Raw genomic sequence first — 143,570 nt, 5'->3', positions numbered from 1 at the left:
CCCGCGCCGTCCCTCCCGCGCGGCCGAGGCGCCCCCGCGCCGCCGCGGCCCGGCCTCGGCGCACTCACCGCCGGCAGCCCGGCGGCCGCGGCCTCCCTCGGCTCCCGGCCGCTTTCCCCGGGGCCCCGGGCGCGGCTGCGCGGCGAGGTCTGCCGCAGGGCCCCCGGGCATCCCGGAGCTGCGGGCGCCCGCCGCTCGGCTCCCCGCGGGCTCCGGGCGCTCGGGGCGACGCTCCCCGGCTCCCCCGCCGCTCGCCGCCCAGCCGGGCGGCGCTTCCAGCTCGAGGCCTCAGTCCGTGCGGCTCGAAGAAGGGTGCGGGTGGAGGTGTCCGAACCTAACCTGAGCTTTCTTCCAATCGGTGCAATTTCGAATCTCCACGCTCGTTCATTCCTATACCGGCTAATTCTGGTTTGGCAGAAAAAAATTGCAGTCACCTCACGTGCACACTCTTGTGGCCGGTTGAAGTTTATAGCTGGGGCTGCGGTTCGCTAATGCTCGGCACATGCATGCCTGGAGGAAGGGGCCTGAAACCTGAGCCAAGGCTCGGGGGACACGAGACGCGCCTTCCGTTTCTCTGAGATAACGGAGAAGTGACGAAAAAGGTCTCGCCTGTGTCTGGGCCACAAAATAACGGCAGTTTTAGGTGGACGAGTAGGTCGGGACCTGCTGCACGCCTGGCCGAAGAGGACTGACCATCCCATATCCACCGCCTCCTCCTGGTTCCCTCATCTCCCTGCTTTCCCGTATCTGACTGTGGTCCCAACCTACATTCCGGGACACCAGGCACAGATTTCCTTTCCATGTGCACCCACCCTGTTCCCAGCACAATGCTTCACCCACAGAATGTTTGCAATACTTCTTACAAGAATGTGCGGGTAAGTAAAGCCAGTGCTATTTTTTCCTTACCTGAAGGACTTTGTGATAGTTTCCTATTGCTGTTGTAATAAAGTGCCACAAACCGAGTGGCTGAAAACAACATGAATTTAATACCTTACCCTTCTGGAGGTCAGAAGTATGGGATGGCGTTGGCAGGGCAGTGTTCCTCTGGCACCAGGGTCCAGAGGATGCTGCGTTTCTTGGCTCCTGATCGCGTCTTCCGTCTTCCAAGTCAATGGCATCACCTCGTTCCCTGCCTTTCTCCCATGGCCACATCACCGTCTCTTCTACTCTGTCTCTGTCGTCCACTTTTAAGGGCCCTCGGGATTACACTGGGCCTACCCAATGGTAATTGGGTTACTGGCTAATCCAAATAATCTCCCTGTTTTAAGGTCAGCTGGTTACAAATCTTAATGCACTTGCAACCTTAATTCCTCTTTTGCTAGGCAAAGTAGTGTGGTGGCAGGTTCCAAGGATTAGGATGTGAACCTCTTTAGGGACCATTATTTTACCAGAGGTTTCCTTCTTTCTTCCTTTCCCCCCTTCCTTTCTTCTTTTTCTCTCTTGCAAAAAAGAATGATCAAATGTATCCCATGCAAAAGTGAATGATTACTTTGCCATTTCATATGTCAAATCTCGAAAAAATAATTGCGAACATTGTGGCAAGTTGTGGCCAAAGAGGACATTTTGGTGAGGGACTAGGTGTTTGTGGTCCAAACCTTTGGCTTTGGCTGATCAGAACATGGAAAATAGATGGTGAGCTGTCCCTTGGGCTGCCCTCAGCTGTCACTCATTTTAGCCAGGCTTTTGACAGCAAGTCAGGATTGGGGTTCCTTGCAAGTTCCTCCTGGGCAGATGATCCACCTTGTTGAAAAGAGGTCTGTAAGATTTTTAAGTCTGTTTTACTTATTTTTTCCTTGGTGAAACCTTATAGATTCATTGAAATATATTCATGTATTATGAACTGTACATATTTACATGTACAATTTGATGAATTTTAGCACACATCTATGGAACCATCACATCAATGAAGTAAAGCCAAAATGTCCCCTGTGCCCTTTGTGATCTAGTGCTCACCCCATCCCCACATCCCCAGGCAACCTCTCCTCTGCTCTCCTAGAAGCTTCTACTCCAAGCAATGTGTACTTCACATCTAGAATGCCTACAGGCGGCTTTCTTTTCTTTCTCCAGCTTTATTGAGGTATAATCGACAAATAAAATTGTATATATTTAAAGTGTACAAAATAATGATTTGATGCATGTTTACAATGTGGAAGGATTACCACAATCAAGTTAATTAACACATCCAACACTCTACAAATTCACCTAATTATTTTTGTGGTGAGAATGTTTAAGATCTACTCCATTAGCAAATTCAAGTATACAATCCAACATTATTAACTGTCATCATTAGATCCCCAGAACTTAGTCATCTTATAACTGAAAGTTCGTACCCTTTGACCAACATCTCCCCATTTCCCCATCCCCCAGCCCCTGGCAACCACCATTCTACTTTTTCTATGAGTTCAACATTTTTTTTTTATAGATTCTATGTATTAATTAGATCACAGAGTATTTGTCTTTCTCTCTCTGGCTTCTCTCATTTAACATAATGTCTTCCAGGTTCGCCATTTTGTCACAAATGGCAGGATTTCTTTCTTTTTTTGTTACTGAATAATATTCCATTTTCTTCATCCATTCATTCATTGATGGACACTTAGGTTGTTTCCATATCTTCGCTTGTAAATGACGCTGCAATGAATGAACATGGAGTGGAGATATCTCTTTGAGATACTGATTTCCTTAGAAGCCTTTCTGGTAAATCATTTTGTTTCCACAAGTGTCATTGCTCTTACATGCCTGGAGGGCTCTCACTGATACAGGTAGACTGGGAGCAGGCGTAGAGCAAAGGGGTCCGGGATCCGTGGGTTAGTGTCTGGGGTGTATAAATAGAAGTCCACTCTAAATTAGAATGTAAAAGACAAGCACTAAATTATTTTCATGAATCTGAAATAGAGGGACTGACATTATTTACTGATTTTTAGGCAAATAACATTATCTCTTGATTTTTTTTTTAGGCAAATCACATATTATCCCATGATAGCAATCTTACATTTAGCTGAATTGCATCAGGTAGTAACCTTGCCCCTTAAGATAAAATGATTTAAATGCTGTCTCTAAAAGCCTTCCCTCTTAGTTTTAATCGTGCATTCAACTGGTTACATTGCTCCACATCAGAGTTGGAGTGAAACTAAGAATTTGGACAATCTGTGCCTTAATTTTGGAGGTTTACTGGCATGGATTAGGCATGGTGGAATAACATCAGCTCTTAAGTTTGCTAGTACAGACTGTTGAGGGTTTTAGAGGAGTACCCTAAAGTTTCCCCTGGCTCCCTTAGTTTCATAGCCAGTCCAAATGCAAACATGACCTGAAAACCAGCTTATGCCCATGAAAACAGCTTGTCCCAGGGATTTCCATCTGCCTACCTCTCGGTGTATAAGGCAGCCCTGCTCATACCACCCAGGGTTAAAGCAGGGAGTTGGTGATGGTTAATTTTGTGTCAGCTTGATCAGTAAGTGTGGGTGAGGAAGTGAAGAAATTGGAATCCTCATATACTATTGGTGGGAAGGTACATTGGTGCCGATGCTTTGGAATCCAGGCTGGCAGCTCCTCAAAAGTTTAAACATGGAATTATCATGTGATCCAGCAACTCCACTCCTACTTTTATACCCAAGAGTAATGAGAGCATATGTCCACATGAGAGCTTGTGCATGAATGTTCAAACAGCATTATTGGTAATGTCCAAAAGTAAGAACAACTCAAATGTCTATCAACTGATGAAGGGATCAATAAAATATGATATATCCATATAATGGAATATTGTTCAGCAATGAAAAGAAATGAAGTACTAACACATGCTATAACATGGAGGAATCTAGAAAGCATTAGGTTAAATAAAGAGGTCTGTCCCAAAAGGCCACATATTGTGTGATTCCATGTGTATGAAATATCCGGAACAGGCACATCTATAGAGACAGAAAGGAGAGTAGTGGTTGTCTGCAGCTCGGAGATGCTGCAGAGGAAATAGTGACTAGGTGCTAATGTCTCTTAGCAAGGGGTGCAGGGCTTGTTTGGGTGGATGAAAATCTTCTAAAAGCAATTTTGGTGATGGTTGTGCAAGTCTGTGGATAAACTAAAAACCACTGAATGCAAAATAAAAACAACCCCAAAAGTCAATTCCCCCATAAAAGATATCCCCCCCTCCCAAACTGACTAGAGTGGACATACGTGAACTAGATCTGGGAATGGGTTATGATCAAAGTATGTTGATGAATCTGCTTCTATGTACCCGAAGTCCAAGGTGGGTTAATTCTGTTCTTTAATTTAAATGCCTTCCTTAGCCTTATCTTCCTTTAATACCTCACCTTAACCTCTTAAGCCTCTTCCTTAGCCTGTGTTATTAAGTAATAATATCAAGGAAATCATGGTTATGATGAGCCAGTTATACATTTGTCTAATGCATATCAATAGAAAGCCTATGTCCTGCTTCCAGGTTCCTGCAACCTCCCCCCTTGTTGCCTGAACATACCCCCCTGATGGGCATGCTGCTGCAGAGGCCCCCTGTCTTCCTGCGAGTTGGCGTCATGAGACCGTGAAGGAAGGCCATGTGCTTTTCCAAAGGGAAGTTAGGAAAGAACACGAGGGAAATCCCAAGCACTTCAGGTCTGAATTTTCTTCCTGGGCCAGGAACCTCCCCAGATTTTATCCCAAAGCACCAATTTCTCCTGCCCCAGATGGTTTCAAGCTTACATTTACCATGAATTCAAATTCAGAGAACAGCTTAAAGGTGAATAGATACATAGCAAAAGCAGTTATATGTTTCTGTCTTTAGTCTTCAAAATTACTTACATTTTTTCTTTCTGCTAAAAATAACCAACATCCTCATGTAGTAGCATATGATTTCATAAGAGTTGAAATTCTAGAAATGCCAGCTTGGTCACCCACTTGGAAATTAAACACTTTCTTACACATGTGTCTTCAAAGAAGTAATGCTTGATTCATGGAAGTTGTGTGATAGTTTTGTTGGATAACATTATAAATGATTTTTTAAAACTTCAATAAAATAAGTGATGTTAGCAAGTCATTAAAACTTTCTTGCAGCGATGAGTTTTTCTTCTTTTAACCAATCTCCATCTTCCTCATAAGTTGCTTGCAGATCAAATCTTATTTAAATGCTCACACTGGTGATTCACTGGTGATTTACCAGAAGGACTGGTAAATCCTTCTGAGGCTAAAAAATACTCATACTGATATATACCAACTTTTGTGTTTCATAGGTTTGGATTTAAATTTTGTTATTTCCCTTAAAGCAGAGCAACTTGTAGCTTATATGATTTAAAAAATATTTTGAGTGTCAAAAAAATGGATCATTGCCATTAAACATCCAGGCTCCATATGCAGAAGTTACCTCCACCGGCATGTTCTTTGAGCAGGTCACCAAACAGGACCAAGTCTGGGACCGCATGAACCACGATGAGAAAGAGCTAGTGTTTTCTCTCATTAGCCATGATTTTAGTGTGCTTTCTTTGCAGGAGCAAATGTGTCTGATGAAACCAGTTGAATACGTAAGATGTGGATGCCACGAACCTAAGAGGGAAGGAGACTGGATGGAAGCACTTGAACGGTTCTCTTCTTGGGGGACAAGTGTATTATCTGGAAAAATTAATGTAAGTGGTTGTAGGAAAAGGTATAGTTTAAGGAAGGATCAGTAGACAGGTTGTTTTATTTTACATGGGAGGAGGATGGTTCTCTTTTCTATGATCATTTTTGGTGGATTTCATATACTTCTGCCTTATACCTTTAAGCTGGACAGACACATCTAGGAAACCTACTAGCCAGAGATTAATCAGAATGGCCTACAGCTCTTCAGCCTTATTGTAGCAAGGTCCTCGGACCCCTTTGTTCTGTCCTGCCCTTGACCTTGGGTCTTCTTCCATTCTGTTTCCTACCTGACTCTTGCTTATGTTGACTTGGCCTTGTGTCTCAGATCCTGTTTTTCTTCTCACCTTGATGACTAGTTGGACTTTCAGTGCCCTCTCTGGGACACCTGTGGCTCTTCCAGCCTCAGTCTGGGTCTGTAATCTTGTTTGCAAGTCATTCCCCAGCTGGACCTCCAAGGCTCCACCGCAGGAGAGGATCAGGTGATTTCAATGTTCTGTGAAGGCCAAAGGCCAGCATTAGGAAACTCCCAGAGCTGTGTAACCAGTGATTATGAAAACCCGGTTGCAAAGCAGCAGAGCGTGTGTGGCGGAAGCTAAGAGCACACAACATTTGGCATTTTGGTTGTGAGGTCAGTCTGCCCTGAGCTGGAAGCTCCTCCCTCTGTTTCTAAGGGGCCTGGGTGTTAGCCCTAGAGTGGCTATGATAACAGTATTACATCAAAGGATTATTGTGAGGATTACATAAAATAGTGCAAGTAAAGCACCTCACTCGGCCCAGTGCTCAGCATGTAATCGCGGGACTTGATTCTGGTAATGATAATGGTGTCATCCAAGAGAAAACCGCCTCACAGCCGAGTTCTTTTGAGAGGCAGCACTAAAGTAGTGGCTGGACTCATGAACCCCGGAGGCTTGTCACCTGGATTCAGATGCCAGCTTTCACCCCTTGCTACACCTCTGAGTGAGGTTGCTCAGCATCTCTCCACGTCAGTGTCATCTTGTGTAAATTGGGAAGGAGAAGGAGGGGAAGGAAAAGGTCTACCTCTTGGCTTGTTGTGGGTGTAAATGACTGAGCTCACATAAAGTCAACTGACACATGCCTGCCAAGGCAATGCATTGAGGACACAGCACCCCATCTGTGAGATGCTTGACAAAAAAGTACATAATCTATGTCTAATTATGAGGAAACAGCAGACAGACCTGAATTTCAGGGACATTCCAAAAAAGATAACCACCCTGTGCCCTTCCAGGAGTACTCTTCAGCGTCATGAAAGACAAAACGAAGCTTCGGGAACAGTCCAGGTAAAAGGAGCCGGGAGAGACACGGCTACCCAATGCCACGTGTGATCCTGGATTGCTTTGACCGACTGAAGGGCATCAATGGGCCAAATCGAATCTCTGGATCTGGAAATTAGGTGATACTGTCAAAACTTTGTTACATTTTTTATTTTGAAAATTACATTGTGTTTATGTAGGGAAATGTCCTTGTTTTTAGGAAATGCTTACCGAAGTATCTAGGAGTAAAGAAGAGTTAAAAAGTATGTAAAGTCCTAAGAGCAATGCCTGGTACATAGCCCCACACGGAGTGTTGGCTGTTACTTGCTAACTGGATTTTCCTGGCGCTGAATCCCACTCAGTATCCGAAGGTGCTGCTGTGGCCCTTCATGGACAGTGTTGCAGGGATCTGGCTGATCTCACTGCTCTTTCTTGTCCTGGGTCCCAGCTCTTGGCTTTGGATCTCATGCAGTCCTAGAAAATATAGGAGAGCTCTCAGGAGTTGCCTTTTCTCAGGCTTAACATCTCTCTGTTCCTCTGAGCTCCCCTGCCCTCTCCGCCTCTCTCCATGGCCCCTCTATGGGCCTCCGTTTCGTGCATTCGGACTGTGGGAGGTGACCCCACCTCGGGTGCCTGGAGCGGAGTCGGGTGGGCAGGACTGCTCTGCCTTGGCAGAGCAACCCCACTTCTTAAACCCAGAAGGTAACTTGGACAGATCCAGAGATGCTCCGCTGAGGAAAGTATCCCCCGGAGATATTCCTAACTTTTACGATTCCCCTCTTCCCTGGTGGGATGAGGTAATCAGGTGGAATATGGGGGAAGGGTGTTAAATAAAAATGCCTACCCAGGCCATACGCTGGTTCCCAAGTCATTGTCTGAATGACTTTGTAGGGACCAAAGATGGCCAGGCAAGGGCAAGGGAGCTCTTTCCAAACCCGGTCCTGCATGGTGGCTAAATCCTGAACCAACCCTCAATGACTTCCGCCTCGGGGTGAGTGGACTGAATCATTGGGTTACCTTGGTTGCTTGGCATCTCCTACAGAAAATACAGTTACCCAGGCTGCATGGTAGGGAAGGCCCACATTCTGTATGATGTGTAAGTAACCTGGGGTCCTACCCACCCTGATCACCATAGGATCATTAGGATACAGGGAGTAAAATGAGAACATGCACACACACAAACATGATGTATGTTCTTTTAAAACTCCAAAGAGAGAGGTTTGCCAATGGGAAGGTTAAAAAAGGGGTGTGACCCCCCCCTCGATTTGTATAGGCCTGAGATGAATGAGAGAGGCGTTGTTCCTACAGGCCCGGTTGGTTGGCTGCACAAGTAGGAGGGGGCGCTTCTTGGGTACTGGGACGGTCTGTCGGAATAGTTTGAGGCCATATCTCCCAGGGAGTGCAACCAGTAGTGACCATGTGCATGTCCAATCCTTTCAGTCCTTTGAACAGCCAAGAACAGTCTCAGGAGTCAAAGAGTCTTTAACACCTCTCTCTAATTTATGAAGGCAGAGAGCAGACTTCAGGCTTAGAGGCACCAGCAAGTAGCCCTATCTAGTGGGAACTGAATAACCTGGTTTTATTTTCATTTATTTATTTATGGCTTTCTTTAGTTTTTTAATAGTTATGGGCAATAGTTTGGAGAGATTACTGTGTGCCTGGTTAGGCTGTCACACTGGACAAACCTGACGCGGACCCCTGCACTCCCGCAGTGTGCATTCCAGGGGAGAATAAAATATGCAATAATTCAGGTGGTGACAGGTGTCACAGAGGGCGGCCAAGGGGGCTGAGAGGAGCGGGGAGAGGACTGCTTTGCTCTTTTATACATTTAGGTTGGTCTTGACAAGTGGGAGATTTGCTTTCTCTTTCCACAAGTGATATGACATTTCCTTTTAAAATAAAATTTAAGTTAAAGCCAATTTCATTTAAAGAAAATTATAAGTTAGTAGTTGTTCAGCAAGATGGCACACAAATAACTGATATTTTGCAAGCATTCCTCTAAGGTAGTGGTTCCAAGCCTTGGCTGAACCTTAGAGCCACATGTCAGTGGGATTCTAGGCTGTCAATCCTCACTCCACACCAGTGGCCTCAGAACAATCAGCCAAACAAGTGCCCATCCCCCAACCCCACAGGGGTTCACTTTTTGGAGAAATGGAACTGGAGCGGGTGCAGACTCAGATACCAGGCAGGGCAGAGGGTGGGGCTGCGGATCCAGACAGAGAGCTGGAGGGAGGGCGGGGGAGTCTGCTTCCTGGGTGGTGAGATCCTGCTCCTCAGACACCAGCAGTCTGGCTTCTATTTCCCAAGCAAGGTTCTTCTCTGGAGAAACTGAATGGGCCCAAGAAGAATGATTTGCAAATAATGATGTTTTGGGGGTACCTGATGAAAAAGTTGGCTTTCTATCCAATAATAACCAGTAAAACATATGTTTTGGCCGCACCCTCCTTCCAAGAACACAAAGCTTCTAATCAGCTTTCCAACAAAGGACGGTAGGAAGGAATTCCAAATCCAAGCACGCTTAGTTGATTGAGTTTTAAGAAGTTGGTACAGCAGTAGAACTGGAGGGATGGTCCAGCTGTGGATTAAGCAGGTCACACCGTGGTAGCAGCTGGTGGGTGGTGCCACTCAGCTGTTCCGCCATTGGTGCACGCTGGCTAACAAGAAGATCATAGTGTTTGCAGTGAGCCTAGCACTATTCTCAGATCTTTATGTATTATTTTAATCCTCGCACCTCCCTGAGGGAGATACTATTATTTCCCCATTTGCAGGTGAGTAAGCAGAGTTAAGGAACTTGCTACATTCACACAGCTGGGATTTGGATCAAGGCCTCTGGCTCCGGAGTCCCTGCCCTCCACCACTGCAACATGCTGCCTCCAGTTGGCTACACATTTCTAAAGTAAAAAAGAATCTCGGGGATGCACCCCTAGGTTCCTGGAAGGCATCCCCGGGTTCAGGTTGCCTTGAAGACCAGGTGTCTCAGTCTCCCTAACCAGCTGTTTAAAGACCTCCTTGACCTGACCCCTGAGCACTTTTCTGGTGTCATCTCCTGATATGCCTCTGTGCCATCAGTGAACCAGGCTCAGTGGGTTTTCCTCAATTCACGCATTTGTGTTTCCCTGTGCTTTTTGCTTCCTTGATCTTGAATCCCTTCTGCCTCTTTACTTAAGATAATTCTTTTTTGTTGTTGTAACTCAACTCAACCCAGCTCCTTCAGATCAAAGTGCCCAGGACCTGTTCTGTGTGCCCAGGGGATTTGTGCACCTCTGCTACTCTGGAGGGCACCTCTGCTGTTTGCCCCTGCCCCGTGGTGCTCCTCCTTTCTGCTAACAGCCGCCTGGGTTTCCCTGGTCGAGCTGCCCAGAGTGAGCTGCTCTTCCAGGATCCATGTCCATCCTTTTGGGGCATTCTTGCTCTCTGAACATAGAATTTGACTTAGGAACGGACTCATGACCCAAACCAAACCAATCACTCCCAAACCCAGCACTTTGGCTCTACTCCGGGGAAAGAAGCATTGTCTACTGGTCTCACTAAGCTGGTAGGACCCAAACCGCAAACTGTGGGCGGGATCTTTTGCTGCCCCACAGGAGCATAGGGTGGGTGCACAATCTAAGGCTAAAGTCAACACAGAGAGAACAGAGTCAAGAGGTGGAGAAACAAAACAACAGTGCCCTCATTTGAGCAGCTGGGCTCAGCCATGCTTTCCAGAATTTCCTGTGCTTTCCTGGTACATAAACCAGTGTGAGCCCTTGAACTGGCTTGAGTTGAGGTTCATCCCTTGCAAGCACGAGGATCGTCAGTCACCCACGGCCTGAATGCCTTGTATTCGGATGGATCCCCTGGCCCTCACGTGTGATTGATTTCGGGGCCTGATATAGCAGGAATGCTGGGATGAGTGGCCCTTCTTGCTGTGTGTCAGAGGGTCCTGGTCTGTCCCAGCGGCCTTGGGCGCATCCCCCAGTGTGCTGTCTTAGCTTATCTTCAGGAATTCAAACTTTCTGTAACTGCTGACAGCAAAGCCGTTGCTGTGGGCAAACATCTTTTCGCTTGTTCCATTAGAACCACGGCTTAACAGCCTCCTTTTCTTAGAAAACTCTGCCTCGGCCTTGGAAATGAGAAAGGGATGATCCCCCCCAGAGGCTTGCCTCAGGGCACTTTAAAGCATGGCAGATTGGCAGTGGACGCTCTCTCTGTTTTGTTTCAATGTAAACAGAAGACCCACAGCCTGAGAAGCGTGGAGAAACTGGGGAAGAGAAGAAAGAAAAAGCCTCAGCACCAAGGCCTGAGGTTCAGAATTTAAGGAACATCTATGAACAGGTCAGTCCAGAGTAGTCGTCAAGCAAATTGTGTCTTTGGAACCCAACCTGTTCCTAGTTCAGTGCATTGTCCCCTCCATGGGGGCTTCTTGTCCAGCAAGCTACTGAGGTCAGCTGGCCTCTCTGTCCCTTAACCTTAGACTGTTGGAAATTACGTTCCTCATCCTTGGGTGCAAGGACGCACCCACCTCCTGAGCCTCCAGGGTTTTAGTGGCCCTTGTTTCTGGTCACGGAGCTGGATCGGCTGGTAAGTCTCAGATCGTGTCACACCCTCGGGCTTCAAGCCCTTCTGCTGGAAGTGCCCACTCTCCTCGCCCTGCCTCAGCTCCTGCCATGTAGCCCCTGGGCTTCTGTGTGTCTTGAGCTCCAGCCAGACTGTCTCCTTCTTCTCTAACCCACCCCCGGCTCTGAACATGGCTTTACTCTTTTCTACCTCGGTGTCTTTTGTCATATAATTCCCTTTTCCCAGAATGCCCTTCTCCCCCATCTTTTCCTCCAGGTCCACTGCCTTCATCAAGGGCACCTGACCCTCTCCTGTCACTCGGCGGGGGCGTGCTCCGTGCTCCTTGAACTAACCCACCGCCTGGTCTGTGCCTTCGCGGGGCATCTATCACATTCTAGCTTCTGGTTTCGCCATTCAGTTCAGGTTTCATGTTCTCCACGAGACTTTTCAGAGATCAGGTCTGTCTTGCTCATCTTTGAAGAGCAGCACCGGGACGTGGTTATGACCAGGACTCTGGAGCCAGGATGCCTGGGTTCGAAGTGCAGCCCTGCTGTTCACTGACAATGGGACCTCGACATTTTACTTAACATTTCTCCGGTCTTTGTTTTCCTGAGTAAATAGGAATAATAGTAACACCTACGTCACTGCATTGCTGTGAGAATTAAATAAAATAACATACCCATAGTGTTAACTACTGTTAGCCCCCTCCTCTTCATCTCAAGCTCACTCATTCAACAAAAAGCCACCAAATGCTGTGGGTGCAGTGCTCTGGCAGTGGGGTCACAGTGAGGGGCCGGCCAGGTCTCTGCCTCTGGAGGCTCATGCTGCGGAAGGGGAGACCTGTAAACAAACAGATGACCTGTAAAGAAACAGATAACCTAACGAGATAGCGATAAAGGCAGAGAAACGACAAGTGGAAAGATGATGTGCTAGAGAGGGACTCGGAGGCTATGAGATGTATTTTTGATCTCCCTTATGTGATACAAATTGTGGATGTCTTGCGCATTCCCAGTGCTCAAAAACATTCAGGAAAGATGAATAGATGAATAAATAATGAGTTATGATATTTCCCCAAGGGCTTTATTTTCACTGATTCTGGAATCTTGAGGAGATCTTATGGCTCAATGGCTCTCAGGCCTCTGACAGAGGTGGGGTGGGAGGAGGATATTCTGGACAGGAGCCTCTCCTCTGCACCGCCCCCTTCCATACACTGCGGGAGCCCTTGGCCTCAGGTCAGGCCCCAGTTTTGCTGAGGCGGACCTCCAGTTCAGATGCTTGGTTCTGGCCGAGTCTCCCAGCCCCAGCCAACTGGCAGTGAGGTATACTTTGTGGGCAGTGGAGGGGCCATGGTCAAAGAGGCGCCACCCCCACCCCCCTTTCTTTTCATGTTCCTGCGAAGCCCATTAAGGACGTGTTTCTGGGAATCAGGCCGCCGTTATGCCTGAGGGCGGACCCAGCCCCTTTCCCACGCTGGAGCACACCTGGAAGCTTTTCCCCCCCTGAAACCACCTCCATGGACCTTTGAGAGCTTATCTTCTGAGGGCGTTCACAGCAGTTCTTACTTCGTGGACGCCACTGGGATAGACCACAGTTCCAACCGTGGTTGGCTAAACACAGGTTGGTTTCTTGGTTTCTTAGCAGAGAACAGAGAACTGCGGAAAGAGATTCCGGGCAGGGCATTTGGATAACGGACGAATGTACCGAGAGCTTGAGATGCTTCCGGAGCAGCGGAGGCATCCCAGGTAGGGAACGCCTGATCAGAGAGCCCGAGGCTGCAGGAGGCCAGGGCTGGGGAAAGGGTGGGGGCAAAGACGAGACCAGGGGGCATCTGAGACAGCTTAGCGCCTGTCACACCCTGCCTGAGGCGGCCAGGCTGAGCCTGAGGCTCCTGTGCTCAGAAGCTCTGTGGGGAGCCAGGTACTAAGTTCGAAAACAACTTTATACCCTTTACTGGTCGGAAGTCATTCTTCGAGCAACGGGAAGAGAAAATTCTGAGCCTCGATGCCATATTATCTGTCCCATACTGTTTTCCAGTCCAATTTGGGGACAGCAAGCTTAATGTTCAGCTGGCATTTCCAGTATGGCCATACAGGGTGTCAAGATGTTGGCACATTTCTGTGATGGTTGGTAAATATGAAAATAGCTGCTTCCCAGCCCCTCCCAGCAATCCTCCCAGCCTCCCATCAAGGCTGGTCCTTTCTGACTGGCAGGTAGCTCCAGCATAGCAGCATCGCTCAACTGGACTACTTAAAAAGGCAGCTCAGGGCTCCGAATACAAGTGTTCCAGAATGTGGTGAAAGTGTATTCTATTGGTTGAAGCAGGCACAAGCCCACCCAGATTTGGGCGAGGGGGTGTGGGACAACATAGGCGCCACCTCTCAATGGCAGGAGTGGCAAATTCACATTGTAGGAGAGCAGGTGGGATGGAAGATATTGTTGTGGCCGTATTTGGAAAATGCAGTCTGCCACGGGTATTGCCCTGAAATTGCATTTTCTGCTTCTTCAGGAGCCGTGCCACACCCAGAATATGACCCACATACGAGCAGCTCTAAAAGGAAAGTCTCTCCACTTCCTATGCCTTAGCCCTTCTCTTCTCAACTGCTTCCCAGCCCTGCATTCGTAACAGTGCCATGGATAAGCCGTGGCACACTCCGGGTTGATTTAGTTGGGGACATCAGCGGCAATGCCGTTTGGTTCCATTGTGCTTTGATGCTGAATTTATGACTTTGCACAATCATTTTCTCTATTGCATGGTGCTTAACAGCTTCCTTTCCTGATGTCATATTAGGGTTGGATGACAATAGAGGGTATTCCGTCATTTTCGGGAAGGTCTTGTGGAAAATGTCCAGAAGGGTGAGAGGACCTATTATGTACCTCTTCCCTCACTACCCTCTGCAGGAAATTGTCTTTCTGCTCCAAGAAGTTCACCTGCCTCTGGGAACTCTACGCAACCTTGCTTTGCAGAGCCTCTGACCCGGTGCCAAGGGCCACATGCCTTCCTTTCCTCCCCTCTCCCATTCCCCTTGGCTTAACAACCACTCTGGTGGTTCTTAGATTATCATGTGAAATATATAAGCACAGGAATCACAGTTAAATATTCGTAACCAGTACCAGCAGTCGGAGAGCTTGGCAAGCTGTTTAGAAGAGACAGGTAAGAGCCTGTGGGGGTAAAAGCGGATTATACCTTACTCATCACTTGTGTAAGCCGTTTTGGAACTTTATATAATTCAAATCTGGATCAAAATTAAAGGGTGAACTTCCAAAGGGAAGTAAAATTTGCCTAGGGAGGAGGAGGTATGGTGGGAAACAGCAGGAAGCCGATTTGCATGAAATCTACAGAGGCTGTTTCCCAGGCTATGGTGGTGGTTTTATTCCCTCTGCCGGGCACTTTTGTGGTTGGGTGGAGCTATTTTAGGGGACTGGCACTTGACAGGGATGCCAGATTTTCTGGGGCTGGGAGAGGCAGGCACATCCTCTGCGGCTCTGCATCCCTCCAGGCTTTGTGGAGCTCCTGGAAGACCTGTGCTTGTGTGAGACCGGCAAGGGAGATCGGCTTTCCCAGCTAGGAAGAGCTGCAGAGAGATTTGTGTTGAAAGTAGCACATTCTTCAGTATCCATATTTGAAATGAGTACAGTGAAAATAGACATTAATTTCTTTTGTTAGGGTTATTTTAATAGAGCCAATGAAAGCAAACCATGCGAGCTGACCTGAGCCAGACTTCTAATAATTGGCAATCTTTTGAAAGGGACTTAATATCATTAGGATAAGTGTGTGAACACGTGTAGCCACACTGATCTTTCAGCTCCTTTAAATTGCCAAGGACCTTCATGCCTAGGGTCCTGGCACTCACTAGTGGTTTCTTCCAGCAGGAATTCTCTTCCTCCTCATCCCATGCCCAACATTTGCCAAATCTCAGCTGAAATGTCACCTGCTCAGAGAGGTCCTGTGCTACAGACTGAATGTTTATGTCCCCGAAGTCCATACATTGAAACCTATCCTCCAAATGGGATCGGGAGGAGGGGACGCTGTGGGGATTAGTTTTTGGGGGCAGAGCCCTCATGAATGGGATCAGTGCCCTTACAGAAGAGGCTTCAGAGATTCCCTGCCCCTCCTGCGCTGTTAGGACACAGCAAGAAGATGGCCATCGTGGACCAGGAAGCTGGCTGCCACCTGACACCAAATTTGCTGGAGACCTGACTTGGACTTCCCAGCCTCCAGAGCTGTCAGAAATAAATGTCTCTTGTTTATATGCACCCCCAGCCTGTGGTATTTTTGTGGCAGCAGCCCCAGTGGGTAACATCCTCCTCACCGTTCATACTATGGTAGCTATCTAGTCCCTTGCTATGACTCCACCCCCTTTAAATGCTATTTTTAGCAGTTATTTGATATACATCTTATGTATTTATTAGTGAGTTTATTATTTCTTTCCTACTTTTCACATAAATTCTTTAAAACCTTTTCTGTGCTATCTTTGGATCCCCAAGTGCTTAAAATATTTCCTGGCACATACTGGCACTCAGTGAATATTTGTTGGAAGACAATGAAGGGGAGAAATAAAAGAAATGTTTTAGCAGTAGTTTAGCTCCCAGAGTGTCATGGGAGCACAGAAGAGAAGACAGTTTCCAGCCTTATCACCTCGACACTTTACCAGGCAATTGCTTCCTGCAGCTGTTATATGGACTAGATTGACAAATAGCCCTTCTGTGCTCTGTGACGTGGTCTGAGAAAGCAACCTCCTGATGGAGCCTGAAGACACACCAGTCTTCCTGCAAAGGACACCTGTTGCTAGTTGACACCAGACCTCTTTTTAAATTTTTGCAGTGGTCTAAAACCCACCTTGGCTTTCCTGATCTCGGGCACAGGGGTATCCTTCACAGTTTCTCTTCATGGCCCCCAGTTTCCCTTGCCTACCCCTGCAGCTCAAAGACAGGTTAAGGATGATTGCCTCTCAGTAGTTAAGGCACAGAAATTTCTTATGCCTTCACATTGCACCTCCATCACAAGAATGCTGGCTAAATTCCTAAATCCTGGTTGCTTCTGGAACCTCCTATAACCCAGTTATGGAGCCCCATCTTAACCATCTTATCCACATTTGTCTCTAGGGTATTTGCTCTTGCTCTAGGAGACCAAGAGCCTGTTGTTTTTGATGAAATCCTGTACGGAGCTCTGAAAAGGGACCCATAACACCCCATAACCATCAGAAGTCACTCCCCATTTTCCCCTTCCCACCTACATCCTGGCAACCACTAATCTACTTTCTATATTTATAGATTTGCCTATTCTGGACATTTCCTGTAAATCACTCATGGAATCAAACAACATGTGGCCTTTTGTTTCCTGCTTCTTTCACCCAGCATAATCTGTTCAAGACTCATACATAATGTCGCTGAAGCTAAATGCAGCTTCCTTTTTTATGGTTGAATAATATTCCACTGTAAGGCTATCCCCCATTTTATTTATTCATCAGTCGATGGACACTTGAGTAGTTTTCACTTTTTGGCTGTTATGCACAATGCTGCCAGGAACATTTGTGTACAAATTTTTGTGTGGACATATGTTTCCCTTTTTCCTGGGTATGTACCTTGGAATGAAATTGCTGAGACATATGATAATTCTATGTTTAGCCTTTTGAGGAACCACCGAACCATTTTCCAAAGAAGCAATGTCATTTTATGTTCCTACCAACAGGTTCTAACTTCTCCACATCATCTCTAGCCCAAGTTATTGTCTGTTGTTTTGAGTCTAGCTCTCCTTGTGGGTATGAAGGGGTATTTCATTGTGGTTTTAATTTTTGTTTCCCTCATGACTTGTGATGCTGAGCATCTTTTCATGTCTTCTTGGCCATGTGTATGACTTCTTTAGAGAAATATCTATTCAAACCCTGTGCCTTTTTAAAAACTGTGTTGTCTTTTTGTTGTTAGGTTGTAAGAGTTCAAAGAGCAGAAGTTTTAAATATTGAACAAAATGGGCTTTCAATTTTCTGATTTGAGCTTTTTATGTCCTGCATAAGCAATATTTGCCTAACTTAAAGTTGCACATATTTTTTCCCGTATTTTCTAGAAGTTTTATGGTTGTTGGTTTTATATTCTGGTCTATGATCCACTCAAGTTGAATTTGTATATGATTCAATGTACAGGTCAAGGTTCATTATATACATAAGTGACAGGGGCTGTTTTTAAAAAGTGTTCAACCACCTTGGATAATGTGAGTTATTGAGTCAGAGCTGCCTGGACTTAAAAAAATCAATTAAAAAAAAGTTCATAATCCCCTCCCCCACCAAAAATTCTACATTCCCATTCCTTGAATTAATTAAACATTAATTTTATTTCTCTTTTTTTGTGCTGGTGTGTGTGTGTGTCTGTGTATGTAAAATGGGCCATGCGTTACTGTTTACATTAGGATACAGTTTTTATTCTGTAATGAAGTCCAAAGTTAACAGTGGCCACCGAAGAAGTTCACTTCTTGTCCACAGAACACTGCCCTTTCTGAAGAGCACTGCCTGGAAGTTGCACACACCCCAGCTGCTCTCATCCTGTTGGCCATAATTTAGTCACAAATCACACCTCACGGCAAGGGAGGTGAAGGAAAGGCACTGAGGGGTGGAGGGCAACCCCCAGGCTGCCTCCCGGGAGCTCAGAATCTCGGGCATCCCAGCATTGGTGTTGCTGCTCCTGCCAGATCGTCCTTACTGGAGGCGGCTGAGCCCGGATCGTCGTGAGTCCTCAGATCAGAGAACGACACAAAAAGGTCAGAAGCAAGAAAGGGAAAGATCCATCCATTTAACTAAATTTACAACTTCAGAACAGTAAAAAATACCACATGCAGGTCAAAAGGCACATGGTGTCATGTGAAAATGATTTGCAACCTATATTATAGGCAAATGCTTAGTAATCTTGATATATTAGCAGCTCTTACAAATATGTAACAAACAAGTGCTCAATTAAAAATGCATGAAGAATGTCAGTGGCATTTCAGAAAAAGACAAACACAGTAAGTAAATATATGAAGAATAAACACTATAAGCACTCTATATGTTTTTAAAAAAATGCATATTAAATAGCCATGGGATACCATTTATCAAACAGAGACTTTGTGTGGAAACTTAATAAGTGTTCAATCCTCTGGACTGAGAGGAGGGAGAGTTTTTTAAGCATTCTCATGCTAAACAAACTTTTGGGAGGACCATTTGGCAATGTGACCCAGAAACCATGAAAAAGTACATACTTTGACTCAGAAATGGTACATTAGAAATGTGTCCTGAGGAAACAAATGTGTTCTCCGTTATTTAGGTGGCACAACACAGAATTGTTCATATAACATGGGAAAATTTGGAAACAATGTAAATGCCTCACAACAGGGGACTGGATAAGTAATTTAATGTCTGTCCATATAACGGGCTATTCTAAAGCAATTAATAGTTTTTTATAAGTATATCTTAAAAACGAAAGATGGTTACGATGTATTTTTAAATAGGAAATTATAAACAATATGTACAATATGGCCTCAATTTTATAAAAATATCTACATTAGTCATTTAGGATATATTCAGTTACAAGTAATAGAAAACTCAATTTAAACTGATTTCAACGAAAAAATTTATTCATTCATATTGCTAGAAGCTCCAGAAGACAGATTTTGATGTTAGCTTAACTTAACAGCTCAGAAAGTTCTTTGAAAACCTCATTTCTTTTTATATCTCCTTTTGGCCTTTGAAAGCATCTGATTTAGCTGGAAGCTGGTTTGTCTTGCGATGGCAAGGTGGCCACCAGCAGCTTCCAGGTGTCCAAATGCTTCTTTGGCAGGAGCCCTATGCTTCCTTCTGATTGGACAATCATGATGACGTGCCTTTCCTGGTGGCCAGAGGAATGCTTTGTATTGATTGCCTCAATTCTGGATTAGGTGCTGATCCCTAAAACAAACACCTGGCAAGAGCATGGGATTATTATAGTCTAGTTTAGGCAAATCAGGACCTCTACTGGAGCTAGGCATGCGGTCAGTCCCAAGAAAACTTCCATGATGTTCCACAGAGGTGTGCTGTGGGGTGGATGTTGAGAAGCTCATCTTAAGATCCAGTCTTCATCAGAGAAAAAAGGCTGGCCGTGTGTACACCAAAGCCTTTCCCTTCAGGTGGTGGAATTATGAGGAATTTTTATTTTCTTTTTATGCTTATCTATGTTTTTACACTTTTGACAACAAACATAACTTCAAAAAGAAATGAAGGCTATAAATATGAGCGAAAGCTGGTGAATAACACTTGCAATGTGATCAACAGCTTGAGAGATTTACAGCAGACTGTTGGCAAACAGGAAATACAAGTTTTCAGGATGGTACCAACTGTGCCTTGCAGAAGCGTCTAACTGTCTTTCTCTTACCTCTGTTGTGAAACTGCAATCACTTCCACGGGCATAATCTGAGATTTCTGAAAGCTGGTCTGGCTTAAACCCAGCGGTCTCAACAGCTTGAATTTCCCCCTTATGTCATGGTGTCAAAGCTTTTTAGCTTTCCCTAGAGACATTTTCCCTTGTCACCTTTGAACACCATGAAGTGCATTCCATTCCAGAAGGGGTGCAGAGAGGATGAGTTTACTTGAGGGATCTCCTGTATGCAGAAGGGGAGGTGCAGGCCCACTTCCTCTTGGACAGGAAGGGCTAAGGATTCTTTTAGGTAGTGGCTGCTGCAGAGAGTCTCGAGCTTTCTCGGAAGTCCTGAAACTTTCTTACACTGTGAATCACATTGTGACCCTGGCAGCGGACCCCACGGGAGGGATCCCATGTCTGAAGGCTCAGGGTCTGGGAAAATGCGAAGTGGGGCATCTCTCTTGATTCATTTCTGTTCGATGCTGGGTAGTTCTTCCCAGGATTCGTGAAGAAACTCCAGCTCCCTTGCACATGCTTCCAGTCTCCTGGAAAGTGAACTCGTTTTTGCACTGGCAGAAAAGACCACTACTGGTTAGGCAAGGTAAGGAAGGGGTCCTCATGTCAGTCTGGGTGTCCCATTTGTCATTTGTATTTCTGTTTAAAACTGATTCTCAGCTCTGCATTTTCAGAAACTTGATTTTATCTTGTCACACCCTTCTGGAATTATTCCATTGTGATGATAGGCAATAAACTGGCATTTTAGTTTCATGATGAGACCTATACTTACCAAAGGGTCAAACTTCTCCAGTTTGAGTGGTGAACGCATCTGGTCTGAGTGTGAAAATATACGTGGGAGAAGAAATGAGGCCAGAAAAGGTGGATATTGGATGGTCTTAAGGAACCATTCTATGTTTCCCTTAGTAATGTCATCCACCTCCTCACCTGAATATAGACTTCATTTGAGTAAGGACCTTGTTTGTCTTACATATTGTTTGTCTTGCATAATGATGTATAATGTATAATCCACAGAATTTAGAACAGGTGGAGGAACTTACCCCATATGTGATAAACGAATGAGTGGGACACTGACTAGCAGACTGGATAAATCTTTACTCCTTTCTAGAGTCACCTTCCTGTGAGAAGTTTTTCCTGACCCTTCTAGGAAGACTAGATAGGGCACAGGGCAGAGATGTGTAAGTCCCAGCGCCAAGCACCCAGCGAATACACAGCTGTGTCACTCGGGTCTAGGGAGACTCACTCCAGTATTCAAAGACCCTTCCAATAGAACTATCAATTTCCTACCTTCCTTTTTACCACCAACTTGGCCACTTAAATTAACATCCATACCCATGGGTTCAGGTCCACACAAATTAACAGAGACTATGGAATCCTTGTATGCAGCAAGATGTGCCAAAGAATCGGGCTCACACCACCTCTCTCTGATCGCTGCCAGTTTACCTAACTTGAGCATCTGCCTTGCTTTAGTCTCTCAGCCTGCCCTGATCTTAAAGGTGTGCTTGGCACTCGGTCTGTGTCTTGACTTCCTAAATTTCTGGTGTCAAAACATTGACTGTTATTTCTGGGTGACTCAGGACTGGGGGTCGCATGAGGCCATTTGCTCTATCAGAGTCATCAGAGTGGTGCACACAAACCTCCCCTGGACCTCAAGGAAATGTGACCTGGTCAGAAGGCAAGGACCCCTCCACCTGCCAGGAGGCCTCCTGCACTTGTGTTGTCACCAGGATCTATCCCGTGGTGTTCTGCAGAGAATCCCTGTGATGACAGGTCGCTTGTCCTCCCGTGGGAGAGCTTCTCCATGTGTCTGCAGGCCGATGACTTTGGGAGCCTCTCAGTCATTTGGATCAAACCCCTAGGTTGGCCATTATTTAGATGGAACCAACTGTACCCTTCACACATGTGTTTCCTTAGATTATTTCGTGACTGTTTCTCTTCTGTAGGCTTCGTTTACAAGTCAGCTTCTATCGGATCCGCCCTGGTTTCCTCCCCGCAGTGCTGGCCTTTTTTGTGCAATCATGGTTTTCCAGAGGGCTTTTTTATTCCCTTCGTCTTCTTCAAACAAACACTAAACTTTGAGTGTCTCTGCTTTTTCCAGGAAGCTTCTCCTGCTGGCTCCATGTGTACACTGTCTGGGATTCATCTCAGCATCTCAGCATTCTCCACAAGAATAAGCATTGAAACAGCCAGTTGCCCTGTAAATATGATTAAAATTCCATGCCAGTTCTTAAATACAAACATAAATGCTCATGAAAATAACTAAGAACTTTAATAACTTGGTGGAAGTGGACCTTGCTATGGAAAACTGCAAGTCCATCCACATGGTAATAGACTTTGCTGTGACAAGTGGACTTATAACCGGGCCAAAGGAGCTTCACACATTTATAGGTTTCTGAAAACTGAGAGATATCAATTATACAATGATCAAGTAAAAGTTCAAGTTAATAATTAACCATGAGCTAAGTGAAAGTTCTCAGAGCAGGCAAAAGATAAGGCATTCCGTGGGTTTTCACTTTAATTATGAGATTTATTTAAAATCATAGCTTTCAAGTCTAGAGAGTCCACTTTGCATGATATCTATAATCAAGATATGTATTGTACAAAGCTATCTAATACAGATAGGAGCATTTGGCCAAGCAATGTTTATTACATGCAGATTTCAAAACTAAGGGAGGTCTTTTTCAGTGGTGAAACAAATCACAGCACATCAAAATGTTAATAAAAATAGCTGTAATTAAATTGTACCTTAGTTTGTGGAAATAGCATTAAACCTGACAGAAAGGTTACAATAACCCCCATTGCTGAGTCAGAGACAGTAAAACTAAAGAGCTTCATGGAATCTGCTGATTTCAGCTCATCCAGGACGATCCTGATAAAACATTTGGTTTATGGCTCAAGCGAGGTGTGGCTCAAGCTTCTGCCGAGAAAGAAAGGCTGTGTCTTGTTGCTCAGGATGGGGCAACTATCTTGCTGTGCAGTGAAAGAAAAGCTTTGTGGAGTAGAGTGTGGAGCAGAAGATCGCCTCCTAGCAAAACACAAAACTCACCATCTTGGCTACTGTCGTTTTATCAGCTTTAATGTTAAAGTCACACAAAGTAAATTGATTTTTAACTAGCTTAATAATTGCGATGATGCAATATTCAAATGGCTTCAGCCTATTTCAAAATTAAATGCTGCAAGATGAACTCACTAGGGGCAAACCAATAGACCTAAGACAAAAGACTAGATAGACAAAAAGACAAAATCCACTCAGATTCTGGGAAATCGTACTGGCAATGAATCATACACTTAGCAATATATAGATTGCTGTTTACTCTTGGTGGGTCACAGACATCACATAGGCTTTTGGCATCTGAAGAGACAGGGAGGAAGGGGGAAAGGCAATTCGTTTCCTGCCTGCCAGGTAACTGTCCGAAGGCTCTGGACTGGGCTGTCTCCAGGACATTAGAGATTTGGTGTGTGTTAGTTGCTGTGACACCTCCAGTTCTGATGGATGCTGGGGGCACACAGGTCACTAGAAGTCACCAACTGATTGCGTGAATGTCCACCTGTTGAGCCTGTCACTGTGTTCCTTGGTTGGTCCCATGCAGATGCAGAAAGTTCCATTCAAGCAGAATCAAATGATTCTTGTCTCCAGTGTGCCATGATTTCATATAAATTCACTGAGTTTCTATTAAGATTCATGCATGAACAATGTTTTTTTTTTAACATATGACACTATCATAATTGGTATTGGACAATCTTTTTCTGAAATTCCAGAATGATCCCTCTGCCCATTTCTAGTTGCAGATATATATAGGACAGTGAAATATGTCATTCAACTGTGTCTTTGTTCACACAGATATCACTGTTACTGTAATAAGTCAGATAACACACTTGTCATTATGTAAATCACACAATGAACAGAGCTCCATCGCCATTCTTAGGAGCTACCTTCTTTCCAATGTTTCCTTCTTGAATATTTATGTTCCAGGTTTGGGGATTTGTTTCTCCCTGTCCTTGTCCATGGACAGCCTGGTATTTCAAAATCTCGTGGTGTTCAGTAAAGATGCATATAAAAACCTTTTTTTTAAAGATGCATTTTAAAAATTAAGTAGTTTAGAAAAGGCCAAGGTTCTATTAAAGCAAGGTGGTGGGCCCCTAGAATAATGAATCCTATGCATACTTTTGTAGATTAAAATTTTTGTCAGAAAAATTGGAGGGAAGGAAGCCGGAGAATTTCCCTTTCCATGTAAAAGAGACAAGTTAAAATGCAAAAGGTAACTGCCTGGGCAAGCACTCATTAGAAAAATGTGTAATCTGTCTTCGGAAGTCACTGGATATACCTACAAAGGCTTTGTGATTTCACCCCGTTCTTTCTAGATGGTTGACAATCACAGCTGGTATTTAGTAAGTGCCTAGTCGTGATGTCCAGTGGCTCGCTCTCGGTAAACACTGGTGCAGCCCAGTAAACACTGGCTCCCTCCCTTCCTTCCTGCTGCTTGGAGGAGAATGGCAAGGGAGAGGGCCAAGCTGCACAGACGGGAGCGGGTTTTACATCCCAAAGGAGTAAGGCTACAATTAGAGCGAAGGGGAAGACACATGTAAGGAGAAGAGGCCTGCTTATTGTTGGAGAAGCGGAGGTCAGATCACTTGGAGAACGTTTTAAGAGCCTTTCTGTAGGTAGCCGCCTCTCACTGGCCTTCTGCCAGCAGACACTGAAGGCCTGAAAGCATTTCTCAAGTTTGCAGTCAGCTGAGTTCTTCCCGTTGGCGGTAAATCAGATACTGGCCTCGACTTCGGCAGACACGGCCCTACTGCCTCGGGTGTCCATGAAGGAGAGGCCCTCCTCCCTCTCAGTGAGAGAGATCTTTTCTTTTCCAGAAATTCCCTGGTGTAGGTTCTGGGGGGATCCTAACCTACAGGAAGCCATTCTAGTCACCCGGAAATTAGGTGATGGCTGGCCGCTGCTTTTCCCTGCTGTGTGTGTCCTCTCAGGCCGCCATAACAAGATACCACGTACTGGGTGGCTTAAGCAACAGACAATTTCCCACAGTCCTAGGGGTGGCAAGTCCAAGATCAAGGTTGTTTCCTCTGACGCCTGCCTCCCCGGCTTATACGCAGTCCTCTTCTGCCTGCCCCTTCACTTGCCCTTTTGTCTGTGGACACATATCTCTGAGCTCTCTCTGCCCTCATCTCCCCTTATTACAAGGACACAGGGCAGCCGTCAGATTATTAGGCCTGATTTTAATTTAATTATCTCTTTAAAGATTCTGTCTGAAAATATATATATAATCGTCCTCAGGGGCTTGTCCCCAGCTGGACTCGCAGGACAAGATCTGCCACCTGGGAGCTTCACTGATCTTGTGACCCCCAGTCCCCGCCCTTCCCACACAGCTGCTTCCTGCTGGATTTTTGCAGGGAATGGAGGTGGCTGGTTCTGATTTCGTCACGACAGCTGTGGATATGATGTAATATTTTGCTGAAGTCTTACCTCCAGGTCTTTGTTGCAAAGCTGAAGCCAAAGTAACATTTTGAGCTAGAAGGAAACAGGTATTTCCATTTTAGAGTTTCAGAAAAAGATAAAGGCTCTAAGAACTGTCCTCAAGTGGAGGTAATATGTATAAATGAAGGTTTATCTTATGGATTTGGTTGCCATGAGCTCTTGACATGCAAATATGCCTCTGAGAAGGAGCACGGAGCTGGAGACTGGGAGATTCTGGCTGCCTGATCCTGAATGAATTACTGATCTCCCGAGGTCTCATAAGTAAATTAAAGACAACAAAACGTGCTCTCATTGATTTTGTAGATTTGCAACCTCCTGGAGATTTCACATGTACACAAAGTATTCTGAGCCCCTGGCTGTGGTAGTGTCTTTGTCTCTGTTCTCAGAGTGCCTGTCAAATAGCACGATGCAAGTAAGGGTGGACATTTGGCCATCTCCTGTTGGCTCTTAACCTGTGGTAACCTGTGGCATATGCTGCTCCTATTTTAATCAAGCAAGTCTCCTTATTGCCTACAAAATGAGTTTTAACCCTTGCAGTGGTATCAAGACCCTCCAGATGTTGTCCTGGCCATAGCCTCTCCTTAACAATCCCTCCCTCCACTGAAACGGACCTGCTCCTTGTCCCCCAAACATATGGGTAATCCCCCCTTAGCTCCCGCCGTGTCCTGTTGCCTGGAATCGCCATCTCTCCTCTCCGCACCCCACCTCACCTTGCCCCTGTTTCACTCTAGTTTTCATCCTTGAAAGGCTAGATTCGAGTTTCCCCTTCCCCCAGGACCTTTCCCTCAGTGCCCTAATGATTCCTGCTGTTTCTGAACAAGTCCACTCCACCCCCTGCCCCACCCCAGATACCCAGCTTTCTCATGCATTTGGTGACAAGTACATAGGATCTTTTTAGTCATTATTGCCTAAATACATTGTATTGTGCATCTTCCACTGGACAAGAGGCTTCTGTCTGTCAGCACCTGTGTTTTATTACCATATAACCTCACCACTTAGGACTGTGCGTTGTATGTTTCAATGTGCAGTGAAGATTGGTTGAGTATAATGACAAAATGTGCCATGTTGATTAGTGCATTAAATGTATTAGGAAACTAAAGAAACTAGTCCTTGCCTGGTTTCAACAATAGATGGTTTCCCTGAAACCATTTGAGATCCGGAGGGAGAGGGGTTTGCTGGTTTACCCTTTGTTATTGCTGTAGCTGCAGTAATTCAGCTTTTAAAATTTTATTCTAAAGGAAGCACAGTGACAGTCACTCACACTCCGTGCAAAGTTTCGAGGCTTAGAGCGCAGCTGGGCCAAGCGCTCCTCATTGCTGTTGGGGAGGTACTGTCAGATGAACTAGGCGTGCATGCGGGGTAGGGGCTTCACATGGGTGCGGAGCAGGAATGAGGAATCCAGCTGAGACTCTCCACAGACATGCCTGCGATCCTGGGCAGAATGGAGGGAACAAGACTGAATAATGGGACTATGGCCCATAGGCTAGGCCAGACCTGGCAAGGGTTGGCATTGCTGGGAGGCCCAAGCAGATGGGGAGGCTGTCCCTAATGTGGAGCCTGCCAGCAGCAACTCTCCCAAGTCTGGGGCTCAGAGGTTGGGTTTCTGGTCCCGGGAGGGCACCTGGCCAGACAAGGTGGGCCCTGTTCTAGAGAGCCAGGGCTTCTATTGTAGCCTTGTCCACAGGGGACAGGATAAGGATGTTCTGGAAGAGGGATGGGCTATCTTGTTCTCAAGAATAAGGTAAAAGCCCAGCCACTGCAGGCCCGAGTTAGGAGCTAAACCCTGAGATTGTGAGTGAGGATGATTCCAGATAAAGAGAGAAAGGATGAGGAGCCTGGGGATGCTGTAGGGCCACGAGGAGAGGAACCAAGGGCCAGGGAGCAAAGTGACCAACATCCAGGGTCAGAGGTCAAGGCGCAGAGCCCAGGTCACATGACTCCCTCCCCCGCTCTGCCCCCACCAAGGGCAGAGCATTTGTTCTGACTTACAAGGTTTCCATGCAGCCTTCACTGGGGCCCTCGGCTTCTATGGTGGGGTCCTGAGGATTGTCACAGGGTGAGCAATGGAGGAGGAGGCATTTAATGTGTGCAAACGTGCATTTTTCTGTTTATTATGGAGGGGTTCTTGTGTAAGATTTTGATTGAAAGTCTGCAGCTAAAAGAAAACTTGGTGAAGAGTTTGACAAAGAAAATGTCCATTGCAATCTCCGTTCCTCGCTGGAGAAAACAAATGCCTGGACTTCAACATGATGGCAATGGCCCCCAAATCCAGCAAGCAGGGAGAAGTCTCCACAAGGTGACAACACAATATGCAGAGAAAAAAATTATGCCTTCAGCAAGGGGTTTCTTTTATGTATTTAAGGTATCATTGACATGCACTCTTATGAAGATTTCACATGAAAAACATTGTGGTTACTACATTCACCCATATTATCAAGTCCCCCCCATGCCCCACTGAAGTCACTGCCCATCAGTGTAATAAGATGCCACAGAGTCACTACTTGTCTTCTCTGTTTCGGTAAGGGGTTTCTCAAGGAACAATGGCATTTTCAGTTCTCGGGAAGTTGGAATAGTTGAATCCCCATTGTGATATGCCCTGTGGGAAATCAGTATAGTATATTGTGCCTCTTCAGGGTTCATTTTGTATACTTTGAATTCCAGGGGCCAGAATAAAGGAACAGGAAACCCATTTAAGCTAGCTCAAATCACGGAGGGTGTGTTTTATTTTTAGAGCCCAAGGCCAGAAAATGCAGAGCATCTCAGTGGGATCGGAGATTCAGGAGCCCAGGTTGTGGTCTTGGTCCTGCAAGGGCTCTTATCCTCTTAGGGGCCTTGTGCTGTGCCTCTGCTTCTCTCCTAATTCTCTCTGTGCCTTTCCTCAGCTCACCTATGCTCCACCATGCCTGGCAGGCCAATTGCATGATTTCACACTAGGACTTCATTCTCTGTGAGAATCCCTGGGTCAGATTTTTTAAGCCCAGTCTACAGAATGATCTCCCCGTGAGTCAGATGTCTATCCCAGGTCCAGTCAACTTGATGGGAGATGCTGTAGATCATGAAGCAAGGCAGCAAGGCTGTAGTGGGGCTCATTACCTTGGATGGAGTGTAGTGGGGGGACAACAGTTGGCATCTCTACCATAGACTTTCACAGAGACAATGATACTATGATTTGGGGGTTCTCCAGGCTGCCACCCAGTGTGTCATTCATGCCTTGCATGCTTGAGAAGACTATGAGGCTCCTGTGCACGCCCTACATTTCAGTGGTCACATTCCCTCAGCAATCCTAAGATCCCAGTACCTTCCTGCTTCCTAACAACAGAAACAATATTCCTAAAAATGGGGTGGTCAGATGACACTGGCCAAAGAGGAACTCAGAAAATGCATTCACTGGGACTTTCATCTGACATAAACTTCCTTGTGGTTGAGAGAGTGGGTTCTGGCGTTGTACTCCCAAATTCAAGTCCTGGCCCCACTATGCAATATCCATATGACCTTGAGCAGGTCGCTCAGCCTCTCTAAGTCTCAGCTTCCCCACTTGTGAAAAGTCCGTAATCAAACCAGTTGGTGGAAAATGAAGCATTCTCCGTGGTGAGTGAGGAAGATGCTCTGGGAACGGTTTTCATCCCTAGGAAGTACTGGGTACCTGTCACCCATGATTGCTGTCGCTATTGCTAAGATCCCTCTCATATCTATGCACCCAAATGAATTCCCATCTCTGCATCAGTGACTTCCCACACTCCTTAAGCTCTCGCCCTAATTTCTTCCCCAGACAGTTGTATGCACTAAGTGTTAACAAGTGCTTAGTGACTGATCAATTGACTTTTATAGTGTTGTACTTTATGCTTTGAATTGAAAAAGTTCTCACAAATGAAGATGGAAAAGGACGTGTAAGGAGTAAAACCTTGATCTGATTCTGAGCAACTTCTGAGTATTGAGAGTACATGACTCAAACCCTCCTTCTAGGTGATTTGGGTACATGCCCCTCCCCGGAGATCAAGGGAAGACCCCAGATGATTTCTCCAGTTTCTTTCTTTGATCCATGTCAATATCAAAAATTGTTATCCTCTGGGCAAGAGAGGTGAAGGGGATCAAGAAGTATAAACTTTCAGTTGTAAAATAAATTAAGTTACAGGAATGAAAAGTACAGCACAGGGAATATAGTCAATAATATTGTGATAATTTTGTGTGGTGGCAGATGGTAACTACACTTACGGTGGTGAGCATTTTGGAATGTATATAAATATCAAATCACTACATTGTACACTTGAAACTAACATAATAATATGTCAACTACACTTCAATAGAAAGTATAAATATGTAAGTAAAAATGTCATCCTCTATACCAAAAAGCATGCAGGCTGTTCCTTCACAGTGTACACAAGATCAGGGAGCTAGAAAACCACACAAGCTTTACCACAGATTCACTCTTCCCCGTTCTCTAATCCTGCAGGGACCAAGTGGCCCCGAGGATCATGAACTTGTCTTCTGAGCACTGCAACATATCAGATAGGCTGAGGCTAGAAGCAGCAGTGAAGGCCTCTATATACACGGTCACTTTCTCTTTTGCCACATTCATCACCATCATCATTGTCACAATAGTGTCACAGACTTAGAAACTGAGGAGAGAGGTCCAAGACGTCCTCCTCTGCCACCGCCTGCTGTGCATCTCCTCCTGCTGCAGCCTGGGGGTGGTTTTCCAAGGGATGCAGGCCCTGCTGGCCAGCAGCCCTGGGCTGATATGCCGGGTGGTGTTTGGGGCCCAGCTGAGTGTTGGAGAAGGGATCCTCTTCACTCTGGCCTTGACGGCTGTCCGCACTTACCTGGCCATCTGCTAGCCATTGAAATCACTGTCCTTTGTGAATTCAGTTAAACATAGGATTCTGGTTGGGGCTTGGACAATCATTATACTCAAGAATGTGTGCTTATTTCTTACAGAGGGCATTAACCCCACTCAGGTTGAAGTTTTAAAATCTGAACCCCTTTGCCCTGTGATCTTGAACAGCCTTCCTGCCAGAGCCATTGGTATGGTTTTCCTTTTCTTTCTTCAGTCTATCATTTTTATAAGTTAATCTCTGATATACCAAGAAGGGAAATGGGCTGGCCATTTTAATAGGTCAAATATCAAAGCAAGGAAAACAGTCCTTATTCATTTAGTGCAGGTGGTTTACATGTTATACCAGCCCTGATATTCATAGGTTTAAGAAAGATGTGTGGAGTGTTTTTCTTTGCTTTAAACCTAGTGCTTTTTAGGGTCTTTGCATCTGCCCAGTGTTTTAACCCTCTGATCTATGGGCTCCAAAATAGAGAGCTGCAAAGCAGATTATATGATTGAGTATTCTGTCAACTGTGGTGTAGGCGCATGATGAAAAGCAGCTTGACAGTTTAAGCCAAAACTCAGACTTTGAATTAATAACTCTAGTCCTAATAGACCATCAGCTAGGGTTGAAGATTTGTCTTTTACTCAACCTAAAATTGGTGCCTTGATTTGATTTTGAGAGCAAAATGAGTGAGTCAAGATTATTCGTCTGTTTTATAAACTTTGCAGCTGCATACACTGAATTGGCCTCAGTGAAATCATGTTATATCTTTAATTCTAAACCCAGGTCAGCATTTTTGGCAGCATGCCCTACTCTGCTTCGGTTGTTAGGCTGCTTTTGAGAATGTACTTGTTTTTAAAAACAGAAATTGTGCTTGGTTAGTATGGAGAGAAGTCTGGTTGTTCCTCTTATGTGAATTAGGGATAGGCTTAGCTACACATAATAGCAAAACAGCAACAAAAAAACAGTGATTTTGAAAAGTTTGAGATTGACATTTTTCTTATGTAAAAGAAATCTGGAGGTACATAATCCAGGCCTATATGGCAGCTCTGAGAAAACAGGTTCATTCTCTTCTAGTCTGCCATGATTAGTATACTACCTCATGACCCAAGATGGCCGTTAGTGCTCCTGTCATCACATTTATACTTCAGCCAGTAGGAAGGAGGAAGGGGCAAAGAGAGCTCTGCATCCTCCTTCTAACAACAGTTTGTAGAAGTCACAAAACACTTTTTTTTATATAAAACTGACCAAAATTTAGTCATATGGCTATGCCTGGTTTTAAGGGGGTATGGGAATAAATTTTAGCTGGGTTCAGTATCTCAGATAAAAATGAAGGTTCTTAATACTTAGAAAGGAAGGAAGAATGGACATCAGGAGGTAATCAGGGCCCATTTTCCTCTCAACCAAATAAAGTATAAAGAAGGACAATGGATGGATTATAATCATCACAAAAATGTACTCTACCTTTCAATATTATATAGAGTTAACTGTTCAGGATTTCAGAAAACTTTGTGTTATGTTAACAGTTCTCCAAGAGAATGGTTTCAAGAAGGAGAATGATGAACTGGTTTAAACATGGGCATTCACTCACAATATAAATCTGAGCCAGTTTGAAGCAGCAGTACAAAATATTCTTTCACTGAAGTTTACATATGATATTTCTTTAAATGAAATGCCCATTTCTGAGTCAGTCAGGATTGAGTTCTAGAAACAGGAATCATCACTCTAGGTATTTCAAACAGGAAGGATTTAATACAGGAATTAGATTTAGAGAGTGGAAATTAGGGTTGGAGGAGTGAAAATCAGGGGCCACCAATGACTAATGTCAACACAAACCACTACGGCTGTGGTCTGGAGTCAAACAGCTGCTCCGACCACTGTCTCTGCTGACTCATACCCCTTATATCTTTGTGACTTTGCAAAAGACAGAGCAACAGGAAAATGGCCTCTAGCTCCTTCCATCTTCCAAATCTCATGGGATTGCCTCTAACTGGTGGAAGCTAACTGTCATCCAGACCCTAAGAACAAAGGAGTGTGGGAAATGTCATTCTTAGTTTCACAGACTTGGCAATACAGGACGTTAGCCCAAAAGGAGGATGAAAAGAGAATTGAATGAGCCAATCCATGGGATCCACCATGACAACATTTAGCTTTTCTTAAATCTATTTTTTTAAGAATTAAAGTATCATTGATACACAATCTTATATTGGTTTCAAATGTGCAACACAGTGGTTCAACAGTTACCTGTATTATTAAATCCTTACCCCCTCTAGTGTAGCTACTATCTATCAACATAGAAAGATGTTACACAATCATTGACTTATCTCCATGCTGTACTACTGTCCCTGTGACAAACTTTCATTGTGATTGTGAATTATTGTACCCCCTTATCCCCCTGCCCCTGCCTCCCCACTTGGTAACCACTAATCACTTCTCAGTGTCTATGAGTCTACAGCTGTTTTGTTTCTTCTATTTTGCTTTGTTTTCATATTCCACAAATGAGTGAAATCATATGGTATTTGTCTTTCTCCACCTGGCTTATTTCACTGAGCATAATACCCTCTAGATTCACCCTTGTTGTTGCAAATGGCAAGATTTCTTTTCTTTTTATGGATGAATAGTATTCCATTGCGTATAAGTACCACATCTTCTTTATCCATTCATCTACTGATGAACACTTAGGTTGCTTCCATATCTTGACGATTGCAAATAGTGTGGCAATAAACATAAGGGTGCACATATCTTTCAAATCAGGGATTTTGTTTTCTTCAGGTAAGTTCCTAGAAGTGGAATTACTGGATCAAATGGTATTTCTATTTTTAGTTTTTTGAGGGACCTCCATACTACTTTCCACAGTGGTTGTACCAATTTACATTCCCACCAACAGTGTAGGAGGGTTCTCATTTCTCCTCATCCTCGCCAACATTTGTTCTTTCTTGTCTTTTGAATAGTGGCCATTCTAACTGGGGTGAAGTGATAGCTCATTGTGGTTTTAATTTGCATTTCCCTGATGATTAGCCGTGTGGAGCATCTTTTCATGTGCCTGTTGGCCATTTGTACTTCATCTTTGCAGAAATGTCTGTTCAGGTCCCTTGCCCATTTTTTAATTGGGTTATTTGTTTTTTGGGGATTGAGGCCTATGAGTTGAAAACATTTAGCTTTATTCATAGGTAGAAGCAACAATAACAACAAGAAAACAGGTACCATGTATCAAGCAATTATGCTCTTGACACTATGAAAGCCATTTTACATGCACTATGTCAGATCTCATGACAATTTTATCATGTAGGCATTACTATTCCTGATCTACAAATGAGAGAAAGCTAAGGCTGAGAAAGGCCTTGCAGGAGGTTCAAAGGTCAGGTTCAAATATGCCTCCCCTTAAGATTTGGCATATACACAACTTGACTCAGGGCGGCCATTTCATTACTGTTGAGAGCTGGACCAATTGCTTGGGAAATTTGGACCTCAGTTCTCCACTGACTTATGGAAAAGAGCCTCTTTTCACCCATTGCTCTGATTACAATTCACACCTTAGGCCTCCCATTGTTTTCAGATTCTAGTGGCTTCCATATCATGTCTAGCCTCCATTTTGGCTTCAAGTTCTTATCTTCTTTCTATGTGTTCAGTCTGTCTTCCTTCTTCCTCCAACTCCAACTCTAAGATTTTAAAATACCACCTTCTCTTTTCCATTATGCCAGTATCTCTCTGGGACAGGCACCAGGGCTTGTTACCTTGGTCTCCCAGCGCCCAACACAGTGACGTAGATGGCGGGCATTCAATGAATGGATGATGAAATGGACTCATCAGTCAGTAAGCATGCCCTTTAACAAACTCCCTCCCCCACAAAATCAAGCTGTCTCTTTGTTTTTGTTGAATTATTAAGCAATCTGAGAGCCAAGAGTGGAAGAAAAACTAAAAAAATGTACCAAGCTTCACTCAATTATAAATCCTAGATCTCATATACACAATTTAATTTGTCCTTCAAATTTTAAAACTATTTTTTGATAGCAAAAGATAACTTCTACCTATTACATTGATTGAGTGTTAGAATGGTAGTTTTCAGCTTTCAAATGTGAATTATTTAAAAAATTAATTTATTTGAAATTGAGACTATGCAGTGCCAAATTCAGAAGGTTAAAAATGATAATTTAGTGAAAAGTCTTTTTTCTCCCCATTTTCCGAGGTCCCCATTCCCTTCTAAAACAGTCAAAAACTGTCATCAACTTCTTGTATTTTCTGTAAGAGATAACCTACAAATGGCAAATTATTGAGAATTTCTCATTTATAAGATAATTTTGATTTTGAGATCATAGTCTCGAACTGAAAAGTTGTTTCAACTGGTATTTAGAATGGTTGTTCATGTCATAAATGACATCAGTAATAATCTTTGTCATGATGTGAAAATCCTTTGCACCCCTTAGAGAACCTTAAACTTGGGCAAGATACAGAAGGGAAGGGAACAGAGGAAGTGGTGGCCAAAGTTACTTGCAATTAGTTGAGACTTCTTGTAAAATGTTCTTTTCCTTTATAGAAATGGTGCAATGATATTGAATTTAAAGTCAGAAAGGGAATAGGTTTGGGGGAAATATTCAGAGAAGACACACTTTACAAATAGCTCTATGAAAATAATTACTTAAGGAAAAAATGTGAATTATCTCAAATTTCCCAAGTTCTGATGTTATTTTCATTTACTGTAACTGCAACCATATTATTGCTGCATGAAACTATTTCTAGCTTTTATGTAAATATGCTATATAAACACTTATCAGCTAAGAATGAGCTTGGGTAAAATCCCTAACAGCAAGAACAGGAAAGTGGTTCATAATAACCATGATAAGAAAATGTGGAATGAACCCAGGCCACTGTGTAGAAGAAAATCAAGACTGTAGAAGCATTTTGTTTTCCTCTGAGAAGGTCAAAGGCTATGGCTAGAACTACCTACTTGACGGCCAAGCAAAGATATATATGCAAGGGAGAGAACTGTATATTTCCCCCGGTGGGGGGTGGGGAAAGGGTGGCAGAGTGTTACTACAAACCAGGAGGACTGGTGGGACAGACCTGGCCTTGGAGTTGCTGGGAAAGAGCCGTCCAAAAAGACTGCTTGCCAAAGGAGAGAGACCCTCAGCAGGAAGAGGCTCAGTTGCCATTGGCTGCAGAGGATGATATGGGATGAGACGCACCCGGCAAGGATTGCCTGAGGATCGACTGAGGATCCTGCAGAGTACCACAGAAGAAAAAGAGTCATCACTGAGAATCGGCCCCACCCAGAAGATGCGAGCACCCTATCCACCCTTGGTCAGATGGTCTCTCCTGTCCCTTAGAGCTCCTCCCAAAGTCTACCTCTTCTAACCCTGGAGGAGTCACAGGCAGCCTGGGAGCACACGGGGAGCTGACTAGAAACCTTAATTCCATCTGCAACTTTAATTCCCCCCTGAAATGGAGCAAAACATATCCAGGGATTAGGGCATCGTTGTGGGGGCAAGGGGTGTTATGGCTACTTATGGCATTTGCTTAAATGAGATTGTACTTTGGAACTGAAAATGACCAAAGGACTTTTGATTATTCAGGAGTGACTAGGCAAAATGCAAGGCAAAACTGTAATGCAATAGCACCTCACACCTATTTGGGTGGCTGCTATGAAAAACATGGAAAAGAATGGGTGTTGGCAGGATGTGGAGACACTGGGGCTCATGTGCAGTCTTGGTGAGATTGTAAAATGGTGCAGCTGCAATAGAAAACAATACAAAGTTTCCTCAAAAAATTAAAATACAAACACCATATGATCCAGCAATCCCACCTCTGGATATCTATCCAGAAAAATTGAAAGCAGAGTCTAGAAGAGAGATTTGCATACCTGTGTTCACAGCAGTATCATTCACAATCGCCAAGAGCTGGAAGCAGCCCAAGTGTCCATCAATAGATGAATGGATAAACAAAATGTGGTATATACGCCCATTGGAATATTATTCAGCTTTTAGAAAGAAGTCCTGTCACATGCTACAACATGGGTGAACCTTAAGGACATTAGTGCTGAGTGAAATAAGCCAGTCTCAAGAAGACAAATACTGTCTGATTCCACCTATGTGAAGAATCTAAAGTAGTCAAATTCATAGCAACAGAAAGTAGGATGGTGGTTAGTGGGAGGGGCTGGTGCTGGGAGGAGGTGGGAATGGGAGTTGTCATTTAATTGGTACAGAGTTTCAGATGAAGTTTTTTTCAGGTGAAAAACTCTGGAGATCTTGTTTCACAACGTGAATAGACTTAACACTACTGAACTGTGCACTTAAAAAAGGTTCACATGGTACATTTTATGTATGTGTTTTTTAATTACAATTTTTTAAAAGCATGATAGACAAAAACTATGGGTTCTAAGATCTAACCCAAGTTTTCAAGGAATAAGGTTGGATCCACAAACAGGGTTTGAATGGCCCTTGGGGAAAAGAATCAGGTTGTTTCCTGCTCCTATCCTACCATATCTTGCTATTTCAATGTAATGGTTACCAGTTAACTATAAACAAGGCCAGTATTCATTATTCAGAATTTGTTAAAGGCAAATTTTGAAGGAAATTTTATTTCTAGCTATGGCATATGTAGGTATACCCATTGCCTAAAGCTGAGTATTATACATATGCTCTGTGTGTGTGTGTATAAACTTATATTTATCTCTATATGCATATACTGTTATAGGACCATTCTTGGCCAATTGAATCTGGCATATTTCAATGACTTAAGATCAGATTGGCTTTAGTTGTAATCATTATACCTATAGTTTATGTTGCATTAAACTTTTTTTAATTCAAAAAACTCTCAATTACTTGTGCCATAGACTGAATGTTTTTGTCTCCTCAAAATTTGTATGTTGAAGCCCAGTTCCCAGTGTGATGGTATTTGGTGGGAGTCCTTTGAGAGGTGGTTAGGTCTGAAGACAGAGGTTTTTATCTTTTTAAATTATTTAAAAGAAAACAAAAGAAAAAATTATATTTCATGACACATGAAAAGTGTATGAAATTCAAATTTCTATGTCCATAAAGATTTTTTAGGACACACCCACACCCATCCACTTAAATATTCTTTATAGCTGCTTTTGTATTATAGCAGCAGACTTGAGTAGGTACATGGCCTGTAAAGCCAAAATCATTTACTGTCTGACTCATTGCAGAAAAAGTTTGGCAACCCTAGCCTTTGGAGACAATACCCTGGCAAAACATGAAATTTGATGACTTTGATTTGAAATGCTATTCAGAAAAACTTGACTTTGAATATATTTAAGGAACACCCTAACCAACTAATATTCTTGGCATACATCTTTTTTATGTGCCCATAAGTGATGTAGGATTAAAAAAAACCCATCTATCTAAATAGGCTTAAAATCTGTTTGAATAAGTACACAGTACAAGTCCTAAGAAAGAAGAAAGCATGTGGCATAGTTTAATTTGCAGCCCTTTTCCCCTTTCCTTACAATATATAGTGTCTTGGACTCAATAAAACATGGTCACGTAAAAGATAAAATGTGAAAGAAACAATTCTCTGGAAAAGCCTTTGAAAGGCTACTTATGATTAGCAGGCTTGCTGAGTCAGTAGCTCTTTCTTGCACTTAGTCCACCCTGACAGTTGGGAAAATAAACTTAACACGGTGGTTCTGTGACTTCTCTTAGTGGCTTAGATACCTACTAAGGCCTCCAGGGAGAAGTCTTAAGTCTAGGGCTTTCTCTGGACTTCATTCAGCTGTAGAGGGGCCCTGGCAGCAGGAATGCCCTGGGCAGGTGCTGTTGCTAATCTTGCTGAGAAGTGCTCCCCTCCACCCCAGGGAGGGTAGCTGCTGCCAAAGAGGTCTGGGATGAGTTTAATTTGTTCTGTGTTCTCTGTTGTCAGCACTTCTAAGGATGGCAGGAGATGTGTCCTCACTTTAGAGAATTCACCATTGCTTTCCGATAAAACACGGAAACAAATGCTCTAAGATGAAACAGGCTGAGCTCTTTTTTTTTAAATCCTCGCCTACTCCTGCAGTGAAATGCTAGTCTGGATGAGAGGAAAGAAAGCAGGCAGTTTGTTCTAAGTCATTACACTGACTTAAAGGGAGAAGGGCTCTCGCAGCACCGCATGGCCTTCTTCTGGGTGTTACACCTTTAAACAGGCCTTCCACTACAAAGGTATTTGCAGAGAAAGTCTAGAAAATACCTCTGTTACCTTCAAAATTATAAATAATAAGAATTATTAATTTAGGAGACCATATAGATCAGGTGGGACCAAAATGTGGGTCTGACTTTGGCTGGGGGTAGGGGTCAGACTACTAGATCATGTCAGGTTTATTGAGGCACACCTGACATGCAAAAGCATCCGCCCCTTTTCCATGGAAGTTCCATGAGTCTTCAGAAGTGTATAAAGCCCCACAACATCAATATAACCAAGACACAGAACAGTTCTATCACCCCAAAAAAGTCCACCCCAGACTTTCTTTGCCCACCCCAGCTCCCAGCAACTACCAATCTGAGTTTAGTTCTCCAGTCTTTCCTTGACATCACAGAAATGAAATTACACCATTACCAGCTATTATAGTCTGAATTGTGTTCTCCCCAAATTCATATACGTAAGCCCTCACCCCCAGTACCTTAGCTATGACTGTATTTGGAGATGAGGCCTTCAATTAGATTAAGGTTAAATGAGGTCAGATGGGTGGATCTTAATCCAATATGACTAGATAAGGTGTCCTTATAAGAAGTAGAGACATCAGGAATGTGCAAGAACAGGGGAAGGCCATCTGAGGCCACGGTGAGAGGCAGTTGTCAGCAAACCAGGAAGAGAGCTCTCACCAGAAACCAGCCCTGCTCACACCTCGATCTTGGACTCCAGGCTCCAGAACTGTGAGAGTAAATTTATGATTGAAACGTTCAGTCTGTGGTGTCTTGTTGTGGCAGCCTGGCAGACTAACACACCAGCATTTGAGTCTGGCTTTTTTCTATTAGTATAATGATCTTGGAATTCACCCATGGTGTTGCATGGATCAGTAATTTGTTATTCTTTAATGCCAAATAGTATTCCACTGCATAGATGTACCACCATTTGTTTACTAGTTTACCTGTTGATGGACATTTGGGTTATTTCCAGTTTTTGGCCATTACAAATAAAGTTGCCATGAGCATCCATATACCTAGAAGGGGGTTGCTGGATCAAATGATAAGCTTATGTTTAATTATAAAGACTATCAAACTGTTTTCCAATGTGGCTGTACCATTTCATATTCCCATCAGCCATGCATGTGATTTCTAATTGTTCTGTATCCTTGTCTACTCTTGATACTGTCAGTCTTTTCCTTTTTAGCCTTGTTAATAGGTATGTAATGCTATCGCATTGGGGCTTTAATTTGCATTTTCATGAGAGGCAGTGATGTTGAGCATCTTTTTATGTACTTTCTTTGCCAATTTCATATTGTCTTGGATACGGGTCTTTTCAAATGTTCTGCCCACCCCACTTTTTAAAAAATTGGGTGTTTTGTGTTCTTAATTATTGAGTTGCAAGATGTCTTTATACATTCTGTATTCAAGTCCTTCGAGAGATACATGTTTGTAAATATTCCTTTCTGGTCTTGGCTTGATCGTTGTTGTTTCTTCCCCTAGAAGTATCTTTCAAAGACCAGATTTTCATTCTGATGAAGTTTAACTTATTCTGTTTTTTTCCTCTAATGCCTCATGTTTTTTATGTCCTGTCTAAGAAATCTTTGTCTAACCTATTATCTTTTTATTAGTTTAATGTGACTGCCATAACAAATTATCACAAATTGAGAGGCATAAGCCAACACAACTTTATTATCTCACAGTTCCATGGGTCAGAAATGTGTGTTCTTTGACCGGTTTCTCTACTCTGGGCCTCACAAGGCCAAAATCAAGGTGTCGGTGGGCTGGATTCTTACTGAGAAGCTTGAGAAGAATCCATTTCCAAGATCATGCAGGTTGTCATCAGAATCTAGTTTCTTGAGGTTATAGAGCCAAGACCCCTATTTCCCTGCTGGTGTCAGCCAGGGCTGCCCTTGGCTCCTAAAGGGCTCTCTCTCTAGTGCTTGAATACGGATCCCACCCCTCAGAGCCAGTAACAGTGCTTGGACTCCTCATGGCTGGAATCTCTAACTTCCCTTCTGCAGCAGCTGGAGGAATTGCCCTGTTTTAGGGGTCATGTGATCAGATTAGGCCCACTCGGATGCTCCCCAGACTCTAAAGTCTGTAGTCTTAAGAACATCTGTGAAGTCCTTTTGCTGTGTAACTTCACCTGTTCACAGATTCTAGGGATTAGGGAGTGGACCTCTTTGGGAAACCATCCTGCTGACCACAGTCCCATATATTTTCTCCCATGTTTCTTCAAGAAGCTTTATTGTTTTGCATGTTGCAGTCAGGTCGGTGAATTCCCGCATAAACATGAGAGTCGCAGTAGCTGAGCTGACTAAGTTTAAAGCCTCCTGTTCCTGTGGGTGAGACAGGATGAGGCATCTGTCTCTATGCCAAGGGGCACTGAGGACCCAGCCCGCCCCTGGGATTCCATCTGTGGGCATGAGACCTGGCGAGTCTCTCAGTGATAAAGTGTTTTGTGAGGCACTTGGGTTTGTGCTTCGGTCCTCCCCTGGGAGATTCTTTGCAGGGGCACCCTGACTCCCCGGCAGTTGAATCCCACCCTGCCCTACTCCTGTCACCACAGTGCTTTCTGGAAGCTGTGGGCTGTCGGTAGCTAGGGCTGGAGGGAATCCGGGTCCTTCCCCTCTGCAGGGCTTTCTGGCCCCGTCCTGTTCTGCACCCATCTGTTAATGTAGGCAGGCCAGCAGGGGAGGGCCAGGCCCTGGAAGCAGATCAAATTCGGCAGGTGCTGGCCCTGCCAGCAAAGGTGCTCTGCTTTCCGATATGGGGGCAGAGACTCTCCCTTTAGGCAAACCCCGGTCAGGCTCCTCTCTGCCGTCTTTGCCAGCGGGCTTTGACTTTGGACTTTACTGTCCATCCTTGTGGGCTTGCAGTTTCAGCGAGAATCCTGCCATGTCAGTATCACAAGAATCTCCCACCCTCAATACTTGATCACCCTTGGTATGTGCTCACCCTCGATGTCCGGTCAAATTTCCCATCCTGCATCCTTGGTACCTGATCACCTGGCCTGGCCTAAGCAAGAATCCCATTAAGTCTGTTCAGCAAGAATCCCCTTTTACCGCTGATGTTTCTTTGCAATAATTTTCCATCTGCTGAGCCCCCGACCTGGTCCTTGTTGCATTCAGAACTGAGCTCAGTTCTATACTGAGGTCTCTTTCCTCTGCTTGCAGTCTTTCTTAACTAGTTGTTTTTGACCATGTTAACTATTGCCAGCCTCTGGTTTTCTTTGACAGTGGGGACACCTTTCAACCAGGGTTCAGGTGAACCATGCAGACAGAAGCATCACAGGCCCGCAACAGTGGGCTGGCCCCCTGTGGTGGCACCCCATGTGGGAGAGGGGCTATTGATCTATCAGAGTGAAACAATGCTCTGGGAAGAGACAGGCCCAGTTATGGACAAGATGGACACAGGCAGAAGGGAGTTTGGTGGTAAAACCACTCACCACATGGGGGTTTGGCCCGGGTGCTCAGAGTGAGACCCCACTAATGAACAAGGGTCACAGGGAAGGAGCATACTGCTGGGGAAGCTCTGGTTACCACAGGCCAGCTGGTCAGACTAACTGGGAGAAGAGAGTCATTCCACCCACTCATTTATCCATTCACTCATTCAGGGAGTATTCACGAAGCACCTAGGAACCTGACGGGGTACACTGGCAAACAAAATAGACAAAAAAATTTTGCCCTTATAGAACTAATGGTGATGAGACAGACAGCAAGCACAATAAGCAGATGACATTGTGTGCAAGAACATGAAGGAGCGTGCAGGGACACAGGCGGCAGGTACAAGGGAGTAGGGGAGACGGGTCGGGGGTGGGGCAGGCTTCCTCGACAAGCTACAGGGAAGAACCTTCCAGACGCAGAACACCACTGGTAGAAAGGCCTGAGCAGGAGGGACTGGCCTTCTGGGATCAGCCAGGAGCAGAGGACCCAGCAAGGGAGAGGAGAGGGGAGGCGAGGCAGATAGGGTCTGAGGGGCTTAACAGGCTCAGTCTGGCTGCTGGGCTGGGAACAGGCTCTGTTGTGTGTGGGGGGCAGTCGGGAGGAGGCTCCAGTGATGTACAAGCGGGGAAAGCGGACAGGCTCCTGCAGAGCCCAGGCAGCGGTGGTTTTCCAGTGGAGCTGAGGACATGCGGCCAGTCCTACATTCTCACCACTTACATGCAGATGTGGCAAATCATGGGCCAGCTGTTTGGAGGGCTCTGACTCTTGTCTGGAAGGCCACTGGGGCTGGACCTTGGGATGAGTCAGGAATTTCCACCCCGGGGAGCTGTGGGAGGAGGGTGTTGGGAAGTGAGGTAGAGATAACTACCTTGCAGAAAATGTTGCTGAGAAAAATATCCTCCCCTTTAAAAAAGGTTCCCTGAAATGCAAACTATGTCAAGGAAGAAGGAGGCAGCCAGTCTCAGTCCCACTCACCTGCCTGCCTTGGCATATGGTCTCCCCTGGGCTGGGACTGGGGTTACTGCTCTCTTTGGGGGATCCTCCTGCTTGACCTTGGCCACAGTGCAGGATTCTGCCAGCTTGATGGGAGTTCTGCTCTTCCCCAGGAGGGAGTATGAAGCTCTGGGCTTCAGCTCACAGGCCACTGACGGGCAGCTGGTGAGGGAGGACCTGGGGCAATGTGGGTCGAGGGCAGGGAACTCTCCCTTAGCTCAGGCGATGGCACTGACTTGGCTTTACTGACCGGCCCCTGTGTGCCAGGCATTTTACATACATACTGCATCAAATGGTGTTACATTCCTTCTGAGAACTGAGGATGATTGATTTGGGGCACCCTCCATTGTCCGTCAATGTAAGGAAACGTTATACCCGCCAGGACGGAGGGCAGGTGTTCTCTTAGCAGAATAAAGCCCAGTCATTTCTTCATCTCAATAAGTGACTTCTGTGAAATACACCATGTTAAATAGTTACATACAAGAAGGTGAGGTAGAGGGACTCCGTCAGCTGGATGGAACTGTGACTCTTTCCAGGGGTTCAGGAGGAGGTGTCAGAAGGAAGTTAGTTCTTCACAGCAAGGTGTGTTTTGATTTTGGATAGTTTATGACAGAAGCTGCAGCCTGGAGCCAACTCCCACCATGCCCAGATACTCTGTCCCACGTCCCCTGGGTATAGCCCTGCCTAAATGTAAAGAGGGAGGGTGGTGTTTATAGTAGGGGTAACCCTCCACTCCCAGCCCCACACTTCCTGTTTCCCTCCTCACCTGGGCCCTAGATGGTGGGTGTTCCCAGTGCATCTTTCAAGATGTACCTCCTTGGGGTCCCTGGCCCTCAGCCCCAGGCCCCTCCTGTCTTGGCTTCATGCTTCCCCCTGCGGCCCCTGCAGCAAAGCATGCCTACTTGGGACCTGTCAATATTCTGGATTCTTTGTTTTTCACAACTACCTGTAGCCCAAATATAATGGGGCAGCCATATCAGCGTGACTTCACATCTAAATATAATACCAGCCCAGTATGCAAAAGCCTCAAAGCAAATATAAACATCTCAAGTTTCTCAAGACTGACTCACAGCAAAGGCTCTTAGAGATCATCTCCTCTCATACGTGTACACACTGGAATATCATTCAGCCATCAAAAAGAATGGGAAGCTGCATTTGCAACAGCATGGGTGACCTAGAGGGTATTATGTTAGGCAAAATAAGCCAGACAGAGAAAGACAAATACCATGTGATTTCACTTATATGTGCAATCTGAAAAACAAAACAAACAAAACCAAAACAGACTTCCAAACACAGAGAACACACTGGTGGCTGCCATGAGGGAGGGGAGTGTGGGATGGGTAAAACAGGTGAAGAGGATAAAGAGGGACAAACTTCCGGTTATAAAATAAGTCAGCCACAGGGGTGAGAGTACCTGGGGAATACAGTCAATAACGTCATACTAACTTTGTATGGTGACAGGTGGTAACTACACTTACCGTGGTGAACATTTAGCAATATGTATAATCGTCGAATCACTATGCTGTACACCTGAAACCAATATTATATTGTATATCAACTATACTTCAGTTAAAAAAAAAATAAAAAGTCTCTGCTTGTGCATCTGTCTGAGCCCTGCTGACAGCTGCTCAGCACTGACTTTCTCCCTCCCCTCTGCCCGGCCCTGCTGCCTTTCCTCCTAGAGCCTCCTTCCACTTGCTCTCAACACCCTTCTCTTCCTGGTTTAGGCTTTTTTTCTGCAAATGGCTTCATTCTTTCCTTATTACTGTTTCTGAAAACCAGTATCCACATACAGGGGTGCAGAGCCTGAAGACTAGAACCTTAGTGTTACCAGTGTGAATATATAAGGACACTAATCCTATTTGGATAAGGCCTTACCTTTGGACCTCATTTCATCTTTATACTTCCTTGTAAGCCTTGTCTCTACGTACTGTCACACTGGGCATTGGACTTTCAACATACGGATTCTGGGGGGACTCGGTTCAGTCCAAAACACTCCTCCATTGGCACCAAATAAGAATGAAAAATCAGAAACACAGATCAGGACAACTTAGTGATTTGCATTAACTTTCTATTTTGGTCTTGAGAAAAGAGAAGTATTGTGATAAGAAAAGTTTATATCCTTTGAGGTATACTTAATATACAGCAATAGCATTATTAAAAAGCTAAAAATCATAAGGTTGACTGTAGATTAGCAGTTTTTTTATTAAGGTATCACTGATATACACTCTTATGAAGGTCTCACAAGAAAAACAATGTGGTTACTACATTCACCCATTTATCCAGTCCCCCCCACACCCCATTGCAGTCACTGTCCATCAGTGTAGTCAGATGTCACAGAGTCACTACTTGTCTTCTTTGTACTACACTATCTTCTCCATGATCCCTCACACCATGTGAACTAATCATAATACCCCTCAATCCCCTTTTTCCTCCCTCCCCACCCTCCCTCCCCACCCCTCCCCTTTGGTAACCACTAGTCCCTTCTTGGAGTCTGTGAGTCTGCTGCAATTTTGTTCCTTCAGTTTTGTTTCATTGTTATACTCCACAAATGAGGGAAATCATTTGATATTTGTCTTCCTCTGCCTGACTTATTCCACTAAGCATAATACCCTCTGGCTCCATCCATGTTGCTGCAAATGGTATGATTTGTTTCTTTCTTATGGATGAATAATATTCCATTGTGTATATGTACCACCTCTTCTTTATCTGCTCATCTACTGATGGACACTTAGGTTGCTTCCATATCTTGGCTATTGTAAGTAGTGCTGCGATAAACATAGGGGTGCATATGTCTTTTTAAATCTGAAACTTGTTTTCTTTGGGTAAATTCCTAGGAATGGAATTCCCAGGTCAAATGGTATTTCTATTTTTAGCTTTTTGAGGAACCTCCATATTGCTTTCCACAATGGTTGAACTAGTTAACATTCCCACCAGCAGTGTAGTAGGATTCCCCTTTTTCCACATCCTCACCAGCATTTGTTGTTCCTAGTCTTTTGGCTGTTGACCATCCTAACTGGTGTGAGGTGATATCTCATTGTGGTTTTAATCTTCATTTCTCTGATAATTAGTGATGTGGAGCATCTTTTCATGTGCCTGTTGGCCATCTGAATTTCTTCTTTGGAGAAGTGTCTGTTCATATCCTCCGCCCTTTTTTTAATTGGGTTATTTGTGTTTTTGGGTGTTGAGGCATGTAAGCTCTTTATATATTTTGGATGTTAACCCCTTGTCGGATATGTCATTTACAAATATATTCTCCCATACTGTAGGATGCCTTTTGTTCCATGGTGGGTGTCCTTTGCTGTACAGAAGCTTTTTAGCTTGATGTAGTCCCGTTTGTTCATTTTTGCTTTTGTTTCCCTTGTCCGAGGAGATGGGTTCAGGAAAAAGTTGCTCATATTTATATTCAAGAGATTTTTACCTATGTTTTTCTAAGAGTTTTATGGTTTCGTAACTTACATCCAGGTCTTTGATCCATTTTGAGGTCACTTTTGTGTGTGTGGATTAGACAATAATCCAGCTTCATTCTCTTGCATGTAGCTGTCCAGTTTTGCCAACACCAGTTGTTGAAGAGGATGTTGTTTCCCCATTGTATGTCCATGGTTGCTTTATTGTATATTATGCTTGGGTTTATATCTGGGTTCTCTAGTCTGTTCCATTGATCTATGGGTCTGTTGTTGTGCCAGTACCAAATTGTCTTGATTACTGTGGCTTTATAGTAGAGCTTGAAGTTGGGGAGCTTAATGCCCCCAGCTTTATTCTTCCTTCTCAGGATTGCTTTGGCTATTCAAGGTATTTTGTGGTTCCATATGAATTTTAGAACTATTTGCTCTAGTTCGTTGAAGAATGCCATTGGTATTTTGACAGGTTGCTTTGAATCTGTAGATTGCTTTAGGCAGGATGGCCATTTTGACAATATTAAATCTTCCTATCCATGAGCATGGGATGAATTTCCATTTATTGGTATCTTCTTTAATTTCTCTCATGACTGCCTTGTAGTTTTCAGGTATAGGTCTTTTACTTCCTTCATTAGGTTTATTCCTAGGTATTTTATTCTTTTTGATGCAATTGTGAATGGAACTGTTTTTCTGATTTCTCGTTCTGCTAGTTCATCATTAGTATCTAGGAATGCAACAGATTTCTGTGTATTAATTTTGTATCCTGCAACTTTGCTGAATTCAGATATTAGATCTAGTAGTTTTGGAGTGGATTCTTCAGGGTTTTATATGTACAATATCATGTCATCTGCAAACAGGGACAGTTTAACTTCTTCCTTGCCAATCTGGATGCCTTTTATTTCTTTGTGTTGTCTGATTGCCGTGGCTAGGACCTCCAGAACTATGTTGAATAAAAGTGGGGAGAGTGGGCATCCTTGTCTTGTTCGCAATCTCAGAGGAAAAGCTTTCAGCTTCTCCCTGTTAAGTATGATGTTGACTGTGGGTTTGTCATATATGGCATTTATTATGTTAAGGTACTTGCCCTCTATACACATTTTGTTGAGAGTTTTTATCATGAATGGATGTTGAATTTTGTTGAATGCTTTTTCAGCATCTATGGAGATGATCATGTAGTTTTTGTCCTTTTTGTTGATGTGGTGGATGATGTTGATGGATTTTTAGATTAGCAATTGTTTTAAGTTGATGTATTTAAGTCTCATACTAAATGATCTAAGAGGAGGAAGGCTTTCCAGAACTTTCTTTTTCTTTTTTTAAATGATAAATAAGGAGGACAGAGAATAGATAGCCAGCATATGTATAATAGATGTTCTTGAATGTGAGCCCACAACAAATGGATCAGAAAAATCTAATGGAGCTGATAAAGAACCAAGTATGTATATTGTTTGAAAGGGCTCTGTGTGCCAGGCAAGATCAATGAAGAGAATATGACACTGGACTTGATCCTGTCAGAACTAACTAAATGCATAACTACAGAGATAAAGGGGGAACTCTGATGTCTGTCCACACACTAACAAAGAAACAGATTTCTGGCTGAAGTCAGATTTCAGTTGTAGAACAAAATGTCTGAAGAGAGTGGAACAAAACTAAATAAATTTTGAAGGTGAGAAGCTGCAATAAATACATATTGTAGAGTTCAGTCGGTAGCAGGAGCAGAGAGGGGGCCGCGGAGAGCCCCTGCAGGCCCCTGGCCCCGCCTCATTACCATCATACCCGCAGCTGCAGCAGCCAGCCTGCCACCATCACCGCAGCCACGGGCAGCCACGCGGAGACCCAGTAGCTGCCCGCCACCTGGCCCTCGGCACTGCCCACACCCAGCCTGGCACCATGGCAGCGGCACAGGGATTGGTGGCCAGGGCGGCCTCACACCGGGGGCACCTGCCAGCAGGGACTAGAAGGTCATCACAAGGAAGGTTTGGGGAACAGTAAAAAGGTTCAATATAGGAAACAGATGTGGTTTCATCAACAGGACTGACAGAGGAAGATGCATTTGTGGAGCGGACTGCTGTCAGGAAGAGAGACCCTAGGAAGTACCTTCCCGGTGTCGAGATGGAGACACTGGAGTCCAGTGATGTTGAAGGAGAAAACGGTGTGGAGGGAGCAAACGTTACAGGCCCTGGGAGTTGCAGGGCAAGGCGGTAAACACGCAGCAGAGTAAACATCATAGATGCTGTCCATGTCCAGGGCACCACACGCAGTCTCCAGCACAACGACCAGAACGGTGGGAGTAGGGAAAGAACGAGGGATGGGACAGTGCCCCCCAAGGCCAGGCCAGCAGCGCACACAGCTGCAGGTAAGGGGTCCATCTCACGATATTACAAGAGCCCACGGGAGTCGACCCCAGTATCCCAACCCTCCTGGGCAGGAGAAGTGATGGAAGGTGCTGACATGCAGGGGGCAGGAGAGCTGGGTAGAGCAGCGAGACAGAGTATGTGTCGGGGTGACAGCCCACGACTCTGCAGGGGTCCTCGCCAAAGGCAGCCTAGAGAGGATGGCAATGATATGGATGAGGAAAATTAAGGGGATGAGACCCAAGGTCGGCAGCCACCCCAGCGTCGGTACCGCAGCAACTTCAGTTACCGAGGCAGATGTCCAGGAAACCCTAAACGACATGGCAGACAGACAAAAGCAGCTGATGCACCAGCTGAGAATTAGTCGGAGGCTGAGCAGGACCGGCTGAGCCAATGCCGCCTTACCATCTCGCCCATCATCCCGTTCAGTCATCGGCGAGGGAAAGTGAGTATGAAATTCCAGCAATAAGAAATGAACAAAAGATTGGAGCTGAAGACCTTAAGTGATTGCTTGTTGCCCACTGACCAGATACCCAGAACTATGTGCACGATCTGTGCAGCATGGGGTGTTAGTATTTTTACCTAAACACGTCTCCTTTTGGTAATGACAAATGTGGTTTTTCTTTAAAAAGCCTGATCTTTCTCAATACACCTTTAAAAGGTTTTAAATTGTTTCCTATTTGGTCAAGTTGAGATTTCTAAGAACCTCGGTTTTAATTTGTAATAAAAGTTTACAGCTTGATTTTTTTCAAAAAAGTCCACAAATGGCAAGCACCCGTTAATAAAAATCTTAAATAATAATAAAAAAATAGCAAAACATGTTGTTAATTTATGAAAATAGAAGATATTCTGAGCTATGCAAAGACTCCGCTATGCAGACTTTCTCTCCCATGGGAAAGAAGTGAAAAATGAAGCAAGGAGAAGTCACGGCAAGAAAAGACCAGAAGGGGCAACTCAGCCAGTGAAACAAAAATACATTCATATTCTTCTCACGAATAGGGATTGTCATGTAACACGAAATTTTAACTTTGGCTTTTTGTTATATGACATCTGACATAGGAAATTATTCACATAATGTAGAAATAACAAAATAATGATACATAATGAATAAAATTAATAGAGTAAAAGATAAAAAACTTGATAATGAACATGCAGATCAAAAAACAGTGAACAGACAGGAATTGGGAGCTGAGAGGTGTAAGAAGTGACAAACACCTTGACTTAAATATCTGACACATTAAAGATATTTTATTTTTGGCTCTGGCATTCAAAAAATAAGTTATAAATATATTTGGAAAACTGGTAGGAAATTAGAAGAATTAAAAAACTGTTATGATTCCCTCCAGAATAGAAGGTGACAATGAAGAAAACATAGACAAAATACCATGGAAGTGTTCGAAAGAGAAAGAATGAAGTAATATGACAGAAATAAGGCCACTGTAAGCAACAAAAGCAGTGGCTGATGGCTTAGCAGATGATTCAAAAAGCGAAAGAACATCTGAATAATCTAATCACCACGAAGAAACAAAGAATTCAGTCACTATTATGTCACCAAAGAACTGTAGGCAATAATGTAATTTTATGACTTGGTTAATTTAAAACATGGTGGACTATTCCAGTTTATATAAAAAGGTAGCAAGTTTTATGTTATTTTACTAAGCTAAAATAACCCTAAATCTGACTATCACAGGATATAAAAACTTATAGCTCAATCTCATTTATAAATACAGATGCAAAATTCTGAAAATTACTGTCTGAAAGGGTATATTAAATGTATAATAGAAACAAAATAAATTCCGCACAAATTTAAAATTCAGCTTAGTTTCCTTTTCTTAGTGGTATGAGTGTGGGAATCCTGAAACTATTATGGTTGTAGTTTAGAGTTGAGCAAATGAGTAACTATTCTGTGGGAAAAAAGAAACACAGATATGACTGGAGGAAGACAGGAAAAAGGCCTGTGGTGTTGGGTGGGAATTACAGGCATGGAAGTGTAATATAAACATATATATGTGTACAAAGAAACAATAAAAGATGAAAGGAGTTACGGGGTAGCATGACGTGTGAAGGGTCTGGATTTAAGTCAGGAGGGTAGTCAGTAACATCTCAGATTCGTTGGCCATCTAGCCACAACCAGGGTCACATCATCTGGATCCTGAAGGTACCTTAATCCTCCTAGAACAGGTCAGGGAGCCTGAAAGATGTTCTCAGTGGATCCACAAAAAATAAGCACTTCTTTGAGGCTCTTTTCAAATTCAGCCTCTATATCCAGTCCCATCTGACCAAAGTCAGAAGTCTGAAAGAGAAAAAGCAGACGATGTGTAAAGACAAAGAATCAGGACCATCAAAACACTCACATTGTTTTTAGTGCTTCCCCAGCAGTCAGGCAGAACGGGTGAGATGCTCCTGTTCGATACTAAAATATTGAGCCTCTGCCTGGTTGTCAACTTGGACCCGACAGTTGGTCTAGACTGAAGAGTTGACTTTGATCCCTGAAAAAAGTTGGGGCTTGGTACAAAATAGATACAGATAAAGCATTTCTTGAAAGCCCACTCTTTGAGAGAAGGATGACCCTTCCCTTGTCTGAGGCTAAGACTGTGCCAGGCACTGAAGTTTCCCTGGTCAACTCTATCTTCCTCCAGCTCCACGCATGAACCCCAGTTTACAATTTGTGGTTTGTGAACATGCCAACTTGTGGAGCAACGGAGGGAAGCTGGGTGGAGATGAAAATCTTCCTTAGCTATGTCCCAAGAAATATCATACAAGTGATGGTCAGACGCAGAATAAATTTACAAATGTCCTGGATTGTGAGATAACTTGATTAGTTGTCTCTCCCTACTAACAAAGGATGAAGCCAGCACCATGTGAGGGCAATGCTGGATGTTTGAAACCACTGGGAAATTTAGGAGTAGACAAGTCCAAGCACAAGCATCCCGGAAGTTTATTTCCTTATGTTTAATTCTTTCATTTATTTCTCTATTTCTGAGGCATAAAGAACAATGTAAGCACAAACTGCCTTTCCTCCCAGATTGAATGAGGCAGGATGAAATGATCTTTTCTCGGTGGATCAGCCTGCCCTGCTGGGATTTGAGGTGGATATTTTTAAACTACTGTTTGCAAAGATTCTTCCCTATCCTGTGTGACATCCTCTTCTTCACTTACGGAATTTGGAGCAAGTATCCTTCCATAATACTTGTCTTTTTGAGCTCTTTCCAGGAAAGTTCTGCTGCCCCAGCAATTAGGGAGAAGTGGAAAGGACATGAAAAGGGAGCAAGAAATGCATTTTACCTTGTAAAATGTTTTTTATGGTTGAAAAAGATCAGGCGCATGTCCCGCACGAACCATGCTGCTGTGTACACTTTCTCAGTCAATCTTTCCTTGCCCAGGCCCAGCCACATGGCTTCCTTAAAGTGCTCACCGTAATCATGAATCTAGGGGCAAGGCCACAAAAGGGGCGATGTTAGCACAGCCATCTTCACTGGAATGGATTCAACTTAAACACAATACAAGCCTTTATTTCCAGGCTAATAATGAAAACAGCATCTGACATCTGTATGCCAGGCATTGTTCTAAGCACTACCACTTTATTAACATATGATCTACAATATGTGATAGGTACTGTAGTTACCCCCACTTTTATAGATGAGGAAACCAAGAGACAGGGGGGTTAAGTAACTTACCCAAGACTTCACAGCTTAAAAATGGTAGAGCTGGGACTTGAATCTACAGTTCAAGTCTGTGTCTGTGCTGTAAACCCTATGCTATTGGTAAGAGACATTCCCACCTAAGAAAAGGTGAAACTGATACACGGGAGGTGAAGCAACTCACCCAGTGTCCCAGAACTAGTATGCGGTGGTGTGGCGTTTGAACCAGGTGGTCCACTCTCGGCAAACAGCACCCACAGGACTCAGTCTACAAACTTCTATTCCAGGTTTATTCTACTCCACATTTCTACAGTGAGTTTTATATAACAGAGATGCCCAGAGGGTGAGATCATAACATATAACGTACATTACGTGGAGTCTCTGCAAAATAGGAGCTTTGTGGATGACAGCAGGCCTTCAAGAGGAGGAACTCACATTTGTGTAAAAGGTGGAGAATGCTTTAAAGTGAAATGCATCTTGGAGAAAGTGAAACCAGGCCTGCGCCCTGACAGACATCCATGAACAGGAGCAGCCGAACACAGCCAGCCCTCCAGCCGCATTTGCCAAAGGGCCGCGGGGTGGGTGGACTTCTGCTCGCGCTCTTCTCGGGCACTGAGTCACCATCTTCCTGAGCGAGACCCTGCAGGCTCCAGACTGCTGTTTGACTTCTCCACGGGAGTGGAAAGGAGAGGCCTGGGGCTCCCACCCAACTCACCAGCTGCTCCTCAGGCCTCATCAGCCTCGCCAGGACCTCAGCTTCCTCGTGGCACTGGGGGCCTCCTGAGGCCTCCCTCATCCTGCAGAAGGTGCAGCTCCACGGGCTCCTGGGAGGTTGGGTGTAAGTGAGCACAGGGCAGGGGCCCCAGAACAGCCACTGTCCTCCTTTCTGGGACCACTGAGGGGCACAGTGAGACAGGGAGGGGAAGAAGGGGACACCTACCAGAGTTTGCAAGACCCCCCACCCCATGGGGCCCTGGCTGGTGACCTCCCCCCAAGGGTGCAGCAGGAGGGACCGTGGGTGGAGGGTGTGTTGAGGTGAGTGGTGGGCTCTCCTCCCACCGTCCCAGCTGCTGGGAGCCCAGGGTGCCCCACCCACCACGTGGAGTGTGGACAGTGGGCTTCAGCCAGAGCCAGGCCTCCGTCAGCCTGCTGGGACTTGGATGAAATGCAAGAACCAGGTTGTTTCCTGCCTTTCCTGAATAAGCGCAGAACACAAGTAGCTGGCTTTTCCAGTCCCCAACCCCTCTTTGGGTAGGAGTTTGGGTTGCAAAACTAGGAAAGGACATCTCCCAGGGACAGTGGCAGTGTGGGGTCCACATGGCTCAGCCGTAACTCAGAGAGCCGGAGGTCACGGCTGGTACCACGCTGACTGCTGCCTGTCAGGCTGCTCTAGGTCACCCCCAGCCAGAGGCTCACGGGTCCTGCTCTGCGTCTGGACGGGAGGCCTGGAGGCAGAGCCTGGCGGGGGTGGGGGGTGGGGTGCATGAGGCGGACTGTATCTCACTAACCTCTCTGTCTCCGCAGGCAGGATGTGACAGTCCTCGTGAAAGGCTCTCGGGCAAGTGTCACAGGGAAGCAGTGGTCCCCCCAATGCCCCCCCCCCACCCCGCAGCATACCTCACATTCCTTGGAGTTTTCCTGCTAGAAGGGGAAATAGGGGCACTGCTGGGACCAGGAGACCTGCGCAACGTGGCTGCCATGGGCACGGGGCCATCCCGTCCTCGTGTGTCCCCAGGGGGATGCTGCCACCTAGCTGACCGCGGTGCTCCGGGAGAATGCTGCTGGGGGACAGGCTGGCCGCTCAGCCGCCCAAGAGCAGGTCACTGGAATGGTCAAGGCACCACTTAAACCACAGATTGTTAGAGCTGGAAGGGCCTGGAAGGTCATTTAAGCCCTGTCTGCATAATGTGTGTGAGAATCAGGAGCATCGGCATCACTGGGGGTGGTAAGAAACCTACTAAACTGAAATGTGCATTTTACAGGAGCCAAAGGGGTGGGGTGGGGTGGGGTGGGGGTTAAGTATGGGAAATTTGAGGAAACACAGCTTTGGGCAGCTCCCTCCTTTTACAGGCCTGGAGAGACTAAATGCTTTTCTCTGCAGAGTTGAAGCACCTTGGTTGCTGAGCTAGACTGGCCCGCAGGCTTCCTGGGCTCATGGCATCTGTCTGCCCTGGGCAGGCCTGTGGGCGGATGCAGAGATAAGATCCTGGCTGTGGCTGATAAACAGAAAGACAGGTTCACAAGGACAGAGCCCTGAGGTGGAGATGGGTTTTTCTGTGGACCCGAAAACCCAGATGGGTCTTTCTCGTGGCCTTAAAATGTGAACCAGTAAATTCCAGAAGCGATTTATGTGAGGAACACAGTTTTCACTGCTGGACAAAGGCCACAGGTAAAGGCACCCAGTTCCACTCCCAGCCCCACAAGACAGTTTGGGGCTCCCAACGCCCAAAGGGGCGTTTCCTCTGCACTCGAAGTAAGAGCCAGGAAGCCCCATCTGCAGCAGCCCAGCCACCTGCCCTGGGGAGAAATCCCACCACACCCTCGGCTGTCCGTAACGCCAGCACCAGGATCTCCGGGTGGGCAAAACAGAGGGATGCTAATGTTTTAACCATTCTCAAAACTAGCCACTCAGCCAGAGTAAAAATTCCTCTTGACTGGGGGATGGTGTTTGTCTCTGTCTTAACCGGAGGCTTCCTGAGCAGGCCCCTCCACTCCCCAGCCTCCAGGGCTTCATACAGAGGGCTCCCCACACCCTGGAGGTCAGGGGATCTTTCTGGCCTTCACACCCTGAGCTCATTAGTTTGCCTTTCCTTGTCCTTGGGGTTGACACTCAGTGGCCTTCGTTGTCCCCTGTCACCTGGCCTGCCCCAGTCCAGGGTGCAGATGCCAGACCTACCCACTCCTCCTAGCTGGGACCCTGGTTGGGTCCAGAGCCCCAAGCACCCCTGTCATGTAAGTCTTGACTTTTTTTTCTTTTTTGCTAATACAAGCTCCCGAGTAAAGCTTCAGTTACCCCGGCATCCACTTCAAAGTCGGCTATCTTGAGCAAACACGGCGCCAGCCGCACAACTAGATAGAGCCAGGCGGCCTCCCACACTGAGGCCCCTTTGTTGTAGAAATCCTGGCTGATTTTGATAACTGACCACTTGGGCCACTTGTTTTTTCTCTTCCAGTGCTTTAAATGCCCACCATTAGGTTTTAAATTCACCAATAAAGAGAGAGCCTGAGAAAGCAGAGGCCTTAATCCTAGACCCCAGCTCAAAGTGGACCCCCAGGCCTGTGTGTGCTAGTTAGCCAGGCTCTCTCTACCTACCACCTCACTGCAGGGCCCAGGTGCGCTATGACATTTCCAGCTCCTGTAATAAACTTTTATTTATTTCAAAGTTTCCTGATGGTTATTGCTGAAGGGCGTCTTGCAATTATAAAAAGAACCAAAGGGCTGGTCTAACCACAGCGTCGGGTATTGGAGCCCGGCAGAAACCCCCAACTGCTGCCCTTAGAGAGGAACAGCTTCCAATACACGTGACATGCTGGAGAAGCGGCAGAGAAAGGCCACACAGCTCTGCCACCATGTTCTACAGTAACAAGGGTCCAACTCTGTTTCTGCTGGTGGCTTCAAGGCCTACCCCTCCCTCTTGCCAAATCTGGGCCAGTTGATGAGAAAGCGCGTGTGCTCCCTCCCTTGGCCCAGTGGGAAGCCCCACCCAGACAAGCCATGCCCCAGCCAGGGAGCCCTGGCACCCCTCCTAACCGTCATGAAACCGCGGGCCACTCCCTTTCTTCCCTCCAGCCGTGTTCAGACCAGCCTGGGCGCCTGCTCTGCTCTGCTCTCCCAGAAAGCCTGTTTGCAGATAACAAATATTTTCATACTCTCGGTGCATGTGCAGCATCATCAGTTTCAATATCTGAACCCAGTATTTGGTGGAGGGCTGATCCCACTGCCCTTCTGGCAACCACCAGACAAGCAGGGGGTCTAGGTGACCACCCCCCCCGGGGGTCTTCCCTGCTTGTTTTATGACGGGCTGTGTTCCCTGCTGGCTTAGGCTGTGAGCTGTGCTGCTGCAGCTGGGCGGCTGCACTGGAGTCGCAGTTACCACCAGGGGGTGCCCTTCAGTCCCTCCAAGTTAAAGAACAGGCCAAATTGGGTGGCTAAATGGAGAAATGACAGAGATGGTCGCTCGCGCTCTAAATAGGTCTCATATAATGAATTTTAACCCTTGAGGGCCATGTTTTATTTATATTAGATTCTATTAACTATTTTAACAGAGGGGAATGTCCTTGGGCTCCATTTTGTAAAGCCAATTTTAAGTGTCAGACCTAAAATTATTTTTCCTCATTATTTGTTGGGTCAGAGCATGCTTGTCCACTATGGGGTATTTTAGGGCGATGGTGCTACGACCATGGGCCACTTAGGTAAGGCAACAGTTTGATGGTTAAGGTGAGGTACACCTGTTTGTCCTCTATTTTATTGGTAACTACCCTGAAAGTGTACAGGGTACCTTGTTAATTTTAGTGGGATACAATTACTCACAAAAGTCCCTATATTCAATATTATTGTAATTACTGATGCCATCCACTTAGCAACCAGTAAGTACTTTGCTGTCATGAATTTGGCTAGTATGTTCTGTTCAGTGCCCATTTCAACAGCATCTCAGCTGCAGCTTACTTTCACCTCTGCAGGCAACAGCCCCTTGGACCTGGCTACCACGGGGTATTATCTCAACAGCTTTGCTATCACACACAACCTCTGCAGGCAAGATCTTAACTGCATCCAACTGTCCCCAAGAGCACAAGTTTGACACCCACCAATGACATTCTTCTCATGTGACAGACGTACTCATTCAGAATATACAGTTACTCACAAAGGAGCTCATAAAAAAAGATGGGCTGTCGCTGTATACATAATACAGTGCAGTCCCAGCTCAGAAAATTTCTGGGCATTATTTGGTGGGCTGCTCAATCCCTGACAGTCAAGAAACAATCATTGACCTTCTCAATACCCACAAACCTGCCCAACATCTTTGAGGCCTGTTGAGTTCTGGAGGTAACATGTTCCTCATTTACAGATTTTTGGTCTACCCACTTATGCTGTTACTTGCAAACTGGCCCACTTTAAATGGGGATCCCTCCAAAGAAAGGCTCTAGAATCTGTCAAAAATAAACAAACAAAATGCAAAATCAAAAACCAAAATGCAGAAGCTGTCCTCAGTTCCACATGATACACCAGCAGAGCAGCATCTTCTGGCTACACACCAGCCTCTTCTGGAGGAGGAGGCTCCCACAGTGCTGGAGCCGGTGGCTGCCTGCCAGCTGCCCATTTTGTCTTAAGTCATGGGAGAAGCACACCACGGGGCAGCCACAAAGCACATTTGGAGTATCAGTCAGGTCTCTCACGTAGACAGAGCTAGACAGCAAGGGAGACGCAAAGGTGCTGCACTGGGTAATGAAGCAGAAGGAAAGGCCTGTGTTAGTCCATTCGTTGTCAGATTCGCACTTTATTCTCATGATCTCTGTGGGGCTCCTGACAGGTGGAACTGAAAGGTCATGTCAGGTGTGCCCCTGGCTATCGTGTACAGACATGTGGCATTACGAGTAAGAAGGAACTTTAATATTGGGGCCATTAATTAATGATTTGGACTTTAAATATCTTTTCTTATGATTATAAAATAGTAAATGGTGGTTATAAAAATTTCACCTGTATGTAAATGTAGAAATGGAAGGCAAACGTAATCCTATCCCAGGATAACTGATTCTTTCAGATATTTTTTTCACTTCCAGACCTACATATCCATGTAAGCAGAATTGGGCTCTTTCCATACATATTACTACAAGTTTAAATTTCCTGAAGCTTCCCCGACCTCAAAACCCTTGGGCTCCATTTTGTAAAGCCAATTTACATCGACTGAAGGATGAGTCTATACCTATGAATCCATGCATTAAAAAAACAATCATTCTGTAGATGTATGCATTTATTTTATAATACTGGCAGACATTTGTATTCTTCCCTAGTGTTTTACTATTACTGGGAACATCCCGGTATAGATCAAGGAATTTTGAATCAGCATAGAAGAGATGGTTTATACAATAACCGGCACTGGGGGACCGGTGCCTTGTAAACTTAGACTGACCCCAGCCAAGGGTCAGGCCACGTGGGAGAGGACAAAAGGGGAGAGGCACCATCGCCTCTGCTGGAGGTTCACGTCTGATGGGAAGCTCATGAATGGGGCTCATGTCTGGAGGGCAAATCTAGGCTGAGGAGGAGCAGCTGGGGCAGCCAAAGGGTGACTGCCACTGTCACCTGGAGGTGGGAAGCTCAGTCCAAACACGTGACTCCATTCTGGTGCTACGGATAGCAAGCATGCTGAATCGAGGAATACTTGGTGTTCAGTCAAGGATGATTTTCTTGCCATTTCACATACGGTTCTTGTCTGATTCAATGTCACGTTTACTCTCCAAGCTAGAGCACTGTTTCTGACATCTTTGTTTTGTAATCACCCAAATATCCAGGTCTTTTTTCTCAAACACATTTACAACATCAAATTTTGTCCTAACCTTTATTTTAAAGAGTTATTTGCTTCCCCACCTCAAATTTACTATGAAAATTATGGTGGCACGGACATGTACAGTGTGTTAAAGCAGCCGTCCTGAAGATATAATGCCTGAATGTGAAGGTGACTCAGAGGGTGAAACCTGAGGACTCGGTGAGCCTGTGGACATGGAAAGTCTGGAACATGCTGACGGAAAATGTGGTAGAAATTCACCTGCTATTTGCCTTTCTCTTGAGACTTTGTCTTGGAGGACATACCAAAATTCCTTCCTGAAAGAGAGAAGGGGGGTCGATGAATGATATTATTCTGGAGGCTTCTCTTTCATAAATATCTTTTGTAAGTTCCCACTTCTTAGTGAATATCTGTACCTGGACACCCTACTGGGTCGCAGACCCAAGGTATCTAAAAGAAAAATTAGCTTCCAGCTCCAATCAATTTTTCTGAACTTGATAAAATGATTTCCCCCTGTTCTTCAAGCCCAAGATCTGTTCGTTTTTTTCCCATTCGTTTTCCACTCACCCCTTGACCTTTCTGTTTCTTCCTTGCTAGATAAAATCCTTATGATTTCACCCCAGTGATAATTTTTTTGAGTGTTATTGACAGGCTTTGCATTTGGTTCTGGGATCACAAAGAACAGGACCTTTGTGTATTGCTCACAGGGGACAACAGTGCCGGGGATAGTGTGAGAGAGAGGCTCACCACGAGTGTTCTGGAAACACATCACCAGAGGGTGCCCAGGGAGCTGGGTCTTGAGATGTTCATTGGTGGAGGATTCAGGGAAGCTGTCACAGAGGTCCGTGTGTATCTGGTTTCCTTTCGGCCCACCCTACCCAATGCCACTGGGCTAGCTCTTTAAATCCGTCCTGATCTCAAAACCCTTTGCGTGCATTTCAAGTTCTCTACCAACAGTCCCAATCTGAGTTCGAGACTTTATCACCCACAACTTCTTCTATGAATGTTGACCTCTTTCACAATCACACTGTGGAATCCTAATGGGAATTTCTTCACATTTCAGTTATTGACATACCAGTCATCCTTCAAGGAATTAAATCTGTCACTACTCTGTCCTTTGCCATTACGATACCTTCAGCAGTTGTTTTAGGGTCTTCCCTCTGCAGTGTATACTCTGCTTCCATTTTTTTGCACTTGCCCGTTTTCCTTCAATTTCAAATTCTTTTGGAGTGAACCAAACTCCCTTCTCATCCTGAATGCACTTCTCTGAAGAGCCTATAAGACAAAGACAGCTCCTTCCAGGATCGACTTCCATCCTCGTGAATTCATCCGAAACCTCCAAACCCCTAGCTGTGGTGTTCCATCATTCTGGGTCCAGAGAGACTCCCTGGGAGGTGTAGGTGGTGGAGGGAAGTATGGAGTTCTCCTCTCCATTGAAGGAAGTCCTACAACCTGCCTAAGTGGAAGATGGAGTGGGAGAGAATTGGCATTTTATGTGACACCTGCATGTGGCAAGTACACGGCGATCTGTATCACGTGGTCCACAGGTAATTGCCCTACAGAGTGGGGTGGCCTGGCCCCAGGTGTACCATGCATGACACAGGAAAGTCTGCAGATCCTTCTTTTTCTGCAGCCTAGCTTGCAGGGTCCATTCCCTGAACAATTACACACAGGGCATTTGCCTCCTTTTTAGTGATTTCTTCATCTAGAGGGTCCAAAGAGCAGAAGATCAAGGAACTCACCTTTTTTCAATTTCTTCGTATATAAAATCCCTTTTGCCTCACCACAGGTCACAGGAAGCTTAGGAGCGTGAAAATCCACGGTTTCATCTTTGGGTTGTTCTGAAAGTAGAAGAGAACAGTTCAATGTGACGTGGTCTTCATTCTATCTCCCTGGTGAATTCTCCTTTGCACAGATTCTAATAACGATGTAAGTGGCATTGGGGAGCATTCTCTGGTTAACTTCCAGGAAGTCTTCCATTCTGAGTGGCAGATTAGGTATGCGTGGAGAGCGTTTCTCATAAACAAAACCAACACCGCCAACACTGTGTCAAAATATTTCAGTGAAACATAGAGGACTTCTTCACTGAGTGTGTTTTAATTCACAAGCTGCTGGGTCAGCAACTAATATTCCTTTATTTCATAAACCTCCTGTTTATCTCTCTGTGCTCATGGAAGCTGCCTATCCTAAATATTTCTTTGTGGTCACGTAGCTGGAGGAAAGTTCTTCGTGTAGGATCTTATTGCCTAATTCAAACCAAGGAGGGGGTAAGCGAGGCAGTTAGCACTGCAGGAAGAGTGCTGGTCTTCATTTTTACTGTCTTCTTTTACTGTTCTCTTGGTTTTTCCTCTATGAGTAAAAGAAAACCTTGGAGAACTCTAGATGAATCTGCAAATTGCATGTGGACAGACCTGGTGACTCAGAACTCCTGAGTAGAAATTTGGGGTTCTGCTTGAGGAGAAGCAGGTGTAAAAGTGTTTTAAAAATATCAGTGATTCCTGCTCCCCCACCCTCCCAAACTCGCTGTGGGTGCATTCATTAAAGATAGACTGCAGGAGCATTTCTTGGGGGCCAGGGGAAAGGGCTGTCCATAGTTCATGTTGAATTGTACAGGGCGTTGCCTCTGGAATGAAGTTAGGAACCTCATGAAAACAGTCCAGCTCTCTCCATTGCTTCAGACATCTACTGAAAAAGTCAAAGGGAAAAGTATGAAAAAGCAAGAGCATTGTTGGGAAAGGTACAGAGCAGCATCAATGGTGAAGAAACCATTAGTTACCTTGGAAGGATATGAACTAGACAGAGCCAGGTGGGAAAGGAGAGATTCACTGAGAAGGAAGGCGATGGCTGCCCCCAACACAAGCCGAAAGGATGCCCAGCCTCAGGGGAGCAGAGGCTGTAGCAAGGCCAGGGGGGAATGAGGGAAAGGAAAAAACTTTATTCCAGCAGCCAGCCAGTGTTCTTGCACAGAGTGTCTGGCTCTAGCACTTGTCCCCAGACTGCTCACTAAATATGGCCCAGTGGCTGAGAGCGTGGCCGTGGGAACCAGACTGGGTGGGCTTATAATCTTGGCTCTGCAATTTCCTAACAGGCTTACATAGTGCATATTATTGTTATCTAAGTTGAGTGAGGGATTTGCTGCTGCAGGTTCCTAACTTGATGACAAGACAGAGGTAACTCTGGATACTATTGTGAACCCTGAGGGGGGTTAACACGACAGCAGGGATCTTGTACAGTTCTCTGTCTCAGGGAACTGTTTTCCCTAATTCCCTGTAAGTACAGGTCCAGTGAACACAGATGTCCCAAAGTTCTTCAAGCAGATGCAGAAGCAGTGGGTGGCTTTGGGAGCTCCGGGCAGCGAGCTGGGGTGCAGAGTTGTAGGCACAAGCAGCACCCCTCTTTTCCCTGGTGCAGGCAGCCCACCCAGTCAGGGGTACCCTGTGTCCTGAGTATTTTCTAAGCCGCCGCCCTGCACGTAAGGGAGGAAGACGGTTTGCTCATCTGTTTCCAATAATCCTCCGTTTGGCTCAGCCTCATGTGCTGATCTCAGTGAAGAGGCCTTCGAGGATGGAACCCTGGGGGGACGCCTGCCTGGAGCCCTCCCACATCCGTTACATCACCGTTAGTAAGTATGTGCAAACCACTAGGAGTCTGCCGGGAAAAGCAAGCAGTTAACAAAGAGAGTTCATGGAAATGAAAAGCATGGGGGAGGAAATGAAAAGCCGAAGGGAAACCAGGAAGAGCGGAGCAGAAAAACCTAATTAGTGATCAGGAAGATCAACCCCAGGAATTCTTGTAAACCATGAGGAAAATGCACAAGGTGAGAATCACGCATGGAAAGATGAGGCCTGGGAAAGATCCCGGGGCTCTGTGATCTGGACAGGAAGGGCCTGTTCCACAGGGAGATGGAGTGGCTGGAGGCCAAGCAATAGTCTAGGGAACAGTAAGAGCAGCGCACACGCATTAGTGCTGCTCGTTTTACAACAACCTGTAGGCAAGTGAGCAATGAAGATGATGCCCATTTTTCAGTTGGGGGCTCAGGCTCAGATACGGAGACAGGATTCCAGGTGGCCACCAAGCTGTCTGAGTTGGAGCTGGCATCAGAATCCAGACATGCCAGCCCCCCAGTCTAGTGCTCCCTCCATACCACCAGGAATGCCTCAACAAGAGTCTACAGCAGATGGTCAATAACAGCACAGAGACACCTGTGTTGAATCCCAAGTCACAGCCAAGGTGGAGTGCTAAGGAGGCAGGAGACGCTGACACCGAGGGAGGACTGTCAGCAGTTGCCTGGAGTCTTGGGGTTCCCTAAAAAGTGCAAGGGGAACTTTGTTTATTCAGTGTAAAGAGCTAAGGACTTGGAATTAGAATACCTACGTTGATTTTGTCTCACCCAAGTCTTTTGTGCTCTAATTCAATCTATAAAATGGGCTGAATAAGACTTATTTGAAATTTAAATGGCAAAATGTAAAGCAAAATGCTTTGCCAATCGCAAAGAGATGTACGCACTTCCATAGTTACCAGGGCCTCTGCAGATGGTGCGGGTCGTGCACTGAGCAAGGATTCCGCCTTTATGGTGGGCTCTGATGCACACCAGACCTAGGCAGTTTGTACACGTTCTACAACAACCTTCCAGCAGAGGGCAGCAAGGGCCTCCCTTGAGGAGTCAGCTCTGACCCATGTAAGGTACGGAGGAGGGGGCACTTTTCTAATGCACACAAGTGCCCTGTGTGAGTAAATGGAGGCCCTGATACTAGTATTCATACTTGATGAAGAATGAATAACATACTGATTTGACAGTTATTTAGCCCAAACTGATTGAGGCACACAGAAGCTGGCCACAGGCAATGAGCAAGACCAACCTACTTACTGACCGCATTTGACTTTCACGCAGTGAGCAGGATGTACGCAGACGGTTAATTACGGGTGTGACAAGTGCCACAAAGAAGCACTGGTGGCATGTCATGCAGGTGGAGACCTACCCCACCTGCTGGAAAGCCCATGTTTAGTTCAAGGTGAGGCCTGAGGATGTGAAGCAAAGCAAAGAGGAGGATGTGGGGCATTAGGTTTGGGAAGGGAGTGTATGAGCAGCAGACACACTGAGGAGGCCCTGGGCAGGAGAGGGTGAAGCCTTCAGTGTCCAAGTGACCTGTGCTTTAAGGAGTCAGGCAGGTGGTAACTCTTGGGACGGTGAGTAGGGACTGGATTATGGTTGTGGGTTATGTTCTTTTTTTGACTTGGGTGCTGGGTTCATGTGGGGTTTTCCTTTGTGTTAGTTTCCCACACTAAACTCTTATGGGGCATTCCCCTTTCTGTAAGCACGTTGCACCAATGCTCCTCAATGTGCTGGCTGCCCCGAGACAGGAGCTTGGCCACAGCAGACGTCCACACACTGCTGTCTGCACTGAGGGGGTCTCGCTGTGAAAGCAGTGTGCTCAGCATCACAGTTGATTTACCAGCTCCTTATTTTTGTAGACCTGCAACAAACAGGCTTGTAGATGGCACCAGACTGTAGACCCCACAGTAGACCTTTTACGCTTCAATAACAAGTTAATGGGGGAAAGAGGCCAATGTGTCTCGGGCCCAAAGAGGGAAGGGAGAGTGACAAGAGGTTATGTTGAAGAAGTGTAACCAAAGCAGAAGTAAAATGAACCCAAGCAGAGATGGAGGAGGGGCTAGGGACAGAGGGGGGAGAGGAGGACAGTGGCCCCAAGAGACCCCAGGGAGCAGAGGGACAGGAGCAAGCTGGGGCTGATCTCAGAGACCAGGCCCTCACCCCTGACTAGGAAGAGAAAACTAATTCCACTGGAAATGGGAACACGTTCGGGTTTGCTTGGGTAAGAGTTTTCACCAGTACCTAGAATGAAGTACAAGTTTATGGTAGACCTTTACTTATGGGTTGGATCATTCTCTCCTGATCATTTTTGGGTCTTTATATAGTTCTGTTTTGAGGATCCCCTCTGAGAGCAGAAGCTGTAGACTGGGGCAAACAGCTCTCTATGGACGCTGTCGTTCGGAGTCCGCCCCACGTGGCACCGTGTTAGAGCGGAGAAGAATGGAGGTGGAAGAGACCAGAGGGGGACAGTGGGTGGGAAAGAGGAGGAGGGGAGGGAGAATGGGGCATTCAACAGCTGGCCAGGCGGCCGGGGAGCCTGAGGGTCAAGCCCTGCCCCTGGATTACCCTTTCGGGGAATACTTTTCTGATAACTTCTTGTCAAGCTTGAACAGACATCTTTTTTTCCTTTTACTTTCTAGAATGCAAAAAAAATTAGTAGTCATTTATAACTAGAAATGTAGATAGACAACAGATAGTCAATTTTTTTTTCTGTCTTTCTCCCAGCTCAGAAAGACAAGATAGATATGCTCCTGTCCCTCTGCACTCCAGAGCTTCTTGGGGCCACTGTCCCGCTCTCCCCACTCTTCCTCTAGCCCCTCCTCCTTCTCTGCCTGGGTTCATTTTTCTTCTGTTTTTGTAACACTTCTTCAAAGAGAGAAAGGAAAATAATATAGCAGTGACCAAGGAAAAATAGCAAGGTCATGTTAATAGGAAGGCTAAAATGATTACAGAAGCTGCATTTTTACAAATTAATATCTATTGTAACATGTAATAGATACAACAATGTGTATATCTATTTAATACAAAATCTAGAACTAAACAAAGGATGTAGCCTTATAAATATTTCAATAAATATTAAATATATACTTCTTTTTAAGGAAGAGGTACAGGGCTTAAAGCAGTGGTTCTCAGTGCTGGGTGACTTTACCTCCAGGGGCAACTGGCGACATTGGGAAATCTTTTTGTTTGTTTGTCATGACTAGGAAGTGGCTGTTACTGGCATCTAATGGGCAGAGGCCAGAAAACAATTAATAAGATGACAAGTGCATACCTGTCAATAATACCTCAAATGTGAATGGACTAAATTCACCAATCAAAAGACATAGGGTGGCAGAATGGGCAAAGAAACAAGACCCATCTATATGCTGCCTACAAGAGACTCACTTCAGACCTAAAGACATATATAGACTGAAAGTGAAGGGATGGAAAAAGATATTTCATGCAAATAAAAAGGAGAAAAAAGCAGGAGTAACAGTACTTACATAAGACAAAATAGACTTCAAAACAAAGAAAGTAACAAGAGACAAAGGACATTACATAAGGAGAAAGGAATCAATCCAACAAGAGAATATAACAACTGTAAATATCTACGCACCCAACATAGGAGCACTTAAATATGTAACACAAATACTAACAGAGCTAAAGATAGCAATACAATCATATTAGGGGACATTAACACACCACTTACACCAATGGACAGATCATCTGGACAGAAAATAAATAAGGAAACAGAGGTACTAAGCAACACTTTAGATCAGATGGACTTAACAGATATATACAGAACATTCCACCCAAAACCAGGTTACTCATTTTCCTCAAGTGTACATGGAATGTTCTCCAGAAAAGATCACATACTAGGCCACAAAAAGAGCCTAAAAATTTCAGAAAGATTGAAATTGTACCAAGTATCTTTTCAGATCATAATGGTATGAAATAAGAAATCAATTACGTTAAGAACACAAAGAAACCCAAACACATGGAGGCTAAACAACATGTCTGTAAATAATCAATGGATCAATGAACAAATCAAAGGAAATCAATTCATGGCGACAAATGAAAATAAAAATACTGCAGTTCAAAATATATGAGATTCTGCAAAAGTGGTTCTGAGAGGGAAGTATATAACAATACAGGCCTACCTTAAGAAACAAGAACAACCCCAAATAAACAGTCTAAATGCACAACTAAGGAAACCAGAAAAACAAGAACATATGAAACCCAAAGTTAATGGAAGGGGCATAGTAAAGATCAAAGCAGAAATTAATAAAATGAAGAATAAAACATTAGAAAAAAAATCAATGAAACTGAGCTGGTTCTTGGAGAAGGTAAAGAAAACAGACAGACCTCTAACCAGAATTATCCAAAAAGAGAAAACACAAATAAACAAAATCAAAACCATAAAAGAAAAGTTACAACTGACATCACAGAAATACAAAGAATTATTAGAGATTTCAATAAAAAATTATATGCCAATAAACTGGACAACCTAGAAGGAATGGAAAAATTCCTAGAAAAGTGCAACCTTCCAAGAGCAACCCATGAAGAAACAGAAAATCAGAACAGATCAATTACCAGTAAAGAAATTGAATTTGTAATAAAAAAACTCCCAACAAAGAAAAGTCAAGAACCAGATGGCTTCCCAGGTGAATTCTGCCAAACATTTAAAGAAGAGCTAAAACCTCTTCTTAAAATATTCCAAAAAATAGGAGAGGAGGGGATATTTCCAAACTTTTTTATGAGATGAGCATCACTTTAATACCAAAAGCAAACAAAGACACCACAAATAAAGAAAATTATAGACCAATATCCCTGATGAACATAGATGTAAAAATCTTCAACAAAATATTAGCAGCCTGAATTAAAAAATACATCAAGAGGATCATCCATTATGACCAAGTGGGATTTATTCCAGGGATGCAAGGATGGAACAATATTTGTAAATCAATCAATGGGATACATGACATTAACTAAAGCAAAGATAAAAACCATATGACCATCTCATCAGATGCTGAAAAAGCATTTACCAAAATTCAACATCTACTCATGATAAAAACTCTCAACAAAATGGGTATAGAGGGAACATACGTCAACATAATAAAAGCCATATATGATAAACCCATAGCTAACATCATATTAAATGGCAAAAAGCTGAAAGCTTTTCCTCTACATCAGGAACAAGACAAGGATGCCCCCTCTCACCACTTTTACTCTTTTTAGTACTGGAAGTTCTGGCCACAGCAATCAGACAAGATAAAGAGATGAAAGGCATCCAAATTGGTAAGGAAGAAGTAAAACTCACTATTTGCAGATGACATGATACTGTATATAGAAAGACTCCACCAAAAAACTATTAGAACTAAAAACTGGATTCAGCAAAGTTGCAGGATACAAAAATCAATATACAGAAATCTGTTATATTCTTATATACTAATAAGGAACTAGCAGAGATAGAAAACAGGAAAATAATTCCACTTATAATTGCATCAAAAAGAATGAAATACCTAGGAATAAACCTAACCAAGGAGGTGAAAGACCTGTACTCTGAAAACTGTAAGACACTCATGAAATTGAAGAAGATACAAGTAAGTGGAAATCTATCCCATACTCATAGATAGGAAGAATTAATGGCCATCCTGCCAAAAACAATTTATAGATTCAATGCAATCCCTATCAAAATACCAATGACATTTTTCAATGAACTAGAACAAATAACTCTAAAATTCATATGGAACCACAAATCATCCTGAACAGCCAAAGCAATCTTGAGAAAGAAGAACAAAGCTAGGGGTATTATACTCCCTCACTTCAAGCTATACCGCAATGTATTGTAACTGGCACAACAAACAGACCCAAAGATCTGTGGAACAGAATGGATAGCCTAGTTATAAACCCATGCACATACAGTCCCTAAAATATGATAAAGAAGCTATGAATATACAATGGTGAAAAGACAGTCTCTTCAATAAATGGTGTCAGGAAAACTGGATGGCTATATGCAAGAGAATGAAACTGGATTACTGTCTAACTCCACACACAAAAGTAAACTTGAAATGGATTAAAGACCTAAATATAAGACATGAAACCATAAAACTCTTAGAAGAAAACATAGGCAAAAATCTCTTGACATGTCTCCCCAGGCAAGGGAAACAAAAGCAAAAATGAGCAAGTGGGACTACGTCAAACTGAAAAGTTTCTGTACAGTATGGGTGTATCAACAAACAAAAAAGCAACTTAAGTATGAGAGAATATATTCATCAATGATTTATCTGATAAGGGGTTAACTGCTTTGGCTCTTCACAAAATATATAAAGATCTTACATGGCTTAACACCAAAAACAAACAAACAAACCCCAAATGACCCAACTAAAAACTGGGCAGTGGACCTGAACATTTTTCCAAAGAAGAAATACAGATGGCCAAGAGACACATGAAAAGATGCTCTACGTAGCTAATCATCAGGGAAATGCAATCAAAACCACAGTGAAATATTAGCTTACACCAGTCAGAATGGCTGTTATCCAAAAGACAAGAAATAGCAAGTGTTGACAAGGATGTGGAGAAAAGGGAACACTCCTACACTGTTGGTGGGAATGTAAATTGGTGCAGCCACTATAGAAAGCAGTATGGAGGTTCCTCAAAACTCTAAAAATAGCAATACCATTGACCCAATAATTCCACTTCTAGGAATTTATGTGAAGAAAACAAAATCTTTGATTAAAAACATATATTCACTCCTTTGTTTATTGCTGCATTATTTAGAATAGCCAATATATGGAAGCAATGAAAGTGTCCACCCATAGATGAATGGATAAAGAAGATGTGGTACACATACACAATGGAATATTACTCAGCCATAAAAAAGAAATCCTGCCATTTGCAACAACATAGATGGATCTAGAGGGTATTATGCTCAGTGAAATAAGCAAGGTGGAGAAAGACAAATGCCATATGATTTTACTTACCTGTGGAATCTAGAAACAAAATGAAACAAAATGAACAAAACAGCAGTAGACTCATAGATACTGAGAAGTGACTGGTGGTTACCATGAGGGAGGTGTTGGGGTGAGTGGGTGGAGTGGGTGAGGGGGACAGAGTGACACAAAATCTCAATCATAACATAAGTTGGTCACAGGGATGGAAATGCACCATGGAGAATATGTAGTCAGTGGTTCTGTAACATCTATGCTGACAGATAGTAGCTGCAGTAGGTGGGGTAAGGATTTAATAATATGTGCAATTGTTGAATCACTGTGTTGTATACATGAAACCAATACAATATTGTATATCAACTATACTTCAATAAAAAAGAAATAGAAAACAAAAAGTAAAAAAATAAAAATTAACTGGCAAAAATTTGATCATGAGTATTAATTTTAAATATACAGACTCACGAAGCTGCTTCACTTCCAGAAATAAGCCATAAGAAATACTAAGAAATATTCCTGAGAATGTGCTCACTTTGAGGATTGGTGCTATTTTCCCCACTGGGTCAACCTGACTTAGGGAGGAGCCCCTAGACTCAGTGGAGCAATGGTGACTCTATTAATAGAAATGTAAACAGTGGACCCTGAGAAGTGGTCATGCAAGTCCACGTGGCACAGCTGAGATGAACTGCATTCTGGGAACACACGACCAATCACAGACCAACAGATCCCTGCTTTGTCCTCACGCCCTCTTGTCTGCGCGGCTCCCTCCTACTGCTGTCACCGGGCCACGCCACCTAACCCTGCACCTGCTCGGCGAGAGACCCTCCCACCCTGAGCAGGAGCCACAGCTTCTGTCACAGCCTTACCCTCCAGTCCAGACGTCTGGGCACAGTCAGTCCTTGCCTTTTGGGCCCTGGTTGTGACCTTCGAGTTCCTGGCTGAGTCGTCCTTCCTCTGAGTGGCCTGACCCACCCCTTGGAGCTTCTCTTGGATTCCGTGGCCAGGAGAGGCTGCTGTCGGGCCAAGCAGTGATCCGTGAATAGTTTTCACTGGTGTCCCCAGTGGACTGCCTCCTGCCCCTCTTGGTGACCTCCCTTCTCATGACCTGACCCTAACCGTTCAGATCTCTGTAGTCCTGTACCTCACTTTTATCCCTTTATTTCTCTGTAATTACTCCTCCCCTTTCCTTTGTGCATCTCTCTCTCTCCCTCAAGTTCACCATACCTCTGTCCTCTCTCCCCCAACCTCCTCCTGTCGTCTACGAACTACACGTGTGCTGGTGAGAGTGTAGGTTCCACAAGGGCGGGAGGTTTGTCTGTTTGGCTCACTGCAGAGTTCCCAGGACCCAGGGCCATGCCTAGCACATACCTCACATTCAATTCATTTCTGTTGAGTGACTATTTAACAGGAAGTGTATTCTTGAGATTATAAGAATTATATATTTTTATCTTAATAAATCATAATTAATAAATCGCCCCAGGGTTCCCTAATTATTACACCAATATGTCTCTGGAGGAAGAGCAGATGCTGGCTGGAACTGAGAAGCCACCACTCAGTCGACACTTTTCTCCAGACCTTACTGAAACTCTGGAAACGCAGAGCTTGTTGGGAGCTAAAGGAGATTTCTGAGTGGAAAAAAATTACCTTCTTGTGCCAACAAAAAAGCATGGAGGTCTTAATGTCAAGCTTCCCTCAGAGTCATTGGTAGAGAAAACTCAGCATATGACAAAAAGCACATTTCCTCCAATCTAGGGAGGCAGTGAGGCTGGGAATCAGGCGGAAGGCAGCAAGCAAGGAGATGAGTCCCCTCCCAGGGCAAACCCCCGGGGCGAGGGGTGTTGGGAATGAGCAGAGAGAGTGGGGAATGGCCCAGGCAGTGCCGCTCGTTCCTGATGGATCTCGGGGGCTGAGGGGAGATATCCACAGCCCTACCCCAGGGCCCATGCCTGCTTAAGGGCAGGGGGCCAGGGATCCCCACCTGGGGGCACACCTGGAGTTAAAGAGAAAGGAAGAAGAGAGGAGAGGGGAGAGGCAGGAAGGACAGGATGCCGGGGACGAGAACTGGGTGATGAGGACCAAGAGGGATAAAGCGGAGGAGGCAGAAAAATGCAGCTGCGTACCTATTACTTCCTGTAATACAAATAACCAATTTTTGTGCCTGGAGTCGAAGCAGGATAAGCAGGCATGAGTGGATTCCGGTGGTTCTGAATGCTACTGACTCCAAATCTGACTCTAGGCTGGGACCGGGAGTCTGAATCCTGCGGCCCATTTAGGTTTTCTCTGTGTGTTTCCCCAGGCTCGGACCCTGGACGGGACACCGTCCCAATTTCTGAGTCGTCTGATGCCTTTGCCCACATCCACCCTTTCCCTTCCCGATGCTAAGGGAGAAGCAGCGTTTGGAGCCAACGTGGGGGCTGGGTTCTTGCTTGTGGCCAGGAGCCCTTTGACGGGCAGCCTGGCGGCGGGCTGCGCTCCAGCGGGCGCGGCGGCCCAGCGGCTGGAGGAGCACCCGCTGTGGGTCCCCGAGGAGCACCGAGGAGCGAGACTTCATTCTTCTTGCTCACCTCTCGGGAGCCTTTCTTTCTGTTTTCCTTTTGAAGTTGACCTGCTGTTTTTTTCTCTCCTCTTTTCTAAAATAGAAAAAAAGTCATCTCTTATGGGTAGAAACATTGATCTACAAGCTTGAGATGTCAGTACTTTACGCATGAATTATTAACGTGAAAAAAGATCTCCATTTTACTTGGATATGAAAGGACTGAATAAAGAAGTAATGGAAATATACCAAATTATTAGCATTTAAAATATGCCACTTTTTCAAATTAATAACCAGCATCTTCCAAGACTAGAAGGAAACATAGCGGGAGCCTGTTAAAAGCCAAAGATATAAATGATTGTCATAGTCAAAACTTAAGGCCAGGTATCGAAAACCGTAAAAGCTGAGCAGATTTGACTGTTTAGAATTTTAGAATTTCCTTACTTCAACATACATCTCCACAATATTGAACCAAAAACAAAGTGAAAAATTGCAAAATATGTAAAATATAGAGGGTTAATATCCTTAATAGATAAAAAAAAACAACAGATGAATAGCACATTAGGAAAATGGGCAAAGAACATGCTTAAAAAGGAAATATAAATAACAAGTTTATTTAAAAATTGTTTTTATAGCATGACTAATAACAAAAGGATGGACTGTTTGGTTTTAAGGATACCCAAACCTTTAAGAAGTTTGATCATATCTAGTGTTGATGAGGTTGTCAGAAATGAGTACCCATATATCATTAAAGGGAATGTAAACAGTCACATTTTCTGCTGAACAATTTGGTGACATATATAAAATTTTAAATATACAGACTCTAACCAAGTAAGCTCATGTTTAGAAATCAATTCTGAAGAAATTACCAGACACATGTGTAAAGGTACAAACACATGTAAACATGATTTCTATTTTTATATAAAAACTGGATATAGCCCAACTCTCAGTCATATAGATGATAGTTTAAACCAATTGTTAATCATATAATAATGTGCTATGTACCTTAGACAGGAGAATAGGTAACATTGAAAAGGAGATACATATGTTAAATACACAGTGAAAAAACTTAAAAAAATAAACTATATAGTATGAACTTCTATATATATATATACACAAAGATAAATGTATGCATATTTTTGAGGTATATAAATAAGTTGGGGGAAGCAGGTTAAATAGGGGTTTAACTTCCTGATTAATAACTTCCTGTACTGTTTGCAGGTTTTATTAGGGACATTAGACAGGCCAGGATAGAGTAGGCTGCTGTCCAAATAAACCCAAATCTTGGGTTTCTTGGTGACTTAACAGTGTATTTCCCGCTCATACAGAGTCCTCTGCATGACTTGGGGTCACCCGAGCAGCTGTCCTCTGTATGGTGGTGCTGATATCCAAGCTGCCTTGGCCTTTCAGCAGCTCCCTCTTTCACGCACTTCTACAAATAGGCGTAGAGAGTGTGGAGAGCTTGCACAATGGCTCTTACGGGTTTTGACTCAGAAGCGGCACCCTTGCGCTAGCTCATTGGCCAGACCTGGTATCACAGTCCTGCCTCCTGCAGGGGGCTGGGAAATGCAGATTTCCAAGTGTCTGGTCTCCCTTTTTCCTTAGTAATCAAGCTTCTGAGCTAGATACTTGTCCTTCTAGAATAAAGACTACAGGTGTAGCCAGGAAACTAGTCCTGGTGATAAAATGGTAACAGAAGGTCTAAATGCAACCTTCAGGTGGTGGCCTTCAATGGAAGACGTGTGCCCCTCCTTACATTGCCTCTTCCCTTTGGTAGGAATGCAGACTTGCTGGTTGGTCCCCAGTGGAGGGGGTGTGGAATGCTGAGGATGGTGCAGCAAAGATGAGAATGCCCTTGGCGTTCTATGGTGCATGATGCCAGTCCTTGAAAACCTACCTCCATACAGGAAGAAGAAATAATCTCTATTATATCAGTCACTATTTTGGGGGAAGGGGACAGTATGCTGTCATACACACAGCAAGCTAATCCTAACAGCTACAGCATATTGCCTTTATAGTATGGAAAATTTTCTATGTTAAAAAAGCATTAACTCACTGTTTAAAAAGCACACATCTTTTTCTGTCTAAGATGTCTTATGTGGCCTGGAAAGACATAACAATCAAGAGCATAACATCAAGTCCACCCTAACAGAGACCAAATAGGTTCTTTACACTTACGCTTTTCCCCAGGAGATTGTCCCCAAGACAGCCTATTTCCATTATCCATGGGATCTAGAAAGTAATGAGGAAGAAAGTAATTTTTAAATAAGCAAGCTTTATACTTTGTGACCACACTCATTTCAGACAACAGTGAGTCGGCAAAGCCTTGACAGTATTATTTCTGTCCCTTTGTTTCTAATGGGGAATGAAGGTTCCTGAAGAGAATTCTAGGGGGCCACCATCTTTTATCCAGGGGATCTTAGAAAAACCTATTGATCCTAACATGTTTCAGCGTCTTCATCTGTAAAGTTTGAAAACCTTCTCCAACGGTTGTTGTGAAAAATTAAATGAAATTATCCACAAGAAAATTGTAAATATTACTGTATAAGTCAGCGCAATGTAGGAGAAACTGTTAAAAATGATCATTCTTATTTTAAGGTGGTACACTTAACTCATTCTTTCTGACAATAATTAGATAGATACTTGTCCTTGGACAGTCACATTCATTTTGAGGGAATTCTGTAAATTTGTGACACAATGACCATATTGTCAACAAACCGAAGAATGTTCAAATTTGTTTCTCTTCCAGGAACAGTGTTGGCCGCGTGCATGACAGTCGGGATGCTGAGGAGGCAGTTAGTATCACCGTTTTACCAGCACATGCCCACAACAGTCCGTTGCTTGTGCTGTCAGTCACACTATTACATTTGTGTCAATGATGAGCTGTTCTTCTCCCAAATTTCCCAGAAAGGTCAAAGGAGAAACATGGAAATTGAGATCTAAGGAAAACTTTGACCCATTATTTGAGCACTTTTAATAGACCACCATGAATCCATGAATACATTTCGACAGGCTTACTAAGCAGTGGTGATGTGCCCCCAGGGCTGAAAAAAATCGGTTCTTGGGGGAAAAATCTTATTCATTTTACGTATAAAGTAGATGATAGATGATTGATTGATAGATGATAGATGATAGATCGATATTTATTCCCCACCCAAAGATATCTATATCTATCTATTTACCATCTGTCTAGTACATCAATGGATATATAATATATTTGTGATATTAAAATATCAGGGGGCATGTGATTAGGAAAAGATACCTGAGAGGGCTCCTTAAGGCAGCAATAATGAAAAAAAATAATAACATTAAGAAACAGTGGGTTAGAGTAAAACAGCTCTGAATTTGGGCTCCTGATGACCACCTACTGAGACACACGGTCCCTCACCTTTGCTGTGCGTGGATTTCGGTGGTGTGCTAGACTTGTAAACACAGCTGTTTCTTCACAAAACCTTCTCAGATGCAACGGATCATTGTTCCCTCCCTGGCCCTCTTGTCACGCCTCATTGCTTTTCTCTGCGCAGCTCCCTCCTTCTGCTGTCACCGGGCCACGCCACCTAACCCTGCACCTGCTCCGCGAGAGACCCTCCCACCCTGAGCAGGAGCCACAGCTTCTGTCACAGCCTTACTTACCCTCTGGTCCAGACGTCTGGGCACAGTCAGTCTTTGCCTTTTGGGCCCTGGTCGTGACCTTTGAGTCCCTGGCAGAGTCGTTCTTCCTCTGAGTGGCCTGACCCACCCCTTGGAGCTTCTCTCGGATTCCGTGGCCAGGAGAGGCTGCTGCCGGGCCAAGCAGTGATCCGTGAATAGTTTTCACTGGGGTCCCCAGTGGACTTCCCCCTGCCCCTCTCGGTGACCTCCCTTTTTAGACCCCCAGTGTGAGGAGGCACACTTTGAGGAGGCACATTTTTCTCTTGCTATGTCTCTGTGATTATTTACATTTTTTCGTATTTGACCTTTCTTTCTCCTGCCAGAGTCACCATCTGCTCTCATCCTCTACAACCTGCTAAAATCAAACATAAATTTGGGGGCATCCCAGAGCAGTGGGATTTATTTCCTGGATCCTGTCTGAGTCACACCTGCTGCCAGGAGGTGGCCACATAAAGTAAAAATGGCCAGGTGGTCGTTTTGGCAGAAAAGGCGTCTTATACAATACTTCTCCTGCTTTCCCAGAGCCTCCATGTATCCCAGGAGAGATCCAACGGCCCCTAGGTGCCTCTAGGAGGGAAAGTGCATGGTGTCAAAGAATGGGGGGCCAGGTACCTGTGCTGGAGGGGGAGGCTGGGAGCAGGAGGATTTGCAATGCCAGGGGTGGAGTTGGGGGTGGTTTAGGTTAGAGTTCTCTTCTCCCACGGCTTGGGATACTTTCATTTTTGCCAATGACTCTTGTATTTCTATCTCAGGACCAGATTTTTTATTATGTGCCAAATTGCCATATTGTGGAGAAACATGCTTCTATATTGTGGAAAAATAAACTTCCTTGATTTCTCAGTGCTTCTGTAAAAAGCCCTAGCCTACTGAGAAATGGAAATGTATACGGTGTAAAGATAAGGAATGCTTGTGTTTGTTTCCCTGGAAACATTTTACTCTTTACATGCCGTGAGGATGAGATCTGTAGCTAATTCATTGCTGTCCCATCTGAAAGGATAATAACCTTCTCATCACCCGAGGTTGTCAAGTGGTTAGAGTCGGGGCTAGATTCTTGGGTTAGGCCCGAAGTACCAAGAATACCAGAACACTCTCTCCCTAGGCATTCACATGTCAAAAGGGAAGAAGCTCAGAGCATGGAGACATCGTTAGTAAAAGCTGGAGGCACCTGGGGTGTCTCTACCTCTTGAAAGAGGCATTTAAATTCCAAAAGATTAGGGTGAGGACCCAGTATCTTTTCAATCTTATTTCAAAGCAGCGATTTTTTTTCTCCTTTCAGGAGGGGAGGAGGATGGTTTTCCTTGTCTTGTGTATAAATAGAAAATCCACCATTCTTTCTCCCTTCTTTATGGGATCACCTGCTGCTTAGAAAGATTGTCAGCTCTCTTCTCATGATGGCCTGTGGGTCTGCACGTGGGAGGTAGACGCTGTAGTGATTCTCCAGCTGTTGAGCTGGTTGTGAATATCACTAAGGAATTCTCTTTGCCGACCCAGGTGTTTTGTGTTTCTGTGGTCATCACACACATCGAGAATATGGCCGCCCAAGTGGGGTTCCATCTGGGGCCCTTCCCGGCAAAGCACACAGCCGGCAGACCTGCATAGGTGGCTAGCACAAGTCTGGTAATAGACAGGTCAAAACCCCAATTCTCAAGTTTTCCCACAAATATATTTGCATCCTCTCTTACAATGTGCACCACCATTCACCCAGCCATTCAAGGCAGAAATTGAAAAGCAAGCCTTGATTTCTCTGGCATCTCCAGCTTCCAATTTTTCAAGCTCTGTCAACTCTTCCAACAACCTGACCTTGAACTGGACTTCTCTTTGTCTAAGACATTATTAGGTTTCGTGGCATGTGTTCCCATCCCCGCTCGATCCCCCCCACCCGACCACCACCAAATGATTGCCCTGCTTCTATTTTTTCTGATTTCCAATTCATTCTTTACACGGCACCAAAATTTTTCTTGTCGAATTTAAAATTGGCTTCTGCCACTTCACTGATTAGATGTCTCCTGTGGCTCCTCCTTCCATGTGGAATGAAGTTCACCTTCTCTTCCTTTGAGCTACAAGCATGAGCTGCCTCCAGCCTCCAGCCTGTCTTGTTCTCTCATCTTACCTCTTGGGAGTCTTTTCTTCTTGTATCTTTTTTTTGGAGTTGCCCAGATATTTCTTTTTCTTTTCTTTCCTAAAAAGAAAAGACAGTTATTTAAAAATTTTTTTCTTCCTTAAAAAGAAAAGATACAGTTGTCTTTTATAGCACAGATCTGCAAACATAGATCTGCAAACCTTCTATGTCAACACTTTTCAGTTTTCACTTTTGGTCTTCAAACCGTAGTGCCATTGGTGACCTTAGGTGATGTTACTTTGTGGAATAAGAATGGGGTGGCAGGGGTGGGAGGTGGTGGGAGGAAGAATTCTAAAGTGACAGAGGAGGGGGAGTTGTGAACAAGTGGAGAAAATGAGTTAGGTGATTCATTTCTAGAAATTTGGTTGTGAAATGGAGGGGAGCACTATGGCGGCAGCTGCAACGAGATGAGGATCAGGAGAAAGTCCCTTTTGTGAGCTGTGGGACGCTCAGGCGCCGGCGGAATGCAGATCCTTGCGAGGGAGCTGCTGAATTCTCCAGAGAGAGTCAGGGTCCTGGGAACAGTAAGGTGAGATGGAAAGATAGCCTTGGGGAGGAGGAGGGAACAGGAGAGGAGGGGTACAGGTGCAGTTAGAGTTTGCAGGCCCATGGCAGAAAGTGGGGGGATGCCCATCTGATGCCTTCTATGAAGTGGAAGGAAAAGTCATCTGTTGAGCCAAAAGGAGGTGGAGAGGGGTCACAGTTTAAACAAAAAACGCTCAAGGTTTGAAAGGATCCTTGGAGGAAGTGGAATCATCATGCAATATGGAGGGACCATTTGCACAGAAATGGTGAAGACTCAGTGGGTGCACCCTTCCCCGCTGTGTGACTCTCCCCAGGATTGGCTGCTTTGAGACGCTGTGCAGGGGGCAGATTGTAGGTCCCTTCAAGACCTGCCAGAGAGGTCTAGGAAAACGCAGAGAGGCAAGACAGAATAATATCAGCAGTAAGTTACTGAAGCAATGGATCTTGGGGGGCTCTAAGCTGATATGAAAGGCCATAAAGAAAGGCAGATGATGGATTGGAAAGGGGGAGAACCATGGACCCCTCATCCAAATGAGGCTGACAGGCAGCTACAGAGGGAACAAACTGTAATGAAGAAATTAGGGAGGGATATTTTTGAATCAATTTTTAAAGACTGGGTCAAGGAGGAGAGATTAGAGGTTGAACAATAGCCATAGAAGGAGCAAATTCAAGGATTAGGTTTCCAAAAAAGGAATTCTGAAATTAATAATTGGCAAGTTGAGCCAGGTTTGAATGATGAAGGGGCCTGTGAATTGCGCTTCGGAATGGGAAGCCAAGCAGTGGTGGATGGAAAGGTCATTGGAAATGAGCCGATGAGGATTTGAGAGGTCAGGGTATTGGATGGGCCTGTTGTTACCCACATGTACCTTGGAGGTGTCCAGGATGATGGCAGGACTTAACATGACAGGAAAACTCTTCAGTCAGCCCTTAAGGTCTACAGGAAGCAGAGGAGAGATCAGTGGGCCATAGTGGTGGAGAGGGAGTGGGTGTGTGTCTTGAATGGTTAAGCCTCAGAACAGAGGTTGGGGGAGCAAGGGGCTGGCTGGGGGCAGTGGGTAGCAAGGGGTGGATATCAAACCCGTCTGCCACTGTGAGGTGAGGTACGACAGCAAAGGCGAATATACAGCCTTATCTTAAGAGGAAGTAGTGTCCCCTTGGGGAACCGACTTTCAGTTAAAGAGGAAGGTGCAACTAACCCTGGCAGGAAGCTGCAGATACGGGAGCCGTGATGATTTCAGAGGACCGCAGTGCCAGTGGGTGCCCATTTCAATGACCCTAAATGCTTTCTGGTTTCCCTGTAATTTTCATGAAGGTCTTAAAGGAAGATGCAGGGAAAACAAACTATAATCACACAGTGGTGCTTGTGACAAGATACAATCGGAAAAACAGCAGCTCTAAGTTCACCCTCCTGACACACGCAGGAGAAAGGCAGTCCTTACCTTTCTTGTTGGGAGGTACGCTGGGCACCTCCTGGGGCTCTGTTGGGTCATTTGGTTCAGGAGGATCATCTCTCACCACTGGCAAAGGAAATAGAATCCATTTCAGAGAGCAGGTGTGGAGGGAGGCCAATGGGAGACTCGGAATGGTGCGCAGTGCAGGGGGCACAGGGTCGGGTCTGCTGCCTGCAGGCTCCCTGGCTCTGCCTTGATTTGGTCAGCTTGTGGTTCTAAGTACCTGTGCAGCCATCACACAGAGCCAGCATGAGATGGAGCGGGAGAGCGCATAATCATTTCCTTTCAATTAGCTACTTACTAATTTAATAATGCTACTTGTTATTATTTTTTAGAACCTTCCATTGTTACTGGCTTTATGATCATGTTAACTTTATTTGGATGGCATGTACACAGAGGAATGAAAGAAACATTTGGACCAAGTAGGGCCTTTCTTCTCAGTACTGGAGAGCTCTGAATCCACAGTGCCCAGTAATATTCTAGTGATTTAAGGTGATCAAAGTCCTTTCTAATGAAGGTGGGGGAGTGGGGGGACGTGTATAAGGGACACAATCTAAGAAGCTAAATCAGCTCCGGCAGACTTTTAAACATTTTATCATCTTTTCTAATAATTTTAATAGCATGACTCTTAGAATCCAAACCATATAAAAATGAATGCAGTTGAAACCAAAAGGCCCCGTAATCAGAGGGTGAGCAGTAGGGTAAGGGCCATGGACGTGTGTGCGGCATGAGTTACTTGTGCATGAGTTACCCTGACAAGTGGTCCTGTGCCAGGTCAGTGCATCCAGCCCGTGTCTTGCTCTTGTCATAAACACCCCTTTTCCCAGGGCTCCTGCCACAAGCCTCTGGGTGAACAGGTGCGTATTCTTCTCTCGGGGCCACCTGGAGCTCAACTAAGTCAGCCCCCAGAAAGATTACCTTGCACACTGGTGATGGGACTGCCAGGCATCTCTTGAGAGTCTCCTTCATTCATTTCGGATGTTAAGTTGTCTTTGGTCATTAAAGAGAGGAAGAAAAATTATTACAGGTCACAGGGATGAGGTGTCAGGGAGGAGAGGGAATGGTTAAAACGCCAGGGGCTGACAGAGTATCAAGGCTCAAGGGTAAAGGGTTGGGCTGTTTTGGGGTGGGAAGTAGGTACTCTCGGCTCTAGGCCTTTTTCCCCAGGCCCCTGACAGTGCCCGAGTTCTTCTTGGAAAGGACAACGTATGGTAGGTAGGTGCATGGGAAGGACCAGATCAACAAACAAATGGGACCCCAGGGTTCTGGACATGGCCACAGGCCCTCCAGGCTGGTGGTGGGCAGGGTCTGTTTCTCACCTGGAACCATCATTTCTTCCTGGGTGACTCTGGCAGGGCCAGAAGGAGGGGGTGGCTCAGCCAGGATCTCAGCGCTGTGTCCCATGGGTGCTCTGGGCTCATCGGCCCGGGGCGGGTGGCTCACTGCGGGATGCTGGGGTGGGGGCGGCAGCGCCAGGGTCTGGAGGCAGCTCTCTTCTGCTGGGTGCGCTGGGGCTTCCCAGAGGCTCAGCGTGGTTCCGTTCTGTCTTCCGTAGGAAGTAACAACTGGGATTGGTGAAGGAGCACACATCAACACCCTGGGGACTCAGAATTATTTGGGGAAGGGTTTTTTTTATACCTGTCTTCTGAAAGGACAGGGACACGGAGTCCCTCACTCTCCCCCGGTGCATGGGACCGATGCATGGTCATCACAGTGCTGTCCCTCTGTGGCCCCTTTCTGTTTTAGGTATTTGATTGGGCACTTAGTGAATACCTGCATCTAGCCTCTGATCTAATACCTAAGTTGTTTCATATATAAAGCTGGGTTTGGCTTTGTACCCAGGGATTTAATTTTCTTTAGTTTTTCTTTAATTTTAGTTTCAGAATTTAGACAATCATGTACAATCCTATACTTTTAATATATACCCTGTTTTAATAAATAAATGTCATACCTCCCTGTCACAAATAAAATACAAATCCCTTCACATGGTGTATTAAGAGCTTTCTGTGCTGGTTCTGCTCCTTTGTGCAAACGCAGCTTCTCTGCCTGCTTGCCTTGCACCCTGTGATCCGGCCGCACCAAACCTCCTTCCCACCCCCAACACCCAGGCCCTTGGCTTTCCACGTGCTGGTTCCCTGCTTAGCGAGGGCCGGGTTTCTCTTAATGGTTGTTCTCCATCTGTTATTTCAGAAAAAGGTTGTCTCAGCCAGTGACCAGCAATAGGAAAGTAAAGGCAGAATTCAGAGAAGGGCCTAGAATAAAACCACAGGATTGTCAGAGAACAGATGAAGAGCTGTCAACAGCAGTGACTCTGCTAGGAAACGTCACAGGGCAGCGTCACCCGCTGGTTTTTGCCTTGCAGTTAGCTCTCAAGGAAGTGAACCATGTGCTGTCGCCAGTGTTCCCTCAAACCTGAAGTCTACTGTCTGCTTCTCTCACCTGGCTTCTTGCTCCCCAGCTCTGTCACTGCTCTTTTTCTCTACCCGTGTATTTATCCGGCTCCTTCTCTTTCTCAGTGTGCTTCGTGCTCTGCACCCTGTTTCTGTCTCTGTGCCTGCAGTTCTCCTCCCCTCGTCTTCTGTTACCTATCTTCCCTCCTCCAGTTCTACATTTACGCTCTGCCTTCCAGCTATCCTTGTGTGGAATAGTGGTTACATTTCAGGCCCAGCCTTAGGAGACCCAAGTAGGACTCCGAGCTCTGCTCCTAACAGACAAGCAACTTTGGGAAAGTCATACTGAGCTTTAATTTCTTTATATGTCAAGTCATTATTCCCCCAGGGGTAATAATGATTTCACAAGATTGTTTTAAAGATGGTATGAGAAAACCATACGAAGTGCTTGGGATAATACCTGGTACACAGTAAGCACTCAAGAAAACAAAAAAGAAATACTTGGTATCAATTCCTAGCCATCTTCCTTCCTCTCTGGCTCTTCCTGTCCTTCTGCCAGAATGAGTTGCTGTAATTTGCATTTCTGTCATCTTATGCATTCTGCAGAGACTGTCCGGTGTGCTAAACTGTAGCATTTTCCCCAAATTCATAGAACAGGTAAGACAGAAGAGTTTGCGTCCTCTAGAAATTCATCTTCAAGAACCGGGGCCCAGGGCTGCTCTTCCTGCCGCACCCGTGAGGCAGTATGGTCCATATCTTCCCAAAGAGGACAATTAAAGGGCATATTCCACAGGGCTGAAAACCAACCCAAACTTTCAGCATAGCAACTGCTCTCATGCTTCTATAACCGGGAAGCTATTCAAGAAGCCTCATACCGTTTCTGAAGCTCTTGAGAATCGTCATCAGGTCAGGGTATTCGTGCAGGTTAATTCGGCTGAACATCATCTTCAGAAGTGAAAGGTTAAACGTATTCTCCAGTTTGGTGAGAATGTTGTACACCACTCTGGATACGGGGACCATATGTCCACAGGCTTCCAAAGATTCCTTAAAGGAAGTGAAAGTTTATCATAAATGATTGTAAAATGACAGTGTGGTTTCTCACACACTCGTTATTTTCTAAATTGCAAGAAAGCTATTTCGTTGTTTCAAGATGGAATTTAACACAAAACGTATAGTCAACTTCTCTAATGCAGAGAAGTCACATGTTTAGTTTGGGAAGATCACATATATTTGGGTGGTTAGTCCTAAGAATAAATAATTGAGCCTTCTTGAAAATAAGTCTGTTTTGTGAACTTTGTTTTAGGTACATTTGAGGGAAGAGAGAAATCATAAGGAAGGAAAGTGGAGTCGAAGGCTGCTACTGGGAAATTAATTCTCCAAGGCTCTGAGCAAGACTCTTCAGCAATGGACCCAATGGTTGGTTACAAGTGGCCATTCTGTTGACGGCTTGTTAGCTTCTGCTCTCTTTTTCTCTCCCTTGGACTTGAGGTGGCCCAACTGGGTTCCTGCCATAGGGAAGTCCCCCAGAGAACGCCTCTGGATGAGAGGGCCAAAAGGAGAAGCACAGCAGGAGAGAACTGATTGTAAAACACTCATTGAGCACCTGGTAGGCTAGTCCTTGGGGTCATAGCAGTGGATAAGATCAACGTGGTGTAGCTCACACTGGTTGGGGGGCACAGCCAGGTGGAGGAGATCAGCATTGTTAGAAATGCCATAAAACTAAATGTGATTGATTTCCAGAGGAATCAGCATTTAAAAAAAAGGGTACTGGCAAGAAGCCTACGTGTCAGTACATGTGCCAGGGAGTCACTCTGACTGGGAGGGGGAGAGAGATTAAGAAAGAACGGGCTGTGCATCACTTCAAAAAAATGCAGAAGAAGTTTTAAACCAGCCAATAAAATTAAGTCAAATGTAAAAAAAGCCTGAGATAGATATAACTTGCTTAGGTGACGTCCGGGAGAGAATGTAAACCTTGTAGTATTCAGCCAATGAGGAACCAAGGGTGGGACTCACATGCTAAGACTTAAATTACTTGCGACGACCCTAAGTGCACCTGCTCCCCAGACACCCAATCTCGCCCAACGGACATGAAAGCCTCGCTCCGCTCTCCTCTTTGACTCTGTGTCCACTTTAAATTTGGACCAGTGAGCGGCATTTCTCACAGGCATTAAACAAGAAGTCACAAAAAAAAAATTTCCAGGTACTACTGAGAGAAAGGTTAAGAAGGGAAAGCCTAGTTTTCTATGAGGGAGGATAACAAGGGGCCCTTAATTAGACGAGGGGGTCAAGGAAACCTGCGTGGGGAGTGACATCGGGGCTGTGGTCTGAAGAGCTGGGGCCAACCGGGACGAGCCTGGGCGCTCATTTACACTGCTGGCACTTCCCTGGGGCTCAGGAAATGCTCGAAAAACCCAAAATTATATGCAAGGAGTGCCATTTTTTTGTCCACACAGCCATATCTCCCAGTGCCTGCCTGGCTTCACATCAGAATGGACTGAGTGATAAGCTTCGGATTCAGGATCCGCCCTTAGTGGGTTGAGAGGTGGCTTCCCATCTCCCAAGGATAAAAGCCATCTGAAACCTGTGAGTGTGACCTTATTTGGAAAAAGGGTCTTTGCAGATGTAATTAAGTTAAGGAGCTTGAGATGAGATCATGCAGGATTAGGGCGGTCCCTCAATCACAGTGACAAGGGTCCTTACAAGGGGAGATAAAGGGAGGACAGAGAAAGGAAGAGGTGAGGCAGGGATGCAAACAGCACCTGAAGAGATGTTTCTACAAGCCGAGCAAATACCGAGGACTGCCAGCACCACCGGCAGGCAGGAGAGCCGGGGAGCAGATCTCCCTCAGGGCCTCTGGAGGGAGCCAGCCTTGCCAGAACCTTGATTCTGAACTTCTGCCTTCCAGAACTGTGAGGGAATACATTTCCAGTGTTTTAAGCCACCTGGGTTGAGGCCATTTGTTACAGCAGCGCCTCTTGCCCTGATATCGACATTTTGGGCTGGGCCTTCCAAACTCTAGAACCCCTAGGGCGGGGTGAGACCGCAGTGACTGACCCTTTGGGTGGGTGGCTGCCGTGGGAAAGCAGCTGACGCGACCTACCCTGTACATCCTCTCCGTGATGAAGGAGTTGTCTCGGAGGGTTTCGAAGAAGGGAAATGGCTTGTATATGGCGTAGGCGATCTCCAGCTTCTGGTGTATGAAGTGCTGGAAAAGTGTCTCCTCTATGGCCCTGGTCACAGTGAACATCCTACGGAAGAGGCATGAGAAGAAAAGAGAAGCAAAGACTCAGAAATTTGGGGAGCTGCTCTTTGCATTCAATGGACATCCTGGCCCCAAAGGCATCCTTTAGCATCTGCCTCAAACTCATGGATATAGGAAGGAACGACAACACCCAGCAGCAATGAAGGCTGAAAGTCACCAACAAGTGGATGCTGAAATACCGAAGGGGTTGCTGGTAAACATAGGCAGATATCAAAAATAGCTGGTATTTCTGGAGCGCTTCCTGTGTGCCAGGGTTTGTTACAAGGTTTTCACACACAGTAACTTATTTGATCTTCACAAACCCTTGCAGAACGGTTACTTTGACTGCACCCATTTATATTGTCAAGGACTCTGGGACAGAGAGGTGTAAAAACATACCCTAAGTTGCACAACTTGGAAGTGGTTGAGGGGAACGTATTCTGACTTTCTGGCTCCAGGCTTACTGCCCTAAGTAGTATGGTCTATGGCAGTATTGAACTGAGTTAAACTAGATTGCCCAGACTGCAGTTTTAGGCAGACACTGGCACTACTCACTGTAAAGGGGGCCACCCAAAAATGTGTAGAAAGATGGAAACCTGATGATACTTAGAAACTTTTATAAACCATCTACAATCTTCAATACACAAATAGGCCAGACATAAGGAAAGACATATTTAATACAGACAACTTAACTGATTTATTTTATGCATCAATTTCATCTCTCAGAACAGGCATATGCCTTTTCTATACTCATGCAACATTTATAAAAATTGACCACTGATAAGCCATAAGAAAATACCACTAAGTTAAAAAAGGCAGAAACTGTACAGATGACATTCTTGACAAATTGTCAAGAATAGGGGAGTACCAACAAAAAACTCAATCACACAGAGATTTTTTTTTTAAACAAAACATGGATCCCATTTTTCCAACTTCATTCTGTGTCAAAGAGAAAATTGAATCACAATTTAAGACTGTTTCCAAGGATTTAATCTCAGTTGCAGATCGAACACCTTTGTCTCTTTCTCTCTTCATTCCCAAATCCTTTACATTTGACAGAAAAAATGAATTGTAAGGAAACATTAATCCACAATAGTACTGGAAAACAAGAAAAGATGCCATGGAGGGGTCTACAAGCATGAAGAAATCCTGAAAGATAGACAGACAACAGATGGCAGAGAAATGAGCATTCACAACTCGGGCAGGGGGAGGATATCGCAAAGATCAGCACAGAGCCAGAGAAAGCCAAACGGACACATGCTAAGAAGAGGAACGGGTCACATTTAAGATGATTAATTACAGAATAGCATTCAGAACAGAACATCTACGAGGTTTCTCATTTCTTCATCTGTTTTGATTCCCAAGGATGAATGTAAGGCACAGAAAGGTGAAGTAACTAGCCCACGATATTAAGGGGCCAAACAGAGCTTGTCTAACTAAAGCCCCATTTCTCACGAGTGCGCACTACCCTGTTGCCAGTCTTAAAATGAATAAGCAAAAGACAAACATCCATGTAGGAAAAAAAGCAAAAATATAAACAGGCAATTAAGTCAAATGTGCAATAAATATATAAAAAGCATGGTAACTCACTAGCAGTCAGAACTGTGCAAACAGGTTTCCCTGTTAAGATGGACTAGGATAGGAAATGATAGCAGTAATCGCAGATGCTTCCGGTGGAAATGTAAACATGTCTAAACATTCTGGAGGCTAATTTAGTAGTCAGTGTCAAATGCCCTAAAATCTGTATTCCCTTGAGTCCCAAATTCAGTTTCTCAGAATGTATTTCCAGGAAATAATCATGAATATGCTTAAAGAAAACATAAAAAGTTCATAAGATACTAGAGAGGACATTGAATGTACTCTCCTTATTTTCCACGAGCTTCCCAACTATCTCTAGTCACTTGCACAGTGGATGATGACTCTGCTGCCCATTTGGGATAAAGTGCAGGAGCCCAGAGCATGCATGCAGAGGAAACTCTTTGTTCTGTCCACAACAGACTGGAATTTAGGGAAAAAGCGTTGAGCTGTGGGTCTGCTTCCCCACTATGCCCATCCCCCTTTTAAATAGCCTCCTATTAAATCCCACACACCTTCTCTACCTTTTTGTAAAACACCATTTGATGAAAAGAAAGCCCCATAGTTTAAATAGTTGAGTTCTACCTGCAGCTGCTGCCAGGATATTAACTATTAAAGCCCAATTGCCAAAATGAAGAATAAAGTCACCAAGACAGACCCCACCTGGATGCTGACCTTGCCTCTTGCTCCTGCCTCTCTCCAGGTCCAGGGACTGGGCCAGGGTCGCCCTTGGAAAGCTGAGAAAAACGCGTGTGCCTGCGGGTGAAACAGGAAGTCTGTGCTTTGCCACACAGGGAGGGCCAGGCTTCAGAGGAAAGAAAAGTGAAAGCATTTCAGCTGGTCGAGCAGGAAGCTGAAGGCAGGGTCGCAGCTCCGGATACTTGTGAGGTACCCAGGGCTTTGGGGGGCTGGAGGAGCTGCCTGTAGGGACCAGCCTGGGGAGGGGTGTACAGAGGGGAGGAGGCATGGGGGTCCAGCCTCAGGGAGCCCGGGAACTTGGAATCCCACCATCTGTTTGCTCTCCCATCCTTCTCTGTTTCCCCATGCCTTGTCCTCTCCTTCTGTACCTTCTGGGGGCATGAACACGTTCCCAGACTGAGTTGGGGCAATGGGGATGGTTATATACCTAGATAAATTTACCAGAAATAAACTTCCACAAACAAAGAAAAAACAAAGGGAGGTGAGGCAATTCAGAATGCCTACTATTTGTCAGTATAAAATTATGACCTAAGACAAATGAAATAAAAGGGAACCTGAATACAACTGGAATCACACTGAGGTAGGCAGACCTCTAGGTAGGAGAGTGGCTGGGAGCCAGGCAGGGGATTGGGGAACGAGAGAGTGGAAGTCGGGTCTCAGACAGAGCCAGGGCCCCTAGAACCCTCGAGAACAGCCACTCCAGGGCTGCCTCCTCCACACACCCTTTTAAAGATTCCTAACATACATTGGCATGGAGTGTCTGTGAGAAATCCTGTAATATAGAAATCTGTTTACTTTTATTTAAATCAAATGTATTTAGTAATTACACATGTGTAAAATTATAAAGAAAGTGTATTCTCAAATGTATTTGCTTCATGGGTTCTCCAACCAGGATGTCCCTAAAGCCCTCAGAAAAAAAGATGGGACATTCAGTTCTAGGCTCTAAGAAGCCTAGAAGTCAATGCTAACCAGCATGAGCGAGAGCCCTTCCATGCTTCCCGTGCAGGCCCTGCCCAGCATAGCCCACCTGAGCATATAGCAGAGCGACAGGCAAGGCCCAGCAGGTGGCCACGGGAGGGATGACAGAGACATAGACGCTGCAAGTCAACAGCAATGGAGGGAGTACAGGGGACAATGTGGTGCTACCAGCGGTGCTCAGCACTCGGGGACATGCAACTCTGGGCACAGGGGATACTGGTGGTAAAAGGCATCCCCACTATTTGTACAAGTGACACACTTCATTCACCTGGAACTCTCCACTTAACCTGAAAAACCCTCTGTGGACATCCTTGGAGTCCGGATACAACAGTCTCCTCCCTGGACCCCTGCCCAGAGGTATAAGCAAATGCAAAGAAAAGAAGAAAGCGGGAGGAGAACCTAATGTCAGATCTGACATCACCAACTAGAAAAATAATGTGAATAAGGATAAAAGATGCTTCTATCTAAGTGCCACACACCTGAGGATGTGATGTACCGATTGGAACACCTCAGCTGTTATTTCATACTCAAGCCACATATGCACTGAGGGTTTACGAAAATCATGTATCATTCTTTTTTAGCTCAACTTTATTTATTTGTTTATGGAGGTATATGTTTTATTTATTTATTGAGGTATAAAATGCATCCATCTCAAGTGTACGTTTTGATGCGTACTTTTAACAAATGTACAGCACAACCACAATTAAGATGTTGACCATTTCCAGCCCTCCAGAAAGTTCCCTCGGGCCTTTCGCAGAGTCTGCTCCCTCACTCCAGCATCAGGCCGCCACCGATCTGCTTTCTATTGCTGCAGGTTTGTCTTGCGTGTACTGAAGTTTTACATAAACGGAAACATACAGTGTGTACTTGTGCATGTATGGCTTATTTTGCTTCTCATGGTGCTTTTGAAATGCATCCCTGTTGGTGGTGGTAATAATTTATTCCTCTTTAGCAGGTGTTCTGGCCGCCTCTTGCTCCTCCCGTCTGATCAGCATGATGTCACCAACATAATCTGTCCGTGCGATGTCCTATGTGATATCCAGGTGATCCAGATCTCTTTGGACTATATTACGACAAACGACAGGTGAGTTAATGGAACCCTGAGACAAAACTGTAAATGAATATTCTTATCTGTCATGTTTCTGATCCTCCTTTTTAATTAGAATGGAAAGAACACATTTGCTAAACCAATAGCCACACACCACACATCTGAGATCCGTGGAACGCCTGGGTTAGGGATCCTATTTTCTTATCCTGGTCCTCCAGCCTTCCTATAAATTCTGTGAGCTGCCTGACAGACTTCTAAGAAATTGATTTTTGGCCTGAGTATAGCTAGTTTTGTACCCCAAAAGCTCAACTGATTAAAAAGTTGGTATCAGAGAGTGAATTGTAGGCAATGAATTTTCAGAGAAACGTGATCAATGTGGGACTGGTTATTTGACCTAACTGGACCTAACAGCAGTGACCACCCCATCAGCATTCAAAGATGGGAGTTTGGTAGACTTTGGCAAACCGGGGCAAGACAACAACTTAACTTAGGACCCTGCCACCATTGTGACCAGGACTCTACGATTCACTCCCCAGTTGCTAGTGTCAGATCTTAGCATACTTTGCAAAATGGAGAAATCTTTCAAGTAGAAAGAAAGCAATGACTTACCTTCAAAGATCGCTGGCTAGACCTAAATCTGGGTGGCCGAGCAGGGCAAGGAAGTAGGCCAGAATCTTCTTACCCAGGGGTCATATGGAAGAAAAAGAGGACAACGGTACCCTGGTTGGAACCAGAGGTCATCTGATGGTCATAGATGGTCTTGGTCCAGGATCCCTTATCCCCGAGAGATTGATTCTCTGGTGAATGTAGGCAAAACAAGACAATGGGAAGTAGAAGCCAAAATGCCAGCTTATTGTTATCTGAGCTAATGTGTGGTGTTGCAAATTCAGGCCTTCTTGTAAACTTGACAGGAACAACCCTAAAGTCCCAGTCTAACCACTTGTCAGCTGAGAAACACCAAAGACCTCAAGAAAAGTCTGCCGTTCCCTTTTCCATTTCACAGCCACTTGGGCAAGGGAAAGGGACAAACACGTCACTTGCTCCCATTATACCCTGTGCCACCTTAGCTGAAAACACTTTTGATCCATTTGGGTTGAATGGAATTTTCTGCCCTCTTTCCTCTGTGTGAGCAAGTGGCCGGTCTGCTGTGGACGCCTGAGCTGGCTCAGCTCCTCCTCCCTGGGGCTGACGCCCCCAGAGCCTTAGAGATCGGTGGGTGCAGGGAGCGAGGGTGTTGGTGCAACCAAGTCACACCTCTCAGCATTTCGCTTTTCCTTTACACTCCAGGTGCCACACCTGTTGGCAGACATTCTCTTCAGAGCTCTGGGAAGGCACAGAGGCAGTGAGTCCAGGCAAGCCTGACCCAAGACTGGCTCATGGCCCAGCAGGGCCGGGAGGAGAAGGTGGCAGGAGCAGGCAGCGATGTCAATGCCAGGTCAGTGCATGCCTCCTCTCCTGTCTGTCTCTTGCAAGGTCCACGTCTACATTTGTGATTTCTGTCTAACTCACCTCATTCTGCAGGTATGTAATAGTACAAGATTACATGTGGGTGCATAATGAGGAAATCAGATTTTAAGATTGCAGTGGATCAGCCATTGCGGAAATTTAGGCCACCCTGATTCACATCGTCTTATTTCCTTGCAATTGCCACGAAGTTGGGCTGGCGCTGCTGCAACTTTATGATCTCGCTGAGGCCTCGTTGCAGGGCCAGATGATGTTGCCTGCCCTCCAAACCTTCTCATTTCCACTATGCGTCCCTGGTGATCCCCACCCCAAAGACAGCTCTGGCTAGAAAATGTCTTGTTAGGAAAATTAGCATCCAAACCAGATGGCTGTCTGTTGTCAAACTTTTTCCAGTCTCTGGGCGGTGGAGGACTAGCTTTGCTCAGAGCTCGTCTGTGGGGACTGGAGCCCTAGAGTCGGGGCCCCCTGAGCGTTTGGTAGGGGAAGTGAAAGTAGACAAATGCAAAGAGGTTGGGAGTGAGCTCTTGCTTTTTCTGTTCCGACTGGAGATGGAAATTGTCTTTTAAAAATACAAAGCAAATATATCTATACATTCTTGTTAAAATTTAAAGCAGTGTTTGGAACCACCTCTAAGCTGGCCTCTGGGCTGGGGCTATTTCTGACCCTGGCTGGGCCCCCAAGAAGGCATCAGCATTTCTACCAGTAATGGCAACACAGCCAGGCGGGTCCTCAGCGCCCAGCACTGTGGCCCCTGGAGGGGCAGAGCGTGCCCCCCGCAGCTGCTTCTTTACCTGCTCCAGAGCGAGTGCAGCTCCAAGACCGGTTCGCGTCTCTCAAGGAATCTGTTTCCATCTTTTGTTAAATTTGTACATGAAGAGTTGCCCACGGTATTATTCCTTCATTATCCTTTTAATGTCTCTGGGATTAATAGGGACGACATCTCCTTCATGTCTGATATTAGGAAATTCCTGTCTTCACTCTTTTTCAATTTGTTAGCCTGGCTAGAAGTTTATCAATCTTTTTTTCTTTTTAATCAGTTTTTGGTTTTATTGAGTTCCTCTAATGTTTTCTGTTTTAATTTCATTGACATCTATTCTAATTTTTATGGTTTTTCTTCTGCCTTCATCAGGCTTAAATTTCTTTTTTCTCTAGTTTTCTCAGGCAGAAGCTTATTAATTTACATGTTTCTTCTCTTCCAATATATTCATTTAATGCTATACATTTCCCTGTAAGCATTACTTTTGCTGCACCCCATAATTTTGACAAGCTGTGTTTTCATTTTCCTTTAGTTCTAAATATTAAAAAATTTCTCTTGAGATTTCTTTGACACTTGACATCTGTACTTTAATCTCCAAGTATTTGGGAATTGTCCAGCTATCTCTCTGTTATTTCTACTTTAATTCAACTGTAGTCTGAGAACATTTCTTTTATGATTTCTATCCTTTTAAATTTGTTAGGTTATGTTTTATAGCCCACCATGTGGTTTATTTTGGTAAATATTCCAAATGTATTTTGTTGTTGAATGGAATAGTTTATAAATTTCAATTAGATCAAATTGATTGATGGTGTTGTTCAGGTCAACTATATTCTTGCTGGTTTTCTGCCCACTTGATCTATCGATGACTAAAAGAGGGGTATGACGTCTTCATCAACAGTAGTGGATGTGGTGATTTCTCCTTGTACTCCTATCAATTTTTGTGCCCTGTATTTTGATGCTACTCTGTTAGTACACAGTAAGGATTGCTGTGTCTTTGTGGAGAAATTGACCCCTTTATCATTATTTATGCCTCTTTAACCCTGACAATTTTTTTGTTCTAAAGTCTGCTTTGTCTGAAATTAATATAGCTACTTGCAGCTTTCCTTAGACTAATGTTGGCATGGTGTATCTTTCTCCATCTTTTTAACCTATCTGTGTTTTTATATTTAAAATGACTTTCTTATAGATATCACAGAGTGACTGGTTTTTTTTTCTTATACTGTGTTGATCTCTTTTAATTGGTGTATTTAGACCATTCACATTTAAAGTGATTATTCATGTACTTGGATTAATATCTACCACATTTGTAACTGTCTTCTATTCATTGCACTTATCTTTGTTCCTACTTTTTTCTTCCCTTATTTTTCTGCCTGTTTTGGTTTTAACTGAGTATTTCACAATTCCATCTTCTCTTCTGCTAGCATATAGAGCATACTTTTAATATGTTTTTAGTGGTTTTCCTAGAGGTTGCAATATATATTTACAACTGGCCATATCTGCTTTATTATTTTACTTTAGTTCATTCCAATTTATTGTTTTTTCACCTCACTTAATGGTATTTTTTTTCATATCCACTGTTAATTACAGTATACTGCTTCACGGGTGATGCATGCACCTTATAACAGAATGTCCTCCCTCCTGTCCTTACTAACAGTGCTGTCAATCATCTCATTTATCCATATACTATAATCATGAGGTTTCTATTATTACTTTGAACAGCTATATCTGTTAGATCAATTTAGAATAGAAAAAAATTATTGTACCTTCATTTATTTGTTCTCAGATACTCATCTTTATGTAGACCTGAGTTTCTGACCCATATCATTTCCTTCTACTGAAGAACTTCTTTTTGACATTTTTTGCAGGAGAAGTCTTCTGGCAATGAATTGCCTCAGGTTTTGTTTGTTAGAAAAAAATGTTTATTTCTCCATTACTTTGAAGGTTAATTTCAAAGGATCTAAAAGTCTAGATTGGAGGGTTTTTCCTTCATACTTTTAACTATTTCTCTCCACTTTCTTTACTTGTAGATTCTGATGAGAAATCTGACAGAATTTTTATCCTTGTCCCTCCATAGAGAAGGTCCCCACCTGCCCTTCCCTGTCCCCTACCCCACCTGGCTTCTTTCAGCATTTTCTCATTGTCTTTGGTTTTCTGCAGGTTGAATATGAAATGATGTAGATTATTTGGTGTTTGCTGAGGTTCCTGAATCTGTGGTTTGTTGTTGGTTATTAATTTTAGAAAAGTCTTGGCCATTATTGCTTCAAATATTTCCTCTGTTCTCTTTTCTCATTCTTTTTCTTCTGGTATTCCACTTATACATCTATTTGAGATCATTCTGGCATTTTTGGATATTATGTTCTGTTTTGTTTTTCTGATTTTATTCTCTTTTCATTTTAATTGAATAGTTTCTTTTGATATATCTGCAACTCACTGATTCTTTCCTCAGCCACGCCCAGTCTACTGCTGAGCCTATCAAAGGCATTCTTCATTGTAGTTGTAGTGTTTTTGATCTCTAGCATTTCCTTTTTCATTATTTTCTTTGAGTTTCCATCTTTTTGCTTACTTAGCCTTCTGTTCTTGCATGTTGTCTGCCTTTTCCATCAGCGCTTTAACATATTTCACTGTCATATTTATTTTAAATTCCTGTCTGATAATTTGAAACCCTGTCATGTCTGAATCTGATTTGGATGATGGCTTTGTCTCTTCAGACTGTGTTTTTTCCTTATCTTTTGGCATGCCTGGTTTAACTCTGGGGGGAAAATAAGTTCCCAGCCTGGTGCAAATTACCTTTGAAGCCAAAATCAGTCAAAGGGAGAAATAAAGTGGGAGAAACCTGTTTATTGTGCACAAGCAGTGGCCCACTTCTACTTGCCAGTGTCTCTTGTGATGCGGCTGTAAAAAGGAAACCCACCAAACCTCTCTGGTCCAGCCCCCCACTCTTGTAATCACCTATTGATAAGTAGATGAACTACTTCTCTCCACTCCTTGAAAACACCTATTGATTTGGAGATGCATTAAGTCCAGGCAAGAGATTCTGGCAATACTGCAATTTTATCCACACTTGTAATTTTTTGGAAAGCCAGATGTGATGTATCAAGCACTTGGAACTGAGGTAATAAGCATTTACTTTTCTGAGTACTTTTCCTAGTGGGTTCAGGTGGGTCTTTTTCAGTAGTTTTGATTAGCACAAGGTGAACTCTTTCACTCTTATGTACAAGACTTTCTTAAGCTCAGTGTCTTCTACTGCATCCTTGATTATTCTCTAAGTAAAGAAATTCCATTAATTCTGCTCTTTCCATAAGAACACTATTGTTATTATATTGTATAAATAGGCCTAAGATGCTACTTATAGGGCATCCCCATTTCCAATCCTATCACGTCACCACCGTACCCCTCCACCAACATGTACCACAGAAGGAATGTAGTCTCATGACGTATTTGCTCCCCATTGACTATCTTTCATGTCTAAAGTCTGGCCACTGTAAGCCTCTTGGAAATTCAATGTTTATTTTCATATTGTGTCTATTTCTCAGGATGTTCACAGGGGACCAGAACCCAGAGGACCAGACCCCCGAGGAGCAGTTTTTCTATGAGTTCATTTTCAGCCTGTTTAAAGAAAACAAGGTGGAGATTGCAAGTGCAATAACAAAGCCATTTCCCCTCCTCATGGGCCTCCGAGATCGTGGCTTCATCCCTGAGAAGATGTATGAAGTAAGTGGGGAGGACTTTCTTAATGATAACCAGCCCCACACCATATTATGCCAAACTTTAGGATGCCCCAACCAGGCTGAAGGGCCTCCTGTGAGTGGGACCTTTACCGTCCTGTAAGTTAGGATGTGATAGCAGAAGCACGTCATGAGACTACATTCCTTCTGTGGTACATGTTGGTGGAGGGGTACGGTGGTGACGTGATAGGATTGGAAATGGGGATGCCCTATAAGTAGCATCTTAGGCCTATTTATACAATATAATAACAATAGCTAAAATTAAAGTAAATATGTGAGCCAGGCAACATTTCACTACAAATCTCTCATTTCATACACTTTGAAGCAACATTTCATTACAAATCTCTCATTTTATGCACTTTGAACCTCAGATTGTTGTTCAGTTTATAATTGAACCTGAGACTGGAAACTCACAGGGAAGCTGTGTCATATTGTGATAAATACAGAAGCAAATGCTTGCTGCTTTTTCTCCAAATTGTTTCTTGTTCATTATATATTTCTGGAGCCCTGGAATGCAGGTAAAGGTTAGTGATGGCACTTCCTGGGGACACTGAGGACAAGCCTTCTCTGTCTCTGTGAACTTTCTTTGCCTGTTGGCCAGGTTCAGCAGAGGGAGGAGAACGGTCACTTGGTCTCCTGGAGCCCTGCAGGCCAGGTCAATCCCGGGATGAGGGCAGTGGGTATGGCCCAGTCAACAAAATGGCCTGTCATTGCCAGTGAAGGCCACTCCTGAAGCATCCCGGCCAGGTTCTTAAAACCCTTGCACAACATTCAACTTTGGACGTACGTTTATTCTTCAGAATTGCTCTCTCAAATATATATCAGTATGAGAAATGCTCATAAAATAAGAGTCTGTTTTTATGATGGTGGATATTTAAGAAGTCATCCAAATGGATGTAAACTTCTGACATTTCACAGGAGAACAAATGGTCTGTTTATGATCTGAATCTTCTATATCCTATCAATCCATAGCTAGATAATTCCCCATTCAACTTTTTTCTTTTTAAAACTCATATCCCTGTGCCTAATTGATTTTATAACTGTCTGTTCCATTTCATGTTTTTAAGCATTTTCAAGAAGCCTGTAGAAATCTGGTTCCCGTGGACAGAGTGATGTACAATGTTCTCAGTGAACTGGAGAAGACATTCGACAAGACAGTTTTGGATGTGCTGTTCAGCAAGGTTAACCTGAGTGCCTATCCTGATTTATTTGAGATTTACAGAAGCTTCCAAAAGAGTAATTATAGCTTTCAATGACTTTTGGGGATTCAAGTCCATTTCATTCACTGTTTCATTCATTTACTGTTCATCAAAATTTGACGATTATTTTATTGAGTGACTACCATGTGACAGGCACAGAGAGAATGTAATGATGAAGAAAACACGTGACCTGTCCTCATGGAGTTTACACATAATGGGGGTGAGAGATGTTAGCCAGCTAAACTCACAAACGATGGCTCAGCCGGGAATGTAGGATTTGAGTCTCTCCTTTTTACAGGGGAAGGCACGAAGGATGCCCTTTGATGGGAAAGGAGGAAGCCTTCTCTGATGCTTGCAGACATGTTGAAAGATGAAAAGATTTTCTTTGCAGTAGAATAGTTACCGTTCAGGGTCATTCCATGCCAACTTACTTCTCCAAACAAAGGGTGGAGAAGTCAGACTTTAGCTCAGCACGTACCCACGCAATGGGGAGGGGCAGCATGCGGAAGCTTACAACGCATGACAGGAGCAGTGGACCTGCAGAATGGTGCAACCAAAAGAGAAAGTGTGGGAGGGAATGTTTAGAAGCTAATTCTGGAAAGGGAAGTTGGAGAGGCTTTTCTGAGAGTCTGACACCCTTTGGCAAGGAATTTGAAGTTTATTATCTGGGAAATAAAGAAACAATAAAGGATTTTTAAACAAAGAAAAAAAGAACGAAGTCAGTATAAAGAATGGGAGGTGCTGATTTATAAACATCCTATCTTGATTAAAATAAGAGCCATCTCACTTCCACATTATGATATATCCAAGTCAGAAAAAGGAATAAAGGAAATCAAATACCTAGTCGCAGACTTCAAATCAGGGTTACATTCGGGACCAGGATGTCCCTAGGCCCCGGTAGGAAGGGCAGGGCAGTTACCTTTACTACCCATATTGCAGGGGCGCCGGTCTTGCCCGCATGCTGCGGGGATCTCCTCCCCGGGCCCCAGCACCCACATCACACGTGTTAGTTCCCGTGGTCCCCTGTACTGGGGTGACTCACACCTGAGGCTCGTGGCCACTTGGGGTTGCCCACCTGCCTCTGAAGGGGGTCACTGCTGGACTCCCAGACCCTCCTGTCCATGGGACCTGCACATCAGTGGCCCAAAGCCCAGAAGTTGGCAGGAGGGTGGCACCCAGGTGTGGAGAAGGCCCCCTTATGTTCTCTGGACTCTGACCCACTCGGCATTTACCCACCATGTATTCCCCCAGAGTTGCCTGGACATGAAATCAATGTGTCCTGGGGACGGCAAAGCATCTGTCATTGCAATAGGTCCCTTCTACCTTCTCCCCTGCCCTCCGCCCTGACCCCTCAGTGGGTCTTGCCCCCAGGAGGCAGCCTCCCCTTAGCTGTCCTTCTGGGCCAAGATCTTTATTTCTTGGGTGTTTTTTTTTCATGTCTCTTGAATCTTTTCTTTTCCCCTCTGTTTGCTGAATAACCTTGAAATGCAGCTTTGAAGCGGGTGCCCCAGGCTGGCTTCCTGCTCAGATTGTCACCTCCTCCAGGTTGCTGGTGCAGCTTTGATATGCACTTCCTGTTTGTGCCCCTGAGAAAGTGTCTTTCTTTGTCTCCTGTATCTCTGTCCACACATCCTACCCCAGGGAAGTTCTGGTTCTTTCACTGTAATGTCTCTTTGTAATGAGCGCATCTTTCCTGACCTAAGATCCCCCTCCCTCTATCCCTTCCTCTCTCCTTCCTTCTTCCTTTCCTCCTTTCAAAATCTCCATCCCTGAAAGATGTTGGGGTTTTTCTCTTTTTTTTTTATGTAGGTCTATTTCTCTATAAACATACCTTTCTCCTGAAGAAGTCTCTCGGCTTCTTCCCTATTCCTAGTTCCATGTAAAATTCACAAAATCACATTCCACATATTTTATTTATTTATTTATTTACATATTTATTTTAAATTGGCTTTCATTGTTCACTGACAATTTTGAAGGGGGATATCCACAATTCACACTTTTCCCACTATCTATCCTTTTTTAAACTTTGAGAAGTGCATCTCTGTGTGGAACAGCTGTAGGATTCTGGAATAACACCAGGTCACAGGCCATGTGAGACCCCCTGAGGCTCAGGGTTCCCCGAGGGCTGGAAGGTTCCCCTTGACCTACTGGAGTTAAGGAGGTGCCTGGGTGTATAATCGTGAAATGTGACTGAGTTCTCTAATTGCCTTTTCTTTCCTCTTTTCAGTGATTCATGACAAGTTCTATTACCAAGCCATTGAGGAAGGAGAGACCAAGGGGAGGCTTAACTTCCAATCAAGTCACCAACTAGGTAATTATGACTTGATAGAAACTTGTTTCCTCATCTTCTAAGAAGAAGGGAGGCCAGAGGTCAGGACCAGGCTCCAGACTGGACCATGTGCCCTTGGGAAGGGATGCAGGAGTCAGGGTAGCCAGGGAAGCTGAGCGTTGTATCGGTTCCCAATTAACCGACCAGATGTGGAATTCAAGATTTCCAGGTATTACTGGCAACTAACAAGAAGGAACCTGAACCCAGGAGAGATCTCACTGCGACCATGAGGCAGAACTAAGGGGAAGAACTGATGGCAGTGATCTTGAGTCAGGAGCTCAGTGGATCTGGGGAGGAGGAAGGGTCTGGCCCCATGTATCAAGTCCAAAGAGGAAGCCTTGGGGCTTAAAAGAAGGAACTACGGGAAATACTATTTATAGTAAGAGCAGAGAAAGGCAGAGGATGAGTAGTAATTGTGTGTAGAAGAGAATGTGAAAAGAGTGGTGCCCTGTAGGAAAGAAAGAGGAGAAAGGAAGGAAGTAAAGGGGAGAAGAGAGTGGGTGGCAGAGAGAACCCCCAGCTGTCTGGGGCCGCCGGGCCTGCGGGCAGCCCTCACTCCGATCACCTTGTTGAATGCTCACCCATAAGCCATGTACTTTTGCAACCAATAGCCACTCGCTTTTCAACCAGCCTTTCATTCATATTATTACCAATAATTAATCATTAAATTATAACTCATAAGACACTGATACTGAAAATTACAAATTCACACTGTTACCTTAACCCAGATATCCCTTTACAAATAGCCTCTTACTTAATCCTCATAACAATCCTATCATAAGGGTTTTGTTCTTCCCATTTTTTCAGGAGAAGCAACTAGGCATGAGGCTAGCTGGTAATTTGTGCAAGGTCACACACGGGAATTAGCCCATCTAGGACTCAGACAGACCCTCTCATCTATACCAGTTAAGAGCAAAGATTCTGAGGCGTCCCTGCCAGGCTTTGAATCTTGACTCTACCACTCACTTAACTGGGAAAGTGACTTAATTTTTGTGTTTCAGTTTCCTTATCTATAAATCTATACCTGTATCTATAGTAAGGTCATTGTGAGATTAGATGATTTAATTTATGTGGAATATATTATTATTTGTGGCACAAAGTAATTGTTATGTGTTTACCTCTGTTGTTGTAATGTGTATCTGACTCTAACAACTAGATGTTTAATCTAGTTAACATGTTTAATCTAGTTAGATCTAGATGATTTAAATTTCAAGATTTTTGTCCTCAGACACCTACTGAAGAGAAAATTATTTCCTAGGCTAGAGTAGCAATGACTGAAACAGCCTTTTTCTTGAAAACAAGAAAAGGTCTCTATCCTTAAGCCAAATGTCTATAGTAAATTTATTTATTTATTATATGTTGATTTTTTTCCCTTGGAAATGACCAATATAAGAAAAACCGTAAGAATATAATTAGCCATGTATCTTTTAACTTGGATTTATATTTTTAAATGTATTATATATTTTTTAATGTATTATTACATTTATGTAAAATTTGGATCTATCTTAATGATCATACTTAATCTTTGAATAAAGACAAATTGCTGGAAGTATAAAATGACCACTAAAACGTACAAAGTACATCAAAAATACATATAGAGATTCGTCTACTGCTGAGGGTGGTGGGAATGAGAATGGGTGGGAGGATTAGTGATGGCTACTGGGAAAGAGAAAGAGGCTCATCATGAAGGGAGGAAGGAACAATTCCTCACCAGTCCTGCTGTGATTCAGGTGGCAGCCGACCTCGAGCTAGAATTCCAGAGCTTCTCAGTGATGGTTGGCAGACAAGTCTGAGGGACGGACATTCCTCTCGTGACCCAAAAGGTGCAATAGGAAATGAAGAAATGACAAAGGAATGTGCCCAAGAATCTGAACAAGCAGGTAAGTTTGGCTGACAGGCCAACATGTGCCCAGATGGCTGACTCTGAGGGACAAGCACCCACAGGGAGGGGCAAGGGCTGTGTCCCATGCTCATAGTTCAGAAAGGAGGCCCCAAGGAGCAGCGACCAGGAGCAGAGGAGTAGATCAGAGCCTGAGGCAAATATAATTTTATTTACCAAGAAAGGGTGTCTGGTTTCTATTTCAGAGGGGAGAGGGAAACAAACAGAGACAGAGAGGGTAGAACACTGCAATGGCCTAGGTATACAAAGAGCTGAAAAAGCTAATCTAGAGAGACAAAGGGATAGATAGAGTTGGCACACCTCACTGGGAAGAAAGAGGCAGAAACGGGCACCAGGAGTGGCCAAGGAGAGAGAAGCCCTCAGAATCATGGAGGCACAAGTACTTCCTAGGGTAGAGGCAGCACTGGGGGCAGAACTATAAGTGGAAATGCAAGATACGAAGAGAGTAGAATGAGTGGTAAAAAGACTGAAAAAGAGGTCTGGGAAAAATAAACCTCCACTCCTACTTCACACCATTTATAAAAACTATTTCAAGTTGGATCACAAATCTAAAAGGTAAGGCTAAAACTATGAAGCTTCTAGAAGAAAACAGGAGTGTGTCTTTGCAAGTTTGGGGCAGGTAAAAGTTTGCTATATAGGACACAAAAAGCATGAATTATAAAAGAAAAACTTGGTAAATTAGACTTCATCAAAATTAAGAACTTCTGTTTATCCAAAGACACCCTTGAGAAAAGGAAAAGGCAAGTCATAGACTGGGAGAAAATATTTGCAATATACTTATCATCTGACAAAAAAATTGTACCCAGAATATATAAAAAACTCCTGTGAACAAATAATGAAAAGACACACCATCCATTCAAAAAATGGACACAAGACTTGACCTGACACTCCACTGAAGAAGATACAAAATGGCCAATAAGAACATAAACAAAGTGTATAATATCACAATCATCAGGGAATATAAATTTAAAACCACAATAAGCTACCATTAGAATTGTTAAAATTAAAAAGACTGACAACATCCAATGTAGGTGAGAATGTGAGCAATTAGAACTCTCTCATATATATTGCTGGTAGGAATGGAAAGGGTATGACCAGTATGGAAAACTACTTGGAAGTCTCTTATAAAGTTAAATTTAACCTATGACTCAGCCATTCTGCTCCTAAGTATTTGCTCATGAGAAATAAAAATGTGTGTCCACACAAAGATTTGTACAAGGATGCTTATAGTAGCTTTATTTCTAACAGCTAAAATCTGGAACCAGCCCAAATGCCCATCAACAGGGGAGTATAGAAACAGACTATGATATATTTATAGAATGGAATATTTTCAGCAATAAAAATTGAATGAGCTACTGGTATATGTAACAACACAGATGAGCCCCCCAAACATTACATTGAACAAAAGAGGCCATTTGTAAGAGTACGTGCTGTGTGGGCGACTTTATGTGAGCATCAATACAGACAAGTATAATGCCAGAAAGGAAGGAATTACTAACAGTGATAGAAATCAAAACAGTGGCTGCTTATAGGGGGTGGAAACCGACTTAAATCAGCACAAGAGAACTTTCTGGCCATCATGGAAATGTTCCAGATCTTGACTGTGATGTTGGTTACACAGCTTTTTCACATGTAAAATATGAATGTCTCAGTGAAAAAGAGGTAAGCACGGCTCTGTTGGGCCTCAAGTAGGATTTTTGGAGCTTCAATATCAGATTTCAGCTTGAGCACACAGAGGTCTCTTTTCTGGTCACTGAGTTATATCATTTTCTTGTCACCCTCTTCAGCATCCAGTGAACACTCACATCTCCCAGTGAATAATGAAAAAGGGCTAAAAGATAGACTAGGATTATTGCCATGGACAGGTACTGTTCTGAATGGACAAGTGAACTATCATTTAACTTACCAACTCTGTATTAGATCTTTGTTTTCTTGTCTTCATGGAGGGAAAGCCTACGTTTTTTCTCCAATCCTAGGCCTCTGCTAGCCCCTACATCTCCCACCTGCCGCTAACTGCCCACAGATGTGAGAAACAACGAGAAAAGGAATCTGAGCTCCTAATATAAAGGGTATTCATTGATGGAGAATATAAAATGAGAAAACGGAAAAGGTAGACAGGGGTTACTATCTGACAAATTATATGGATGAATCCAGCCTTCCAAAAGGAACATAAAACCCTGCCCCTCCAGGTTGGGATGGGGGATAATTTACAATTAATTTCACAGAGGAACTTGGAAATAATATGTCACGTGAGGTTCCCATGGGAGACCTTCATCACAAAGTTGGCCAGTTGGAGGCCCCTGATCCAGCAGTCAAAGTCCCAGAGAAGAGTTTTGGTGATGATGAGAGAGAGGATGAAATCACATAGAGAGACAAACATTGAAATAGTGATGGCAGACAGAAGATCAAGGTAAAGTGGGAGAAACAGAGATGGAAAGGAAGGGAGTGTAAGACGCAGCACAGAAGAGAGAAACTGAGAAATCTTTCAAGGAGTAGAAGTAAAAGCTGAGAGAAAATAGAGAGCAAGAAAAGGTGGAGAGGAAAATAAATACTAAGAATGGGGAAATTGGGGGAGAGCTACACGTATGAAGAGAAAGGGTTCAAAGAGAATGGATGGAAAATAAGCTGAGAGTGAAGAGGGGAAAAGGGGAGAGGAACAGATTGGGACATTATAGGCTTGAGGAAAGAGCGCTGGATAAAAGCCTTTGGCACACGAGTTGAAAGCATTAGCTGTGCATTCTCAGATTAAACTGCCCCTAATTATCAAAGTGGCACCTGCCAAGTGTCAGATTGCCATAGACCTCTCCCTGAATATTCCAGTGATTTGAGACTAAATCTCCACCCCAGACTATCTTCAGAGTACACTTATCTGTGGACCTGCAGACCATGGGTCTGGTATTTACACTTTAATTCTTTTAAGAGCCTTAAACTTGGAACTTCCAGAATGGAAAGCAGCATCCTCATCGTTCAAGCTACACTTAACCCCTCTTCGGCACTCCTTCTCTCAGGGACGGATTGCTATTGTTCCATGGGTTTTCAAGTTAGAAACCTACAGGTCGTTTGTGACTTGCCCTCAAATACGTGCCCGATACTCATTCACCATGTCGTGTCTCCTTCAGAAGCTCGAGAAAGTTTCTCATAATGATGTCCAAGGTTGCCCATAACAAGCCACCTGCCAGTTGCCCCAGCCTCTTCACCTGCCTCCTACACATGTTACTTCAAGGCAGAATAAACTTTCTTCCCTAACAATTTTAATTATTAAATCTCCCTTTCATATCTGAGCCATTCATATGCCTTCTTCAGAACTGTTGCCATCTTATACTGCCCTCCACTTACCCTTCTCCCTCTGGTTAAATCCTATTTAAAACACTGTGTCAGGGAGGCCTTCCTGTAGAGAAAACTAGACAAGAACAACTGAGAGACAAAGGATAGTAACATGAACGCAAGAGAAAACAGAGCAGAGAAGAAAGAAACACACCAAGTGAAAGAGAACCTCCAAGATACACCAGCAGAAACAAGCAGAGGCAGAGGTGGGTAAAGTCTACAGATCACACAGAAGCAGGAAGAGGTGGAGAAGGTGTAAGAAAATGAAGATTTTCTCATAATGGGTGAATGCTTCTCAGCCTTCCCTAAAGCTATTGAAACAAAGTTAACCTTCAGGCCAGGTTGTTGTGGGGAGTGGGGACTTCCATTTTCTCGGGCCTTCTTGGTTTTCTTACTGTGTTTTTGCTGTGATTCATCCTTGTTCTTAAATTGAGGTATCCTTGGGTTTCATTCCCGTCTGCAGAGGGCAGCAAAGCCTGTGAGGAGACCAATGACGGAGAAGAGCTTCCGGAAGCTGTGAGCTCCCCACCAACATGTGGGCCAGGTAAGGAAGGGTTCACCAGCTGTGCCAGCATCGGGCAGCTGAGCGCAGAGCTGGTGGACTGCAGACTCCATGGTCAAAAGATCCAGTGTGTCCTGGAATCAGTAAGTCACGTAAATGTTCCTAAGTCTACATTCTAGTAGGAACATGCTGAAGAAAGATGATGTCTTTCATACCTGTTAATAGCAAAGACTTGGGTTTATACTACCCACCCTCCAGCTTCTTTAGAGAAGAAAATCTAAGCATTATTCTTTTTGTTTATAATATTATTACTTTGTGCCTATCTTCAGAAAAAAAAAACCAAAAGAATCTTTGTCCTTCAGATCAACAGCTCTCAAATCAAAATGATAATTTTTGGCTAATATTTTGCTTTGTATTGCTGTGTTTTTTCAAAGAATTTTGGAAAAGGAGATGTCATTTTATCTCCACAAATTTGGTCATTTAGACAAATTTTTGCTTATTCCTATTTTATAGATAAAGAAATAGAAGCACTAATGTGTATAAAGGTCTTTTACCAAGTCAAAGTAGTTAAGTGAGTGGAGGGACCAGCATCCTCAGTGACTCGCTGTGGTGGTGGATGTGTGGGGCTGGCAGGGAGGTGGTGCAGCCCGGGCCCTGCTCACTGTGGAGGCCCCAGGAGGAGCTGGTACCCAGGGCTCAGGACTCCATGAAATATATCCAACAGATACATTTCATTTGCTCAGGTGAGAGCAGAGAAAAGCAGAAAGAGATGGTAGGATTGGAGCTTGCCATGGTGGATGCAAAGATCTAGAAAGAAAAACCAAGCCACAAGTAGGGAGACTGGTGAAGAACACTGGAGAAGGGAAGACAGAGAGGGAAGCCCAGGGTCTGAGGGTGCCCCGCCCTGTGGCATAGAAGCAAGAATGGGTGATGACAGGGAAATGAGGAGGAGGAAGAAGGTATCTCGGGGGTGATGGGAGGGAAAAGACGCAGAACAGCGTCCTGGTGGGTCTTAGGTGAGGTCCTCGGGGCAACTGTCTCTCTTCCCTGTGGGGAAGCCCGCCTGAGCCCTGAACACTGGAATCTAGTGGGGGCATCCTGACGCATGCCCACGCCACCGTGCCTGGTTGGTCATTTCTGTGTTCCTCCTCAGTTTCCCATGCACACCAAGCTCTCCCAGGGGCTGACGGAGGCAATCCTGAAGAGACACCCAGGCTGCAACCGGGTGGCGGGGGAGGTAATTATGAGTTAAATAACTCTTCACCTCCTGAAGTTTGTTCGCCTCTCTGCACAAGGAGCACTTCCCTTCCTTCCTCCAAACACAAATGCTTTCACTCAGCCTCTGGCCACGTCCCTTAGGTGTGTGGGAGGCAAGGGGAAAAGGAGGGTTGTGCGCCCCGGTGGGCATGGGGCCCTGGGCAGAGAATTAAGGGCCCAGAAAAATAAAAACATAGACTGGGGGCACCAAATGGAGTTATCTGAGTCGGGCTTATTTTATCCAAGTGTATAGGGAATTGAGTTCCACCAGGTTGGGATTTGGGAAGAGAGAGATCATTTAAAACTTGTTTCCCATGAGTTGCGTGGGATGAATGAAATATTGTGTACGGGCCAGACAAATAAGAAGTGAGTAAAAAAAAACAAATAGGAAATAATGGGACAAAGAGGTACAGAACGTCACAGAGGAATAAAAAGACAGAAATGTGAGGGAGTGTCAGGGACAGCAAGTCATAGTCGAAGAGATCCGTAGCTTCATGGTCCAGATACAGCAACATGTGGAGACAGGAAAGAGGGGAGGGCAGAAGGCGAGGGGGAAGGGGTCTATCAAGGTGCAGAGGGATAGCAGAGCCGGGATGGTGCCAACATCCTGTTCTCCCCGAAGAGTAGTTCTGCTGCCTTCGGCACCAGGGCTCTGAAGCGTCTGGACACTGACCACAGCCAGGGAGAGCCCTGGTCCCTGGCATGCTCTGCCATGTTCCTGTTTCTCTTCCTCAGTGTCCTGTGGACTTAAAGCTCTACAAACAGATGAAAAAGGAGAATCGGAAGAAATGCCCAAGTTACAACCTCACAATAAAAGAGGTAATTGGGATTAAATGACCTACTTTCTAATTAAAACTTAATTTTCCTGTCAACATAGAGAAGCACCTATTCCTTCATCTCCTTTTCTGTTCCCTTTCCATCCATCCATCCATCCATCTATCCATCCATCCATCCATCCATCCATCCACACTCACCTACACACACAGACGGACATGCCCAGTTTCTGGACACTCTCCTTGGGGGACACAGGCACTGAGGGAAGGGTGAGCTCAGACTGGTTGGGGTTTCCTGGGTGCAGAACATGGGCAAAGAGAGGGAGGGTGAAAACATAGATGGAGTCATTAAATGAAGAAATCCCAGACTGATGGCCAACCTTTCCTTAATAAACACGGAACCTAAATCTAGCCAGTTTGGAATGTGTTACCAGGGAGGGGAGAGAATTTTCAACCTACTTTCCTGGAGATTGTGCCAGGAGCAGGGGCGGGGTGAGTGTAATTGCAAGACAGAAAACTTGTGTGAAAGGCTCTTGAATGGACCTCACCAGGGGAAGGATCTCTGCTCACTTGTCAGTGGCAAAAGACAAGGACTTTGATGATAGGGGAGAAGGACAAAATACACAGAAAGGCTGAAATTTTGAGATCTGAATTTTAGGTTGAAAAATTAGAAACAGAAAGTTAAGCACTAGAGAGAACAGAGAGAAGCAGGAAATTGAGCCCTGGAGAAGAAAAGAGCTGAGCTCAGTAAGCAAACAAGATGCAGGATGAGAAAGGTGGCGCACATGATAATAAGAGGGCAATGCAGAGGCAGGAAATGCTAAGGAATAGAAAGGGGGGAGAGGCACAAAGGTGATAAATAGAGAAGAAAATGAGGGACAGTGCGGGACAAGTCAGGAGAGAGTACACACCGTGTACAAGGGAGAGAGAAGATGGTTGGGGCATTGTAGGACCTGACAGAAGAGTCGCTGGACAGAAACAGCTTCTGGCACTAGGGGTAGAATAGGTTAGTGAGGAGTTCCCAGAGTAGGGGGCCACTTATCAAAGTGGCACCTGTAATATACCCAGAGGCAGGGGCCTACCCCAGGTGTTCTTGTCTGCTCCCGTCTACAACTTAAGGATCCCGAAACACCCTTGTCTGGCCCAGACTTGTCTTTTAAGCTCATTCCTCTGAGCACCTGAATACACCTGTGCAGGGATCTGAAAGACATTTCCATTTGGGCGTTTGCAAGAACCTCAACACTTTGACGACTGCACATGCCATCTCTCCTGGTGTTCAGCCTCTTTTCCTGGGGTTCCCGATCTCAGTGATAAAAAAATGAGAAATGATATACAGAGACAAACAAAGACCAACACAGATCCTGTGGAAGGAAGCACGAAAGAAACTATGTAGAGAAAGAGTTATATCAAAATAATTTAAAAATTGATGCAGAGTAAAAACGGCTAGATAAGGAAGAGAGGAGAGAAGTCAGGATCCTGTAACACTGAATGGAGTAAGTGCACTAGACAGGAGCATCTTTGAGCAAAAAGAGTCTGTCTCAGTAGTGAGGTTTCAAAGATCCCCCAGAGAAGAGACAGGAACCACCCTCTCCCAGGCAGTCTGAGTGATTCTCAGGTGACAGGGTGAGTGACAAGGGCGAGCGCTAGGCAGACCCGTCTTCCAAGGGTATCCGTATGGACCTGAAGCCATTTATCCCAGGACCATCTCCTCCTGGCTGTCTTTCAAGAACTGTCACTTTCAAAATAAAAGCCAACATCTTCCATGAAACTAGAAACTCCTCCTTCTCCAGAGTTTGCGCCCTCAGTAAAGGGAACATGAATGTTCCATTTTGCTCCCATCTGACCCACTTCCTCCACTTCAGCATGATTGTTACCTGCCAGATGCAGATGAGATCACATTATTTTTCCACATACACCCGGTGCCTTTTGTGGCCTTAGGATGAAATCAGTTATCTTCCTGCGCCTCCCTGGGCCTGACATTCACCACGGGGCCCCAGCCTATTTCTTCTGCCTCATCTCTAATGATACTGCTGACATTGTCAGTGATTGCAATGTGCTGATCTTTCTTTTATAGGCGGGCCTTTGGATAACTTTCCTCTGTTCGGTGACGTTGCCGTGGCCCACTCTGATCCTTATCCCGTCCCCTGATCAGGTTATATTATACTGTTTCAGAGATGCCTCTCCTGACACCCGTATGAGAAAGGGAGAGAGAAGGACACAAGTGGGGGAATCGTGGGGAAGGGCAATACAGGGGGATGTCAGGGGGACAAGAGAAAAAGAGAGAGCAGCAGAGACAGAAACGCATCCACACGAAGAGAGGCACCTGGAGACACTGGCTGTGGGAAACAAGGGCAGAGGCAGAAATAATGTGCAGAAGTAATGGGGAAGGAGAAGAAGCAGGGAGCGAATCAGGTGTGTGGGGGGCTGGGGGGGAAGGGAGGTCTCAGCTTCTGGTGAGGGTGACAGAGGAGCGACTCAACCCTATAGCCAGGGAAACCCGAAGGGCAGCCGGGGTGCTCTGGGACAGGACAGCCCATCTCGGAGATCCCGGAGCTGCCTTGCGTCCCTGCTTGTCTCAGGGTGGGTTTTCCTGCTCTGGTTTGTGCTGGTCATACACTGGACCCTCGAAGGCATCTCACTGTATTCAGCAGAAGGCAGCAGAACCTGCTTAGATTGTGAGATAGGGGAGAGGCCGAGGAAGCCTTGCGCTCCCCACCAGGAAGTGCATCAGGTAAGAGAGAGTGAGGGATTTTCTGGGCTGCAGGGTGTCCGGACGGACAGTGTCTACTGATGCATTTCACTCTGAGCATACTCCACAATGAAAATTCCAGTTAATTCTCAAATACCATTCTTCATATTTACCGTGGCCCTTTGGGAAAATTATTAAGAGGTTGTGTTGTTTCATTGTAGGTATTTGTATATTCAGTTGTAGACAGAATCACTCATAGGGGAAGAATACAAAAAATTTGGTTAACTTTAGTGGATCTCTTAGTATATTCTGTCTGCTATGTATTGTTATCTCCCCAAAATATTTATATCACCTCTTTCAGCACAGGAACATAATCTTGTCATTATCTTTCATTGCCTACAGGGAGTACATTTGTCAGTTAAGGTGGCACAGCATACTTTAGAGCATTATCAGTTTTTCTTTGCCTGAAATATTTTGAACTTTTGATCTTACTTGAACAACTTGGTTTCAAATGTCTGAGTCTCTGTGGAGATTTGTTTTTTTTCCTATTCTGTGGCAACTGTCAGTTGGGTTTAAGCTGATTCTTATGGTTAGGTTGAGTCTGGGTCTTTGTATGAACAGTTGGTAGCACCCTGTCCCAAATGCTTAATAATAGACATCAGACTATTATTTCTTTAGGCTATTTATCCTTGATTAAAATTATTTTAGGAGCATAACTGCAAGTAAAGTCATTATTTGTCTCAACATGACATATTTTTAAATTCTTCCAGTTGACTACACTAGAAATATTTTGGAAGAACTGAACTATACAGTTAGGGTGGTGATCATCCCCAGTGAGGTCAGTCTAGGAACACTGTTAATAGTTGCAAAGAGAACATCATGGGGAAGTCAGAGGTCTCAAACATTAAACTAGCAAATAGAAAAGCTGAAGATATAAGGATAAAGGATGAAAGTGCAAAGGAGAATGTGATGATTGGTGTGACAGTCCAGGCATCAGGAAACCCTCATTCTGATGACCGTGAGTGGAAGCAGGCCACTTGATGAAATTGTCTGCATGTTCTTAGGATCTTTGGGTGGTAAAAAGACATCAAATAATTCACTTGATATATATTTTTATACAGATACCAGAAAAGATTTAGAAACCTATTTGTTTCCATAGCATTGAGAAGTTATGACCTACTTCAAAAGCATATTGCCTTTCAGTTTTAGCAATTTGACATGTCTTAGGGAAGACCCTATGTTCAGTTACTTGAGACAATTTCGTATTTTGCAAGGGAATGGATTCTACAAGGGAGTCTAGAATAGGCGTTGTACAACCAGCCTGATATTTTAATTCAATTTAATTTTGTTTTATAATAGGAAAGCTATTTCAGAGAAGTTCAACACCCCCATTGTCTTCAATACCCAGTTAATTCTATGTATCTTAATTGTCTTTTAGTAATTGGTTTTGGGTAATTTTGGATACTTGTAACATTTGTTATATAACATTTGTCTTTAGCCAGTAGATCATGGCTGAGAAAATAAACTGTTGCTTTACAAAATTAGAGTCTTTCCTTAGAAGTTTTGTTATAAGTAGACATTTTGTTTTTCCAGCTCTATCCAGATCTATAGAGTATAAGAGGAGGTGACCTATATATTGGACCAGAGAGGATGCACAAATGAACTTTATATCCCTCAGGTCTTAAAGTTTAAGACTTGGGAGGGGATGTTTGTATTCATTTCTCATTGCTGCCTAACAACACCAATTTATTACCTCACAGTTCTTGCGGTTAGAAGTCTGGATGAGCTCAACACAGGTCGCTGCTTAGGGTCTCAGAAGGTTGAAATCAAGTCAGCCAGACTGCCTTTTATCTGAGGCTCAGGGAAAACTCATCCAGGTCGTCAGAGGAGTCCAGTTCATGTGGTTGTAGGACGGGGGTCCCAGTTTTGTTGCTGATGGCTGGCCAGGGATTGTTCTCAGCTCCTAGAGACCACTCAACATTCCTTGACATGCGGCCTCCTGCAACTGCAATCCAGCAATAGCATGTGGGGTCCTTCTCAATCTCCTTTGAATCTCTGGCATTCTCTTTTGATACCAGCTGGAGGAAACTCTCTGCCTTTAAAGGGCTCATATAATTAGATTGGGCCTACCAGGATAATTTGCTTTTCTTTTTGTTAATGTTCACAAAATTCTTTTTTTCTTTTCAGTTTTATGGAGATATAATTGACAGACAACACTGTATCAATTAAAGGTGTACAGTATACTAGCTTGATACATATATTGTGGAATGATCACCACAGTAAGTTTAACATCTGCCATCTCATATAGACACACACACACACACACACAAAAAGAAAAAAAATGCTTTTTCCTTGTGATGAGAACTTTCAGGATTTCTCTCTAAGCAACTTTCAAATATACCATACAGCAGTGTTAACTACAGTCATCATGTTGTACATTATATCCCAGTACTTATCTATCTTATATAACTGGAAGTTTATACCTTTTGATTACCTTCACCCAATTCCCCCACCCCTACCCCTCCACCCCCCACCTCTGGTAACTACAAATCTGGTCTCTTTTTCTGAGTTTGGTCTTTTTCTTTAAGATTCCACATCTAAGTGGGACCATACGGTATTTCTTTTTCTGTGTGACTTATTTCACTTAACATAATGCTCTCAAGGTTCATCCATCTCATCACAAATGGCAGGATTTCCTTCTTTTCTGTGTTGTTGAATTATGTTATCATTTGTCTCCGTATATTGCTTGATCTCTGTTTTTATTTGGTCATTGATCCACTGATTATTTAGAAGCATGTTGTTAAGCCTCCATGTGTTTGTGGGCTTTTTCGTTTTCTTCGTGTAATTTATTTCTAGTTTCATACCTTTGTGATCTGAGAAGCTGGTTGGTACAATTTCAATCTTTTTGAGTTTACTGGGGCTCTTTTTGTGGCCTAGTATATGATCTATTCTTGAAAATGTTCCATGTGCACTTGAGAAGAATGTGTATCCTGGTGCCTTTGAATGGAGTGTTCTGTAGATGTCCGTTAGGTCCATCTGTTCTAATACGTTGTTCAGTGCCTCTGTGTCCTTACTTATTTTCTGTCTGGTTGATCTGTCCTTTGGAGTGAGTGGTGTGTTGAAGTCTCCTAGAATGAATGCATTGCATTCTATTTCCCCCTTTAATTCTGTTCGTATTTATTTCACATATGTAGGTGATCCTGTGGTGGGTGCATAGATATTTATAATGGTTATATCCTCTTGTTGGACTGACCCCTTTATCGTTATGTAATGTCCTTCTTTGTCTCTTGTTACCTTCTTTGTTTTGAAGTCTATTTTGTCTGATACAAAGTACTGCTGCATTTTTCTCCCTGTTAGTTGCATGAAATATCTTTTCCATCCCTTTTCTTTCAGTCTGTGCATGTCTTTGGGTTTGAAGTGAGTCTCTTGTAGGCAGCATATAGACAGGTCTTGTTTTTTTATCCATTCAGTGACTCTGTCTTTTGATTGGTGCATTCAGACTATTTTTAGAGTGATTATCAATAGGTACGCACTTATTGCCATTGCAGGCTTTAAATTCGTGGTTACCAAAGGTTCAAGGGTAATTCCCTTACTATCTAACAGTCTAATTTAACTCACTTCGTGTGGTATTACAAACAACCTAAAGGTTCCTTTTTTTTCCCTCATTTTTCTTCCTCCTCCATTCTTTGTATGTTAATTGTATTCTGTACTCTTTTTCTATCCCTTGGGTGACATCTATTTAGTCTTAGGAATACTTCCATCTACAGGAGTCCCTCCAAAATGCACTGTAGAGGTGGTTTGTGGAAGGTAAATTCTCTCAACTTTTTCTTATCTGAAAATTGCTTAATCGCTCTTTCAAATTTAAATGATAACCTTCCCTGGTACAGAATCCTTGGTTCAAGGCCCTTCTGCTTCATTGCATTACATATATCTTGCCACTCCCTTCTGGCCTGTAAGGTTTCTGCTGAGAAGTCTGATGATAGCCTGATGGGTTTTCCTTTGTATGTAATCTTTTTTCTCTCTCTAGCTGCTTTTTAAAGTCTGTCTTTATCCTTGATCTTTGCCATTTTAATTATTATATGTCTTGATGTTGTCTTCCTCGGGTCCCTTGTGTTTGGAGATCAGTGCACCTCCATGACTTGAGAGACTCTCTCCTTTCCCAGATTGGGGAACTTTCCAGCAATTACCTCCTCAATGACACTCTTTACCCCTTTTCCTCTCTCTTCTTCTTCTGGTACCCTAGACAACCTTGTCCAGCTCTCCCCTCCCCCGCGCAGCAAGCTCCGTGCAAGCCCCGCCCCTTCAGCAGCGCTCCCGCCCCTAGGAAGCCTCTGGGACCGTCTGCCCTTCGCCTGCCCTTCCTCTGACACGGAGCGTGGGTGTGGATCTCCTCCTCCACAAACGGCCCGCAATCCATCTCTCCGGCGCTCCGCCTGTCTGAGCACCAGCGTCCAGAGCGCCACGCAGCGCAGGTTTCCGGTCCCAAAGCAGAGCTCCAGGGCTGGGTGCCCAGCAGGCCCAGGCCTCCACCCCTCCCCCTCCGTTTCTCTTCCTTCCGCCCGTGAGCGGGGTGGGGGAGGGGCCTGGGTCCCGGCGCATCGAGCCTTTCGTCGTTGCCTGTGTCGCCACGTCGGCTCTGATCCTGAGGTCTGCAGTCCGGGGCAGCCTTCTTTCCTGTTGCAGTTTTAGGGTTAATTGTATCAATTAACTACATTTTCATACTATTTGTGGTTTTGGGAGGAGTTCTCCGTCTCACCTCTCACACCGCCATCTTGAATCTTAGGTTTGTTTGTTTTTAAGAAAAGTAAGTGTTCTTTAGATAATGGTCTGAAAATAAAAGTTAGTGGTTGAGACTTGGGAACTCTTGGTCTTTTTTCTGTCTTTTATAGGAGTAGTATCAACTGCACTGTTTACTTTTGATATGTCAAAAGTTCCCCATTGAAACCCAGCCGTCTTTAGTGAAATTTTGCCATTTATTAAGATAAGTGCAAAAGTTAAAATCATACTGGGAGTACAGAGGAAGTAGTCACTGGCCAACTGGATGAGTTTAAAACTGGTTTTAGTAGTTGCTCTTTAAAATTTTCAGAAAACAGTTGTTGTTTCCTGAGAGGGTAAGATCGTTTTATTTGATTCTTGGGACTACAGTAGGAAAGTAAAAGTAGGGACAGCAGAATGAGGTGCAAAAGTTGAGAAAAGCATGGCTTTGTCTGATCTCAGGTGTGATTGGTGTAGGTGTATTTTTTCCCCAGAAAGCAATTCATTTTAACTCAGAATATCAGTGTGTAGCACAGGCCCCAGGGACTCTTTCCTAGTCCCTGTTTCAGGTTCATGGACAGTGAATTTCTTGTTTCTCTTTAGCATCTAGAAAACCAGAAGGTCTCCGGATGAAGAAAAAACGAAAATCAGTAAAGCTTACTTCTGGCCTACTACTCTATGATGAGCAAGGTAATTATAACTTAAAAAATAATAAAAACAGAAACAGAGTTCTGATAAAGAGAAAAAGACAAGGGAAGAAAGAAGGGAGACTTAAAGAAAAAGCCAGAAATAGGGAAGATCAATGGAATATTTCAGAGGAAATACTAGAAAAAGGGAGATCAACAAGGGCACAGAAAAGAGGGTCACCAGGGCCAAAGAAAAGTCTTCCTAAATCACTGTTTTGGTCCAGCCGCAGAGCTATCAGCACGTGGAAATGAGAAGTGTACCTGCGTTATGTGCTCCCCAAGAGCTGTGCCAGGGAGTCCAGAACCAAGGGCTGGAAGTAGCCAAGCACATGACATGATGGGTAAGGAGGGATGTGGGGTAGGGGTGGCTTCACAGGCACCATGGACCCAGGCAGGATGGTGCAGGGTGGTCTGGTTCATCCAGTGTCCTGTTCTCTGCATTTCCTTGACCTGACCCTTTGGGAATAGTAGGGGAGGCAAGAGATCCTTACAAAGCCGTGTTCAACAGGACATGTTGATCATATATGGGTGATGTAGTAGAAATACACCCTTAAAGACGGCAGTATCTTATTTACTACATGTATATTAGCAAATAAAGCCTTGTATTTATAGTCATTTCCATCCTTGTCACACTCAATCTTCTGGAGAACCCAAGAAAGCCAAGTAACCTTCTTCTAGTAGGTAATAGTATCATTTGTCACAACCTTAGAAAGCTCTCAAAAGACAACCAGTCCTGCCACTGAATGGTCAGGAGGAAAGACTTCAGATCAACTATTCTTAAAGTAGCATGTAATTTGATTGATGTCCTCTAGCATGTCGCTGGTTGATATAATGATTTCTCTATAAACTTTTTTATTTAATCCTCACAAAAAAATCTTAAAACCTAGACAAATCTCTCTTTTGTAAACTAAAATACAAAGGTATTTAAGAATGTTATTCAAAATCCCATTGAGAAATAATGGGCCCATCCTGGATTCCTTCTTCTCAATCAGTAGGTTTTTAGTTCCTGTAGAAGGAAGAGAGAAACAATAATCCAAGCATCTGCAAGTTTCAGCTTTCTGCAGTATGAATCATCCTAAAACTTGTAAATTTTGTTTATTGATTTGTTTCATTACCATTACCTGTTACTTTCTAGATACTGTGGATCTTGGAAACAACTCTGCTTTGGGAAAACTCAAAAAGAAGAAAAGAAGTAAGAGTGCATTACTTGCTTTTGATATTAAAAATGAGTTTTTTAATGCCAGACTTACATCATTATTATTATTTACAATAATAAGTGATAATAATATTATGGCCCCTCAAAGACATCCATATCCTAACCTCTGGAGCCTGTAATCTGTTATCTTACATGGCAAAAGGGATTTTACAGATCTAAGCTAGGGGCCTTAAAGGGGAGATTTTCCTGGATTACCTGCATGCACCCAGTGTAATAAAAAGGGCCTAAAGAGGCAGAGAATTGTTCATGGCTGTGAGGAGAGAGGAGACAGTGACCTGAAAGACAGCCCCAGAGTTACCATATTTCTGGGTTTGAAGATAGAGGAAAGGAACAAGGAATATGTGTGACCTTGGGAAGCAGGAAAAGTCAAGGAGATAGATTCTACTGCACAGTATTCAGAACTAATAAAAGCCTACTGAAATATGATTTTAGCCCAGAGAAACCTCCGTCAGACTTCTAACAAACATAACTGTAAGACAATAAATTTGCATTGTTTCAAGCCACTGAATTTGTGGTCATTTGTTATGGCAGTCATAGAAGTGTAATACAGATTTGGGTTATTGGAAGTGGGCTGCAACTATAACATATTCCTAAAAATGTGGAAATGGCTTTGGAATTGAGCAATGGGCAGAGGAAAATTGGGCACTGGGAAGAATTTTAAGTGGAATGATAGAAACTGTCTAGATTGCCTTGAACTGTTTGTTGGTAGAACTACAGGGCTAAAGACTCTGTTAGTGAGGACTTAGAATGAAGAACATGGTAGAGAAAACTTATTATGTCTTTAAAAAATATATAAATCATCATAGAAGGACTGTTAGAAATAGAGGCATCAAAGATGTCACTGGTGAGTGCTCTGAAGGAATGAAGGAATGTGGTTTTGGAGACCAGAAAAAAAGGGTATCATTGTTAGATAGTGGCAGAAAGTTCAGTGAAATTCTGTCCTATGGATGTGTGGAAAGCAGAACTTTCTGCCTATATAGCTAAGGAGATTTCCAGACAAAGTGATAAAAGTGCTGATGGTTTCATTTTGCTGTTTATAGTGAAATGTGAAAGGAAAGAGATAAACTGAGGGAAGAACTGCTAAACAGAAGGGATCAGGACTGGATTTAGAAAATTCCTGGCCTATCCAGGTCACAAGAGATGGTAAAACTAGGAGATTCACTGTCAGGAAGTGTGCTCTCTAGTGACAACCAAGAGCATGTGAAACAACCTCAGAAGTAGTGAAAGGTCAGAGTATTCAGTCACATAAAAACTTCTTAGAAGAGATTAGGTTTGTGACTCAGATCTCAGAAAAATAAAAAATAGATACGTGATAATATAGGAAAGATCTGTGAAGGAGCCATGTGTCTAATGGAGAAAATCCCCATGACATACCTGGGAGATCTATAAAGTCTTTGGGAATTTTCTACCAACAGAAGCAGAGACATCCTTGTCTTAATCCTTGGAACCTTGTGTTCTGTTACTTCACATGGCAGAAGAGACTTTGAGAGGGTGGTTAAATTCAGGACCTAGAGATGGGGAGGTTATCCTGGATTAGCTGGGTGGCCGCAGTCAACTCACATGGGTCCCTAAAGTTAGAGAACCTTTGCTACTGTGAAGAGAGGGGTATGTGACTGTGCAAAAATTATCAAAGAGATGCGATGCTGCCAGTTCTGAAGGCAGGGGGCCAATAAGCCAAGAAATGTGGGTGGCTTTCAGAAGCAGGAAAAGATAAAGAAATGGATTGTCCCCTGTAGCCTCCAGAAATGAATGAAGCCTTGTAGACATCTTGATTTTAGCCCAGTGAGACTTGTGTCAGATTTATAATCTTCAGAACTGTAACATAATTAATTTGTGTTGTTTTAAGCCACAAAGTGTATGCTAAGCAGCAATAGAGGACTAATATCCTTCATAAAACAAACAAAAAAAGGAATATTTCACTTTTATGTGGTTAGATTGCATCTTTTAAAATAGCAATTTATATATTTTTTAAATGCTCACATCTTTATGCTGTTGCTTTTTTATTTTAAAATATATTTTCTTTGTAAATTTTGATGTATATCTTTCCAGATTTTCTCTGTGTGTATTAACATATTTAGAATTATATCATAAATCTAAATAATCCTATTCATACTGTTAACTTTCCCTTATTTTAAATCAGTATGATATGCACAAGACATCATAAACATTGAACATTTTTGACAGCCTAACTGTAAAAAGTTTCATTTTGTTCCTATTACAATTTGCATTGCTTTTATTTTTGTTGTGCTTGAGCATTTTTCATTTATTCTTGGTCATTCTACAAGTGCCTGGTATATATGCTTTGCCAGTGTTGCTGTCTCATTGGTTTTTCTTTTTTAATCATGTTGAACAAACATAGGAATATTAATATACAAGTATATTAAATTTTTCCTGTTAATTTGGGTACAGTTGAGGTTTTTACAAGGAGAATGAACTATACATTTACTCAAATCAACGTTAATGTTCTTCAGCAAGTTTCAGCTTTTTTCTGTAGATCTTGCACATTTTTTACTTTCGTAGTCAATTTTATTGAGATAGAATTTCATACATAGTGTTTATCGCTGCTGTTAAGACATGAGTGGATAAGTTTTTAACAAATGTGTACAGTCATGAAATACCACCATGATAATCACATAGACCATTTCCATTACTCCAAAAGTCAACTTGTATCTCTTTTCCCACCCTGTGGCTCTTCACAACAGCTGATCTGTTTTTATCACTATAGTTTCTTTTTTAGAATATCATATAAATGAATTCATATAATATATAGTTTTATAAATGTCTGGACACTTTCATTTATCATAATGCTGTTGAGACACATCCATGTAGGTGTGTGCTTCAGTAGTTAGTCCATTTTTATTGCTAAGAAATATTCCTTTATATGGATGTATCACAGATTTTTTTATCTACCATAAATTACTATAGCTTTAAACGATTTAATTTTTCTTAGGTAAATACTAAGGAGTTACATACTTGGTCACATGAACAAAAGTACATGTTCAACATTTTAAGGAGCTATCAAAGTATTTTTCTAAGTGGTTGTATCCTTTTACATTCCTACCAGCAATATATGGAAGTTCCCATTACTCCACATACTCACCAATTGCTAATCTATTGTTAGCCATCCATTAGTACTGCTAATCTTAATTTTAGCAATTTTCGTGGGTACATACTAGTATTTCATCATAGTTTTAATTTGCATTTCCTTAATGAGTAATGGTGCTGAGCATACTTTCATGTACTTATTTACCATCCATGATTTCATTTGATGAAGTATCTATTGAAATCTTTTGCCCAAATTTAATTTGGTTGTCTGTTTTTCAGTTGTAAAAGCTATTTATATATTCTGGATACAAGTCATATAGTTTTGTAACTTGGTTATTAAGTCATATAGTTTGTGGCTTCCCTTTCATTTCTCAGCAATGTCAAAGAGCAAAATTTATTTTGAAGTCTTAACAGGTTTTTTCTTTTATAATCAGTGATCTTTCAGTCCTGTTTAGGAAATCTTTACTCAGTATCTTCTATTTTTGTCAAGTTTTATTGCTTTAGTTCTTATATTTAGATCTGTGGTCCAGTTTGAGTTAATTTTTGCATATAGTGTGAGATAATTATTTGTTTGCTTATGGATATCCAATTGTTCCAGCACCATTTTGCATTGAATTAATTAATTACTTTAACAACCTTGTTGACAAGTCAGTTGCCCATGTGTGTTTGAGTGTATTTCTGGACTTTCTTCTCTCTTCTATTTATCTATATGGCTGTCTTTCTGCCAAATCTATACCATCTTGAGTACCACAGCTTTATAATAGGTGCTGAAATCTGATAGTGTAAGACCGCCAATTTTGTTTTTCTTTTTCAAAATTGTTTTTGGCTATTTTAGGCCCTGAACTTTGAAGCTTCTTTCAGTTCAGCTGCTTTCAAGATGATGTTATTGGCCAGAGTGCCTACCGAGCTCCAGCCATATGTGCATGTTCTAGGCCACCAGCAAGGAAAAGGGTGAAGAGCAAAAGATATCTTCACCAGAGAACTGTCTCTTTTGTGAGAAGTTTTCTTCGAGTTCCTTTCCTCCCACAACAATATCCTTCTTTCATCTTGCTGATCATATCTTAAATTGGTGACCATCACACTATAAGGGAGGTTATAAACTATGGTATTTTGTCTGGACACACTGACATTTCCAATAGTGCAAATATTCTGTTAATTAATTAGGAATGGAAGCTGAATATCGGCAACACAATCTGAAGAATTGACTTCATCAATTCTTCAAAGTTTGTTTAAAGTTCCTTTATATCCAATTGTATGGTCAACATTTGTAAATCTTCTGTGCCACTTAAAAATTGTCTACAGTGAACTATTTGCTGGGCTCTGGCTTCTTCCCATATACATCTTCTTAATCAAGCACAACTTTGTTGTTTAAATTTTCTAAGTCTTCTAAACTAGGCTGTATTGGTTCCATCAGGTGTGTGTAGAGATGGTTTCCATTCTCCCACATGATTGTGTATTTGCCATTTCCTCCTTATTCTTGAACATTTTACTCAGAAGTTTCCGAGACAAGTGGGGCAAAGGCATTTTCATGATATAACCAGAATTCTGAACCTCTGAGGCCCCCTGAAGCTGTGTCCTCCAGGCTGGTAGGGGAAAAAACAAGTGAGGCGACATCTCCAGGAATAGTCAGCACAGAATCCTCCGTTTTCAGAATTGGTCTGCATAACACCATTAATCTCTCACCACTTTTGTCCTGATCATGTTTCCTTCCTGGGAACAGCTGCCTTCAGTGACCAAAGAGCCTTACAGTGGTGTGTGGACAGGAAGGGATGAAGGATGTAGTCCGATAGCCGGTGTGTCGGGAGTAGCTTTTCCAAAAAAGGCACACCATTGTCAGACCGCAAATGGTTCCAGCAGCCCGACTCAGGACACCCATGAGCTTCTAGGGTCACAGGGGTGTGGCCAGAGCCAGCTGGTCTGTAATATGAGGTGTGGATGGTGTTGAGGCACCACACACAGACCCACAACGGGCTTGAGGCCTGATCAGGGTGCCAGGAGCCATCAGGGGCAAAGCTCCCTGTGATGTGGTTCTCCCCAGTGTGGGCAAGCAGGGAAGCTTCTAGCAAGGGTCTCAGTCCTGGCACACAGCCAGAGCCCCTGCATCAGGATCATGGTGTCACAGGCCTCCATCAGCACACCCTGGGCACCTACTCAGGCATTTCCATGAGGCGCCCAGACAGGTCAGTCAGCACCACAGGTCATTTCCATAATCACGGCCCTGGACATAGGTGTCTTTACTCTGCCAGGTGTCAGACCAAGCATCTAGGCCATGTGCAGAAGCCCAGTCACCTAACTTTGGCCAGCCAGAGGAGTGGCCGGAGTTGGCTTTGAGGCTGAGCAGCTGCAGCAGTGGCTAGTGGCCATTGGCTGTCCGCTTAGCAGACACCAGCCAGTGGGCACTTGGCACCAGCCCAGCAAGGTGGATAGAAAGCCGAGGGGCCAAAGGGCAAAGTCCCCACATTCCTGAATATTCCATTTCTATTTGAAGAGCAAGGCTTCTTCAGCCCTTCCTGCCTCATAAGCCCTGGACTCTGAGGTGATGCATCTCAAAATGGACATCTCAGGTGGGAGAATCATAAGGCTTCCCTCCATGGGCTAGGTCTTCACTTTTGGCAGTAAATATCTAGTAGCTGACTGTTAGATCCACAGTAATAGTCATCTCTATTTATTCAGCACTAATGGTCTTGCATTCATGTTTTCATGTCATTCACAAGGAAGCAAAAACACAACATGAAAATCCACTGTAGCTTTTTAAAGACCTCCAGGAATTTGAGTTGCTAGATTAAATACAAGTGAGAGGATTTGTGTTACAGTGCAAGTACAGAGATTATTTGATGAACACTCTCCACATCCAAGTTGGGAATGCCTCCTGGCCTGCAGCAAAGCATATTAGCCACATTATTCAGCTGTAAAGAGTACCCCTCCTCATTGCACCTTTGAATGTACACAAAAACACTCGAAAAGGGAATGTATTGATATATAACCACAATAATTGTCATTCAGTCTAAGGCAACAGCAGGAATTTATATTCTAATTTTTTTAACTTTCAAAAGAAATCACATCTTATAGTCTGCCTAGTCCATGCCGAGTAAACTCTAACTCTGTAATCAACCCCCTGCCACACTGGTAGTTAAGAATTTTGCTCTGTTCTTATGGACCAAAGTCTGAAAAAAAAATACTTGAAAAACTACTGACATATATGGCTTTGACAATTATATTCACAGCTCTGAATGATTAACTATATTCTCCTTTGTTTGAAGGAAAAAAGAAATGTCATTCCTGGTCAAGAAATAAAAGAAAATGGCAGAAAAACATACATGAAAAAGGTGAGCAGGGAAACTGAAAAATCACACTGGGCCATTTTGAGTTTAATAAGGTGCTTATCATGTCCTTGCGGGCGGGCAGGCTCCTGAGGCCCTGGCGGTCTCCTAGCTACTGTGTCAGCTGGGATACAGGCTCAGTCACTGTGGCAAAGGGGCCCCCAAATACAGTGGCTCCAACAAAATGGTTTATATCTCATGCATGTAATTGTCCAGCGCTAAATGATCCAGGACTAATAGGGAGAGGCTGCGCTCCTCCGTGTGCGGCTGCTTTTCCAGGTCAAGAAATTTTTATTAATTTGGTAATATGTTCCAAAGAAGGCTAAATGAAGAAAGCAGACTGTATGCGTGCGTGTGCAAGTGTGCATGTATATATATATTTTAAAAATTTGTATGAACATATTTATTTAAATGTTTTTATATATCTATAAATCCTTATACATATTTATCTACTTATATATAGCAGGAGACATATAGATATATAGAGAAATCAATGGCAGTTCATTCGTAAAAATATATGCAGTGGTTATATTTGGCCATTGGACTATAGGTAATGCTTACACTTTCATTTGTTTTTTAAATGTGTGTGTGTATATTCAAAATATGAAGCGTATTCAACTTTTGTAATGAAAAAGTATTTTTAAATAGTAACATACTAAAAGAGAAAAACATAGGAGGTTCTTTTGAACAAGTTAATTGTAGCTATCTCCAGATGGAGATGTTTCATACAATTTTTATTTTCTAGATTTCTGTATTCTAATCAGACCCCTCAAAACTTGTTTATTTTAATACTGGTTTAAACAACTTCCTCCTAGACAATGAGAGCCTGACCTCATTTTCGACATGATTGCCAGTTGACCTATATAAGATTCTATGACTGAATCAGTAGATCTATATAAGATTTTAGAGTCCAATTAAAAATAATTAATTTTCACTAATCTATGTCTTGTGTGTGTATCAGTTTACATGGCTACCTTGTTGGTGAACATGCACAATTTTGTTTGGAAAGAAAAAAGCATTCATATCCATTTTAAGAATGGTTATCTTCATAATATCAAATATTTGGATTTGATCAGTGTAACATTTTCATTTAGGTTTATGTATATATAGGTAGATAAATTCTAAGCCACTTCTTTCTGTGAGAAACACACTCACTGGTCCAAATTCAACAAGTGGACATGGAGACAAAGAGAACAGCAGAGCGAGGCTTTAATGACGGCCTTGCAAGATCGGGTGCAGACACACCTGGGGAGTTTGGCGCCAATAATTTATCTCCTAGTATGCGAGTCCCTCCCCTGGTTCCTCATTGGCTGAGTACTACAGGGTTCACATTCTTTCCTGGACGTCACTTAAGCCAGTTATACCTTTTCTTTACATTTGTCTTAATTTTATTGGTAGGTTTAAAAAACTCAAACAAGTATAGCTAGGCCCTTATCAATTCCCCCACCCCCACTCTCAGCATGAGCAGCTTCCACCACGTGGCCCTTTGTTAATACCTTACTGTTAAAATGTTTAAACATCCTAGTGAGAATAAATCACATTTAGGTTTTATACTCTTTCCGAACAATTCCAAAGTAAATGAAATCTTATATGTGATTTAGAAGGTTTCCTTCCTAAAAATACAGAATATTCTGGACACCTGCTTGAGACGCTTTACTGTTAATTTCCTTTCTTGACTGAGTGTGTAGTGAAAGGGGGTTTGGAACTGAACCCAGTGTCCGTCACTTGCTTGTGGTCACATGTCAGCTGCTGTCTTGCCCCACCCTGTGTTTTCCCCTGCCTGTCCCCAGACAAGCGCAGAGCCACTGGCCCACTGGTCTCGAGTGGAAAGAAGGTGAAAACGCATCTACAAGAACTTGTCAAGATCAAGGGTAAGACAAAGTTTGTGTCCTTCCACTTTGCCCTGTGGTCAATACACATTTTGCTGAGGTTTTGAGGAACAGAAATCCTCCTTAATTTTTTACTAGTCAAGTGTAGCAGTCAGTTTGAGAGCCGTGAAATCAAGAAAGCAAATCCATTTGGAGCCAGGTTTGAAAATTGTTTGCATTTAGGTCATAATCCTTCTCTGCCTGGGACCTAACATTTTCATCTTCTGAGTTTTCTTTGCTTTTCATAGAAATTCCTTTAGTTTACATCACTGATTTATTAAAATGGTTGGACTTGGTAAATTGTAAACAGAAAGCAAGTTCATTCTCTCAGTGCCCTTTCAAATCTCCCTTCTAGATGAGCTTTTCCTATCTTGGGCAGGTTGCCAGGCAGCTGCGTCTGGGAGGTCTCTCTGGGCACCAGGAGAAACCTCAACCTGGACGCAGGAGGGCTCTTGACTCTGAATGAGGAAGAATTCTCGAGCAGGTCTGAAGAGGGTAGGTAAGGAAGGAATTCATTAGAGCGAGAGTAGAAATGAATGGCAGCGGCCTCACAGGCAGCTGAGAGCAGGAAAATGCAGAGGTGCAGAGGGCAACTGGAGCGAAAGTTTGCTAAACATTTTCTTGGTATAGGGCAGATTCCCTGGCCATCTCTTAAGGCAGGGGTCACTTGGCATTCCATGTCTGCTTGGATCTGCACTGCGTGGGGACTAGCTCCTACTACCTTGGGATTTGGGGAGCTGTGGAGCATGGGATGGAGTGAGATTACATTCTGAGGTCTTCCCAAAGAAGCGGGGTGTTCAGGCAGGCTCCTGCAGCTGCAGTTCACAAGGGTCACCCAAGCGACGTGAACTTGCAGGCCCAAATCTGAGCTCTGAGCAGCCCCTCCCTACTTATCAGGGGTAAAATGGAGCCTTGGAAATATAATTAAATCGCGAGAAGATGAAATGCAGTAAATCGAGCAGTGAGAAAGCTTTATTTAAAGGTATGCACTTAAAGAGAGAAAATGTGCGGGTGTCCTCAGAAGGAGGTGTGCTAAAGTACTGGAGTTTCTGTCTTTTAAGCATTTTTCAAAGGGCCAGGGGGTCGAGACTTGTAAAGTGGTCTCAAAATGCTTATCTCTGGTGACAGACATTAAGTCTCTTCTATTATCAGTCCTCCAGGTAATTCTGCAAAATTAACACAAGAAATTGGTCGGTTCCTCTCCAGGATAGCAACTTCCTTCTGGGAACATATCAACCACTTGCCCTGTCCCCAAAGTGGATTGAGTTATTGTCTGTTTGCTAAAGAATATGTCAGGAATTTTACTTCCTGACTTTCTGGTTTTTAAAGTGGAATCTTAGCTTTAAGATGGAATCCTTTCTATTCTTACTCTACTGTTTATTTATATCTCAACATTTTTCATCATAGGCAGAAAAAGTTAACTAGAATGCTTGTCCCAGGTCCCTGCCCTATGTCAGACAGGCTCTATAGCTTTTCTCTTCTCTTGCTGCAGGAGTAAGAGAGAGAGACTCTTTTCAGTAGCTGAGAGTCCTTTCTGGCTTCATATTAATGCTTCAACAGTTCCTCTAATTCAAAGCACTGCCCCTCCTTCAGCCTGGGCAGGCCTTGGTCTGGGGCACCTGCTGTGGGTTGGTAACACAGTCAGGTTATTTTCATTCTCTCTTGGCTTTACCTCTACTCAAGGGCTGCAGGTTTGGGCCCACCCAGGATTGGGGAGGCGGAAGGGAGGGAGGGAGGAGAGAGGTATGGAAGTGTCTTACCCACAGGGCAGAGCTCTGAAGTGACATTGGAAATGGAGGGTACACAATCACTAGCTCTTTCCTCTGTGAGACTCTTTCATCAACTCAACGGTGGGGGAAGAGGTGGGGGCAGGCACCACAGCTTGCTTTCTTTCCATGGAAACATAGCTTATTTTCTACTACCTGTATGCGAGGGGAGGGCTAGGGCCAGAACAAGCTGCTCCACCAATACTGTGTGTTACTGCGTAGGAGGTTTGGTGCTTTGCCTTGGGACAGGGGATGCCTGGAACTAGGCCAACCAACTCAACCTTGTTTGGCTGGGACTTTCTCAGTTTTGCCACTGAAAGTCCTGCGTCCCGGGTACCCATTAGTCCCAGGCAGACTGAAACAGTGGGCCACCCTCCTCGGCACTTAGTGATTTGTTCCTAACTGTTGGGATTTTTACTAAAATTTTTGAGAGAGCAAGAAGGAATTTAAAATTCTGTCATAGTTACTTCTAGAGGTTAATTACTACTAACCATTGCAATTTTTAAAAAACAATCTTAAATTATATTCTGACTGCCATAATATGTATTAGGGTTTGTGTTGGGGTTTCAATGTTATTACATAGGTATTACAGTTTGGGGGTGCAAAAACAGTTAGATCCTACCTTGCTTAGTCTCTATCTTTGGAGTAAAACGCAATAATGCTTTATTATGAATGAGGTAGTTTTAAGCTCCAAATCTTGTCATACCAAATGCTCCACAGATTAGAAAGGACCTCAGTGTATTTCCTTTTGTCCCTAAAAATATTAGGTCTTAAGAATTTTGAAGAAAGGTAAATCCAACGTACCCACTAGTCCCAGGAAAGATGTGACCAGAGACAGAGCAAGAAAAGAGCTCCGTACCTGCTGTGCTGTCCAAGGTTCCGAGCAGAGCTTTGGTGTCGAGCCTGACTGGAGTGGAGCTGAGACAAGGATAAGATGTCTGGGTCTCTTCTCAGTGGGCTGTGAGCACAGACATTCAGAAAAGGAGGGAGGGGTAAGAGAGCCAGGGGTACCCTGAGCCCCTCACCCACTTGGCATCTCAGATGCAGAGGAAGTGAGGAGAGCCCCTCAGAGCGCCGCACCTGGGCGGATGACCTTTACTGCCTGGTGGTTCCACCTTCGGAAGGAAGGCAGCGAGAGGAAGCAAAAAAGATAGATCTGCCTCTTCAAGAGCCATGTTTCCACCTTTTAGTTCTCCTTAGCCACGGCTATTAATATCCATGTCTTCAACTTCCTTACAAGTTCCTTTGAAGTTTATCAGTCTCTGTAGAACATTGTTGGAGCTCTATTATCTTGGTTAAGCAATATCATGGAGGCAATTGCAAGGGTGTGACTTGTTTGATCTTATGATAAATTCTAATTATCAATATTTGTCCTATCAAATTGAGCGAGCCCCATGGAAGAATATCAAAATAGGGCCATTTGGGTCTTGAAGAGGTGAAAACCCTCTCAGCTACTGTTTAGTCTGAAGATCAGAAAGTGGGGTTATTTTACCAGGCAATAGGTCCATTTGGGGTTTGACTGAAGGAATGACCCTTTTTACTTCGCTGGTCTATATGCTAATAATCTACCTAGAGTTAGAGCACTCAGCATGGAGTAGTCTGGAATTTATTTCTTCATGTCTACATAACCCCACTCTGCACTACCAGACAGTGGTCACTGGGCGGCGGCGTCGAGCACAGAAAGAAGGAATGAATTTGCGCACCTGCCTTAGGAAAGAAACCACATTTGAATGATAGTAAACACTGAGATGCATATCCGCAGCCAATTAACTTGCAAATGGAAGAACATTCTCTGTCGCAACCTCTCCCAGGTCAATCTCAATACTAAGGCTTCCAGTTTTGGAAACTGAGATTTGGAGGCTCAATTCTATCCATTCCTTTTGGTTAGCCTTCTTCTGGTCAGTTTCTTAGATTCTGGTATCGTTCTCCAAAACCAGGTAAACAAAACCCTTGGTCACAGTTACTATCACTTTCTGCACAAATGCACAAATAACTTCAGTCAAGGTGATGTATATAACATGTGTCTCACCTGTGAAGCCCATCAGAAGATTTCCCTTAATTCATAGAACTTCTATGTACTCCTATTTTCCACAAAAAGAAACCTGGAATGCCTTCACTTAATTTTGTAGCTTTGTCTGTTTCCTGTAAATATTTTAGTTTCTGTAAGGGGAGTAATCATCATCTTGATCTTATATATATTTTGGGGGAAGACTGAATAAATTATTAGACATACTACTGGCATCTATTAAGCACGTAAAAGGCTGTTTGAGTGAAATGCGAGTGTCAAATATTTGTTTTACTAATGTGGGGCTATGAAAAATAAGATATAGGATTTTTATATCGTAAGTTTTAAATCTAAAGTTTAAGATTAGCCATCTAATTCTTTGTAGCTTAAAGACTAGAGACTGTAGCCTTTAGGGAAGTTACATTTAAATGGAAATTTACTGTAAAATGGAAAAGCAGTAATACACACAATGCAACTGCATGTCTGCAGTTGCAACTGTAATGCAACTGACTATGATTACGTTTTTCTATTTTCTTAGGGAAAATGAGAGGCAAATCTAGAGTCTTCTTGGCTCATGGTGACTGAGCCCCATGGAAGAAAGTCCAGTCAAGAGGTTTAGAAGAAAAGGGGAATATACTTTCAATAATTAAATTAGTTTCTTGTCCTTTACTCTGTGCTCTGTTTCCCTAATTGCTTTATGTAGCTTTACTAACAGTTGAGAAATGCATATGTTTGGGCCATTTTCAAGACGTGTCAGAGAAAAAAAGAAGATAATCTCACAAATCAGAAATTTGGTAACACATCTAATCTAAGAACCCTATGGGTCCAGGGGCCACTGCACTGATACTGTCTCCATGGAACTTACAACTTTCAAGTTGGAAATAGTCTGTTATCTTATAAAGGGTATATAACCCATAAATTATTTAGCTGACCTTTCCCCTTGCAGCACAGAGAGTCATAGGTGTCACATAGAAGGGGCCCCAGAACCATGATCAGAGGTCTGTGTCTTTCTCTTCTTTTGACTCTATGGGCTTGTGCCCTTCCCTTGACCACTTTTGCCTCAGTTTCCTCATCTGTAAGGCATGACAGTGCATTAGGCCAACGATCTGTCTCAGTCTGTACATTTCTAATAGTTCACCTGTCTCAAAACTGGAGTGGGTAGCTCCCCACTCCCATCGTGGCTCTAAGTTGGCTGAAAGGGCCCCAGCAGATACACATCCTCCCCGAGCTCGTTCACTTGAAACCTTTCACTGCTACTTCTCTGGAACCAGGTCTCCATCTGTTCTCCCCCAGTGCAATTTGCAGATTATTCTAGATCTTCCTGAGCTCCTCTTTCAGCTATGGAGAAAGCTGATGTGAGGACGAAATGAAGCAAAGCAGAGAACACACGTAGAAGACAGACACCCTCTTCGTTAAGTTACCCTATTGTTCATTAGCCTCTCTCTCTGCTCACTCAGAGTTCAAATAGGAGAGATAAGTAACAGTCTCATACCTGGTCATCAGCTCCCTAACTTGAGTGCCGAGCTCCCTTCAGAACATGACAGCAGCTGTTGGTTTCATTGCCATGTAAGAATCAGTGGTGCTGACTAGATTGGGAGTCAAGACAGTTCTATTGAAGCCTGATTTCTCTGTAAAAGTATCTTGTTTTGCATGGGATTTGAGGAGTAAGATAGAGGTAGGCAGCCTGCAGTCGCATATCAAAAATGCCACTTGGAAGAAAGAACTTTGCCTCTAGAGATTTGCGGAATAACATTTCCAGGGAACCTCTATAACTGTATAGGAACAAAATCCACAGTGGGCAGGGCGCATGTGCAATACAACATGAGATGGAATGAAGAAACCTTCTCTTTCAGGGTCAAGAAAGCACAGATATAAAAGTATGAATTTTCGCTCTCAAATACTTCCTGTGACCTGTGGTGAGATAAAGGGGATGTTACATAAGAAGAAATTGAAACAAGGTAGGTTTCAGAGTTTAATTTGCAACATGAATCACCCATGTGAATTAACTAACATGGTCCAAGTAATTGGGGCCACACTTTGGCTTGCGAGAAGGAGGATGGGATCCCTAAGATGGTATTTTCACACTTGAAGAAAGCATACGTATTAGGGGCTCACTCCCACATGGCAGCATCCATGGGGATGCCCAAAGAACCAAAGAGAAGTGAATCAGAAATCCGTTCTTCCTTCTGGATGACTGTCACTAGGACAGAGTGCTTGACGTAGCGGCAGCAGGAAACCTGAGTCGGTCTCAGCTCTCCCCAGAGTGACTGACTGATTATCTGCGTCAAGATGGGACCTTTCTGAGCCTGATACTTGTCATCTAAAAAAGGGATAATAATTAAAACCTTCCTCGTGGTATAGCTGTGAGGAATTAATTTACATAATTGATGTAAAATATTTAGACAGCTTAACTGATATATAATTCATATACCATACAATTCACCACTCGGAGTATACAATTCAGCATTGAGTTTTGCTTGCGTATTTGTAGGCCATCACCACAGTGTAATCTTAGAACATGATTGTCCATCCCCCACTAAAGGAAACTCCGTGTCTGTTAGCAGGCAAATGCCCATTCCCACCATGCCCACTGCCCAGCCCCAAACAACCACTAATCTATTTTCTGCTCTATAAATTGGTCTATTCTAAGTATTTCATATGAATGGAATCATATAACATGTGCCCATTTGTGACCGGCTCTTTCACTTAGCATGATGTTTTCAAGGTTCATCCATGTAATAGGGTGTCTTAGTACTTCAGTCTTTTTTATTGCCAAATAATATATTCCATGGTATGGATATACCATTTTTTGTTTATCCATTCATCAGGTTGGTTGTTTCCACCCTTTGGCTAATATGAATAATATCTTGAACATTTATACACAAGTTTCTGTGTGAACATATTTTCAGTATTTTGGGATATATACCCAGGAGTGGAATTACTGGTTCATACGGTAATTCTATATTTAAATTATTGAGGAAATACCAAAATGTTTTCCACAGTGGCTGTACTACTTCATATTTCCACCTACAGTGTATGAGGGCTCTGATTTTTCTGCCTCCTCGCCTACATTTGTTATTTTCTGACCTATTTATTATGGCCATCCTTGCGGGTGTGAAGTGGTATCTCATTGCAGTTTTGTTTTGCATTTCCCTAATGACCAATGATGCTTGCTGCACTATTATCTTTTATATAACTTAAATTTCCCACTGGATGACATTCCACAATTATTTTTAATATCAGTGATCCATGATTTCGGGGATGGGAAAATCTCTGCTCAGTAATGCCATTCAACGGGATTAAAAATGTTGTAATAAAGGGCACAGGTGCTGCCAGGATGCCATTCTGAGCCAAAGGGCCCCCACCTGACATCTCGGTCCCAGCTTGAAGTTCTGCCTCCATGATGCCCCAAGGGCCATTGAAAACTCCGTTGGGGTCCCCAGCAAATTGAGATCCTCTCCCCCTCCCCCTGCTTTTCCTTTGTAGATGGTTTTGAAATACTTTAAGAGGTTGATTTTGATGGCACTTGTCACTTTTTTGTTGCAAAAAGGTTAAAGAAATGGTACCGCAAAGAGGTAAATGTCCTTTGAGGGGACTTGCAGGCTAGGTTTGGGGATTGTGAAGTCTGAAAGGGGAGCTAGACTTTCCTACTCTGGATCTTGAGCCAGAATTGGGTGGCTTCAGATCCCATGTGGTGGGAGCCCAGGGTCTGAGCTGTGAGGACAAAGAGGGCTCAGGGCCAACTTCCTCCGGTCTTACAGGAATCTTGGTGAAGTGCATACACAGTGAGGAGGGAAGATGGTTCACCCCCAGGGAATTTGAAATCAGAGGAGGCTATGCAAGATCTAAGAACTGGAAGCTAAGTGTGCGCTGTGCTGGGAGGCCCCTACGATGGCTGATAGAGGTATTCCTGGGATGGGGCAGACGTGACTTCCCTTGTTGTGCCCTAAGAATAGGTCTCTGTTTCCTCACCAAACATTTGCTGAGTGTTAGCTGCTGCCCTCATGGCCCTGAGTTTATGCTTTCACTAGGGAGATGTAATCTCCAACAGTGCAGCACCTCAGTGATGTAGAAGGGGCTCTGTCAGGATGGATGCCAGAGCTGGGAGGAGGGAAAGGTCCTTCCGACTCGGGTGCACACAGACACGCTGTGCCCTGAAAAGAGTCACGCAAGTGGGAGGAAGACGTCCAAAGGAGGAAGGGTGTGAAAACCAGAACCCGACTAACGTAGTTCTGTGGGTCGAGATGGGCGGGTCATGTGTGATAAAACATAACCCATCAATTGGGGTTTTGTATGGAGGGATTTAATGCCAGACTAAGAAGTTTAAACTTACAGGCAATACAGAATCAGTGAGGTCTTCTGTGGACTGAAACAACATATTTAAAACAGCATTTTAGACAGCCATGGGGCCTTGAGACAACTGGCGTCTTTCAGCCCAAGAAACCATGCTCAACCTGCAGTGCTCAGCCTTATGTCACCCTTCTCTGAGCATGCTGCGTGGCCTGGCCCTGCTCATCCCTTCCCTGTCCCTTAAGCTCACTACGGAGGCCCATCTTAAACTGTCTTATACTTCTCCTTCCATGAAGTCTTTTTCTCTCTAGAGCCTTGCAGGTTTGTCCATCTCTGCATGTCCAAGATTGTCCAGAGTGTCTGACACCCAGCAGGCATGGGACAAGTGTGTGTTGACTGAATACCCCTGACATACGGACTCAAGCTTGAGGGGCATTGGTGGGAATGGAAAGGAAGGGAGAGGTGTTGCAGAGAGCATGAAGAGAACCTTAGAACTTAGGGGAAAGGTACAAGAGAAAGGGAAAGGTTCTAAAGATGATTTTCCACCTAACATGGAACGAATTCTAGAAGAAGTACAGGTGAGGAGAGGGAGATGATTTCTCATTTAGATGCCTTAGCTTTGCTGACAGTGGGACATTCAGGAAGAAATATGTGGGAGGATATTGGAAATGCCAGACTCACAAAATAGAAACACAGGCTAACCATATACTTGGATCTTTTTATCTTTCAGAAAAGATTTCTAAAAAGTCCTCCAAGAAAATATTACAGGAAAAAAAAGGTGATTATTATATAACTTTCTAAAAGTTCTCATCACAATGAATTTTACATATACAGCAGGTTGTTTTATGGTTTCTCAATGGGTAATTATAATTAAGCTTCCTCCAAACCCCCATCCCGGGTTTTGGGGTTTTTTCTTTACTTTTGCCCTCACAATTGTTACTTTGAATATTATTTTGTGTATAAAGTAAGGTCTTTGAATAGTAAACCATTTGAGACAAATTAAAAGAAGCCATCAAAACAGACCTCCTGGGTTGTGCTTTGGTTATAGGTGCCAAGTGTTACAGGGGTGTCAAAAATATAAAAGTAAACAAGATTATGAAATACATGAAAACATTTCATAATAAGGTGATAGCGTCACCTTCAGCTCAAACCCGGATTTTTGTCATCAGTCTTACTCTGTTCTAACCCCAATGAAATCTGATAAAGCGGAAGTTTGTTCACAGTCGTCCAAATGATCTTGGTCTCTTGGGACAATGTGAAGCCACACGTCATTTCATGAGATAGGCAACAAAAACATATTTCTTTTCTGATGCTTTATATCCCCTTCCATTTTCCAATTAAATATATACACAGACTTACAGAATTCTTTGTCGAGGGAAATCACTGGCTCTTCATAAGGATGGTGCTACTGGGGAGAAGACTCCCCATATCATGCAGAGAGGCGGACCTGGACCCTTGCTCACTCTGATGCCGACCCTTCATCTCCACCAGAGGGGCTGCGCAAACCTCCCTTCTATCTGAAAAAGTGATTTCTCCCTCCATGAAGGAAGTTGATGGAGGCAGTCAAGGTTAGGTGCAGTGTGGATTTGGGACAAGGTGATGGCTTTTCCAAGTTGGGTCTGACTGAGAGCTTGAGAAGGAGGCAAGAAGCGCTATTCTTATGCACTTCAGGTAGAAGTGGCCATTTCATAGACATTCGCAGACTCCTAAGACAGGTCACACACAGCTGGCCAACGGGACTTCATCTTCCCCTGGGAATGTGAGGTCCAGGCCTTTACGTTCTCTGATGTTCCAGATCATCTGAACTCTCAGTCGTTGGGCTCTATCAGCCACTGGATTTCTGAAGAGGAAACTGTTATTTGACCTATTCAGTGAGTATGTTAAAGACCAGCATGCCTGCCGTTCCCCAGGTGTCAAGAGTTACTCAGTCCAATCACCCGAATGAGGAGCTTCCTCACAGGATCACCCCTTAGCCGTGGGTGCAGCTCTTCCCAGCAGCAACATGCTGCCGTCGTCTCTGTATTTTGTGTCTCCGCATGAGCAAGGGCAGAAGCTCCTGAGAATGGCAGATCTCAGGATCCGTCACTACCTCTGCGGGTCCTCTGTGCCTCTCAGAGCATGTCTTGCTGATGGAGCCTCTCAGCTTCTGGAAACTTCAGTGTCACTCTTGGCACCACATGACAGCTTCCTGGCTCCTGACTGAGGCCACTCATACCTTCCAGTGACAGCTACTGTTTGTGAAATAATACACTTCTCCAGAACAATCATTTGGTACATGCTAGTATTTGCTTAAGAGATAGCAAGTAATCTCTTCGCCTAAGTGAAACATCACTCGTTTATCCTCTCATTCAACATGTAACTACTGAGTGTGTCCTAAATGCCAAATGGCCAGTCCAGAAGATTGAAACACTGTTCCTGACCTCAAGGACTGTTTCGACCTCATTGTCTAACCTGAAAGAATAGCTAGTGGGGAGGGGTGCAGGGATCTGGGGCCTCCCCAAAAGGTGGACAATGACATGGCCACCTCTCAGGTCACTGTCCCAGGGATCATATTTGCCTGTGACCACTCTGCCCTGGGCTGGAGAGAAAAGCTGAGGCTGCCTGTACCCAAGAAGGAAAGGAGGCCAGCTCGCTCTACCACTGGATGTGCAAAAGCAACATAACTCTAGTGGATGGTATCAGTTACCTCCAAAAAGTCAGCCAGCTGACATTGTGGGATTCGGACAGAGGGCAGAGGAGGGTGAGCTTCTGGAAAGAGAGCTGCAGGACGGGGGGCCTTGGGCCCATCTGATCTGTGGGGCTGAGCCCTAAGCAAGCTGCAGAAGGCGGTTGAGTTCTCCTCTGGGACACTTGCGTGGGTCCAGGGCTCTGGGCCCTGTGGTCGTCGGGGGCTGTGGGAATTCAGTCTGCAGCTCCTCCGTGCGGGATCACGCTTTCTAATATAGAGAAAAATGCCTGAGGCAGGGCTCTGCAGGGAAGGAGAACCAGCCGGGTGTCTCGGCCTATGGAAGCCAGGGCCTGATTCCCTGCACGTTTTCACCAAGGCCCACCCTGGGTCAGGGAGCCCGGGAATGGAGTTTGCATTAGGCCATGGTACTTTGGTACTTTTTATTCTCCAAGTAGACATATAGGTCCATAAAAACAGGTATGAAATAATCGGTGGGCTATGGCTTGCATCCCTCAACAGAACTGAAGGAGGCAAACATCATATTCAATTTTGTCACTCAATCTTTCTCTTTCTACAGAGCATACTGGATTCTCCCAACAACACCTTAGTTGACCCTTATGTAAGTACTAACTCCACCTGTAAGCCTTGAATAACCCAGGCCTTTTCCTTTGGCACGTTATGTCTATCACTGCTGTGTTTCCCTGAAGCACGCTCTCTCTCACTTGGAGCATGTCGCTGCGTGTGGTGCACAAACAACAGCAGACACGTCGCCCGTGCCAGGGAGATGGCTCTGGGGCTGGGCATCTCTCCATGAAGGCATCCTTCCCATGGGCACAGGGAAACCTTCCCGTTTCTTCATTTCCCTTCAAAAGTGAGAATGTGTATCTCTAGACCTGGGGCTTGAGTGGCAATAGCCAGGGCTGGCCTGCAGATGAGGGGGAAGAAGCCCATCTGAGAGGATAGCAGCATGTTAAAGAATGCGATAGGGAAGAAAAGGAAAATCCAAAACCTCCACCCCAGGTACAAGCAGAGCTAAGATGGTCTTAAGCAAAGCCAGAGGGAAGAGGCCAGGCCAAGCTGGCGAGTCCTGCAGAGAAATGCATGCAGGGCAAATGGGTCCTTTACAGAGGATCTGTATCCAGTCTCAGTGGAGCCATCAGGATGCTGAGCTGATTAGGACTGAAATCGTCACCACAGAGCAAATCAGGTGCATTTTTACTCAAACTGGCATCCTAGCACTGCCTGTTTTAAGGTCTGCCAAAATTACGAGTGATTCCAATCTCTAAGCAAAATCATGCTTTGATGCCTTTCATTGCAACAAGATGGGTGTTTTAAGCAGAGTCATCTTTGCACAACTCCAGGGGGCAACACTGACAGAAGATATCATGCAGTAATACTGATACATGGCATCCCATAGAGGAGGGAGAGTCAGTTCTACAGACACTTTACCTTTACGCAATCCTCTAACAAGATTCAGATCATATCCGCACTGACTTTGATCCTCTGCCAGTTGGAGTAGCCATACAAACAGTGCTGGATTCCAGCGTTTGGTGGCTTGAGATGGATGCCTACCAGAGAGCCGCAGCTCACAGCCCACAGCCAAGCGTCCGTGGGGAGAAGGCAACTGTTCTAGCAAGAGTACCTTCACCTCTGTTCATAACCATCCCCGGGACAGACATGACAGGCCAATTCAACGCTGACGTAAAATACCCCCACGCCTGAATAACTGGACTTTGCTCAGGCTAAATCTTAGCTTAGGGTGCACACTGAAATCACCTGAAGACATTTGAAAAGTAGCATTGTCTGGATCTCACCCTAGAGGAAATTCTGATTTGATCAGCCTAGGCTATGACTTGGGCATTAGGATTGTTTAAAAGTCCCCAGATGATTCTGATACACAAATTATCCGTTCCATAAATTAAAGATGTATAACAAAGGTTGTGCCCCCACCCAGTCCATCTGATCAGAATCTCTGGCAATGGGACCAGGACATTAGTATTTTATATATTGTATGTCCCCAGGTGATTCTAATATGCAACTTAGCTAAGTAAGAAACCAAGAGCCAAAGAGGTTAATCTGAGAAAGGCATACGGATGGAAGATTCTCACACCTTGGTCATATTTATTTCCTTGCCCTTCTGGGAGAGGGGTCATCACTTTCCAGAGATTCATGATGGTAATCTGAGTGTCTGCACTGATGAGAGGAAAATGTCCCCGGGGCTCCATTGCCGGTGCCTCGGTTCCCAGGAAGGGATGTCCCTGAGGATCCCCAAGAACATTGACTAGAAGCACTTGGCAAGACGCCCCTGGGCGCTAGCCCTTCCTCATGCACGGCCATTCTTAAAAACAGAAGAAGCAGCCAGAGTCCCAACTCAGCCAACACAAGTATTTTCACCCAGAAACCCAGAACAAGACTCAAAGTAATTAATTAGTATCTTTTCATCTTTTTTTTACCTTCCACACTAAAGTTTATTCTCTCATTGAATTCTCGATCTCACCCCTCCATGAATCTGTTCATTCCCTGCAGGAGAGGCAGACGCTTCTAGCGAGGAGTTTGTTCTATCTGCGAGGTGATACAATTATCCAGATTCCTATAAAAACATCCTCGTGTTTTATTGCTTGTCTTTCCATGTTAGATTCTCTGGTTTTATAGGGAAAGTTTTTCTGGTCTGAGACACAGGTCCCTCCTACTGACATCACTGCAAACCCTGATTTCTTCTTCTGAAATCTGCACTCCGTGCTGTCCCTCGACAGCTCAGCGAGGAGGCATGAAGTGCCCATGCAGGCTCAGGCAGAGGCAGGGGGTTCTAGATTCCTGCAGAGGTGGCTGCCTCACGGCTCCGCAAGGACGCTGGCAATGCTTTACCTTCTAGCTGGGAAACTCCGATGAGTGTGAGATGTGCCGGGATGGAGGAAAGCTGTTCTGCTGTGACACGTGTTCACGATCCTTTCATGAGGAATGCCACATCCCGGTCGTGGAAAGCGAGAGGTTTGTGAGCTGCAGCCCCCCACCCCCTTAGGGGCCCTTCCTCCTGCCATGCACACTCCCCTGCAGAGTTCCTGCCTGCGTGGAGCCCAAGAAAGAGCAGGGTCATAGGTACGGGGTCCAGCAGTATGTCCCAGGGAGCTGCTGAAAGATGCAGGCAGCAGGAATGTAATAATGTTCTTTGCTCTCCTCTGGGATGCAGAGGCCAGCCGCTGGGTCCTTTGCCTACTTACGGCTACTGTCCATTCCTAGACGTTTTCTGGCGTGGACTCCTGTTCACAAGGGGGAAAAGGCCAGCTGTTTGTATTCTGCGCTTATTCAGGAAAGGCAGGAAACGTGGCCTGGCTCTTGCCTGTTCACCCCAGTCCCAGCAGGCTGACGGAGGCCTGGGTGAAGCCCACTTTCCACGTTCCAGGCATGATGGGTGGGCCCCCCAGGCTCCCTGGGCTCCTGGCAGCTCAGATGGGAGAGAGCCCGCCCCTCAGCTTGACACCCTCTTCAGCCAAGGGCCCTCCTGCTGCACCCTCTGGGGTAGGTCACCAGCCAGGGCCCCAAGGGGTGGGGGATCTTGCAGACTCCTGGAGGTGTCCCCTTCTTCCCATCCCCCTCTCACTGTGCCCCTCAGTGGTCCCGGAAAGGAGGACAGTGGCTGTTCCGGGGCCCCTGCCCTGTGCTCACTTACACCCAACCTCCCAGGAGCCCGTGGAGCTGCACCTTCTGCAGGATGAGGGAGGCCTCTGGAGGCCCCCAGTGCCACGAGGAAGCTGAGGTCCTGGCGAGGCCGATGAGGCCTGAGGAGCAGCTGGTGAGTTGGGTGGGAGCCCCAGGCCTCTCCTTTCCACTCCCATGGAGAAGTCAAACAGCACAGCGTTGGGAGGCAGCCTGGGAGCCTGCAGGGTCTCGCTCGGGAGGATGGTGACTCAGTGCCCGAGAAGAGCGCGAGCAGAAGTCCACCCACCCCGTGGCCCTTTGGCAAATGCGGCTGGAGGGCTGGCTGTGTTCCGCTGCTCCTGTTTAGCCATCCCTCAGTCATGCGGAAATCACACCCGAACTCAATTACAGAAAAAATAACTCAGCCATTCCATGTCTGTTTCCAAGAGCCATGCATGTTTGGGGAAACTTCTGGAAGATGGGTGTGAGCCATCCCCCTTTCGGGCACGCCTGAGGGCGCTGTTTCCAGACAGCTCTTCATTCACAGTCTCCTCCTTTTGCAGAAATGTGAGTTCCTCCTCCTGAAGGTCTACTACCATTCAGAGAGCTCCTTTTTTGCGAAGATTCCATATTATTATTATGTAAGTAACAGCACCCATTCGCGATGGCCAGCTTGCTCCTCCTGACCTTCACACGGGCACTGGTGGGAGCTGTGATCTGAATCCCAAGGGAGGGGCGGCACCTTGGGTTTCTGCTGGTCTTTAGAGGAATGCCAGAAGGCAGATGCTGAACTCTGCCAGCCAATAGGAGCTGATTTTTTTTTTCACAGATGAAAGAGACCTCTCAAAACCTCAAGGAACCCATGTGGTTGGATAAAATCAAGAAGAAGCTAAACAAGCAGGGTTACCCCCAGGTGGAGGGGTTTATACAGGACATGCGCCTCATCTTTCAGAACCACAGGGCGTCTTACAAGGTAAGGGGTTAGTGCTGCTTCCCTTTCTTCTCTGAGAAAGAGCAGCGTTGTAGGTATGGGGTCGAGTACTGTGACCCAGGCTCTGCCCTCATTCTCTGGTGCCTGGGACATTTTACAGTTTACCCGGACATTGAGTGACTTTTCCAGTTGCGGACTCAAGCCTGCCACGGCAGAGTAACAGTGAGTCACGAGGTGTCCCTGCAACCAGAAGCCAGCAGCTGCAGAGCTCATGTCCCTCCTCAAAGGTGACAGCTGCCCACAGAGAAGAGTAGGGTCCTGAAAACGATTGTGCCTGAAAGTCATATTGTGTTTCTTATGTCTCCCCAAATACACTCACCGAAACCTCTCAGAAACCCTAAACTTCAGATTCCTCTGCATATGAAGGGACTGTACAGTTAACAGGGGTCACCAGAGGGGAGCCGCAGGGACAGAGGGAAAGGAAGGTCACTACTGCACTGAGACGCTCTGTCTATTTGATCGTTACAGGGCCTCGGTTACTTTTCTGACTCCCACTTAAATAAACAACCCAAACCAAGTAAAAGTCCCCAAGTGGGATAATGATTTCCCATTTCCGTCTAGTTACTGAGAAATAATTGTGCACTTGGGAAACAGAAATGACTCAGCTGCACGAGTTTTTAAACTTAACCTGGTTAATGCAACAGGTTTTCAAGACCAGGAGTCCTGACCATCCCCAACTGCAAGGTGTCCAATGGAACTGATAACAAGGATCATGATTTTTGTCTTTTTTTCCTTTTTTTTCAGTACAATGACTTTGGCCTAATGGGAATTCGACTGGAGGCAGAATTTGAGAAGAATTTCAAGGAAGTGTTTGCTATTCAGGAAATAAATGAGGATAGTTCCCTGGAGTAGTGAATGCTGTTGGCACCCTGGAAAAATCCCCTTTTGGGGCAGAATTCTCATCCCTGTGGCTGCAAGGGTTGACTGTGGGCACACCCCCACCACCACACACACACACCAAGTATTGTCTTGGGCCATATGGAGCCACCCTCACCACACCTGTTTGACCTGGGGTCTGGCCCCAGCCCCAGGAGGAGCCGACCCTGTGGTGGGTTCCTGCCGCTGTGCTGACCACGGGATCAGCCTGCAGCTGGTCTCTAGCTGTGACCGTGTCTCGCTTAGCTTTTCCCCCCACGCCATCCTGCTTCCATCCTAACACTTTCTCTGGAAGAAACTTTCATAATAAATCACTTTCTCAAGAGACTTTATCTCAGGCGCTGCTTCTAGGGAACCGCACTTCAGATAGGGGTCCTAAGGGAGGGGTTCTGGGGTTGGATCACTAGCTAACCAGGTGGGGACAAGCAGAGGCTGATAGTTCCTGGGGGTGTAACAGTGCCATTGCCAGGACTTCGCCTGCAGGAAACCTGGTGAGGTACAGGTGTGGCAGCCGCCGTGATCATCTCGTATTTACAAAGGTTGGAAGAATGACTAAGAACTGTGGACTGGGTTGGCTGTTGCTGAGTGCCACTAATACACTGAAAGGAGTAAATGACAGGCTTAAACCTCCTAGTCACCACCTAAAGCAAAGGGACCCTCACACCTGCGGCTAGAAGGCAGACAGCAAGGAAGGCCTGGCACACGTCATTTTAAAAATGGCAGAACTTGCAGGAAAGACTGAATTCTAAGCTCAGGAAGGTCCCTAATGTCAGGGCACAGATAAAGGAGTGAAGCCCTGAAACTCAGAATCAAATGAGGTAGATGCACATGGGAACTCTGAACCCCAGATCCCCCTGGACCCACCAGGCCTGCCACAGAGAACACCTGCCTGGCTAGAAGACAGGCCCCCTTCCCAGCCCTGCTTGAATGAAGCCTATGAGAAGTCCTCTCAGCATGACCAGCTGGGGACAGCCTAGTGGGCCAGGTCACTGCAGAGGTTTCTCCTCCAGTGGGGCTGCAGGACTGGCCGACATGCACTGGCAGTGCCAGGAGGTTGTGTCTGGGAGTGGATGTGGGAGGAAGAAAGGGAAATGTGAAACTGGAAAAGAGAGAACTGTTGATACTGGGCACCCTCCCCTGCCCCCGAGTTTCATGGTTCTAATACACTCCTGGGTGGTGGCCAGAGGCTCACTGTAAGCCACAGTGCCCATTAGATGAAAGCAGAGATGCCAGGCCCGCTGAGGCAGGTTATGAAGGAGGGGAATCCAAAACCGGAGGGAAATAGACGTGGCCCTTCTCCCTACACCTGGAAAACCCACCTTCCACCTTACAGTTTCTCAGGAGGCCCCAGGGCCACTAACTTAATAAGGTGATAAGACCACACTGCCACAGGGACACCAGTGTCCCTGTGAGGCTCGGTGTGGCTGTCCTCTGCAAGTGGGAATAATATGGGAATGTTTTAGAGAATTGAATTCCCTAGTAGCAATGGAAATGATAGGATTCTAGGACAACAAAAGCAGGTGGCAGCATTTAGCTATCAGAGCAACACACCTAATTTCTGTAATGCCGCAGCAAGGTTAGAACGACGGCCATGGGGCCCGGCCCGTGGACGTCTATGGAGAGTGCTAATAGGACATGTGTTCCTATAGGCAAGAGAGATGGGCAGCCAACCACCATGTTGCTTCATATTATATCATCAAAAGAGATTAAAAATAAATGATCAGATGGCTGAGTTCATGTACCCCAGTGAAAAATCATGATCCCTTGCCTAGTTTCCAAAGCTGAGCCAATTCTTGGATCCAGAACCCGCTGATGGAAAGGAGGGCAGGTATCAGAAGCAAGGACTCTGTGTGTGACATATGGGATCCAGTCAAGTTGACCCATAAAATTAACCATCACGATGACGGTATGTTAGTTGGACCTCATGAGCAAGAATTATTGAGTGTTCTGAAATTTGAGTCACATGCACTCCTGATGGTGGGAGATAAGCCCAACAAAAATTCAGAGACGTGCCGTAACGGTACAATTTTAGGGATCCAATGGTCTAGAACATACCAGGGAGTCTGCTCCAAAGCTCCAAGTGTTACATCTTGCATCTCCTACCATCAGGCAGTTCAGTGCCTGGTAGGCTTCTCCAGGAAAGGAGAATAACTGTGCTTGACAAGATGATGAAAATGATTCTGGGCTTTGTAATATGTGTTCGGGGGGTGGGGGAGGGGAGACGGTTATACAATCTTAACAAAAAAATGTTCTCATCAATGTTTCCACTTAATAGCATATAATGGGCACTGTTACATGTCAGTGAATACTGTCCTGTGTCATCCCTATTATAGCTTCTATTTTCATTAAGCCTTGATTGCAGTTGGCACTTGCTGATTATTTTTGGGGTCGTGAACAATGCTGATCTGAGAGCAGCAGAGCTCAGAGCTTAGCTGAAGAGCTGTAAAGCCAGCCCATGGCAGCGGGGACCCAGCTCCTCACTGCTGGCAGCATGTCCATGGGCAAATCACTTACTCTCCCCAGACACCGTTTCCTCTGAGAAACGGAGAGAGTTCTATTATATGGCTCCCTAGATCATTGTGAGGATTAATGAGCTAGTATTTGTTATGCACTTAGAAAGTGCCTGATCCTGAAAACAGTTTCTTAATTTACTCAAACTAAGAATATCCACGCAAAAACATCCTTGTACCAGTTAGGACTCTTCGCCGGTGAGACCAACTTTATCCAGGTTAGACAAGAAGAGACTCCTTAATGAGATGCACAGAAGCTCACAGAGAAGGCAGAAAGGCCGGAGAGGCAGACTGTGCCAGAACCAGAGCTCAAAGCAGCGTGGCCAGGACCAGAGCACAGGGACGCAGGCCATCTGCTTGAGTTGCTGCTGAGGAGCAAAAGTGATCCAACCGTCTTTTCACTCCTTGGCAAACTTCTCTCAAGAATCCAACTCCCCAGAGAAAGTTACCCAGCGGGGCTGGGTCGCTCATGGGTCAGCGTCTTGCTCAACAGTCCCTCTCGCCCTGCGCAGAACGGGGAGAAGTTGGAGAGGTCATTCAGTGCATCAGGAAAGAAGGAAGGAGGCTGGACGGCCAGGGAAAACACATCAGAACCCATCTGGGGGACCCCTGGTAGTGGGCCCCGATGTCCACAGAAGGATGGAGCTGTCCCAGGCCAGTCAGGGGTGACGTGGAGTCAGCGGGCTGCCGTCCTGGAGTTGAATGGAGCGACTTGATTGTATTCTTGCCGCCCTGGGCTGTGGAGAT

At 44.3% G+C, this 143,570-nt stretch overlaps 3 protein-coding genes, 2 long non-coding RNA genes and 2 pseudogenes across 20 annotated transcripts in view; 4 read left to right on the top strand and 3 right to left on the bottom strand.

Annotated features, from left to right (window-relative positions):
- SLC16A14 (solute carrier family 16 member 14) overlaps positions 1 to 492 on the bottom strand; it is a 28,566-nt gene extending 28,074 nt beyond the window's left edge. Inside the window, exon 1 of one of the 3 annotated variants that reach the window (XM_036997772.2) lies at positions 340 to 492. The gene's annotated coding sequence lies outside the window, so the exon portion shown is untranslated. The other 2 variants (XM_017680067.3, XM_073218027.1) reach the window with 2 other exon arrangements.
- A 187-nt stretch (positions 493 to 679) lies between these two features.
- On the top strand, positions 680 to 15,654 carry LOC118968211 (uncharacterized). Of its 8 annotated transcripts, none has more exons than XR_012123476.1 (7): positions 680 to 875; positions 5,469 to 5,603; positions 6,845 to 7,009; positions 11,080 to 11,183; positions 13,044 to 13,147; positions 13,912 to 14,556; positions 15,273 to 15,654. It is a non-coding gene; the product is annotated as an uncharacterized lncRNA (long non-coding RNA). The 8 variants fall into 8 exon arrangements; XR_012123477.1 differs by having other exon boundaries at positions 5,453 to 5,603; XR_012123481.1 differs by having other exon boundaries at positions 4,430 to 5,603; positions 14,304 to 14,556.
- A 14,081-nt stretch (positions 15,655 to 29,735) lies between these two features.
- LOC108409463 (uncharacterized) lies at positions 29,736 to 30,595 on the top strand (annotated as a pseudogene).
- A 4,657-nt stretch (positions 30,596 to 35,252) lies between these two features.
- LOC118968213 (Y-box-binding protein 1 pseudogene) lies at positions 35,253 to 48,851 on the top strand (annotated as a pseudogene).
- Positions 45,112 to 84,997, bottom strand: SP110 (SP110 nuclear body protein). The gene is given in 21 exon segments (XM_073218005.1): positions 45,112 to 46,758; positions 50,545 to 50,675; positions 51,668 to 51,682; positions 51,685 to 51,810; positions 52,391 to 52,463; positions 52,740 to 52,847; positions 53,532 to 53,629; positions 53,632 to 53,664; positions 58,796 to 58,840; positions 59,656 to 59,798; positions 60,266 to 60,364; positions 69,929 to 70,075; positions 71,627 to 71,692; positions 73,774 to 73,827; positions 75,229 to 75,375; positions 77,357 to 77,425; positions 79,330 to 79,407; positions 80,260 to 80,331; positions 80,661 to 80,906; positions 82,607 to 82,775; positions 84,832 to 84,997. Coding segments are annotated over 20 exon segments (2,046 nt in total). The 5' UTR covers positions 84,979 to 84,997; the 3' UTR covers positions 45,112 to 46,758; positions 50,545 to 50,564.
- LOC108409469 (uncharacterized) lies at positions 78,756 to 79,316 on the bottom strand. Its single transcript, XR_001856237.2, has 2 exons — positions 79,087 to 79,316; positions 78,756 to 78,824 (listed from the first exon to the last, which is right to left on the bottom strand). It is a non-coding gene; the product is annotated as an uncharacterized lncRNA (long non-coding RNA).
- Positions 84,998 to 87,225: 2,228 nt separating the features above from the next.
- SP140 (SP140 nuclear body protein) lies at positions 87,226 to 140,638 on the top strand. Of its 7 annotated transcripts, none has more exons than XM_073218001.1 (25): positions 87,362 to 87,435; positions 88,950 to 89,038; positions 89,180 to 89,308; positions 90,560 to 90,707; positions 95,027 to 95,204; positions 96,286 to 96,454; positions 98,645 to 98,728; positions 100,477 to 100,626; positions 104,434 to 104,514; positions 105,626 to 105,709; positions 106,465 to 106,548; positions 114,550 to 114,636; positions 114,857 to 114,973; positions 115,768 to 115,824; positions 122,154 to 122,219; positions 124,004 to 124,084; positions 129,706 to 129,810; positions 131,614 to 131,756; positions 132,873 to 132,920; positions 135,388 to 135,429; positions 137,683 to 137,798; positions 138,492 to 138,600; positions 139,010 to 139,087; positions 139,276 to 139,419; positions 140,182 to 140,638. In XM_073218001.1, the coding sequence occupies exons 4-25, from the start codon at positions 90,649 to 90,651 to the stop codon at positions 140,287 to 140,289; spliced, it is 2,190 nt and encodes a 729-aa protein (XP_073074102.1). In that variant the 5' UTR covers positions 87,362 to 87,435; positions 88,950 to 89,038; positions 89,180 to 89,308; positions 90,560 to 90,648; the 3' UTR covers positions 140,290 to 140,638. The 7 variants fall into 7 exon arrangements, 6 of the variants coding, with proteins under 6 accessions (XP_073074103.1, XP_073074100.1, XP_073074104.1 ...); XM_073218000.1 differs by having other exon boundaries at positions 89,177 to 89,308; XM_073218002.1 differs by lacking the exon at positions 88,950 to 89,038 and having other exon boundaries at positions 87,231 to 87,435.
- Positions 140,639 to 143,570: the final 2,932 nt, after the last annotated feature.

Source organism: Manis javanica, chromosome 12 (genome assembly GCF_040802235.1).
Source record: "Manis javanica isolate MJ-LG chromosome 12, MJ_LKY, whole genome shotgun sequence".
Lineage (NCBI taxonomy): Eukaryota > Metazoa > Chordata > Mammalia > Pholidota > Manidae > Manis > Manis javanica.
This window is presented reverse-complemented; position numbering and strand designations above follow the sequence as displayed.

What these genes read in the sequence shown, in the direction of transcription:
- SP140 (XM_073218002.1), top strand. Translation starts at nt 90,649, where the DNA reads ATGGCCCAGCAGGGCCGGGAGGAGAAGGTGGCAGGAGCAGGCAGCGAT. An exon ending in TCCCTGAGAAGATGTATGAA is followed by an intron (nt 95,205 to 96,285) that starts GTAAGTGGGGAG and finishes CATGTTTTTAAG; the next exon opens with CATTTTCAAGAAGCCTGTAG. An exon ending in GCAACCGGGTGGCGGGGGAG is followed by an intron (nt 105,710 to 106,464) that starts GTAATTATGAGT and finishes TCTCTTCCTCAG; the next exon opens with TGTCCTGTGGACTTAAAGCT.